The sequence below is a fragment of the Juglans regia genome, chromosome 2, assembly GCF_001411555.2.
Source record: "Juglans regia cultivar Chandler chromosome 2, Walnut 2.0, whole genome shotgun sequence".
Lineage (NCBI taxonomy): Eukaryota > Viridiplantae > Streptophyta > Magnoliopsida > Fagales > Juglandaceae > Juglans > Juglans regia.
In genome coordinates, this window is record NC_049902.1 from 34,207,746 (window position 1) to 34,351,194 (window position 143,449).

Below are 143,449 nucleotides of genomic sequence, written 5' to 3' on the forward strand. Positions count from 1 at the left end.
TATGCCTGCCACCCCTGCCCTCTCCTTGTGCCCTCTCTCCGTGCCGGTCATAATGGTCGGGGACTACCTCAAGATGGGCAGAAGACGTCAGCAATCCAAGCGGCACTGTCGGCATGGAGCTCACGACGTCTCGCTATGCACGTTGGTGCACATTTCACACACTGTATGTGTGGCCGCCACTAGGTGGCCAAGGTGGTTGGGATCTGAGCCGACAACTTGCGTTGTGGACGATCGTCATCCTTTAGCCGTCTGTGGTGGTCGGGAACCACCTTGGGAGGGAGAAAGAGAGAGCTGCGTGGCCGCCGCTAGGTGGTCGGGGTGGTCAAGATCTGAGCCGACGGTTTGCGTGGTCGACAATCGCCGTTCTTTGGCCGTTTGTAGTGGTCGGGAACCACCCCGAGAGAGAGAAAGAGAGAAGGAAAGAGGGAAGAGAGAGAGAGAGAGAGGGAAAAACATAAAGAACGGAGACGTGACACATTAAGAGTGTTTTACATCAATGTGTGAGATCACTTTATGTCTCTAGTAGTCATCTTCTGAAAATTTATTTTTAATTTGTCAAAATATTAGTATAAAAAATTATATTTATAAACAATATATTTTCTACATTTGTAAAATAATTAAATTTTAATTGTATAATAATTAATGTCGAAAAGAAAAAGAGAAAGAAAGCATTGAGGGAGTGGTTGATTTGTTAATGGTGACAACACGTGGTGTTCTATCAAAATCATAATGTTGTACTCTCACTGAAGGAACTCTCGTTTATAATGTCATCCTATTCATGAGACGGGGGCTTGGAGGAGACAGGAAGTATTTAAAGCAATTTTGCTAGATACAACTGGTTATGAAAATCGCGGTGCAAATTAGGGATGCTACCCACCCCCTACAGGGCGGGGCCACTTCTTCACCGCACCCCGCCCTACATGGAGTGGGGGGTGGAGTTTTCACCCCCGCCTCCGTCTACTTAAAAAAAAACACTACATTTTACTTAGTTTAAAAATTATTTATAAGTTCAAAAGTAATTAAAAAAAAATTTAACCCAAATTATAAATCTAAATTCTGTAAATATGATTATAATTTAAAAACTATGTAATTTGTAAATTTGCTAGTGCATATTTTGTGTAAATTGTAGTGTATTAGTCTTTAAATTATGTAGTTTTTAAATTTGTCAGTGCATATTTTGTTAGCAAGTCTAACAAATTATAATATATATTTATATATACACAATTTGTAAAATATAAATATATATTTATATTTATATATAAATGTAAGCGGGAGCAGGGCGGGGTTGGGCCCTCCCCGCCACCCGCCCCTGCTAGGGGCCATAAATGCAGGGCGGGGCCGACGGGGGCGAGGTAGCAGGGTGCGAGGCCCCCTACCCACCCCTAGTGCAACTGGCTATTTTTTTATTGTTTATTTTATTTCTTGAATTAAAATAAAAAGAGAGACCCACCAAAAAGAGAGGGACCCACCACCACTCCCTCTTCATCTTCTTCACCCTCTAGGCTTGATCCGAAGCAACTCAAAGCCTTGATTCTGGGTATTTGTTTTGAAGTTAAAGGCTATTTCTTGAATTAAAATAAAAATGGAGACCCACCAAAAAGAAATGAGTTACGCTACACAAAAACCTCACACCACTTAAAAATATGTAATTTTACTTTTTTATCCTCATATTTTATATTGAATTAAAATATGAAATATGATGGTAAAAAAGTAAAATCATATGCTTTTTAAGTGGTATACAAGGTGTGAGGCTTATGTCTATAATTTTTCAAAAGAAAGGGACCCACCACCACTCCCTCTTCATCTTCTTCACCCTCTAGGGTCGATCCGAAGCAACTCAGAGCCTTGATTCTGGGTATTTGTTTTGAAGCTAAAGACCATCTCTCGAGTGAGTGAAATAAAATTGGTTTTTTTTATATATATATATATATATATGGGTATTTGTTTTGAACTGAAAAACTTGTAGAATTGGGTATTTGTTTCCAACTTTCACAAGAAAATTGAATTGACAATTTTAGATACAATTAATTTTATTTCGTAGCATTTGGTTGCTCGGTGGTGATGGTATGTTTATCCGTAGGTGGTTCCTATGATTTTGCTAATGTAACATATTTATTTCTTTTTACATGGTTCGCATTTCTGGATTCTTTTAGTCCAAATTTTTACTTTGAATTTGAACACAGAGAGAGAGAGAGAGAGAGAGAGAGAGAGAGAGAGAGAGAGAGAGAGAGAGAGAGAGAGATGGAGTGAGGCTTACGACTTGGCACAGAGGAGATGGAGAGGGAGGGAGAAATCGAGAAAGGGAGCCTTCCGGTGGCCTTGCTGTTGCGGGATGCTTGACACCAGATGAGCGGAGCACGACTTTCACTAGAGTGGTTCTCGGCCCACGTGGCTTGAGGCTGACGGTGGTGGCAGTGGAAGGGATGAAATTGTAACAAGCCGACCCAGTTGTGAGGATCACACGGTGGAGAAAGCTGAGGCGGCATGAAGATGGGAAGGAACCCTAAGCTAGTGAAGTGAAGTGCCGACAAGGAGAAGTGTGTGTGTGTGTGTGTGTGTGTTCGGTGTTGTTTTGAGTCAGAGTGCACGAACTCATGTGTCTTCGGCAATGGGCTGGGTCGGGTATTACGTGGGTTGTTAATGTTAGTTGGGTTATGGGCTGCAGTAGCCAGCGTGGGCTGAGAGATCAAGCCCTTTATGTTATTGTTTTGTGTCTTTAATATTTCTGAGTCTATGTAAAATGCCCACGTGCATGGGTCTGTTTGTTTTAAGCTTAGTTTGATGTAAGGCCTCATGGCCTATTAGAGAGTCCGTATAAGTCTGGATGACTGAACCTGATAGAGGAGGAAAATCTTTAATCAAAACCCTATTTCTCATCTTTAAGTCTGGAGGCGCTTTCCCTCTAAGAAAACATTATTATCTTTCCATCTATTTTACTATTTTCTACATCCATTATCAGCAGTGTTACAGAAATCGAGAGTGTGTGTCTGAAATCAGAGAAAATTGAGAAGGAAGAGCTCCTGTGTCGATGGTTGGGAGAAAGAGAAAATGAGAGAATGAGAAAAAGAAAAAGAAGAAAAAAATTGAAGGGGAGAGAATGAGTGAACGAATAATGAAAAAATTAAGAGTGAGAGAGAATGAGAAAAAGAAAAAGAAGAAAAAAAATTGAAGGAAAAAGAATGAGTGAACGAATAACGAAAAAATTGAGAGAGAGAAAATGAATGAAATGAGAAGATGAGAAACAATAAAAAATTTTATGTAACCGGTTACGCGGGAGTTCCCGGCCGGTTGCAAGTAAAGTTTTTAATTCCAGAATATTCAACAAAGGTTCAATCACCAATCTCTACGTATTCTTGTACCTTTCAAAATTAATACTATCAGGCGTTGTAAGTAGTACAGCAAAGACAAGTGAGAATACCTTTCAAAATTAATACTATCAGGCGTTGTAAGTAGTACAGCAAAGACAAGTGAGAATACCTTTCAAAATTAATACTATCAGGCGTTGTAAATAGTACAGCAAAGACAAGTGTCCGGCTAGCAACAAAAGCTAGCAACAAAAGCTAAGCAATAAAGACTACAACATATGAGTGAATAAATTCACCAACATAACTCATTTTATAAAATTGATTCTTCAAATAAGTATTATATATTTTTTATAAATATATTTAAGACCTTATTTATAGATAATATAAAATTATTCTTCAACACTCTCCTTGCGTTTAAATCAGTATTTTTTTTTATCCTTATGACAGGTAAGTAGTGTGAACCTTATTCGTCCTGTGACAGGTTCTGATATCATGAAAAAATTCATGAACCTAACTCGTATCATAAAATCAGTTCTACAAGAAATAATTGTTTATTCCTTATAAACATGCTCAAAACCTTATTCACAGACAATATAAAATTATTCCTCAACAGATACGGCCATGTGTATGAGACTTGAAAGAAACTTATGACACTGCAACTTTGAGCAATTTGGTCGCAATCACAAATTAATTAAATAAATTTGGGGCATTAAAGTGACAAAAACTCCTACCCTGGATCAAGAATCCAGAATCAAGACCGTCTTTCTTGAGGATTTTTTCTATCTCAGCACAGTTCTACCGACTAGACTGCACGGCAATGTCAATGACTGCCACGTGCCAACCAGAATGATTCCCAAAGTAAATTGGTCCTGAGCAAGCTTCAAGGCAATAAGAATTTGCCAATCTGCTTTAATATTTGATCTTTTTGGGGTAGGAAAATAGCATCTTGTTTCAAGACAAAGTAGGAATTTTGCAGAAGTGCAACCAGAATCAAAACATTTTCTGATTGTTTTGTACATCGTGATATATATGTGGAAAGTTTTACAAGGATCCTCATTACATGAAGCAACAGGGAAACAAATACATGATCAAATCAGAACAGAATCGAAAACATTTCTAAAAGAAACTTATTAAGCAAACATGCCAGCCCCAGAGACCCCATTCACTTTTCTGGGACTACAAGCATAATCAGACCCTAGACAAGGTTTAAGGCAACATATTTTCCTGAATTCAATCTGTGCTTTGTTCCCAAATCAGTTCCAGCTCAACCTCATTCAATTATGTCCCGAAATGCATAATGAAGCACCAGAGGAAGAAGCAGATCGCAGCTCCATTCAACAGGGTGATTGCTCTTAACAGTCATTACAAAACTAATCATACTTCTCCCTCCATGAGTATATAAGAAAAAACACCCATGAAAGGGCCAATGCAATATCCCCAACAACCTGCCTCATCCAATCATGAGCGAGATCCTCAATCTTCCTCTCAAAGCACACTCTCCAAACAGCCATGAAAATGTGAAGAAGCACACACCCCTTGGCAAAGAAACTCTGGAACTCTCTGTCCTTGACAAAAGCCACCATGAATATAAGCATCCCAATGGAAAAGAGAAGCAAACCAGAGAAGGAATCTGAGGTTCGAATCAATAACTGATCATGGGGCGTGGATCCTTGAAGCTTACTTGCAATATCAGGACCATGGCCAAACACAGAGGCCTCATTGGAGTAAAACATCATTAAACCTCCACAAGTCAGAGCTATCACCGAATGGAGAATACATATAAGAAAAAATCCAAATGACCCCATGATTCTATTGAATTGAATCTTCTTCTCCTTCAGTTAAGCTCTAGTCTTAGTTCAGAAAGGGCTCAAAAGCAACAGCCAAAAATCCTTCTGAAAACTAACAATCTTTAATAAAAGCAGAGAAACCCAAAACCCCCGCTCCATCATGATATATTTTGGTATAGAAAGATGCAATCATTGATAAAAACAAACCCTTACCCAACAGTCTCATTGTAAATTCTATTAAATAAAAGCAGATAAAACCCAAACCCCAAACTTCACTACGATATATTTTGGTGTATTAAGGCGCAATCATTGATAAAAATTAACCCTTACCCAAAAGTCTCGTTGTAAAATTCTAGGTGACCAGACTAAGCTATTGATCAGAATCCGGTCTTAGGTTTCACTGTTGAAATCTAAAACCCCAGACGAACCCATTTATCATAAGCATACATAGATCTTCCGTCAATTTGACAGCGCCTCTGAGGAAGAACCAGGACTGAAACAGGAAAGCCTACAATAAGCCCTACCCTAACCTCGATATTATATACTTAACACAAACAAACAAAAAAGACCCAGCGATTAAAGATCTAAACACGCACGGAGAGAGAGAGAGAGAGAGAGAGAGAGAGTAAAGAAAACCTTGGATCCAAAAAATGGGAGTTTTCTTGGGGATGACGAGAAAGAGTATGTATTAGCAGTTCGGAATCCGGATGGGCATTCGCGAGGCGTTATGTCAGCGACTCAGCAGGGCTTTGCTGGATCACACACCATTTTTTTTTTTAATTTAATTTTATTATTTTTAATCTAATTAAATTCTCTATTCATCATCTATATATCATATATTTAATAAAAATAAAATTAAAAAATTGAAAAAGTTGTTTAGTATCTGAAGATATAAATATAATTTTTCTATGCCAGCAACATCAATATTTTTGTAGGTTTTTTTTTCTAAAATTTTATTTGATGGGGTTTTGGGCTATTGGAGATAGATGATAGACGGTGATTAGTTTAGATTCAGAGATGAGATGATTTTAGATAAAAAATAAAAATTGAAATAAAAATTATTAAAATATTATTTTTTAATATTATTATTATTTTTAAATTTAAAAAAACTTAATTAAGACTTTAAAAAATTGAATTATCAATTATATTTATATAAAAATTTTAAAAAATTATAATAATAAGATGAGATAATATAAAACACTGGCCAGCAAAGAGATGACTTCGTTCTCCACACCCCCGACAATGCAGAAAATGCCAAGCTTTTCTGGTCACTTTCTAGCTTGTTCTGCTAAGCAATTGAACATTTGTCGGTCACAGATTCATGGGTCTACATAACTTGGGTTTATTTAACATATCTTTTGATTTTTGGAATCATGGTAGGGCCATTTGTTAACTTAACAGTTTCTTCAAGACTTTCCTACCAAAAATTTGTTTTCACGTCTTGGATCGGAGGACATCTGGTTGATCCTGACTGGAACCTTGCTTTCGCTGCTTGACTATGTATCTTCACCAATTTTGCAGCTTGACCGACTCATTGCATAGGGTACTGGCCATATGGCACAGATGATTTCAGATGATCTCCAAGCATTGCAAGCAACCCAGTCAACAAAATATACTAATCCACTTGATGATGAATCAGTGCTCGCGTCAAAGAAAGCGGAAGAAAAAAATACAATAGTGCGTTGAGCTTATCCCTTAACATTCATCTGTAATTGGTAGACGCAAAGCAATGATGGGATAGTTCTTTTATTCAAATTGGGGGACTCTCCTGTATTTATGTGCATGTATTTGTACGTGAAGATGAGGGCAACAAAGAGTGCATTTTTATGTGTTTGAGCCTCTGGGGTATTCAGATGGTGCATGTGACCAAGAGATTCACACTACCCCGTTTGGATTGAGAGTTGAGATGGAATAGAATTGAAAATTAAATAAAATATTATTTTTTAATATTATTATTGTTTCAGAATTTAAAAGAGTTGAATTATTTATTATATTTTCTATAGAAATTTGAGAAAGTTGTAATGATGAATTGAGATTACTTCTCAATCCAAATGGGGCCTTAATATCCTTCGGTTGCAACAAATTAGATCTTCCACAATAAATATACTTGATGTTGTATGCGACCTAAGAACTAGATGGTATGTCCTCTTCCAAAGCTGTGAGTAGAGCTAAAACATTGTTGTGGAAACTCAGATGCCCCATCGTATTTCTGCTATAGGTAAAGAAATCCATATTTTCACATAAGAGGCTGCAAAGTCCCTAGGATATGATATACAGCTTACCGACACATATGACAGCGCAGCTGGGGGAGAAAAATAGAGAAAACAGACGGAACAAAACAAAAAGAAAATTAATAAACACAGGCTTACTGACAAGCACCCAGAAACAAGCACATTCAGCCTTTCTTTTCCCCCTAATTTCAATTATCACTGCAGAAATAAACCTAATTGTTACTGCATGCCTCCAGCAAGTGCATTTTCTGAAAAACTTTTCAAGCTTAGAACTACTCAGGTCTTTCAGCAAGTTTTACCCTAGCCTCGACATGCTAGAACCATCTTTTCTTTACCCCACTTAGAAAAAAGCCCCGAACACAAACAGCTTACATTATAGGTAGAAGTCTGAGATATCCATGTTTTTTTTATAGGTAGAAGTCTGAGATATTCAAAGAGATAAGGGAGTGAGAGCATATGATATTTATAACAATAATAGACACTAGTAAAGTATAACAGTCTTGGATATTACAAGTCTTGCATTTTCCACAGGCATAGCAGACGAGCACAGTAACATGAAAATGAAAACCCAAAAGGAAGAATGTACCTTGCACGTAAACACCGCCTTGTGGAAGATATATGGAAATGGCAGGTAGCTCGTATGAAATTTATTGAAGTAAAGGTATTTACAGCAAAAATGGATAGTTATCAACATTCTTTGAAACAAAAATTAGAGCAATTTTTCATCCTTATGGCCACACTGCATGCATCTAACAACATCTTCCTAACCCATGATGTATAACTTGAATAGAGAAAGAAAGAACGAAAGAAAATTTACATTTTCTTTAATCACCCTCCCCCCCCCCCCCCCCCCAAAAAAAAAAAAAAAAGGCTAAAATGAATTGTTGTCTCTACTACCAGCAACAACTTTACGATGATGTTTTTGACCAGATTTCCGATCTCCTCTTCGCCTACTATTCCTCTTCGTAGGAGGCCTTACAATTGGATTATAACCAGGAAAAGCAGGTGGAGAACGGATTATCTGACCAACTGGTGGAGACATGTGCTCCAGCAAATCTCTGTGGTATGCCTGTATATTGAAGTTTTCACACTCAGAATATACAACAGAAGTATAGCCTCTTTTTTCACAATCTAATAGATGTTCAAAAGTATCTTTTTTCTCCATTCCTATGGAAATATGAAGACACTAACCTGTATCACAAAGTTACGCCTCTCACAATCCATAAACATATTGATGCTCCAACTAACTTTTGACATCATTTTGTCCCTCACTGTGGAAAAGCTTAACTGATCCCTGGGAGTAAAACGATCAACTTCATTGAACCATAGACAGGTAAATAGATTTGTGATGGGAATGTGCTCCCTTATGATGACACAACCTTCAGGAACATCTGCAGAAACTCATTTATAAAACAAAATACTCAATTTGGAAAACACAAATGGCCAACATCTGCAAATAGAAATGTAACATACCTACATTTATAATTACACACACATTTATATATCAACACGAATGCATAAACAATGCACCTACCACTAGTTATAGGAAGCTTAGCTAAAGAATATGGTGTTAGACCCTCGCTTTTGTAAAACTCAATCTGGTCGTCAATAGAGGAATTGTCGTATTTCCCAGCAGCTTTATTAGCTTCAGCCTCTACAAAAACGTCATAGCGCTTATAGTGTCTTGAGATGGCAAAATTGGCATTTTCGCGCCACAAAAACCTGAACAATATTTTAGGAATTGAAACATCGAGGTTAAAATTTAATTCCTATGAAGCTCAGAGAATCATGTCCCTGCCTTCCATGCATGAACATCAATACCACAGACTCTTCAAAATACAGTTGAGACAGAATAAAGCAGGGAATCAAAAGGCTACATGCAATTAAATTGCTTGCATTTGTTGATATTATTGATGATATGTGCAGAAGGTATATGAAAAGACGTCAAGTTATAATACATTCCATTATAATCTTACATTATAAAAGGTGAAGCAAAATAAGGCTAGAAAACAGGTAAATATGCAAAAACACCACTTTGGTCAATGAACATTCTTTAGACACCTGATAAATATGTTGCCAACTCTATAATTCTGAATCTCTATAATGTCTTAGCCATACAGCAAATCATAGCTTAAAAACAGGACTAATCTGTGTAATAACACTACTTTGGGCACCCACATACCATGAGCATGAGAGGCTAACACAAACAGAAGAAGGCATGTACCTCTCAAGAATTTGATATGGATCCACAATAAGCTGTAGCTTTCCATCAATCCATACAGAATACCGTACATTGGGGAAGATCCTGTGCAATAGAAGCTTCGGAACCTGTCAAAAATACATACAACGTCAACAACACCTAACGACTTAGATAGTTAAGTTTCTTCGTTACAAACTTTCTCCATAACTGATTGGAAAGAGGCAACTAACACATAAGCATGTATGCGACTATGAAAATTTGTTTCTCCCCCCCCCCCCCCCCCCAAAAAAAAAAAAAAGAGAAGAGAAGAAATGAGTTAATTAAATAGTGTCATGTCACAAGTTCCCACCTGCAGATATGGTTAGGATATATTATCTTCCATACAGGAGAAAGCGAAAAAAATCTAACCTAGATGATTGCTCAAAGCTAAAAACTTTCAAGAAATGATTAAAAAAAAATTGATTTGAGCTACATTTTGGTTTAGAGTCAAACATAAGAAACAAATCTTCCAATATAAAATAGACAGACCTTTCCATTACGTCTTGGATCAGTATATGGAATATTATGAACGACGATAATTCTCCATAACCCAACCCTTTTACTGCTGTCCAAAACACTAGAATTCTTCATATAAGCTTCTGTCTCTTCATCAATAAACATATAAAAAGGAATATTTTTCATTGCCGCTTCACTAATGTTCTTGGGCTGCTGAATAATATCATAGTTTCCTATAAAAGATGCAATCATAAGAAGCAGAAAATTATTTGTATGAAATTCAAGCTAGTTATTACAGAGTCTTATGCTCAGCAGTACCAAATATGGCCGATGCAACAATAACCTCGTGGAACTGCTCCATCTCTAGAAGGTCAGCTTCATCAATATTAAATCCACTATGGTGCCCAGGTTTGCTTCCCTTAACAAATCTGATAAAATAAAATAAAAAGCACCAGCAGAAAAGGACAGAAATGTGGGATGCATTTAGCTGAAAAAATATAGACAAGAAAACTGCAAACAACAAAGATAATATTTAACCAAAAAGAACCCATGGGAACAAAAGCTAAACCTACCCACAGTGCACTGCCATTGACTCTTTTATATCAAAAGACTCGTTCCTCTGCTTTAGAGAAGGATATCCACCAAAGTCGGAGCCTCCATGAGTTTCAGTTTTAATAGAACCTCCATCATGGACATAGGTCAAATTACGTAGCACCGGTGATTCTGATGGGGAGCTTGGCATACTAGCTATAGCCTGCTCCACAGGGAGGTAACATACTGGACATGCTGAAAAAGAAAAGGGAACAAAGAACTCAACAGAATTTTACCAGAACATATATTGGTGATTGTTTTATATCAAAATTACACGCATTTGGGTGCATGAGATTCATTAATAATACTAGTTGCGAGGGAGAAAAAACTTGAACTTACGGCGTGGTCCTATCCTTTTACTCTGAACTGGTGGGGGAGGAGGAAATGCAAAATTTACACACTGATGGCCCAATGGAGGGTTAGACCGTGTAACACTTGTAGCTGTTGTAGTAGTAGCAGGAGGAGGAGGAGGAGGATGGGATGAAGCTCTACTTTGGTCATTTCCTCTCAAAGAGATCTGTCCAGAAGAATTACTACTCCCAAGATTATCATCTACTCCTGGTGGATTGGAAGATACAGGATAATTTGACCGATAAGGAGTCATGCTTCCAATATGTAAAGTGATGTTGGATTCTGGTGCATCATCATTTAAAAACCAAACTGATAAATAAGGACAATAGTCAACAAACAAAACAAATAACTAAGTAGCACAATGAAATTCTCAAATAGAAAGTTAAATGAGACCAAGAAATCACAAATGTGCCTCAAAAATACGCTTCTGCTACTAATTTATGGAATGAAGAGAGGTAAACTCCATCAGGTCATTATTTGTCTAACAGTTAAATTTAAAAAAAAAAAAAAAATGATAGTGCCTCCTGCCTATCTCGTAAAGCTTCCATGCATAAGCATAATCATAGGTGACAATAATTCCACGACTGGATGATAAACAACTACGAATCGAGAAGATAAGGAAGTGGGATAGAAACACAAACCTTTATTAACTGTAAAGGAACCGAATACAAAAACCAAAAGAGCAAGGGCAACCAATAGGAGCATTGCAACTCTTCTTCGGACAGCGTATCTGCAAATAAATATGAGAAGCTTTTCTTTCTCCCTTGAACTAGAAAGAAGCATCTTAGAAGGCTTGCGTGCCTGAGTAGTCTGCAATACACTGTTCTGTATCTGCTGTTGCAGTGATCCATAACTCCCCGTACGTAAACCCAATGACGCTCCAGTCATCGTACCTTCAGACCCGCAAGTTTAGGTTTCATTTCCTGTCTACTTTACAAAACCGTATCATTCACAAACCAAAATTTTCTTCCAATGCTGAATTCCAAAATGCCACAACCAACTCCAAGTTCAATACCAACTCATCAATCCCATCACCAAAAGTCCATCAATCCACGAAAATCTCCAATGCATGGCATCACATTCTCGAAACCCGTATTCTTCTCCTAAATATACATTCAAAAACACCAAGCCACCTAACCCACAATTCCTTCTCAATGCTAAATCTCAAAATTGCAATGAGAATTCCCAATATTTCTTTATCCCAAAGCACGAATCCACCACGAAATGAATACCAAAAATCAAACCCACTTCTCAGTTTGCACTAAACTTCCAACCATACGATCTCAAAGAGCAATGTGATTCTTTCGGGAAAACAGACAATTCCGGTGTATATCAAAGTCGAACTTGCAAATCCCAGATGGAATCCAAACACGGATCAGAATCCAAAACTGATTATAATTTATCAAAATACAAACTCTCACGGATCAGTGTCCAAATGTAAACTATAAAAATCCAATGATAATAGGCAGAGCTATTGACAGAAGAAGGCTTACCACTACGCCAATGGGCTCCGAATTCCAAACCCAATACAAAATCCTAAACTTTTTTTCCGGAACTGGGTTTTTATCCTGTACCCAAATTATAGGGTTTCGGTGTGGACAATTTGATTATGAATGAATGAAACTCTTTTCTTCTGTGAGATTGTCTCTCTGTGAAAAAGAAAACCCACGTTTTTTTGTTTTCTGAGCGTAAAATTCCACGCTTCAATATTATTTTATATTAATTATCTTTTAACAATTATTTTATATTAATTATCTTTTAACAACTTGTATTATAAAAATAAGAAAAATTTTATACATCGTACTATCATCTTATTAAATATAATATAATATATTTATTATTATTAAATAATAATTAATTATATGTTTTTTTATTATCTAATGATAATAAATATGCTACATATTACTTAATACGATCAAAATAAGATGAGAATGTGATGTATATCATTATTTTGAGTAATGATAAAGAAGCATGTGACACATTCATACCGAGTAATGATATACATTATACTTTCATCTTATTTTAATCATACTAGATAGTATGTTGTATATTTATCATCATTAGATAATAAATAAGTATATAATAAATAATTATTTAATAGTTATAAATATGTTACATTATATTTAATGAGATAAAAATTAGATGATAATACAATATATTTAATTTTTCATAAAGATATAAAAATAAACGCTGTATCTTAGAGAATGTCGGCTCCATTGTATAAAGCAAAATTATTTTTAGTACCTCATTGAGTTAATTTTCAAAAAATTCAGAAAAACATGATATAATATATTATGTTGTGACTATGATAAATTTAAAGTCGATAAACCAAATTAATTATTTTTATTATAAAAAATACATAAAAGTACTGCATATATATAATTTTTATTATCATAATTCATAGTGTCGGGCACTTGGCCCATATCTCTCATAGATAACGTAATGGGCCGAGCTTGATATTCAAGATGCTTTGGTTGGCTAGAATTGGAAAAACACTTTCTTCCCACTTTGCCTTGAATTGGGAAAGAAGTCTCGAATGAATGATTAACCTATTCATCTTTGGGTAGTGCATGACCAACTCGTGAGGCCTTTAGGGGAAATCAAATAAGTATCAAGTACTTATCATCCTTGTATAAATTTTAAAAAATAAAAATTATCTTAATATTATCTGATGATAATTTTTTTGTTATTTGTAGAGAGTCAGATCCCGTTTAGATTGAGAGATAGATTGAGATGATTTATGAATAATAGTGAATACTAACGAGATGAGTTGATTCTTACGACATCGATAACTCATCTTTCAATCCAAACCGACTCTTAAAAATAATTGATTCTTGTGATTAGTAAAGAGTAAGAATAGTTAAATCGATTTATACACCTTCGGCTATTAGTGATTCTATTTTATTTTAAAGATAAATTTTAATTATTATTTAGTTGATAGTATTATTCATGGTAAATTTTATCATCTATAATCACACCCTACATTAATCACTTAAAAATACAATTGTAAAGTATAAGATAAAAACAACATTTATCTTAATTCTCACTTATCTTTATCCCACACTTCCCATGTACCATGACCAACTTGCATGATTGCTCTTATCCTAATGACGCCTACCACATTAAAAAAAAAATTATTAAAAAAAAAAAAACACACACACACACACTTTTGAGTACTAAAAATACAAAAAACGAAAAAAAAAATGAAAAGGCTGTGGTCAAGAGTAGCTTTACAAAGTGTTGGGCTGCATGGAGACACTTGAAAAAAATACATACATAGGCCAAAAGGAGTACTGGACCCAACACAAAATGCCGTGTCAACAACTTGGGAGAAGGGTCCCATACACTCGTTTCTTTGTCTGAGTGGGAGAAGACACTGCCATAAATTTCACGGTGTGCATGATTATGTGGATACCTGTTCATTATTTAATTGGACATGGACAGCTGTTTGGTTGTGAATGGTAGATGTGTTCTCAACACCGTGTACGGTTTAAATAATATTAGATACAGTCATGAGTTATATAAATATTATGTATTTTTTTAAAAAAAATATAGTATAGTATTAACAAATTAATTTTTTCGTATAGATCCTATATTAATAGTATGTATCACTTGCTCATTCTATAACTGTAAATATCATTTATCTTACACCATCTTTTTAATCAATTTTATCGCATAATCTTTTAATATAATGTTCCATGATTAAAAATTTATTTATCATCTTCTAATTTATTTTAATTATTTAATAATACGTAAATAGATGATTAAAATGATCAAGATCCTCGAAATTTAAAGCAAAATGTCAAATATTAGTTTTATTTGTTTCGCATTTATTTATCTTTCTTTGAGAATGAATGTATGGGGAAACTACAAATTTCGTTTGGTTGTCAAACTCCTCTCAATTCATCTCAACTCATCATTACAATTTTTTCAAATTTCAACACAAAATATAATAAATAATTCAACTTTTTCAAATCTCAAAATAATAATAATATTAAAAAATAATATTCTAATAATATTTTATCATCTCAACTCAATTCAACTTAACTCACTTTAACATCTAAACACAACCAAAATGTTGGATATGGTAGGTGGGGGGCAATAATGAATTTTACTGTGTCCCACAAGCTCGATATGTTCTGTCAGGCACGTCAACGATGTATGTGGCTCACCCAACTGGGGCATGGCTTCAAGTCTTTCTATGCCTATGCTGGTTTACAGACCATGTAATTATCTCAATCATTTTCGATTTCATCCTCCACAATTTAATCAGTTGATTTTGTGCTTTTTTCTTCCATATTTGTCCCCATGAGTAGGCATGGTGTGATGTCTTTATGACAAGTTTTTTATGTGTGAATTGCATGTCTCGACACTGACTCATAATAATCGGGATCTGTTTATTTAGAATTTATATAAATTATCTCTCTTATTTAAAATTATATATTTATAATTAAATATATTTTTAGATTATGCAAATCTTCGCAATCTTTTTAAAAAATAAAAAGTGTGACTAATAAAAAATGTAGATTTCTTCCGGATAGGTTTGAGAGTAAGATGAGAATTTTATGTTTTGTTTGAGAGTTTAAAATATTATATTTTAATATTATTATTGTTTTGAAATTTTATAAAGATGAATTGGGATTTGAAAAAATTAAATTATTTATTATATTTTATATGAAAATTTAAAAGATGTGTAATAATAAAATGATAATTTTGTATCTCATTCTACTTCTAAACTTGCTCCACTTTTTTTCAGATAAACTTCAAAGCTCAAAAACTTTAGAATCATTTTTCAAAAAACTGAAAGTTAGGGTGTAAGGATACAAGATTGCATAGAGCTATTGTTTTAGCTACGAATAAATTATATAAAAATAAATATAAAAATGAATGTGATTTAATATAATATATTAGATATTATTTTTTAATAATATTATTATTTTAAAATTTTTAAAAAATTAAATTATTTTTTATTTTTTATATAAAATTTTTAAAAAATTATAATAATAAGATGAGATGAAGCGAATTTATGCATCAAAGCTTTAGACCAATCATTGAAAGTAAATTACTGCTGATGGGACCCGAATTGTGGAGTACCATCCTTACCGTGCGAGTGCTTGTATGGTAAAATCTCTCACCTAAAACACTATTTGTGAAGCAAATGCAACGACCACGTGATACCATTTATTTTCGGTATTATAATTATTGAATATGCATACTTTTTTAATTTTTTAGAAATTTTTTAATTGAGAAACTTAACTGAATGTAACAAACATACGCACTCTCTAAATACGTGCATTGGACTCGCAACAATTTTACTCAAATGATAATTATGCTTAATGTTTATTACACAAATTGCATGCAAGTGGATATCGTGCACTTATAAATTAATGTAGTTATTCTATTTTCATGTCCGTGTATAGAAAATATTATTCATATTATTTAAATTTATTTAAATTTTAGATTTTATCTTTTAAATTAAATTATATAATATTAATATTTTATTATATATGTTTTACACACTGATTTGATAATAATATTTTTCGTAGTAATATATATACACGTGCATGAATATTATTAAGTAAGAAACGTTTTATTTACTATCTTTTTTAATCATAATTCCTCATATGACATAAAGTAATTTGAAAATACTTAAAAAATGATAAATAATTTTTCAATAATATAATGTCACATGGAGTATGATAATGAAAAGGATGTTACAAGAACATCTTTGTTCGAGATAGGTGTTGATACAAGAACATAACACCAGTTCGAGATGTTCCATTTAAAAAAGTTTTAATGATTAAGTTAACTAACTTAGGAGAAAAATGACAGTAAATAAGAGAAAATAAATGATAAAAAATAAATACTTTATAGGCTTGTATATAAACCGACTAAATCGGCTATCACCGATGTGAATCTGTTATTGGAGCCTGAAATCGGCCCAAATCAACAGAAAATCGGTTGGCTGGCGGTAGAAAAATGTTAAGTGGTACTTCTGATTATAGTATGCCGTCACGATCTTCATGCACATTTTGATAGGCCGATCGATGTTATGTCCTCATTAATTATTGGAATTTTATACCACTTCAATGTGAAATGCTCTCCTCTTTATATTTTCTTTATTTAAAAAAAATAAAAAATAATTTATTGATACGAATAATACAACTCTTGTTAAAAAAAATAAAAAATAAACATATTTTTAGCTATAACGGCAGCAGGAGCGCGTGACTGAAGGACACAAGAAGTATGTGTTGCTGGTTTATTACAAACTTACAGGGTGCTTTTGCTATCACTGCCATTGTCTCTCGCACACTCAAAAGAACAGCCGGGACACACTCCACCCTTCGCAACTGGAAAAACGCGCGCCGCGACTATTATTTAATTACCCCGTCTTAAAATACACCCAGTTTTTATCTATTTATTTTAATTCTCATTTCAATTTTTATTTTTTCAGTTGGAACTCAATCTACGTGTGCTTTCCTCTCAAATCTCCGTGCCCTAGATCCATGGCTTCCCTGTTCGTATCATAGATCCCTCTATCTAGGGTTTCAATCCCCCTCTCTGTGAAATATGTTCTTGCAACTGCGTCTCTACTGCACGGGAGTAATTTTTTCCAAGGTACTGGAAGTAAATTGAAGATTCGCAGTGTTTTGCGTTCTTTATTTATTTTTGTGATTTGAGGGATTGGGTTTCGTTTATTATATCTATATATATATATATATATATATTTTTTTTTTTTTTTCCATTTCTAGCCTGTGAAGTAGTGGGGTTTGTAGAGGAGTGAAATTCCGGTGCATAAGAACTGTATTTTCCAAGGCATTGTGGATTGATTTTCACTCAGTTCTTTAAAAGCTTTCTAGATTCTAGGGTTTCTGCTTCTTCCAGAACTGTAACATTCTGAGTTGTGCATTGGTCGATTCGATGGTAGTATTGGGTTTTAGTTTGAAATCCATGCTTCTTTAAGATATTACTTTTGGGATATTTTTTTTAAAGTTAAGTACGTCAAGTATGGACATTGAAGACGAGGAAAGTATTGCATAAATGGGAAATTTGGGAGGTGAATATTGATTCAGAAGGAGGGTTTTGTTGTTGGGGTTGGTTTTGGTGCATTATGGGTTGCATCAATTGCAAGCCCTCCGCTATCGAGGATAGCAAGGAGAGCCCGAGAGAGCGGTTCTCAAAAGCATCGTCAGACTGGCAGGCATCGAGAGTGACCTCGTCCAGAAGGGAGGAAGTGCATCGAGCCAAGGATCGGTATGATAACAATGATGGGAGGACAATGTTGATCGATAAGCAATCAAATGGTTTGGTTCGGTTACACAGTGGGCATTTGGAGACCAAGAGGGAGAAGATGGAGTATATTGTTGCTCAACATCCGGGAATGGGTAGTGTTCCGAAAGCTACGGAAGGGGAGCAGGTTGCAGCAGGGTGGCCATCATGGTTGGCTGCAGTGGCTGGAGAGGCTATTAGGGGATGGACTCCACGGCGTGCTGATTCTTTTCAAAAGCTGGATAAAGTATGCTCCTTTAGTTCTTGTGAACTTGGGCTATGCCTATCATCATTAATACAATCGTTTACTTATAAAAAAAAAAAAGTATGCTCCTTTAATCATTTGTCTGAAGTTACATTATTTTGTGCATCATGGAAATGCTTATGGGTTAATGCAGATTATCATTTTTTTTCTTCTTTCAAGATAGTAACTTGCTTTGTTTATCAGTCTGTTAACTCAATCTGAAGACTTTCTGTTGATTCTATTTTTAAAATTGCATCTGGGCATAAATCTGCTACCTAGAGTAAACCCATTTCCTTGTGGTTCATATATTCTTTCTGAACAAAATTATCTAAAATATTTTTGTTTACCTATAACCAATTTTATTTAGGGCCAAGGGAACTAATATTATGATTACTCAGCTGGAATTGTTGCAATAGGAAGCAAGTGAGTTACTGCCATCAAGACTTACCTGAACTAATAACTCTGTTCCAAAGTATGCTTACAGCTGGCGATGGGTTAAGACGGAGCTTTAGCTCTAATGGAACTTCTATCCTCATAAACATTAAAATGCACATGGGTTAAGACAATGACCTATAGCCCTAATAGAACTTCCTATCCCCATAAACATTGGTCATAGGATGGAGGGTGAGTTATGGGCTCAAGTCCCTGTGGGGTACAGGTATAACTTACCAATAAAAATATGATTGGTCATTAGTTAAATTTGTGGACCATATCCTCCCACATTGTTTAGTGGCATTGGAAGTGTTCCTCATTATCCTTATCTCTATTTGGGGTACATTGGGTGATGCCCCGAACTGTAAGTTAACGGAATCTGGAGATTGGAGAGGGAGATTTGGTAGGTATGACAGTGGTGTGATGTGGGAGGCAGCTCCCCTTTTTTATGTGGAAGTGTGGTGGGAAAGAAATAACCCCACTTTTAATGATCTAGAGCTGAATCAAAACTCTACCAGATCCATCTTTTGACATCTCTATTTGGCTGGCTAGCTGTTTTTGGCAGCGTAAATTGTGATGGTTTCTTGGATTTTATCAATCTTGTAAGCACTTGGAAGGGTGCTATACACACCCTTCCATACTAGCAAAAGGTCAGATTAGTGATGAAGCACCGAGTTGGGATTTGACCTAAGGTACATTAGGGTCTAGGGTGCAGGTCTAATTAGGCACCAGAATCCATAATGAAATGATGATTGATGGCAAATGCAATTTTTGTATTGTTTTGAACAGAAAAATGGAATCAATAATAGGTCCAAGCGAGGAAAATTATTATACATTGTCTTTGAAGCTGACTACTGTTTGTTTAGACAGCCCCTTTAACTCCCTGGTTCTTCTGTTCTCCACTTCTTTTTTTACCCTGCTTGGGGGGGGGGATTGGGCCATTGTTGTATGTATCTTTACCATATGAGGTCTTGACATAAGAATCACTCAGATACTTTTGGTTGAGACTTCTCACTATGAGCGCTTGATGCAATGCACACTTGTTTGTTGAGCCGGATATGATTTTTTCTGTTCCATTTTTCATTCTTGTTTGGGTGATGTGATGTACAGCTGTCTAATGTCTTTATTGAGGGGGGGGGGGGGGGTGTTGAGGAGAGGTATCTTAATAAAGTTCAATAAACAGAAGATTATTATATTTAGCTCTTACTGGCGGTTCTTTGCTTCTCTTGTTCGATTACATGCTGCTGTCCACTTTAAGTTTTATTACCTGTTTGCTGGTTTTGGCCTGTCTTTTGATGATATCCATTTTTTTTTGCAGATTGGCCAGGGAACTTACAGTAATGTTTATATGGCTCGTGACCTTGAACATAATAAAACTGTTGCTTTAAAGAAAGTAAGGTTTGATAACCTGGAGCCCGAGAGTGTTCGCTTTATGGCTAGGGAAATTCACATTTTGCGAAGGCTTGATCATCCAAATGTAATAAAATTGGAAGGTCTAGTTACATCAAGGATGTCTTGTAGCTTATACCTTGTTTTTGAGTACATGGAGCATGATTTGGCAGGGCTTGCTTCACACCCTGGTCTGAAATTTACGGAAGCACAGGTATTATACCCAGCCATAAATTGCAATTTTCTGTTTGATTCAATGCTTTAAGCCTTGTTCCGTGTAAACTCAGCCTGCTATGATTTAATCATTAAATAGGTTTCCCAGACATTAGAGCCAGATAATGCTACTTGGTTATATCTTTCACAACAGCAATGAATGGCAATCTATCTTCTAGTATCCAGAAATCTTGAGATGTTTTATTTTTTTGTGCCTGTTTTAGTTTGGTGTTTGAGTTCCTTTATTTAATTCATCTATTTGCAGGTTAAATGTTACATGCAGCAACTTTTACGGGGACTTGACCATTGCCACAGCCATGGCGTTCTACATCGTGACATAAAGGGTTCCAACCTTCTAATTGACAACAATGGCATCTTGAAGATTGCAGACTTTGGTTTGGCAAGTTTTTTCAATCCCCATCAAACTCAGCCACTTACAAGTCGTGTTGTAACTCTTTGGTACCGGCCACCAGAGCTTTTACTTGGAGCTACTTACTACGGAACAGCTGTGGATTTATGGAGTTCTGGTTGTATACTTGCTGAATTATATGCTGGCAAGCCTATTATGCCAGGAAGAACCGAGGTATTTGTTCTTTCTCTTCTATATCATAGGACACATGCACATTATGTACTTATTTTAGTGTTGACGACAATCTATATATGTCCATTATTTGAGTTCCAAACAATTCATCGGATCGATCATCTTATTGGTTAAGGACCTGTCTTGGAATTTTCCTTACAAGCAGTGATTTCTCACTATTGCTCAGGATGCAGTTTATGGGCGCTACTTATTGGTGTTCAAGTATTTAAAGAAGATTTAATGATTTAGATGCTTTTTTGAGGCGTCATGAAACTATAGGGATATGCAGTTATTTTTTCTTAACGAAGAGATGGGCAGACTTGAGTATTTGCATACAGCAGTAGGGAATGGGATTTTGATTGCAATATGGAAGAATATATTTCTTTTTATAAAAAGTGTGATATGAAAATTTGAATGGAAAGAGATGGTTCCTTGAGAGATTTTGGATATTCATATAACGTGTTTGATTGTCACTGGTTGTAGTAGGTATCTGGTAATTTTGTGGTGTTAAGGGATTTCCAAATTTCCCAAAATTTCCTGGTCATAGTACTGAATTTGAGCAAATTAGAGTTTACAAAAAATAGATGTCCCAGTAATGCCTTTATTAATATGATATCCTATTACCAACTGCGTAACTAAAATATTTTTACATTTTACTTCACTTTCAGTATGTCGTTTTGCTTGTCTTACTGAGAAGTAGCCTAGTTCTTTGAATTTATTCTTAAACTCTGTAACCTTTTGTGTTGTAGGTGGAGCAATTACATAAAATTTTCAAGCTTTGCGGTTCACCCTCCGAGGATTATTGGAGAAAATCGAAGTTGCCTCATGCAACAATATTTAAGCCCCAGCAACCTTATAGACGCTGTGTTGCAGAAACATATAAGGATTTCCCTGCACCTGCATTAGCATTGATGGAGACTTTACTTTCCATAGATCCTGCTGATCGTGGATCTGCAGCTTCTGCTCTCACAAGTGAGGTAAGCTGTTTTTGAAATCCTGTAAATTTTCCTTATTGTTGTTTTACTGTTGGGTGTGTATTATCTTGATATTTTTTAAGGTAATTGCCTACTCTTTGATAAATAAAATATCTTATTACTTATCAAAAAATTTTTTAAGGTAATGAAACATAGAAAAGCATTAATTCTTCATGGCTAAAGGTGGTAATCGTGTCACCTTCATAAGTACTGTATTTTGGGAGTTTTAATCTTATTTGTTTTGCTATTTTCTTGTGTTGCTGGTTACTTTTATTCTTCTTATTTTTCTTTTTATTTTATGCTTTCCAGTTCTTTACAACAAAACCAATTCCTTGTGATCCTGCCAGCTTGCCGAAGTATCCTCCGAGCAAAGAGTTTGATGCAAAAGTACGGGATGAGGAAGCCAGAAGGTAAACATTTTTTTTCAATTTTTTTCAGAGCGCCTCACTTTGTGATATGCTATTATCTAGCTTCAAACAGAAGCATGCCTTTCAATGTTTATGGTGTTATTTACGAAGCATGATTGTCTGAACACGATAAGAATTGCGGGCATATCCACATTTGATATATTTTATTTATTTTTACTTGTAATAAGAGATTTTATTCCCAAGAATAAGCATAAGCTCAAGTACACAGGATTTATACAAAGGAGATACCTACTACTTTCTAAAAACGAAAGGAAATCTAAAACGAATTCTGGAAATTATCATCCATTACAAAAGTTTTAGCCCACAAACTCAAATTACTAAGGAAAAAATCCCTAAGGTCTCCCAATGAATGTTCTTTGTCTTCGATGCATCTCCCATTCCTCTTTCAAGCCATAGACACGACATGAGACAAGAAGGAATCATCTTCCAAATATCAACAGCATTCTTGCTACCCTTCAATCCCTTCCACCCTACCAATAATTCCACCACTTCCTTGGTCATTACCCAAAGTAGACCAATCCGATTCAAAACCTCATTCCGCAAGAACCTGGCCACTTCACAATGAAGAAAGAGATGATTAACAGATTCCCCATCCTTTTTGCACATGATATGTATTTGATATATGTCTGCAGTAGGATATCTTGTTGTAGATTTTTGTTTATAAATGAATTGAGAGAGAGAGAGAGAGAGAGAGGTTCATCTTCCTAATTGTGGCGTTGACCTCCTTCAAAACAATCAGGATAGCCTAAGCTTGTATTCATCCACGATGGCAGGCAATTATTCATTTTCTTGGTTCTTGTTCATTTGAGAGTTGAGAGTTTTTTTGTTTTGGAGGGGGGAGATCTAGGTAATGCTCAATAAGAGTAGAAATAGAAAAAAAAATATTGTAGTCTTTAATTAATATTTTAATCCATATCTGTACCGTATACGACATCCTCTATCCATACAGGTGCTTCCTAGGGTGGTTTTAAAACTTGGGTTGTCAGTGCTTGCACATCATGTGGTAAATTTAAAATTTGTCAGCTGATTCATCAAATGTTAACTGAATCAGGTTTTGGTGACTGAGTTGACAACAGTATTTTGGCAGTTTCAAGATACATATTGCGATGGTTTTCTCTTGTTAACTTTGTCAACACAAATATCCAGTAATTTAAAATCACTAATTGTATGAAGGAAAATGTTGCTTGTTGGCTTTTGACTGGAGAACTGCATTGGTCTCATTTCTGACTTATTTTGGCTTTTTAGGCTTGAGTTTGTGGTGGATTATTGTGAAAGTAATGTTGATGCAAATTCTAATAGATATTGTCATTCCTGCCAAAGGAATAGATAGCTTAGGTGTTTTATGCACTAATAACCCTATTTTTGTTTAACATGGATAGACAAGGAGTAGCAGGAAGCAGAGGCCAGAGACTTGACCTCGAAAGGAGAGGAACAAGGGAATCTCGAGCCATTCCAGCGCCTGATGCAAATGCTGAATTAGTCTTGTCAATGCAGGTAACTCATGTTTATTTCACTTTTTCTTAGTTCCTCTATTTTTTATTGGGGATTGGGGTATGTAATTTGTGTGGTGATTTTAGTTTATTTGCCTTATCAGTTGGTCCTATGTTCAATTGATGACATGCATAATTTCAAACTTTTAAGGGTATAAGAATATTAGCAGAGAAGATACCTCTACTTATAAATAAATAGCATTCTAGTCTTCTAGATGTAAATTTATAGGAAGAAAGTTTTAGGAATATAATATTTAATAAGGTTTTCGAATTTGTTTTCTGGCTGTTCTTTTTTATTTCCCTCTATCGGCAATGCAGATTGTATGAAAGCATTCTTTAAGAACATAAAATTCAAGTTGCAAAATGGCTATTTGTTTGTCCATTTCTTTGTGGAACCAAGATAATAATCCTCCTGTTTCAGAGTGACCACAGAGCTCTTTTGTTTTTGGTTCTTTTTTTTTGTTTTGTTCCAAAGGCCTTTGTGTTTTACACATTGGATAACAAGCTTCCCTACATATATTAAGCATGCGTGCACTATAACATATTATATATATGGTTTTTCTTCGAAGTCAACACTATATAAAGGAACTTACTGGATCAAAAGATTCGAGTCGATGTCCTTGGATAGAACTTATGTTACACGTGCAGATTCCAATTTAAATTCCTTAAGAGAAAGTCAAATATTAATTAGTCAATCATAACTTTATGTCTTTCTCTGTTCACTAAGGTTACCAATTTCAATGATTCGTTGGATGGATTACATCTTATGATTTTAGACTGGTCCATTCTCAGCCTCGTGCTTTGTGCATGGGGATATGCAACATGAACACCATGATAGTAGTCTGAGCGTACCAATTTCAACTTTTGGAAATATGTATCCTTTTCAAAACGTTAAGACCATCACAATCTCTTTTAAGTATCTTCTTTGAGTTATCTAAGCCATGTATTTAGCTTTCTATGTAAATTATTTAATATTTTTTTTATTCATTGTTTTGTCCTATTCTGTTTTTTCATCTTGCTTCTATATCATTAAAATTGCATGATTAATAATTTCTTGCTACAGAAACGACAAGGTCAATCAAACTCTAAGAGCCGGAGTGAAAAGTTTAACCCTCATCCGGAAGAAGTTGCTTCTGGCTTTCCAATTGATCCACCTAGACCATCACAAGCTGTCGAAGGAAGCATAGAGCCCCAGGAGCATCATCACAAGAGAGCCTCCCATTCAGGGCCACTGGCTCACCGGGCTGCCTGGGCAAAGGCTGGCAAGAACTTGGAAGATGCTGCAAAGATATCGACTGGGGTCAATTTGTCAACAATATCAGGTTTAGTGGAAGCAAGGAGGATATCTGAAGATCGCAGACAAAGGTCTAGTTCTTCACAGCCAGAAGTTGCGAAATTTATGGGCAGGTTTCCGGGATCCTTCAAGGAGGGCTCGGATTTTGTGATGCAACAAGATCAAAAGCATCACGCTCAGGGAATTGCAGGTTCTCATAGAAAGGAAGATGCAAAAATCAGCAACAAAGATCCAATTCTTGTAAGTAGTTTGAATTTTCTCGTAAATAAACATATTTCATTTTCTTTTTAAAGTTTTGTAGGTTGTAATATATTTTTTTCTACAAATTTTGCCGGTATTATTTTCATTCTATTATTTTTTTATTGAACCATACTACTTTTTTTATCTAGTGAGATTGTCCACTGCTAAGAACGTTTCAGCCGAATGATTTGCAATAGTTAACTTCCTTGAAGAGCTGATTTTGCTGTTTAAGCTGTTTAAAAAGACAAACATTTGAGTAGTAGTAGTAGTAGTAGTATGGTCTCTTGTTTTTGTTTTCTCAGAGCCTCATACATGATTCTTGCCTTCATTTGGTTCAGCTTGGTTATGGGTCAAAGGGTCACAAAATACACTACTCTGGTCCATTGCTAGTTCCATCAGACAACATGGATCAGGTGCTGAAGGACCATGATCGGCAGATCCAGGAAGCTGTTAGGCGAGCACGCCTTGAGAAGGCAAAGGTCAGAAAAGTTCAGGTTGAGGGGAATCAAATTTCAACCAATTCATTTTTTGTTTCTGGTCGTTAAACTGGTTGATGTAAATCCCAAATGAAGCTGACCATCATCAGCAAGATCACTGCACGCAGTTTAGCTGGTGATTTCTGGTGCAAGATAAGTTACTCATTTGGTGGGTTTTTTCCTTCTCTGATTTTCTTTTTGAATAGGTCCTAGAAGGATGGCTAGTGGCCATTTTTAGCTAAGCTTATAGCTTATAGCTCATTGATAAGTCTCTCTCTCTCTCTCTCTCCACTTTGCAATTACCCCATGTATTTTCTTTCCACTATGCAGCTGAAATTGCTAGAAGTATGGGCGATTCTTGTTGATCTAATTTGTCATTATAAGCTGTAGAGAATGTGGATAAACATGTCATTTGCTTTTGTGATGAAAAGAGTAAGCTATTGCATCCTCCGCACTGAAATCACGAAGGTGATGAATGCCATCCTATGTAGGGCGCCCAAACGCTTTCTCTGATATCATTGTTACAGTGGCTGTGTTATTATTATTTTTTTATTAAATGAAATTTTAACCTTCCCTCCGGGTGGCCCAGCACTGGACCTGGGTCCTGCTTGCCTGCCTTATGTAGTTAACATGACGGCTGCTTTTATTATTTCTTGGCATCGCGTCACCTCTCAACACGCACTCATGCCCCCCCTAGTTACCCCTGTCATGCCTTTGTTTCTCAATCTGACATTTTTAATTGCTTCGGTGCATTTTTTTATTTTTGGGTGTAATTCTCAATTTCTCTGCCACACGTTTTTCTTCTATCCATCATGCATCGCGGACATGTCTTGAATAATCAGAGTTGGGTAAGTGTGGACTCTAATTGCCGATAGAGGGGATATAAAAGTCAAACTTGCAGCCAGTAGAAAATTCAAACATGACGGCTCTGGATCAAGACACCGTACTGAGCATAATTATATTCTTGACCCTGAGAAGCTATTTCAAGTGGAGTAATTCTACTCATAGGCCCACTTAAATCTCCAACACCACACACCAGTTGAGCTGGTTTTGTTTCGTTTTTTTTTTTTTTCAAAACGATTCGTTTTGGAAGACTACTTCACGTTTTCGACCTTCTCCCCACGTTTTCAACCTTCTCGCCCAAATCTTCCATTCGGATTCGCCCTTTCGCCGTTTCTTTACCAACACCAACAGAACATTATAGTGGATGCGTGGCTGAACAGAGTGTAGCTAAAAGAGAATATGAGCATTTGCAAATGTCCATTGGAGGATATAAAATTCCAGCAAAATCAACTTTTTTTACAGAGTTCGTATCATTTGGCTACTATTTGTACAAGAAAAACAATTACACTCATCTTCAAAAACATTTTACACCCTAATTATCAGATGATCTAAGGTCCAAAAATATCATCCACCCTACTAATTAGGGATCAAAATCAGCTAATCAAATTCTCCAGATTAATTGTCCATCCATCACCGAATTCTGCAACTTTGTTCATTCAAATCATCCATTGCCAGGGTTTTCTTCCCCCATTACCTTAAGTTCCTCCACTTTGTATACCCTCAGAAAAAAAAATACAAGCCATTAAAAAATCTACACAACCTGAAATGATTCACTGCCGTGCCGTCTGAGATGATTCGGAGCTTTGGAGAGGACTCGGAAGACTCATGGGTTTCTGCGTGGTGCTTAGGGTTTTTGTGCTAAGGAGAAGACGAAGGACGTGAGTTTGGTTTTTGCGCAAAAGGAGAAGACGAAGGGTGTGGGTTTGGGTTTGGTTTCTGCGCTAAAGGAGAAGACAAAGCTTCGTCGTGGGTTTGGTTTCTGCGCTAAAGGAGAAGACGAAGGGCATGGGTTTGGGTTTGGTTTCTACGCTAAAGGAGAAGACGAAGCTTCGTCGTGGGTTTGGTTTATGCGCTAAAGGAGAAGAAAGGAGAAGACGAAGGGTGTGGGTGGATTTGGTTTCTGTGCTAAGGAGAAGGGCGTGGGTGGGTTTGGTTTCGAGCCGTTTTGTTGCAAAACCGTGACATGGCGGTCAAACCGGGTTCGCCATATCACGGTGTGTGGTGTTGGTGAAAGAACCGGACTAAGTATAGACTTTCTCTTTCAAGTGAAGTTGTCAATGCACTTTCTCCATCTTCTGTCGCCGTATTTAGCCAGGAAGCTCTTTCTCCTCCAATCTGCCTTCGATGGCCTCCTCCTCGATGGCTCAGACCTCTTAACTCTATGGCACTGCAACACTAAACTACCCCCCCTTCTTCTTTCCCTGACTACAAACACATATCTTTTCCCTTGGTAGAGCTCTATAACATACTTTGAAGATTGAGTGCATCAATTTTGCTCATTTCTTTAACTGACGTGTTCGAAAAAAATAATAAAAATCTAGCAAACCAGCAGACTGGCTAGATCCTTTGTTTCTCGTCCAATATACCCAACTCGTTACCAATCCAAGAATGGGAATGAATGCCTTGCTTTCGGAATGAGAGACATTTGCCCTCCTTGTCCAAACTCCATGATAGCATGCATGAATGTAAAAGCTATATTTTGAGGTGTAATAAAAATATATAAATCAATTAGAAGTTATAAAAAATTAAAAAAAATCAGAGGTTAAGGTTTCCGCATCATGATCATAATGAAAATTAGGTAAAGTATTTGGAGAAGGAGATGGAATGATGAAGGCTCAACTCAAATCATGTGTACCCGCTTCATGGTCAATATATGTACTTTTTAAATCATGGAGTTGCATGTGAATCTACGTGCTTGTAATACGTAACTATTTATTAGAACATAAATAAATAAGAAATAAATTATATATGTTTTAAGAGTCGGGCTACTGTTCAGAGCAGCCCTCTCAACTTGACCCATACGTCAATTGTATATTTTTATTTATATTTTAAATTTTTTAAATTTTTTAAAAAAATTAAAAAATATATCAATATATTTAAAATTATTTTTTTAATTACTAAGTAAAAAAAATTTGAGGTCAATTAGAGTGGTTAAATTAAGTGGATAAAGAAGCTTTTCCCATGTTTGAAATGTGCCGGGCGACGTGTCTTCCTGTATTCCGATATTATGAGACAATATGACGAATTATATTGTCATAGGAAGTGAGCTTTTTGACAGTCTTTTGTGTACTTGATTTATCATGAACACCAAATGCGGTGGCATTCTTAAAAAGGACCAAACACCAATCCATTGAAGGGAAGCGTGGCAGCTCCAATGCCTTAACATTATTATTTATTATTATTTTTTATATATATATATATTTTTGGTGTTAAAAAATAAATCTAAATAAATAAAGTATTTTGTGATTTCAGCACATTTGTTTGCGAGTGATTAGGATTACTATTAAAAGAAATTAATCAAGTACGTTTGAGTGCAGTTGAACAAAGTTGTTTAATCAAGCTTATTGCATTAATTATCTTCACAAACAACTACCGACTGTTCAAATGACTTTTCATGTACAATAAAAATAATTTTATAATATGATATACCATATAAAAATATGTTAATTTGTAAATTTATTTTTATAAAATTACTCTATAACTAAAGCATTTCTTATTTTATTTTTGTGTTTTACTTTTTTCCCTTAAAAGGAATTAAGCTCTAACCTTTCGTTTTCTTTGGATAATGCAACTTTAGGGTTTAGGCTGGATCCAAGAAAGATTTGAGCTGCATTTGAAAATGAGAAATAATATTTACAGTTATGAATATGTAAGTATGGTACAGTCATTTAAAAAAAATATATATAAAATTTATGTAAAAATAAATAATTTTTTTATGAATAGATCTTACTCTTTTTTAAAACGACTGCTTAACATTTACGTATTTCACGATTATATGTAGCATTACTCTTTAGAAAGAATGTATGTTTCTAAACATTGCAGTAAAAGGCAAGATTATTTGAATATGAGTTTTCTCGAAAAGTAATCGCCGGTGGCCTGTTGAGAATCTTTTACTAATATAATAATAACAATAATCATAGGGAATAGTATTAATCACACATTTTTTAGGATAGCAATAGACATTAGGGAGATTTTTTTATGAAGTAGTTATTATTGACAACACAGCTCCATCCACGTATGGATCGATTGGACTATATTAATGCTATTTTTTATTATTAACCTAAACATGTTGTTTACTGTGATGATTAGGGTTTCTGACTTAATCAGATATTATTCACGTCGGGAAAGCAACTTCCTCTTTTTCAGAACATGGTAACATTTTTTTGACGTAATATTTTAGATTATATTTCAAAAGTTTCATCTTTATGTCCCACAGGTCTGGTTCAGGCCATGGTTGCGCCACGTAAGTGGTTTGGAATAAAGCGGGAAGATAATGAGAAGAGAAGACTGGCCTCACAACTCACAAGCTTCAAAAAAAGCAATAAAGTAAAAATATTTGATAGACCCAATAAGGATACAAATAATAGGGCCTTGAAGTTATTGGGAAATTGTTTTTATTTATTTATTTATTTTTGCCTATTCACAAACGGTCTGTGTTTTTTGTGGGGAGATTTTGTTTTGTACTATTATGAAGAGAGATGTTGGGAATTTTTGAGAGGCTGTAGAGCATTTGTGTGGTGTGAAAGTACTGCAACTAAGCTTTTGATGTGTGGTTCTGTTTGTCAGGTGGCCTAGCATGAACTGAAGACCCTCCCATGGTGGTACTGGCACCTCTCTCTCTCTCTCTCTCTCTCTCGCTGCATATATATTAATGGTCTGTTGGGTTTTCTCTATTTTATTCAGATTTCTTTATTTCTTTGATGGGTATATGATGATAGTGTTGCTCGTATTTTTTTTTTTTTTTTTATCATTTTTTTTCCGCTTAAAAGTTCAATATACGCGGATGTGAATATAATTAAATAATGGGTATTGTATAGTGTTGTTACCTCTTCAGAATTTATTGAATATTGTTGATCGATTGTGTTGGTGGCGATGATGCATGTGTTGTTGGCCGTGCTGAGATTTGTATACTGATTTACGTTACTTTTGTGCCCAGCAGGATATTGTCGTTATGTTTGTCAAGCCGAGGTGTTGATCTTTATTAAAGGTTAGGTTTGTCTTATATACTTGGACCACTAAAATGAGCTTTTGATTCAAAATGGTAATGGTGGAAGTGAGAGAGTGTAATAGAAGTCGGAGAATACCTCCGTTTCTTGGATGTGTTTGTTCTGGTCTTCATGCAGCTCTAGGTGGATAGTAATGGAGGGTTCATCTGAGTCTGCTTGGCAGAACTCTGATAGTTCTAGGGCATTGAATAGTTCTGGAGTCTCAGACAGGAATCTGAGTCTTCTTCCTGCCAACAGAATTGGCTTGTCAGGTAACGCATTGCATGATTCTGTGTTTGGAAAGGAGAGAGGTAGGGTTGTGTTGGCTCACACGGATCATCTCAAAAACCAGGGTGGTTCGTCTGGAGTTTGTGAGGATGAGGTTGCAGTTGGCCATTTTGTCCATGCCGTAGAATGGGGTGATGTTAGTTTGAGGGAGTGGTTGGACAAACCAGAACGCTCTGTTGATGTCTTTGAGTGCTTGCACATATTTAGGCAAATAGTAGAGATTGTTAACGTAGCACATTCCCAAGGAATTGTTGTTCACAATGTGCGGCCTTCCTGCTTTGTGATGTCTTCTTTCAATCATGTCTCCTTCATTGAGTCTGCATCTTGTTCGGATTCTGGTTCTGATTCCTTGGAGGATGGGTCCAACAGCCGAAATGTGGAGGCTAAGAACTCATCCTTTTCCTTGCCCCATGATACGCGTCAACAAAGAAGCAACCCAGGAAGTGAAGATTTTCTATCAGTGATGACACCTACTAATGCTCTATCAGACACCACTTGCATGCAGTCAAGTTCAGCATATGCAGCACGTGTGGCATTAATAGAAGAGACTGAAGAAAATAGAGACAAAGATAGGGGGAGAGTTGAAGAAGCAGAAGAAAAGAAGGAAACATTTCCAATGAAACAGATACTGCTTATGGAGGCCAATTGGTACACAAGCCCCGAGGAGATTGAGGGTTCTCCAAGTTCCTATGCTTCGGATGTTTATCAGTTGGGGATTCTTCTATTTGAGGTTCATAAGAAAAATCATTCTCAAACTTCCTATTAAATATTTAAATTGATGTAGAATTTTCCATTTCTGTTTCGTTCTTGTCATTAAAACCAAGAGTTTAATTGAAAGTATGTTGTTATTTTATGTTTCTTTTTCTTATGTACCCTGATCTGCAGTTCTACTTGTGACCAGTTATTCTGTCCATTTAGCTCGAGAGAAGAAAAAAGCAGTACTATGTCTAGTCTGAGGCATCGAGTTCTTCCTCCTCAATTGTTGCTGAAATGGCCAAAAGAAGCTTCATTTTGCTTATGGCTTCTGCACCCTGAGCCAAGTACTCGACCAAAAATGGGGTAATGTACTCTTACAAAATGTCTTTTATTCTTTTGATATCTGATGCCTTGACTAACTGGAAAGTTGCTACAAGATGAATTTAAAAAATATCTGAATACGACAAACCTCCCCATGGATATCTTTGCTTCAGAACAAAACAATTAGAATTAGGCTTGTGGTCAACTGGAATGTGCATTATCCATATGTAGATACACAGTCAGTTTTTTATTTTCGATGATATATAATTATGTAACAAAAGGAACGAAATGTCTGATCTATTAATGTACAAAGAAATGTGGCTGGAGTTGGATTATTTAATTTTGAACTAAGTCAATTTTTAGGATATATATAACAGTAAAAATCAGTCAATGCTTTTGATGATGGGAGAATAGGTGATAGATTGGGGAAGATAATCCCAGAATAAACATCACTAGAAGTTATACGACATTGGCTTGTAAATTTGTTGAGATGGTCACTGTTTAATTGCTTATGGGGGAATTATTCAGCATTTTGAGCATAGCTTGATTGGTTTTAGATAAAATAATTATCCATTTCTATTGAATATCAAGTATGCTACCTTGCAATAGAAGGGAAAATCAGTAAATGGTTTCCACATGCATTAGTTGCATGTGATTTCTTTTTTTCTTGTATTCTTTTAAAATATTCTTTCTAATCAGTGGTTTATTAGAAAGTCTTTATTGTTTCTTTCCTTGGATAATAATCAATGAGAGGAATAAGATTTCTTTCACTAGCGTTCTTCATTTGAATTGCTCCCATTGACTCATTGCACTCGAATCATTGATAGTTAAGAAGATGATGCTGATCCTTGAGGCATTTTATTTTATATGTAACTGAAATTTTCTGAGATAAAAATGTACATAGCCTTACTTTTTATGCCATGTGTAACAGTGAGTTGTTACAGAGTGAGTTCCTGAATGAACCAAGACATCATTTGGAAGAACGCGAAGCAGTAATTGAACTTAGAGAAAGAATAGAGGAGCAGGATTTGTTGCTGGAATTCCTTTTGCTTGTTCAACAAAGAAAACTGGAAGCAGTTGATAAGTTGCAAGACACCATTTCCTTTTTGTGTACTGATATGGAAGAAGTAATGAAGCACAAAACAATCCTTAAGAAAAAAAGTGGGTCTTGCCCAGAACTGGGGAAGGATGATTATTTAATTTCAAGTCTTCCATCTATGAATATTGTTGATAGTGGTGATTCTACCGGCTTGGGGTCTAGAAAACGATTTAGACCGGGGCTGAAGATTCAGAACATGGAAGAATGTGATGATAATCTCGGTGATGCTCAGGAGTTAGATACACCCAATGAAAATAATGAAAGCCTTCTTTCAAAAAGTTATCGGTTAATGAAGAACTTTAAGAAACTGGAGTCTGCCTACTTTTTGACAAGATGTAGGCCAATCAAGCCCTCAGGGAAACCAGCGAGTAGACATTCACCAATAAGTAGTGATGGCAAGGGGTCTATTGTTCTGACTGAGAGAAGTTCTGTTAATAATTTGGCATCAAAAGAGCTGTATAGCGAGGGTAGACAAAGTGGTTGGATAAATCCATTCCTCGAAGGGTTGTGCAAGTATCTATCTTTCAGTAAGTTAAAAGTTAAGGCAGACTTGAAGCAAGGGGATCTGCTAAACTCTTCCAATCTAGTATGCTCTCTTAGCTTCGATCGTGATGGAGAGTTTTTTGCCACAGCTGGTGTAAATAAGAAAATTAAAGTTTTTGAATGTGACGCAATCATAAATGAAGATCGTGATATTCACTATCCTGTAGTTGAAATGGCTAGTAGGTCAAAGCTAAGCAGTATATGTTGGAACAGTTATATCAAAAGCCAGATTGCTTCAAGTAACTTTGAAGGTGTTGTACAGGTAGTTAAAGCCTTGCATTCCATTCCATTCCATTATTCAGCTTTCTATTTCTTTGTACTAAGTCAGTTGATTGTCATGTTCAGGTATGGGATGCTGCAAGAAGTCAAGCAGTGATGGAAATGAGAGAGCATGAGAGGCGTGTATGGTCCATAGACTTCTCATCAGCAGATCCAACAATGTTGGCCAGTGGGAGTGACGATGGTTCTGTTAAGCTATGGAGTATCAATCAGGCAATTCTATTTTTGCACTTCGTGGATGTCAGCTTTGAAACTAAACGTACTGCAGTCATATCATTGCATGGTGTGTAATTTTACTGCTTGATGTGTGATAAGTTTTTCTCTTACATGGGTTGCTACTGCAGGGAGACAGTATTGGTACCATCAAAGCAAAGGCGAATGTCTGCTGTGTTCAGTTTCCTTTGGATTCTGGTCGTTCCCTTGCATTTGGTTCAGCAGATCATAGAATCTATTACTACGATCTCCGCAACTTGAAAACTCCTTTGTGCACATTAATTGGACACAATAAAACTGTGAGTTATGTCAAATTTGTAGATACAATGAATATTGTTTCTGCATCCACGGATAATACTCTTAAGCTCTGGGACTTGTCAATGTGCGCATCTCGGGTTATTGATGCTCCACTTCAATCATTCACAGGACACATGAATGTAAAGGTACATTCAATTGTCATACTATATTAGACAATCAACTTCAATATACGATGAAATATTGTCCTCTTTTACTATTCCATCAAGGTCCCGTATACTTGGGCTATTGCCTACTCTTTTGATCAATAAAAATATTTTACCGATAAAAAAAAAAAAAAAAACTATTCCATCAAGGCCAGTTCTGTTTCTAATACTCTGTTAGATATTCAATTATCCTGTTCTTGTCATTATTAAATTATTAGGTAGAGCAAGCAAGTCGTAAAACAATCAAACGAAGAAAAAAAAGAAACGAGTAGGAGGAATCTGGAAAAAGTCCCATGTAAAACCCCAGATTTATGAGGGTGGTGAATGGGAACCTACATCACTTGGGAGAGAGAAGCTCTTGGTCTTTATAATAATTCTAAGAGACTTAAATTGTAACCTTGGCCAGTCCTTTTGGAGTATAGACACAACTGTGAAGTGGTTTGCTTTAGTCCTTATATCCCATCTCCGTTGTCATATTCATACTTCCTTCTTGAGAATGCCGGCATCTCTGGCATGCATCAAGGTGTCAATCTTGGCTCTAGAAGGGATTCAGAACTGATCATGCAGTGCAATATGGACCTGCCGACTATTGCTAATTTTGCAAGCCATTATTGGTAGGTATTTGTCGGTTGCATATTCTCTTGGAGAAGGACATGATCATGTTTGAAGGACCTCGGTCCTCAGCCATGTAGACAAACTGGTGTCATCCTCATATATGGCGTCTTGGCTCCAATTGATGTGACCTTAGGCTAGGTACCTTGGCCGTTCCAGTGACTGGCATCTCTCACCATGTACAAATAGTTATTGGTTTTTGTGGCATTCTGGTTTTGTCTTCATATATATTGTGTGGAGAAATATACTTACGGTTATATAAGTTTATTGCTGATGATTACCTGTAACTTGATTCCTTTTTGCAGAACTTTGTTGGTTTGTCAGTTTCTGATGGTTACATTGCTACTGGTTCAGAAACAAATGAGGTACGTAATGTATCATGCTGGTTATTAATTAGACATTTCTCAATTTCCATGCACTTGTTAGGTTATTCACATTAATGTTGAGGGATGGCCATCCCCTTCTCTTATTGATCTGGGAAACCGAAGACTGTTGTTTGTATTCGCTTTGTATTATTGAATGAAATCACATTAGGTTTAAGTATTGGGCATCATTGCTGCATTGATTTCTTGAAAAATTAGTTATCACGTGCCTGCTGAATGATATCAGAAGGGTCCATCTTAGATGTTGGAAGCATAATGCAAAAGTTAAACTTACATGCCCAGCATTGTTGTTAAAGAACAATCCTATGTTCTTATGTACCTTACAACGATTTTCCCCAAGAAAAGAGGCACCATGCTCCTGACAGTTCACTTGTTCTGCAATTATTGGAATTATAAATTAAAATTCGCTTGCCCACATTTGCTGCTTGTATTTTCATGGAAAAAAGTCAAGAATCCAAGTTAGAAACTCATTCTGTAAACTAGTAATCACAACAATGGTCATCAGATATTGTTTTGGTGGAGTTTCTCTCTGAAGCTTATACAATGATCATACCCAATTGGGGTGAAATTAAGTTTAATAGTTGCAGTACTTAATGGTATCTCCTTTCTCTCTGCATTCAGTATGAGGAGCAAAATTTTCTGAGTCATCAACAATGTTTTTTTCTTACATACTGAAATATCAGGTTGCTTTAGCCACTATAATCTAGAATGGTACATACCCATCTGTGGAAAGTATTCTCCTAGTTCAATTTTTAGTTCTGATAGAATTTGCATCAGGCTCATCATAGGTCTGTAAGGTGAGGCAGATAAAAGTGAATGCAGTGTTTATTTCCGCCATGCATTTGCTCTTTGCTAGTTTACTGTTAGTTATATTCGTATTTGTTGTGGCTCAGGTGTTCATCTACCACAAAGCTTTCCCCATGCCTGCATTGTCATTCAAGTTTGACAACACAGACCCATTGTCTGGCCAGGAAATGGGTGACACTGCACAGTTCATCTCTTCTGTTTGTTGGCGCAGCCAGTCATCAACTCTAGTTGCTGCAAATTCTGCAGGAAATATAAAAATTTTGGAGATGGTTTAATGTGGCTACTCTCCAATCATCCATGATTCTAGGGAAAAGGAATGGAATAGATTTATGGGGGTAGAGACACGAGGTGAAAGGAATCTTATGCCGGAGACCTGTAACGAAGACATAATTTTAAATGTCCTAGGAGCTCGATGATTCTGAGCAACTCAGGAAAATTTTGGCATTAGTTCATAGCGGATGTGGTTTTCCTGAAGAGTGAGGATGATCTTGTTCAAATTTAATGCAGATAACTATTCAAAGAAAAGAAAAAAGGGGTAAAAAATCATAATCCTTTGTATATTTTGTAATTCCTACAGTTCATAAAGATATGATATGAATTTACAACAGATCTTCAAATTCATCACAGTTCTTCCGAGGAAAGCACTACTACTACAATTGTTCCGATTTGGGCGGGTATATTGACAAGCCATTGATGGCATGTTCTGCATCAAAGTTTAATGCAATGTTCATTAGTATAACAATTCTGGCACCCACATGAACCGTGCGAGTAAGAATTATTATGGATTGCAGGCAAACAAATCTCCAAACTCTTTCAAGGTTAACCTGTCGAGTTCTTGTCATATTAGGGGGGAAAGATCAACCTGATGAAGCATTTGTTTGTGCAGCTCCACTTATTATTTAGTTCCTAATTTCAGAAAGTACCCTCCATTGATTTACATTCATATAGTGTATGTATGTACAGTGCTGATGGGCCATTCCATATATATATATATATATAGTGTTGATGGGGAATTAAGATTATTGCAGCACAAGGGCACATACCAGATGTAATCTCTGTGCATTCAATATGTTTCATTTGAGCTTTCAGAATGGTTGTCTTTATGGAGTAACCAATGGAGTAAAAAACATCAACATTACCAGATGAAAATTACAAATCCAAAAGTTCTGGAGTCTGTAAAAACAGATGATCTGAAATATCATAAGCCATGAGATTGGAAAAAGCATAGAGAAGAAGTGGAAAAACACGGCAGAAAAAATAATCATAGTAAATATGTGAACAGTTCAACCTAATCAGAAGCTAACAGAAGAAGAATGAGTAAGAGCCAACTTTGAATGATCCTGGCAACAATTTATTGCTATGCTTATACCTACGCTAACATGCCTTCAAGACTAACAAGAATGAGGTCTTGGCTGCATCAACAGCATTAAATTCTTCGTCCCAGTGGAAATTTTCATTTACTTTCGTTTGGCTTGTAGATGGATCTTTCTAATTATTATTATTTGTTTCCTCTTTAGAATCTTTCACGTTCCAAAAAATCCTATTTACACTGATTTTGGCCCATATTAGCCGTCAATACAAGCCTAGCTATGAGGCGGCGAAGCCTTTGAGCTCCTGGGCCTGGTTTCAGCTTGTTCGGGTTCCCTACTTTGGAACATTTGGAGCTGCCAGAGCACCAACCACCAGGGGTGAAGCTCCCATTCTTCCGCCTTAGTAAATCCTTATCAATCTTATCCAACACCGGGTCATCTTGTTTGAATTTTCGAGCAAATGGCGCACTGCTACCAATAATCTTGTCAGTGTCAATAAGGGAAAGGGTGTGAGGATGTTGTTTCGGGGGGTTGTCCCAAGAAATATAGTGCAAGTCATGGTTGACTGCAGTCTTAGCAAACTCGGGCACGTTGCATATGACAGTCTGAAAGTATCCCTCAGGGGAGGAGACGAAATTTGTGTAGTACATGAGAAGGGTCCTTGGTAAATTATCCCAACCCCAGACACAATACTCTACAAATGAACGTGACAGAACCATCCATGCCGAACCTGTGCAACAAAAATAGATGTTATCTAACGTTACACAACCAGTTTCAGAAAATAAACTAGACAACAGAGGACGAAAAATGATTGTCAAAACAGGTTGAGGCAGATTCTCTCCATGGTTTCATTGTTTGAGGGACAAGGGAGCTAAAGAGGATGCACGCCATGATGCAGTACCAACCCAAAATGGAAACGCTAAGATCTTAAATATTGCTCCAATATTGAAGGATAAACCAAACGTCAGGGTGGCTGAAATTTAAATGAATGCAGATGTTTAGAACATTCAGTGTGATAGAGTTGCTATTTACGGGTGTATCGCTAGAGTCCACTGCAGGAGGGACTAGCATCTTACGGTATCCAGACTTAAATTTTGTTTTGAGCATGGCAATAGTTGCAAGCAGGAACATAAGGACAGTTGTGAAGCTGACACTATGGCTGATTGGGATTGACACAGTTTGTTTGTTAAAGAGGCAAATAGGACATCCCACCAGGCATCGGCTTATATAAGGGAACCTAGGCATACTTGCACACCACTAGAACCAAGCTATATACAGCTGATTGATAGATTGTTTGAAAAGAATATGAGAAGCTTTCAAGTTACCCTCATCACAATGTTCGGATTCAACTAATAGAAACATACACTCTTAAAATGCTTTTGGGATTCGTAAAACATAGATCCTACAGATGTAAAAACTAAGAATTAACTGAACTAGAAACGAGATGCATTTTCAGTCTGACGTTTTTTATTTGTAGACGAACTCCTCCTGAAAGCACTGAAAAAAAATTCTAGTTGCTAGCAGAAATGAATCTACTTTTGGAAGTCTTGTAGATTGACAGAAAATTTAAAAGCAACAAATCCAGTAAAATTAGGCACATTTGACTCAATTCTGATATGCACTGTTTTATTGGTTCTGTCCTCAATAAAATTTCAAACATGTGTTTGTAAAGACACGGCAATGAACAATCATATAGGATACCAAAAGGATAAACAAATATATTTGACAAAGATATCTCACCTGTAAATAACTTAAAAGCCGTTGGCAAAGTTCTTCCGGGATTGACCCAGAAGATATCTGATTTGGTTGACGAGTATAAGCCAGGGTCTATCATCAAAGGCATTGCACGCTTATCCCTGAAAACCGCAATCAAGTATTGAGGAATTTGGGATATTTGTGAAGGTTCTATTGTTTGATATGATGTGTGTGTGAGAGAGAGAGAGAGAGAACTCACTCCTTCCATCCTAGCTGGCTCGTGTGCTCAATGAAATTCAGGTTTCGATCTAAAGGCGAAAATGTGTATAGAAGATCTACATAAAATTAACTAAACAGTTTAACAAAATAATTTGCATCTATCACATAAAAGATAACCAGTAGCAGCAGCAATGCTAATAATAACACCAACATAATCTTGTCATGAGTTCAATGGTATGAACTAACCATCTTGCGTCACGAGAGGATAATCGGAAGCACTGAGGTTGATAAACCAATCCCAATCCTTACTCCTTTTGAGAAGAATGGCACAAGCATGAAGAGTATTAGCTACCATAGTGGGTCCTCTATAAGTGACCATATTAGCTTTGGTAATCATGTAAACATTCCCAACCTTAGCAAAAATCGGTTCTTTCTCCACTCGGGAGGCTAGCTCCAACCTCTCCTCTGCCGGCGCCTCAAGATCCAAATGAACAATATATTGGTTTCGTGGATGGTAAAGTGCGTGAAGAGTTCTCCAAAGCTTTTCCAAATCACCTTTTGACCCAGAAACCAAATAAGCAAACCGAGGAATCGTTGGGCTGGTAGGAGGGGGTGGAGATTGTGAAACTCTTGATTCGGCAAAAACAGGGCCCTTTTGATTTGTAGCCAAGTGAGACGGAAAAATTGAAAAGATCGAATTAATTGTGTGCAGTGAGAAAACAAGACCCATGTTGAAGGTAGTGGCCAGAAGGAATATGCATATTAGAGAGCTTATGATGAGCGGAAATAACCATTTCTTCTCCATGTTTAGGGACCCCATTAGCAAGCCTTATCATGGGTTCCAATCAATAAATTCTGCATTCCAAGTTTCCTTGCTCGCCCAATACATAACAGAACAAAGTAACGAACGACCAATTGATCAAGCCTTTGAACTTGGATCAACACCTTCTTCAAAAAGACTCCAAAATTTTGACATATAAATATAGCTGTTGAATCAAAACCAAAAATTAAACCCCGGTAAAACAAGAGATTGAAGCTAACTCAAGAATTGGAACCAATAACCAAAAAGCAATTATAAACAAAATCAATGAATAACCAACGATGATAGAGAACGGGAGGTGGAAAAACATGACAGAAGAGACAGGTAGGGTGCATCAAGAAAATCGACAATAGGAAAATAAACAATTCCAAAAATCTTTGCCGTTAATAATCTAACAGCTATACAATTTCTAGACAAATACATTGATGACACAGATAGTAGCGAAACTATGTCAAATCTTGGAATAATCTTTGAAAAATAAAACCTCTTTTTTTTAGAGAGGGAGGGAGGGAGGGAGGGAGGGGTGGAGGAACAAACCCCAGCAATAGAATGCCATATCCAACACGAGATTTTCAGAATAAGTTAAAAAAAAAAATTTTATTGCATAATATGAGCAAAATAATCATCTGGAACAACCAAGTGGGCCAAAAATAATGCAAATGATACAAAACCCAGATCAGAAATTCCAGCTTCAGATCATTCAATCAGAAGAACCACAGTATATGATACGAAATTATACGATATCACAAAACAACGCAGCTGAGCACGAAGCTAGGAAACGAAAATCAATGGTCGCAGAAACTGCATATCAGAAAAAGTAAAGTAACCCAATATAACTTACAACAGCACACATGACAATAACACAACGCAATCAAGGAAAAAGCGGCAGACAAAAATACAGACGGAGAGAAAGAGCTCGTGATGTGGGAAGCCGAACCTGTTTTGTATGAGCAAAACACACAGTTTGTGCACGTCGAGGAAGATAGGGACGGAGATAGAATAAACTACTAGGAAAAAAAAATGAAAGATTTAGAGAGAGAGAGGCATTTGTAAATTGTAGATCTCTTTATTAAAAAAAAAAAAAAAGATTCTTCCTTTATGTTTGAGTTTTAAACAGGACGTGTTTGCGTGTGAAAGAAATCAGAGAAGTCGTTCGCTTTCTTCGCGGCTTGCAAGGCTTAAGGACTCTCTCTCTCTCTCTCTCTCTCTCTCTCTGAGCGAGCCGAGTTTTTAACATGAAAATTGTAACAGGAAAAATGAAATGACAGTATTGGAGATGATGTCGGACTCTTATTTCTGGAAACAAAGACTAAACTTATCACAAGAATATGCATTGAACACTTTAAAACCGAACATCAACCGACTTCTCTTCATTAAAAGTTCCCGTTAAATTGCCATTTCTGCAAACATATAGTGGGTATTTGGATTATGGATTTAAAACGTTGTATAAGATTGTCTTGGATTAAAAAGGACAATATGGAGTACTGGGTTAGGGTCTCTTTTTTTTTCTTTTCTTTTTTAATTTCATTTTGCAAATATTTTTTGATTTTTTTGTTAAAATTTAGCTATCAATCGATATAGATGGATACATGCACCTACAAGAAGTAGAAGCAACATCAATATAGGTTAATGGTTGTGGTACATATTCAAAGAGGCTGGAGGGTAATTGGAGTTTTGATCAAATAGCATTGCTGCATGTATTTATAATTATACTTATAGTTTTACATATAATATTAATTTTATCAATTTTTTTTTAAATTTTAAATTTCATAATTTTTAACATATCAATAACTAGCAAGTCAAAATTATAATGCCCCATTTGTTATCCTCACCTTTCCAAGCACATAAAATAACAAGAAAAAAAAAATACGAGAAATGATAGTTGCAGTCGTGAGTGCGCAAGCGTCACACAATCACTTTGAAAATAATGAATAAATACGAGACTCTCGTGAAAAAAAAATTAATTTTTTAATAATAGATCTACTTTTTTTCAAATCGATTGTACGTCGCTTGTACACTCCATAACTACATGTAACAGTACTAAAAAAAATCCCCCCGAATGTTGCCACTTTTTTTTTTTTGGTAGCATAAATCCAAAGGAAATATAAAATTCTCAAATTCCATTAGTGTTTTATTGGATTCCCTATGAGATTTCAGGTGAATTGGATTGTCCGTTCTTCTATTTTTATTTAGAGAAATATATAGTTGTTAACATAAGGATTTTATGTAAATTTATAAATTGAAACGTTGATATCTTATATAAATTAATTTTTATTATAAAATAGATCGTCAAAATATACCATTGTGTAAATATATTTTTTAAAAATATTTATGTAGAATTATCACTTCTCATTAATTTGATAAATATAAAAAGACTAATCAGAAAATGTCAAAAGTATTTTTCAAATTACTCCAATACCTTGAAAAAAAAGGGAGAGATTTCAATATTAGTCAAGAGTCATAATGAAAATAGTGAGTATGTAATCCAATTTTTTATTTTTTTAAGGTGGGGTTTGTGTTTAGTCTTAATAATGTAAATGTCTTTAAATATAATTATTCGTCGAGTAAAATAAAAATTATTTTATTTTTAAGTTGGTGTGTAGAATATATTATTCATATCACTTAAATGATAATATTTTATTTATAGAATTCAAATTTAAAACTTATGTACTTTAGATACCGATTGAATGTATTTATATATATATATATATATAAAGATACAATTACAAATTGGTGTGCCTTAGCTAAAATGTCCACGTACGCAATATGATTCATTCCATGATGAGACTGAGCTATCTGATGTGCGCTTCCAATCGATGAAGCATGAAATAACCAATATTTTATGATCACCATCACCCCAAATAACTAAGGGTACTGATCATCCTCATTTATTTATTTATTTTATGGAGACAAAAACTATGCTGTTGGAAATAAAATAGAGGACTTTTATATATATATATATATATATATAAAGAGATTACATAAAAATAAATTTATAAATTGACGTAATTTTATGATATCCTTTTATAATAAAAATAATTTTACAATCTAACGTACCACATCAAGTCATGTCAAGTTGTTGATTATTTTTATATAATTCTGTTGTAGGTATAATATTTCTCATTTTTTATAGATAATTATTGCTAACATTTTTGTTTATATTAAAATGTTGAAATTATATAACCTTAACAAAATGGGTCTTCACTCCTCATGATCTGAGCACTACTTATACTTTAATTGTTTGGTCCGACCGACCACTTGTCAAACATCCTATTTATTTATTTTTTTGTTAAAAACACCAAAAATAAAAAATAGTATGTTATTCATAGTCTCGTACTTTTTTAATTCACAGTCTCGTATTTAAATGAACAGAAATTATATCTGACTTTCCCATTTGTGAATCCACGTATGAAATGATATACGATTTGTTATCTATCCGTTATTATTTATTTTTATATTTTATTTTATAATTTTTTTTATAGAATATGAAGATACTTTTTATAAAATATAAGAATATTTTTTATAGAATACGTGATATAGAATGACTAATAGTGACGGATAAAAAGAAAAGAAAATTTTTATTTATAATCTTTAAGTGAAAACTGTATGTACAAATTTTTCATTAAATAAAAAAAATATAATTTTTATAAAAATATTATTATAATATTAAAAAAATTTAAAAATAAAATTAATTACACTTACAATACATGAAAACTGTACGTATCATTAGCATTGTTAAAAAAAAAATTCAATAATATAATTACTCAATTTACACAATAGTTTAAACATTAATCCTACGTGGCATTATGTTTTTTTCTTTCCTTTTATCATCAATCATAATTAGTCAAAGCATCGATGCTTCGAGGGAAGTGTACCTGTACTCGTGGCCATCATCTAGTAGCCCCTCCGGCTTTCCCTGGTCAAAACGTCTACGTCTTTTTATTTATTTTTATAGATATAAATAAATAATTAAGGTATTCAAATATTCAAATGAATTTCGAAAATAAAAGTAAACAACGTTTATAAATTACAACATTGATTCAGATTTTATACAATTCTAAAGACTGACTTGACTCGATGACAATAATTGCCAATTTGCCACGCTCGATTCCCGATAATTGGATGCAATTATTAAATATTAAAAAAATATATAAATAGGGTTAGGGATAAATTTCGCATAAATTTTACAGATATTTTTTATAAAAAAAATAAGTCCCACCAAAAAAATGTAAATTTCTCACAATTTTCATAACGGAGTCTTTTTGTTTAATAAAATATCTATTTGGAATTTATACATTTTGAATTTTGTATATATCATTTTGAATTTTACCATCATTTTTCTCAACATTCTTTAATATAATATTAAATTATTGGTCTAAATTGAACGTAACAAATAGTTTTTAATTATCTAATATCATATAATAAAATTCTAAGAGAATTATAATAATAAAAGAAAAATAGCGAGTAGCATTGCTAGGATATATAGATGAGTATTTGAGAGTATTTAAATGTATAATTAGAAATATTTTTGTACTCATTATTTTAATTATTATCATCTTTTCATTATTTAATGATGTGTCATTAGATAATTGAAAATTATTTATTATATTTTATTTATAAATTTATTATTTAATATCGTATTATAGGATGATGAAATGATGATAAAAAAAAATAACGAATACATTTTTTCTTATGAAAATAAAGAATTGTTGAGTATGTGTTTATATTAAGAAATAAACAGTTTATTCAATTTCATCAAGTCGTAAAACCGCGTCCAAAGAATTTTTCATTCAAAGGAAGAGCCCTTGAATTATCGTGCAGTTAGGCAGGGAGGCCGAAAGATTCTCTCAGATGGTGACGTCATGTATTACCGAATCATTCCGCAGCCGGACTTTGCACGATTTGGATCTGCCTTTCGTTACGTTGTTATTTAGAGAAGAAAATACTGGTTGGGAGCTCCGCTAGAGCTTAGTGTGTTTTATTACGTGTATTTTTTAATTATTTTTTTATATATTTTTTGTAATAATTTTAAATATTTTTTCAAAATAAAAAATATTTATAATATTATTAAATAATATTTTCTTAATCACGAAATAAAATAAAAAATATTCTTTTATGATTTTTTTATTTTATTTCGTAATAAATGAAGTATTTTTTAATATATTCTTTTTACTTTTTAATTAACAAAGTGTTTTTAATAATGTTTTTAATTTAATTTATTTTTAAAAAATATTAAAAAAATCAGTATATTTACGAAACCATTATTTTCTCTTACTTTTAGACCATAAAATTCAGATGTTTAATAGACGAGTAATGATATAGATTTTATAAATTATTTTATAAAAAAATATTTCTAATTTAAAATATAATTATATAAAAAAATATTGTAACCTATCATTTTCTTGAACAGAAATGATTTTGTAGGCGTACTATATATTTTGAGATGATCTGAATTGACCAATTGATATATGTAGAAAAAGCTACGCGTGGTCCCCCTCATAGGACAAAAATATAGAATAATTTAATTTGGCCGACTCAATTAGAAAGAAAAAGGAAAAAAGTGGGTCCGAAATTTATTAGACGGACGGTTTGATATTCGACTCCATTAAACTCGTGATGGGTCGAGTTTATTATTCTAGTTAGCTGTTGGGGACATTTGCGTGATGCGTCAGTCATGCGTACTATCCCATTTTAATAAAAGAGTAATGTTAGAGAGAAGTCATTATAACAGTGTACACTTTACATTCACTGTATAGCTGCTTCTAGTTGATTGTTTCCAACACTCACTTGGAGAGATGTGTGGTCTAAATGATACCACATCATGTATGTAAAATATATGTTCCTAATAGTGGTTTCTATCTATATTTATTCTTAATAAATACTAGGCTTAATAATATAAACATGTAAAGCATGATATTGGCACGTTAATTTTTTTTTTAATTATTTTAATAAAATTTATAGTGAAGTCTTACGTGTTCTTAACATCAACATGTTTATACTTTAATGAAATATAAATAATATTTGCAGTATTAGGACTTGCAAGTGCTTTACATTTCTTTTGAATTTTTTTTGAAAAAAATAGATAAATATGAAATTCTTATGAAAAAATTATTTTTTTAATGATAAACACTACTATTTTTAAAAGAGAGTGTATTGTACTTGCATAATACTATAAGACTGTATCAAGCATTAGTTTTAACGAAATAAATGTCAAAAATAAAAGGTAACTATCAAAATAATATTGGTAATGATGGAATGACTTGAAATTATTTTTACTCATTTAGGATTAAAAAAATGAGTTATTTTAATTATCGGTAAAATATCCCACTTATTTTTATCAACAATATTTTAATAATTTAATAAAAATAATTAATTTCACTTATCAATTTCATCGTATTTAGAAAAACAATAATTAAAGTACATCATATTACATAGATTGGTATCATCTCTTCAGATAATATTGGAAGGATCTCATTGCTTAATCTTGGTGAGTGTGGCGCCCATCATGTCAAGTTGGCCTACAAAGTTGTATGGTAGAGTATGGACGATGGACCAGTCGTAGCTTTTTCCAATTAGGTTGGGGATCGGAATATGTTACACGTCAGTTACTTCAACAATGGGAGACCCCAGCTACACTGGGCTTAGATTGGATAATAAGAGTTAGTAGTGGGCCCGGCCCATGGGTTAAGTGTTGGCTGGTGGACATTTATTTTAATTACAAGTTAATGTTGATGCTAGGGCTTGAGCCCATTAGTTAGTACATGCAAGTGAGTATTTGTAGTGATGTTGGATTCACTCGGAAGGGGATCAGAACCTGTTATTCAATTTGTTAGTCTGTTTCATCTATGGAGGAGCTCCCCTCGAAGAGAGCATTATCTTTTCTTATGGAATACATATGAATTTCTCATCAGATTGGTTGCATTTTATTATTTTCTTATTTGATCTATTACAAGTGGTATCCAGAGCCAGTCTTTCCTCGGATCGGCTGCATTATCAATCTATGGAAATAGAAAAAATTATTTCATCCTTACTCAACATGAGGGACCAAGTCGAACAATCACAACGACGTTTGGATGTGATTTGCAGACAGTTAAAGATGTTAAGAACAATCTTGATGATTTTTAGCACAACTTCATGAAGATTTCTCAAATCTGGAAAGGCAACTCTATGCTCTGCAAGAAGAGGAAAAATAAGCAACAACGATGCAAGAAGAAAAGAAATTAAAGGAACATTGGAACAACTTCAATGTAAACTTGAACTATGTAGAGCCCCCAAACTGCGAATTACAAGACGAAGAACAAGCAGCGCGATTGATTCCTGATGCTGAAATTATCAAAAGTGAACTCAACATTCCCAGGGATGATACTCATCGAGATAGAGGGTACCATCAAGCTGTGTATGTGGGAATTTTTGCGGACATCACTCAGGTTTCACGAGGGTTGTGGATTTTTGACCCTGGTATTCGCACTCCAAGTCAGATTCATCCACTGTTCCAAATGGGAACCCCCTATCCAAACCACATCACCTTCTCACAAACCCGCATAGGATGGATCCGCTTGAAGGGGCAGAACTCCTACTTGAAGCCCGGGGAGCGCCATATCTGGAGGAATTTACCGGCAAAGACTGCGATGATGCGAGACCTGCAGGGGCTGAAGGCGAGCTCATTCACTAGATGCTTGAAGGAGATGCGGTGGAGGGCAACGTGCCGATGGAGGTTGATGAGGAGGCAACGGTTGTTGTTGTTAGCGATGAGGAAGAAAATGCCATATGGGGAGACGACAAGGCGGCAGATGTCGGAGGAAGATTGGACTGGGGATCATCTTCTTCTTGAGGTTCATGTGGATTGCAGCGTCTTTAACCCAGTCATGGCGATCCATTTTGTTAGAAATATAGCCCCTGATTTTGCCGATAATGAATTAGAGAATGAGTTTTTCTACATTAGATGTGCTTTCATTGTGAATTGCAAATCCTTCATGGAGAAGTTCCCATAAGTTGCTGAAACCCAAAAGGCACTGGAAGTTCTCGATATTTTGAAGGCGGTGGGAGTCGATGAAGACGACGCCATGCATGGACAAGCAGAGAATGGATTTGTCATGTGGATTGCTGGCGACGCAGAACAAGGACTTCATCGTAGCATCATCGCTAGGCACTCCATCTTCAACAGAGTCTCATATCACAGTCCCAACCGTCCCAAAAAAATCACAAGCCCCTGTTTGCTCTGTTTCGCAGTGAAGTCTTACGTGTTCTTAACATCAACATGTTTATACTTTAATGAAATATAAATAATATTTGCAGTATTAGGACTTGCAAGTGCTGTACATTTCTTTTGAATTTTTTTTTAAAAAAATAGATAAATATGAAATTCATATGAAAAAATTATTTTTTTAATGATAAACACTACTATTTTTAAAAGAGAGTGTATTGTACTTGCATAATACTATAAGACTATATCAAGCATTAGTCTTAACGAAATAAATGTCAAAAATAAAAGGTAACTATCAAAATAATATTGGTAATGATGGAATGACTTGAAATTATTTTTACTCCTTTAGGATTAAAAAAATGAGTTATTTTAATTATCGGTAAAATATCCCACTTATTTTTATCAACAATATTTTAATAATTTAATAAAAATAATTAATTTCACTTATCAATTTCATCGTATTTAGAAAAACAATAATTAAAGTACATCATATTACATAGATTGGAATCATCTCTTCAGATAATATTGGAAGGATCTCATTGCTTAATCTTGGTGAGTGTGGCGCCCATCATGTCAAGCTGGCCTACAAAGTTGTATGGTAGAGTATGGACGATGGACCAGTCGTAGCTTTTTCCAATTAGGTTGGGGATCGGAATAGAATTGAACCCAGCATGCAGATGAGCCTTTGTTGTCAGCCCTAATACTTCTGTTACCGGATTGCCCCCGGATCATTCTATTTATTTATCGACAAATAATATTTACAGTTAAGGGGGACAAAACCATCTACATTGGTCTCAGCGTAACTACGATCAGTTTGTTGATGTCTTCGGTGGTGACTCAGGTGGCTGCGATTTGAGAGAGATGGTGTTGCGATGTGCAATTTGAGAGAAAGATTACAACAAAGGTGGTTGCGACTAGGTGTGAGAGAGAGAGAGAGAGAGAGAGAGAGAGAGAGAGATGTGGGGGCAGTGTTGTGAATTGGTGTGAAATCAGAAAAGAGAAAAAAGAAATTAGGAAGAAGAAAGGTGGGTGCGTGTGTTTAAACCCTAGAAGGAAACGTGCTTAAGCTAAACGACACCGTTTCTTTTATATATATTTTTCAAACACTAAGTCCTATAACGACGTCGTTCCACTCACTTAAGTGAAACGATGTCTTTCATACATGTATAATTTACAAAAAAAAAAAAAAACATTTTAAATATTAATTGGTTCAGCGGTCCAAACCATTGGATATCGGTTTTGGCCAAATTCAATCGCCCACAGATCGGTTCTACGCCGGTTTTGAGCTCTGGCGACCTGTTTGAGGCAGTCCCAATCAATTTTACGTTTTATTGTACAGCCCTACAGCTCATAAGAGCATGCCAAAAAGAAGAATGCGATGAGCTACCGTCTTTCCCGCTGCCATCTTCGGTGGATGGCCCTCTAAACCAAAAAGAAGGCATTAGATAGAGCAGCAGTCTTAATTTAGATCTGGTCCATCTGGACTCGATTTATTGGGCCCAACTCCCCCGAGTTACAGTTTAGTCTTGTGCAAGTTCAACGACATTCAGATCCAGATTCAAATAAATAAATAAATAAATATTTTAACAAAACAACATTATCGTAACTACCTTTGAATGTTGTTAATTGTCGAATTGAATGGTCTGCTTCAGGCAACAATACCGGTATAGACTGTATAGTATAGTGAATGGCTACCCTTGCGTAAAGTACAAAGTTGGTAGGACTGGTGAATTTAAGAAGGAAAATACTAGATGCCCCGCTGGGGCTCTGCTGGGCTCTAACATTTTTTTTTTTTATGTATTTTTATTTTATTTTATATAGATATTTTTAATTATTTTAAATATTTTAAAAAATAAAATAAAAATTATAATATTATTAAGAAATACTTTCTTAATCGTGAAGTAGAATAAAAAATAATATTTATTCTATTTAGTGATTAATGAAATATTTTTTAATGATTTTTTTTTTTTACTTTCTGATTAAGGAAATATTTTTTAATGATATTTTTAATTTATTTTATTTTTTAAAAATATTTAAAAATGTAAAAAATATATATATAAAAAATAAATTAAAAAAATACACATAAGAAATTACATGCTAAGCCCAATGGAGCCTCAAACGGAGCTGTAGCATGACTATTTTAAATATATTTTAAAAAAAATCATAATATTATTAAAAAATACTTTTTTAATCATGAAATAAAATAAAAAATTATAAAAAATAATTTTTTATTTTACTTGTAATTAATAATATATTTTTTTTACTTTATGATTAAGAAAATATTTTCTTAATAATATTTTAAATTTATTTTATTCTTTTAAAATATTAAAAGATCTATATAAGAATAAAACATATGTAAAATAACGCTACACCCCAACGGAGCCCCAGCGGGGTGTAGCATCACCCATTTAAGAATGCCTTTAATTAGGACCCAAAATTTAGGAGTGGATGTGATGGGTTCAATTCATGCACTTTGTTTGCTATCTTTATATTCTGTGATAATTGCAATTTCTTCCCATTTTCTACCCATTTGTTTGTCATAATTGTTTAAATTTTTAAAGGAAAATAGAGGATGTCAATTTTTTTTTTGTTTTTTTAATAAAATCGCATTAAAATATTATAATAATGATAGTTTAATTTATAAGAAAAAAATTCCATCAAGTGGAAGGGACGTATATATGAAATGGACATCACATTTATTGTTCATTTAATATTTTTAGAAATATTTATACAAATAATAATAAATGTTGTATGACTCTATGTATTAATTATGCTAAGCTACCATCGATCGTTAAGCATGCCATCTAGGTAAAATTTATCTTTTTTATATTTATATTTTTTATAGTTTATATTTTTAATATATTTTAATATTTTTAAAAAATAATAAAAAGATAATATATTAATAATTACTTTCTTATTTAATAAATAAAATAAATAAATAAATATATAAAGTCAAAATCAAAATAAAAGATGGGAGAACGTACTATCATTTTTCTTTATGTATTCATGTGACATGACATCATGATTGTTGAAAGTACCGGCAATTAGGGGTGATCGCCATCTTGTGATTGTTGTCGAGAGCGGTTTTTATTTTCGAAAGTAAAAAGTGAATCAATAAATAATATTTAATAAAATAAAATAAAATAATTTTTTTTAATTTTCTTTTAGGGGCAACTTTGACTACAATTGGCAGCATGTATGGAAATGCCAAAAAAATTAGCAGACTGTATCCCACCAGAAAACGACGGCGTTCACATTGCAGATTAGATATGGAAACTCCATCTTGGGTCTCAATAATTTTTCGATTTGTCATTTCCTAACACAGGAGGGGTAGTCTTGTACTTTTCTTTATGTTACCCTTCCAATCTTATCAGGTACTCTCGTGATCATCGAGCTAACGTGTCCCGATCCGACGCTGAATAGAACACGTGCTTGTTTACGAGGATGTTGATATTGCCAATCACAAGGGTAGCAAAATGACAGACAAAGAGACGAGCGTCGTCGCTGTACATTCTAAAATATCGTAAATACGGTAAAATTAAAGAAGTGTGATGTTCTTGAATTTTCAATTCCATTTACAAAATGGTAAAATTGTTATTTTGGGGAATATGTATAATACAAAAGCATTCATAATTTTTAGGCCCATAAGTAGAATTATATAATTTTATTTTATTTAGCATATTGAACTATAAATATTTTTTAATTATAAAATAAATTTTACTATACATCAGCTACTATTTATCATCACACTCTATATCTGATATTTTTTTTACATAAGATATAAGATATGAAATATTAAATAATGATTGAGAAAAATAATTATTCTTATAAAATATATACAATGTGTCATATTAAGGATCATGTTACCTGCCATTCTTGATATAATCTTTCCGGACAAACATCAATAAAAATAAAAATAAAATCTTTCATTTTTTTGCGACCTTTTATTGTGATCATATTTGAAAAACATTGATAAAAAATCATTTTCATTTAAGGAGAATATAAGAATTTATATATATATAATTATTTATAGTTATAAAGAAGGGTTGTCAAATGAGATGTCCAGTATTAAATGTGATTTGAAGGCTTCTATATTAGATATTATTTATATATTATAATTTGATTGGTAAGATTTAAAAATTAAAATATGTAATGCGTGTGGTGTATGGTGTATGGTGTATAGTGTGTAGTGTAAAGGTCTTAAAATAGATTTATTTTTATTAATTTATTTTATCTTTAAATCTATGGATGAAGAAAAAAAGTCCTGACTTAAAAAAGAAACATTTTTAAGAACTATCAAAGCCATGATATATTTATTTATTAAAGAGCTCCAAGAAAAATGCTCTTTTTCTAATAAGTAAAGGAGAAAACTTTTTTTTTTTTTTTTAATCTTTAAGAAAATGTTAGGTTGTCTCTTATTTTTTCATTAAAAAAAATACAAATACATTAACTGTCAAAAACAGAAAATAAAACAACGGTCCTGTAGCAGGACCCTTTTATTTTTTGAAGAAAAGGAAAATAACCTCTTAAATTTTGACTTCGATTTTCAGAAATTATTATAGAACAATGCTACTCATCATCTCAACTTTCATCATCTTTTCATCATTCTATGATGTGTCATTAGATGATTGAACATTATTTATTATATTTTACTTATAAACTTATTATCTAATGCCACGTCATGGGATGATGAATATATTTTTTCATTATTATAAATCATAACTACCATAATGATTTTAAATTCCAACAAAATCAAAACTTAAAATTATAAAATGAAAAAAAAAAAAAATCAACAGCGGCTAGTCTACATTTGTAACCGCTGCCAGGACAACGGTAGTTCAGACTTTTTTTTTTTAAAAAAAAAAAGAGAGAGAGAGAAAAAATCAGCTGGTGTATATAAGATTGCGAAATTTGTCTGGAAATAGAGAGAGAGAGAAAGAAAATTGGGTCGGAGACAAGAATTGGAAACGAGATCTAAACCCTTTACGTTTTCTTTCTTTTTAGCCCAAACTCCAGAATTGGGCGTCCTTTGTTTTTTGTCAAATATAGGATCTTCTCCTTCACATCTCGCTCTCTTTTTCATTTCTTTCTAATCTTTATCCAGGTATTTCTCTTGAATTCCACTACTCATTTTCAATCGTCATCATATTGGTGTTTTCTTTCTTTCCATTTCTTGGCTGATCTGTATTGATCTTGATAATTGAGGGTAACGAGATTGCATTCGTATCATATATTGCAGAGTTTGCTTAGTTATTTTTGTGGGATTTGCTTTTGCATGCCTGGCTCGTTTGGTGCGAGGCTTGATCTTTATAAAGCTCTTGTCTTTATTCAATGTTAGCGTCCTTCTGATTACAGTTCCTTTCTGCACCCGTTTCTTTTCCCCTTAAATTTGTTTCATTTATGAACACTTCTGTAAAGGGCTGATTGGATGTAACATGCATGTACGTATATCATATTCCTCTTTGGGTGTTTAATTGCTTTTTGTCTGGTTCTCCTTCTCATGTTGTTTGGATGGTCGTTGAAGCTTTTGGATGCCCATGTACTGGGAATAACTGCTGGCTTTCGATCTAGTACTTTGTACCTTTTTCTTTTCGGTGTTCCAGATTTAAAGATCTCTGTTGAAAACGTGAAAATTTTCGATCTTGTTTTTCTTTTTTCTTTGTGTTTAGCTTATTATTCTTACAATCGTTTCCAGTGGTGAATGCACGTGCTGCTAAGCATTTTGACCAATTTAATAAGAAAATCTGCATAGCATATAAATTTGGAATGGTCTAATTTATTCAGTAAATGAGTGCTCCTATTTTTCACGTGCTTTGTCCTTGCCATTTCCATCAGGTCTGTGGTTTTGAGGCTATTTCTGTGGTGAACCATGGCTGTTGAGTTTGAGGGGTTTGAGATGGTCCAAGGACCAGGGGAGACTGTAACTGAAGGAGACATTACTGTTTTGCCTGGAAAGGATAATGGCAAATTGGATCAAGAGCCTGGTGTCAACCATCCCATAAAATTTGGTTCGCATGGAGATGAACCAGTAAAAGGAGAAGGAAATGACGTTTCTGACGCCAACTTCCCAAAGGATGCAGTTGACGAGTGGCCTGCACCTAAGCAGATCCATTCTTTCTATTTTGTCAGGTACAGACCATATGATGACCCGAAAATAAAAGCCAAAGTTGATCAGGCTGATAAAGAGATTCAGAGGAAAAATCAAGCCCGATTTCAGATCACTGAAGCACTAAAGGCAAAGAGGGTAGGTTAGAGTACTCCATTACGATAATTTATACTGTGACCTCATTAGTATATTTGAGCTATAGATATTAGTATTCTGTTAGTATTACATTTCATTTCTTGAGGAACTATTTCTGGTTGGAATATTGTTCCAACGCTTTGAAAGCCAATAGATTTAGAACCCCAGAATTGGGGCCTTAAAAACAGACACCCATATCAGATTAACTATCTTGCTACAAGAGATAATTGGAAACAGGCGATACTTATATATTAAAGAAAATATAATTGGAAAGAGGAGATCTCGAGAATGATTGTCAGAGACAATATTCTTGAACTTCCAATTAGTGTAACACATTGAAGCTGTGCTTGGACTACTTTTTTAAAGAACTAATTGATTTATGATGTTCTCAAAGTTATTTTGCAACAATTTTTTCTGTTCTATTTCTTTTTCTGCAGTCGGATCGAGCAGAGTTGATTTCTCAGGTTAGAGCTTTGAAAGATGACAACCGGCAGTTCAGGTCAATCTTGGATGAGAAAAGAAAGGAGATCGAGCCTCTGCAACAGGCTCTTGGCAAGCTGCGCAATGCAAACACGGGTGGTCGGGGTGGTGGTTTATGTTCATCTGAGGAAGAGCTTAATGATGTTGTATGTTTTATTTTCTTCCCATGTTTTGTAAGATGTTGAATTTACCAGTTTATTCTTGAGCTATAGTGGTCCTTGATGCCTTCTATTCTCTTATTTTCTGACTGTTGATTTGTGGAGTCAGATCCATAGTTTGAAGTACCGCATACAACACGAAAGCATTCCATTGACTGAGGAAAAACAACTCCTTAGAGAGATCAAACATCTTGAGGCGACAAGGGAAAAAGTTATTGCTAATGCTGCTATGAGAGCAAAGATTCAGGATTCATTGGGTCAGAGAGAAGCCATTCAAGACCAGGTTAAAGTAAGGCAATGCTAGTTGGAATTGTGTGTTTTGGAGCTTATCCAATACTAATTTGTACTAAGTATGTGTAAAACTATACATTTCTTTGTAGCTTATAGGTGGTGATTTGGATGGAGTAAGAAAGGAGAAACAAGCACTTCAGGCCAAAATTAAGCAACTTGATGATGCACTAAGGGCAATAGACAATGACATTAATTCTTTAACGGAGGAACTAAAGGTTGTCTCCCAAAAGAGGGACAAAGCGTATGAAAGCTTTCATCAACTCAGAAAACAGCGTGATGAGGGGGTAGGTTTGTACTTTGTTGCAATTCTTGTAGATCCTTCTTTGTTTTCGCACGCTAGTGTGTGTGGACCTAAAGAGGACGGTGCTTACTGTTGTACACATCCTGAAAATATCTGAAGTCTCCTTGGTCCAATTAGGAAAGTTAACTAGTTTGATCCGGGGTCCTCAATTTTTGGCAAATGTGCATACACAGTGATATTGAATACGTTAAAGCTCTCAGCTAACATAAATTTGGTTCTGTATGCAAGAAAATAAAAGAGCATTTGGATCACGACGTGCACACTGCTCACTCGTACAAAAAGCATCATCTCACAACTTTTCTGGTCGTGTGTTCTGTAACATGACTTGTTTATAAGTATTTTGAAGTTGTAAAAGAACAGTTCAATGGCCAGATAGTGATAATCGTATTGTTATGGTCCTTCGTGGTATAGAAATGTGGAGTCATCTTCATTAGCTTTCTAGCTTTCTTGACAATGATTATGTTAAGTTTAGGTTTCTAAAGTAGTCAGTAATTTTGCATTCAATTTTAAACTGATATTATCTCATATTTCAGAATGCCTACTTTTACCAAAGCCGTGCAGTCTTGAACAAAGCACGGGAGCTTGCTGCAAAGAAAGATATTAACGCTCTTGAGGAACTTTCACATTCAGAGGTTGGTTCAGTTAGTATTCTTTTGTCAAGAACATCACTTGAAGTTGATCCTAGATTTGTACTCTAATGTCTTATATTGATCTATTCTGCATTAGGTTGAAAGTTTTATGTCTCGCTGGAGCAGTGACAAGGCTCTAAGGGATGATTATGAGAAAAGAATTTTGCCATCATTAGATAGTCGCCAACTGAGTAGGGATGGACGGATGAGGAACCCAGATGAGAAACCTTTGGTGGTGTTGGAAGAACATACATTCTCTGAAAGAGAGACAGTGGCAAAAGCTAGTTTGAAAGAAGTAAAGGAAGATTCCAAATCCCCTTCACAGGATACTTTGCTCAGCCAAAAGCCTCAGAAGGAAACCAAAATTAAAGCAGCACACCCAAAATCCACCTTGGAGCCTATTAAAGCAGAAGACAAGGAGACCTCTGGGTTAGAAGAGATTCAAAAGGACACTCCTGCCAAGGAAAATGAAGTTGATGCAGCAAAGTCCAAGGAGATGAAAAGAGAAGAGGAAATGGCAAAAGCTAAACTGGCCATGGAAAGGAAGAAGAAGTTGCAGGAGAAAGCCGAAGCCAAACGAGCCATTAGGATTCAGAAGGAAACTGAAAAGAAGCTTAAGGAAATTATTAACTTATTGTATTTTCATCATTTCTGGTTTACTATTTCTGTTTGTTGTGGGGCTTAGAATTGACACATCTTCTCCAATTAAATTATCTCAGGAGCGTGAAAAGAAAGCAAAGAAAAAGGCCTCAGGTTCCGCACTTACTAGTGATCCTGAAGAACCGACAGAAGCAGTGTCAGAGGTTGCAGAACCAGAGAAGGTAGATGAAAATGTTCAAGCTCCAGTTCCAGGAAAGGAAAAGTTTCCAAAGGTGAATACTATCAGACCCCGGAACAGATCAAAAGGACCGGATTCTGTTCCTAAAGGAGTCCTGAAACGTAAGAAGCCCACTAACTACTGGATATGGGCTGCTCCTGCTGCTGTGTTTGCCTTGCTGGTGCTGGTGCTTGGGTACTACTATCTTTTCTAAAAGGCGACTTGGAACTAAGTAGAAAGAGCCATGAACCACTGAACCAGTTTCTATGCTTGTGCCCGTGTGAGTTGCTAGGTTCGTAGTCCTAAAGAATTAAGTTTATTCCCGTTCGTTACATCCCTTTTACAGGGGATGGACACTAAATCATAATGTTGCTGGTAGCTCAGTCAGAAAGAGAGAAGCTACTACATACATTTAGTTTGACTGTATGAACTTTCAAATTTTGACTCTTGATCAAATTTCATGAATGTTTTCTTGAATCCATGAACTTGCTTTCATTGAAGCTCTATTTTGTTTGGGTCTGACCTTACCAAGTGAGAATTGATGCTCTGGTATTGTGACAGGTTTTTACTGTATGCCTGATTCCATAACCTGGAAAAAGAAAATTGAAAATTTACCTTTAGAACCGTACTTGCAATCCCCTTAATAAAAGAGAAAAAACTCACTTTTTTTCTGAAGAGTCCTGCAAGAAGTCGGAACATGGAGACAGAAGCCTCCAATTCAAAAAGAAATCGGAAAAGCTATCATGCAGCTTTAGAAAACATATATAGGGAAAGTGAAATGATATTTGGAGCCGTGAGTATAAATATCGTACAGTTATTTTAAAAAAAGTGAATAAATACGGGATCTATATAAAAATAAATTAATTTTTTAATAATGGATCTTATTCTTTTTCAAAACGACTGCACGGTATTTACGCATTCCATAAATGTACGTAACATTACTCTATTTAATAAGAAAAATGATTTAAATATTTTATAAAGTCACACTATTATAAAGTAGATTTAATATAGAAAAAATATTCTCATCGGTCACTATTTATCACTCTATAAAAAACATTCTTATACTCTATGAAAAAGATATAAGTGTAGAGCGTGAAAATAATAGATAATGTATATCATTTTTCTTTAATATATATTACGAAGTCACACTATTTTGTAAGTTTATATTTATAAAAAAAATTTGTGATGTAACTTTTTAAAATAAAATATCTATAAAACAATATATTTTTTTAAATTCAGAATTTTCATAAATAAAAAGTTAAAAAGTACGATAGTTTTTTATTTATTAATTCGTTGCTGATGCCATCCATATACATTATACGATGCTGGTACGGCGGTGTCTCTGGTCGGTACAAGTGGGAACCACAGCGGAGTTCTGATGTGGCAAGAATATCTGACGGAGTGAATTTTATTTCTGCCCTTGTACGCACACTGAACAGTGGCCATGGCTGCCACTATCGGCTTCGCAGCACCGTGGGTTCTAAAAAAAGCAGCGAATGGTTTTGCTCGTTCTTATGTTCCTCTTATCAACAGCACGTTCTCTCCCTACAAAACCCTCCGTTCTTTTCCTTTCACCTCTGCTCTTACTTTTCCAGGTGAGTGGCTTTGGGATGGTTCTCTTTGTTACTTTGTATCACTAATGGAAGTTTCTTAGGTCTGTTTGTGCTATACTATATTCTTGGGATTTTCGGATTCCCATTTAGCTAAATGGTTGAAAAACGTCATATTTTTTGTGCATTGTAGACTAAGTTTATGTGAACGTTGGTGGCCTGGTGTTAAGTTACCATCTGAATGCAGGGGTCACCTTGCATTCAAATCCTGTTAATAATCTAATAAAAAACAACAACTATGCATAAAAACGTAACATTACCTCTAAAGATGGTAAATTGACAAAATGGGGGAATGCTGTTTGATAAAAACCCTGACTTAAATTTTGCAGAAAATCTGCTTATTCAATCCAAAAACTTGTAAAACGTGCCAAGCTGTTCAAGTATCGGGCCTGTATAAAAAAGCGGCCAACCTCAGTTCAGCATTACGTACTCAAAAATAAACTTTCATCAAGAATAAGGAGGCCCTTGGATGGACTTTATCCATACTGCCCATGATACCACTGATCACCTCAGGCTCAGGTCCTTCCTTAGAACTGTTTGATTTAATGGCTAACATATAAATGATTTTCAAGAATCTCTAGAAATTCATATCAAGGGTCAGTATGTGTAAAACATTTCAAAAGACCAATAATTTTATTATAGTTCTGACCAACTCGAGGTTTCCTACAACAACCATATTGGCACAGACCTTATCTGTTGAACACTCTATTGAATGATGTGTAGTTAAGGCCTGATTGATCACCTGTGGGATTGAATACTAGCAAATTGTTAAAAGCAGGCAAGACTTGTGTCTTGCTTTACTACTTTAATATGTTTTTTTTTTTTTATCGGTGTGTCTCTGGTCGGTACAAGTGGGAACCACAGCGGAGTTCTGATGTGGCCTACTTTAATATGTGAAAGCCTGTTCACATGTTTCTCTTACATTCGATGGATGATTCTCTATCTTAGAAGCTAAATTTTTTTATTTGAAAAAGTACAATTTGCACCCTCAAACTATCAGGTGTGTAATACTTTGCACCAAAACCTACCCTCAAACTGTAAAAATTGCAATCTGCAACCCACGTTTTTTTTATTGGTAAGATTATACCATCAACATTGTGCCACATCACTTGTTTTCTGTACATCTTAAAGGCCAGAATTGGACGATTTTTTTTTTTTTTCCAAGTCATGGTAATTTGAGGGTATAATGTGTTTGTTTTTGTTGTTTGCGATGCAAGTGTAAACCATTTGGTAGTTGGAGGTGCAATGTTTATTTTCCCGGTTTTATTTTTGTATCTCATGATATGTTTTTAACAGTTTGGATGACTGTGATATAGCTTCAGGATTATGCCATGTAGCACAAGCCATAAGGGGCGATGATAAACATGCTATTGAAGAAGTGAAACATATTCTAGAAATGGTATCGAGTTAATTTTTACTAAATACATCATATTAAACTTTCCGTCATTCTTTAAAAGTGGTACCGATTTACAAATCTGTTTTGCATTTATTGGAGGCTAAACGAGCATCATCTAGAAGAGAAGTTCTCCATACCAATTTTCTTACTCCTCCGGTTCTTAAGGAGTCAATGCTCACATTGGAAAAACTAGCTGACATTAGAGCAGTTGCTCAGGGAGGATACCCTCAGGTTGGACTGGAATAGTTCTGGTTTACTTTGTGTATATCATATATATATATATATATATATATCACCTTGTCCCAGGTAGATTTTCAAATTGTGAAATTATCTAGGCTGAGCGTTGCCGGATTTCTATTGGACATCCTGACGTACTAACAAGTGATCCAGATGTAGTTGCAGCATTGAGGTATGTCATGTAGCAGCTTCACCATTCTTCACAATGCATATGTTATTTGAAACCATTACTTATATTTTGTTAATGGATATCTTTCCAGTGTCACGGGGAATTTTGCATTTCAACCTTGTTCTCACGGTGACTACCTTGGTGCAATTCTTGGTACAGGGATTGCCAGGGAGAAGCTTGGAGATATTATCTTGCAGGTATCATCTGGATTTTCCTTTATTGCTTCTAGGGATCCAATCACTTTGATAAGTATGCAAGTTCTTAAGATTAGAATTAACAAAATGATGGTGCTGAACACATCCTTGTTTGAAACATGATACTTATATTGTTTCTGGATATATGTAGGGTTTAATGGGCTGTCAGTTTGACTGCAGTACTCACTATAAAGCTCTTAGTTTTGGGACTCCATTTTGTTGATTGATCATGTTCCTATTTCCAAATTAGAAAGTACAACCATCTCTGATATTCAGACCCTATTTCGGTTTGGGAAAAAGAAAAATACATATAATCTTTTATTTGACCGCTGGCCATTTCTAAAGGGCATCATTGAGCAGAGCCTGGTTATCTTTTGTTTTTCCTTGTTAAATATTCACTGCCCAGGGAGAGAAGGGAGCTCAAATACTCATCGCCCCAGAATACTCTGACTTCTGTTATATCCTCATTAGACAAGGGTATATAGTTGAGTGGATTTTGAGTTTTTTTTTTTATTGTTAAAATTTTCACTGCCCAGGAAGAGAAGGGAGCTCAAATCCTCATTGTCCCTGAACTTGTTGATTTTGTTATATCCTCATTAGACAAGGTACTCTTTATCTCTGCTGCGTTTCTGCTGATACTTCTCCATTTTAATAGAGTTCCAATATGATAATTATCCTTTATTTTAGGTTTTATTATAATATGAATCAATAAACTAATCACTTGATCTTTAAATTCCTGCGATCAGATTAGATAAATTGGTTCTATAATTGATTTCACATATCATGAATTAATAAGCTGTCCCCCGACTATGGTTTTTATGGCAACAAATTCAACTGTGCACATCATACTGCAAATATGTTATTTTTATTGTAGTAAAAAGTTTTAGAATGAGAAGAAGTTGTGCCGTACATTTATATTGGCCACGGGGTCTAATAGGAGCAATACAGTCCTTAGTTGCAAACTAGTTGTGGTTGTGATGCCTTTTCTTCTCGCAGGTTGGTAATGTTTCAGTCTCTTGCACGAAGATACCTTTAATATCTCTTGATTATGAACCACCAAGGTTGCAAATCATCACCTTGCAAATCATTCTTGTTTCAGTCTATAAATGCTTCTCCTCTTGCATAGGCTTAAACGGAGTTTGTTCTCTTGGCAGGACTCAGTCATTTAAAACTGTAGAAGCATCACTACGGGTCGATGCTCTAGGCAGTGCTGGATTTAAGATTTCACGATCAAAACTTGTTGACTCAATAAGGTAAAACCTTGTATGTTAATGTGAAATCTATCACTTGAATATATTATTATCTCTATGCTTTGACATAGACACGGTATATTAGATTTTATAGGATTCTTATGTGGTTGGTAGCACTGGGTGTCTGTGATGTTCCTGGATTCCAGAAGGCGTGTATGCTTAACTTGACATAGGCCACAAAACCTTATTTTTACTAGTTGGGTTGCCTGCTTGAAATTGCTAGCCTTATGTGATAATAGAAGTTTAAGAATTTGAAGTTATCTATCTGTGCAGTAAAGGGGAGGTGCGTGTCAATTGGAGCCCTGTTTCTAAAAACAACACCATTCTCAGGACTGGTGATGTTGTCTCGGTTAGTGGAAGAGGAAGATTAAAGGTGAGTTGTTAAATTCGACTGAAACCACTGCTGGATAGAATGGCTTTCCTCAAGTATTTAGCCAGGCATTTCTGATGTTCGGATCTACTTTGGAAAGGTAGGAGAAATAAAGACTACACGCAAGGGAAAATTTGAAGTAGAGCTCATTCGATATCTATAAGACTTGGCAAGAAGTAAACTCTCTGAATCATTTTCATGGAATTCAGTGTTCTCTTACAAGTGACATGTTGTCCTTCCTTGGACTCCGGGCTTTCGATCTCTATGCCGCGAAGTGGTTTCCCTGTGAGAGCAGAAGCTGTATCAACTTCGAACGTTATTAGCAAGCTTCAATGTTAACATGTTGGTGGGTGAGGGCTGGTGATGATGAACAACATATTGCAATTGTAGTGTTGACTATCAATAATATTAATTAACTGGAAAGGAAGGAAAAAAAAAAAATCCGTCCTTGCCTAATAAAGGCCTTAAATTCTTTAAAATAAAAAAGTCACGAAATAAATATATTTTGGTGAGATTTTTTTGAGAAGTAAACATTTCTCTAAAATTAGTTCTTGGTAGACTGTACCGCTGGTTAGTCTCATTTCAGGTTTTACATGGACCCATCTGGCCCGGATCTGTTTTTTGGGTTAGGTTTGCTTAAGCCCAACTCAGATTGGATTTGAGTATTTTTTTAAATTAATTTTAAAGCCCAATTTGCAAATTGAATACCTTAAATTTAATTGGACATTCAAGTTATTATTTATCCATTTTCAACTTGGAGAGCTAAATTTAAAATAAGAGAAATGGTATCCATACAATATATTTCATAATATATATTGTAAAATAAAGATATTTTGATAATATAATGTTTTTTTTATAAGTTAGTTTACAAAAATAATCTTTTTTTTTTAAAAATTATTATTGTGTAAAATATTGTAAAAAGTTACCTGTGTTTATTTTACAATTTAAGGAAAATAAAAATAAAAATTCTACTCGCAACCGCCTTGGGGAATCCTTGCATCATCGCGTCCGACATGACAAATGCAACGACGTCGTTTCTCTTCCCTCAAAGACAGAAGGGGCTCTAGTGGCTACATTCCCATTTGATTGGTAGAGAGCTGGAGAATACATGAGAAGGATCGAGGAGTGGATGGAGCTCTAGAAGAGGATGAGTTATACAAACTGGGATCTCTGCTGCCATTTTTGCTCGTGTTTGCTGATAACATAGCTCCAGTTAATCACAAGTGGAACTAGCACAAACTCGACGGTAACAACTTTCGGTGACCTTGTCGGGATGTGTATAAATTACACTATTCTTAAATATCAAAATCTTGGTGGATTCTTAAAAAGTGCATAAATTACTTTGTTTTTATAGGATCAAAATCTTAGAATATGTTCTATCTGGCGCCTCTGTTTAGTCAAAGGGCTAAAGAAAGAAGAAATAATCGAAACCGTTCGTACATCTTTTTGTAATGAGTTTTTTTGTTCTTATAAATCATATACAGGATTCAAAGTTCAAACTTAGCTGGCATGGAGCTTAGAACATATTCCAAAATAAAACAGAAATAAATATCAAACAGAATCCTACAAACGATGAGCTCTTTAGTTCTACTTCTACCCAGATCACAGACGGAATCCTACAAGCGATGAGCTCTCTAGTTTCGTTGTCCAAAGAAGGAATCCTTTCGATTTCTTACATCCATTTTTTTCCTTTGAGAAATGATACTTGCAGTCGTAAGTGTGCAAGCGCTGTGCAGTCGCTTTGAAAAAAATGAATAAATATGAGACCCACATGAAAAGAAATTAATCTTTTATTAGTGGACTCCACTCTTTTTCAAAACGACTGCACGACAATTACATATTTCATGACTGTATATAACAATACTTTTTTCCTTTTGATTGGTTTTTTTTTTTCAATAAATATCGGATGACGTGAGCCGATGCCGCGGTGTTACCCACATGCGGTTGTGAAGAACTGAAAAAAGAAAGAAAGAAAGAAAGAAACTTCTTGCAAAAATTCAATAACAGAAAGGCACTTTCCCAACCCAACGGCCTCATGAGCCAAATTCAAATTCAAAAACCTGTCCGTATCTCCAAGTTCCAACTCCAATGGCCACCTTTCTCACCACGCCGACCAAGACCCCGTACGACAAGTCCGCCTCCGCCATGTCCCGCAAGCACCTTCACCCCAAATGTGCTGACTCCTCCTCCTCCGCCGCCGCTCGATCCTCTCGTTTTGAGGCCTACAACCGTCTCCAGGCGGCCGCGGTGGCTTTCGGTGAGAAACTCCCGATCCCAGAGATAGTGGCCCTGGGCGGACAATCCGACGGCAAGAGCTCACTCCTCGAGGCCCTCCTTGGGTTCCGCTTCAATGTCCGCGAGGTCGAGATGGGCACCCGCCGCCCGCTCATTCTCCAGATGGTCCACGATCCCTCCGCCCTCGAACCCCGGTGCCGCTTCCAGGTCTTTACGGTTTTTAAGAGTTGCTCAATCTGATTGTTTTTTTTTTTCGGGCATTGAGAATTATCAATGAGTGTTGAGTTAGTTTCTGATTCATATCTGATAGACTCTATCTACTTGCTTTGTTATTAAAAAACGTAGATACATGAAAAGAAGATGGAAGTTGGACGGACTTGAACGATTCATGCAGAAATAATCGGCTTCTAGTTCTCTGAAATGAATGGATAATCATGGAAGCCATATAACTGGGTTAGGTATTACTCTAGAGCACAAGTAAGAGGACTGTTAAAATAATAGTTGAGCGATTAAATTCAGCATTTCTTATAATCTTAACCTTATGAGACAAGTGATAATTCAACTTTTTCAGTGCTTTATCTCACACTCTTATTCTTAGTTTGGTTGTGCAGAAACTACTGGAAATTGAAAGAGACAAATGTGAATTGACAAAGTGCAGAAACTTATTATTATCCTTTTTCAAAAACTGGGTGGATAAAGTAGTCTACTATTTATTTCTCGGTGATTAACATCAGATACCATAGGAATACAAGCATTATGTTTTCAGATATACAAAATGGAAAATTTGTAGGTTAGGCTGCTTTTGGATATATTTTGACTTGGTGTTATGGTAATGAATGCTATTGCAATCATCTTTGCGCGGTGGTTTGCTTTGTTCCTTTTGTTTTGCTATCTACTTTCTTCTTGCTGTAATGTTTAATTTACAAATGTTCTGAAAACTGAGCATTGAAAACAGGAGGAGGATTCTGAAGAATATGGCAGTCCTGTTGTTTTGGCATCTGCAATTGCAGATATCATAAAGTCCCGAACTGAGGCACTTTTGAAAAAGACTAAAACTGCAGTTTCTTCTAAGCCAATCGTGATGAGAGCTGAATATGCACATTGTCCTAATCTCACCATTATAGATACCCCAGGCTTCGTTCTTAAGGTGGCAATATTCTATATAGATATTGAGTTAATAAATGTTGGAAATTATCTTGCTCTTACACGAATTCTTGTTTTGAAACTTTGTTGGCAGGCAAAGAAGGGAGAACCGGAAAACACACCCGAGGAAATTATTACAATGGTGAAGTCATTGGCTAGTCCTCCCCATCGCATTCTGTTGTTCCTTCAACAGAGTAGTGTGGAATGGTGCTCGTCGTTGTGGTTGGATGCCGTTCGAGAAATTGATCCAACTTTTAGACGGACAGTAGTTGTGGTCTCCAAATTTGATAATCGTCTCAAGGTACAAACTTGTGGTTTTTATTGAGTGTCTCCAATATGAAAATCTAAGCCTACTATAAAAGAGATATCCATACTGATCAAAGAATGCCTCTATTTGTATTTTCAATGGACTGTCAATGAATCAATTTAAGTCTCCTTATGCTGTTGATATTTTCTGCAGTGATGGTACGATTAAATGAAGAGATTTGTTATCAGTGTATGGCCGAAGTTAATGGTTTTGCGGGTGTCATTATAATATGGTCTGAAATATGGTTTTTGGATATCTATAAATGCAGGAGTTCAATGATAGGTGGGAAGTGGACCGATATTTGAGTGCAAGTGGCTACCTGGGAGATAGCACCCGCCCATTTTTTGTAGCCTTGCCAAAGGACAGGAGCACCATTTCAAATGATGAATTCCGCAGGCAAATATCTCAGGTGGATTTAGAAGTTCTACGTCATCTAAATGAGGGTGTCGAGGGTGGATTTGATGAGGACAAATTTAGGCCTTATATTGGTTTTGGCCGTCTAAGAGATTATTTGGAGTCTGAGCTTCAGAAGAGATATAAAGAAGCTGCACCAGCAACTCTAGCTTTGCTTGAGCAGCGCTGCAGTGAAGTTGCAGCTGAACTGGACATAATGGACTCTAAAATTCGGGTCACTTCTGATATTGCTCATCTTAGGAGATCTGCGATGTTATATGTGGCTTCTATCAGTAATCATGTGGTTGGTAATCGGCATGAAACTTTTTAAATCTGTGTCCCCCCCCAAATGAAAAAATAAATGAAAAGAAAACTGAAAAGCAATCCCCTTAAAAGCACCTTGAAAAGAAACAGAAAGTTTAAATATGTTATTAATCATACCATACCGCTGCGAGCAACCCAATTACTTCTTGTACTTATTATTTCTTCTTTTTGTTACTATCAGAAAGTAAGATTTATATTTCCACTAAAAATGGAATCTGTTGGTGCCTACTGTACAGGGTACTTTGATTGATGGAGCAGCAGATCCTGCCCCTGAGCAATGGGGAAAAACAACAGTGGAGGAGCAGTCAGAAATTGGTCTTGGGGGTTGGCCCGGTGTTACTGCAGATATAAAGCCTCCCAATGCTACTCTTCGGCTCTATGGAGGAGCTGCTTTTGAAAGGGTGATGCATGAATTTCGCTGTGCTGCTTATTCCATTGAATGCCCCTCGGTGTCAAGGGAGAAGGTATACTGTAAGGGCAATTTACCTTGGATAATGGATTGAGATTTTTTGCGAATAGGTAAATTATTTCTTTTCCTGACAGGTGGCAAATATATTACTTGCCCATGCTGGCCGAGGTGGGGGTAGAGGAGTAACAGAAGCAGCTGCAGAAATTGCCCGTGCAGCTGCCAGATCATGGCTTGCTCCTCTTCTTGAGACTGCTTGTGATCGACTTGCTTTTGTTTTGGGGAATCTCTATGATCTTGCTCTAGAACGAAATCATGGTCATGACTCAGAATGTGAGAAGCTTAGAACTTTTTTTTTGCATTGTCATGTTATTTTGTTGCCAACAAAAAAAGTTTGGATTATTCTATCTCAGGTTATATTATTTGGGTAAGGTATTAGTATGCATTATATGAGTAGCGTTAATATCTTATGGTCATGGGAATTCATGTTTGCCTTAACCTGATGTCTGAGTTAACATCTACTATTTTCTTCAGCGGTCTATTTGATCTTATGGTCACGATGTTTAGATCCTAAGCTATTTTGACCCAACATTAGCCTATTCTGTAAATCTTCTTTTGCTTTCTAATTGTTGATGTTGGCATGCTTAATTTCATGGAACTTATCATAAATTGTTTACTCTGCAGATGGGATGAAATCGGAAAAAATGGATGGCTATGTTGGTTTTCATGCTGCTTTAAGGCATGTTTACAATCGCTTTATCAAGGACCTGGCCAAACAATGCAAGCAACTAGTTCGGCATCACCTTGATACAGTTACAAGCCCATACTCGCAGGTCTGTTATGAGAATGGCTTTCAAGGAAGCTTTGGCTCTAGCGCAACCTCTTTTTACAAGTTCAACCAGGCTTCAGCTGGTTCATTTTGTCTTGAGCTAACTGATGGGGGCCCAGCAGCCCATGATGGAATAATGAGAGAGCAAGAGAACATACCTCTGGGAAGAAATGGACAGCAAACCACACCAGTGAGAGGTGCAGAAACTAGAGGAGCTCTTCGAGAAAGCCAAATGACCGTGCCTGAGACCCCATCGCCTGATCAGCCATGTGATGCAGTATATGCTGGGGCCAAGAAAGAACTTGGAAATGGCATTGACATTGGAGCAAAAAAGCGGTTTTCAAGATTGCCAGGCAATAGCAGAAATACCGATCATGTAAGAGTTCAAAATGATGGTGGTCTTTTATTTGGTTATACCGGTTCAAGTTCAGGTTCAGCCTACTCAGAAATCTGTTCATCAGCGGCACACCATTTTGCACGGATTCGTGATGTTCTTGTTGAGCAAAGTGTGGCCTCGACTTTGAATTCTGGATTCCTAACCCCTTGGTAAGCTTGTTTATCTTTTCAACATTCATTTGTGTTTACACAAGCATTGATATTTATTGGAACGCCAGAATACTTTGTCCTTGTGGCTGTGCAAGCACCTGATTGTGGTGGGATTTTGTGGCTTGATAAGGTCGGGTTTTCCAAAAATTTTGAAGTTTCTCTGACTGTTGTAGGCTTAAAGCTTTTTTGGTTGTATTTGTTTGGTCTGTTAATGGTACTTTGTACACATTTACCGTATAGACTACTTTGGGGAAACCGTATCTTCAAATTGCGTGATCTGCCATATTCAAATTGCATGCATGGATCCTGGATTCCATTGGTTTTCGATGGAAGTACACTGGACTGATATTCTTATTAACTCTATCTTACTCTGCCATATTCAAATTGCATTTCTTTTACTTGTCTTTTCAAAGTTTGTTGTTCGATTCTTGTGGCCAATGTCCTTGTTGGAGTATCTGGTTGTTGAACATAAGTTAAAAAAAAAATGGCTCTAATATTTCTTGGAATAATGTTTTGTCAACTTTATAGCTAGAAACTGATTACAAAAAGCTGTTATTTGTTCCTCTCTATGCAGCCGGGATAGGCTCGTGGTGGCACTTGGGTTGGAATTATTTGCTGTGAACGATGAAAGATTCTTGGACATGTTTGTTGCTCCCGGCGCCATCGATGTACTGCAGAACGAACGGCAGTCTCTTCAGAAGCGTCAAAAGATACTCCAATCTTGCTTGAATGAATTCAAAAGTGTTGCTCGGGCACTTTGATGGCAAGTTGGCAACTGCATTAATTATAACCAGAAGTTCATATATATATTTTTTTTCCCTAAAGAAACATTATAAATTATAGAGAAAGTTCATAGGTTTCACATCTAGTGAACATACACAATTCTAATTCTAGCAACAACTTTCACTTACAATTGTGAACTTGTGAGTATATGTTTGATTCTTCTATAAGTTTGCGATTAAAAATACCAAGCCCCATGCGACATGTTAGGTTTGCACGATCTCCGAGATTCCTCGTCGTAAAAAAAATAAAAAATAAAAATTCTATGTTGCTTGTACTTGAATGCCGAGTAAGGCTCTATTTGATATAGAAACAGTTTCATTATAATTTTTTTAAATTTTTATAAAATATAATAAATAATTTAATTTTTATTTAAAATTATCTTATCTTTTATCTTATTATTACCCAAGTTACTAGCCGGTTGGTCTCCCATGTGGGGAGAGTGAGGAACACCAGCTCACTATCCCCAAAATCGATTTTAATGGAGACGTACTATTTTAATAAACGATATGGAACGAAGTTGGCTCCTTAAATTATTATTATTATGGGTCAAGTGAATAAGTATTTTTTGTGATTGCTCAAAAAATGAAAGAAAAATCATAGCTGTCTGTTTTTGACTTTTCAGTTGGAATTATGAAGTAATGAAACAGCGTTTAGGTTCAATTAACTTGTCTGCTTTGGATTATTCATTGGTATACAAGAACAACAAAAAATAAATATTAAAATTAACGTTGCCCTCTTTAGATTATTCCTTTTTCTTAAATACTTAATAATTTCTTTTGGAAAAAATATATATAATTGGAGAGAGAGAAAGGGTGTGTTTGACCCATTTGGTATTAAAAATTGGACGCTTCTACACGCATCGCTCTTAGCTACTACTGTTGGGAGCTATTTTTAATTATTTTAGTGTGTTTTTTTTTTACATTTTTTTACATATATTTTTTAATATTTTTTAAAAAAATTTATAATATTATTAAAAAAATACTTTTTTAATTACAAAGAAGAATAAGATGGAAAAAAAAAAAAAAATCAACGGTAGCTCTCAGTGAGACTAATCCACCCAATTGCCAAAGCCATCATGCTGGCAGCCTTTAAAAGTTACGTCTAGGAGTTGGGGGTTTCTTTGCCAAGACTCAAAACTCTGAAAATTCTCTTATAGCCTTTTACTTAAAAATAAAAAAACACAGAAATATATATACATAAACATAGAGACAAAGACAGCTATGGTGTCTGTCAGCAGTCGGCACTGGGTAAGCAATTCATGGACTCTGTAAAATGGACAAAAAGTGGTCCCCCGACCCGACCCACCATCACCGGACCCCAATGTTCTCGATACAAGAGGCCTATTCCAACAAGTTAAAGCATTGGAATAACATTATGTTCCCTGTAAACTTTTTTATTTGGATGTTAAGATGGATTAAGTTGAATTGTAAATAACAGTATTTTGTGGATTCAATTGAAATGAATTTTAACTTTTTAAAGTTAAAATGAGATTAACTTTTTATGTTGAAATATATGAAATAGGTTGAGATGATTTTGACATTTTTATGAAAAATTGATAAAGTAATGAGTGTGATCCATGATTGGTTTGAGATAAGTTGAGTTTGGTTCAACAACCAAATTTACTCTTCATATAAATATTTTTTTTTTTCTTGGCCTCTTTTATAGATATTAATATGGGAAATGTGATTGTCATTTGCTTCCTTCCATATTAATATGGGTCGTTTAGACTATATAGATACTTTCTCTTTATGCCCTTTTTCCATATAAAAATTATTTAAAAAAAAAAATACACCAGCTAATTTAAGTTAAATATATTGAAAAGACCTATATGTATATATATCCTCCGTCTCATATGATTTCAAGAAGCTAGCATAGTAATGCAACTATATATAGATTACATCATTGCCACCTTTTTTCTGCCACCATAGCTGTGAGGGGAGTTATGCGCTGGGTCAGACCAGGAGAAAGGCTTGGGTCGAGGGCTAGGTCGGGGGTCGGACATGAAGTCTAGGCTGAGCCAAGCACACTAAAAAGACTCGGGCCGTAGTCTAGATAATGGGTCTGGGCCAGGCCTTGTATACCTCAAAGGCCTAACCAAAAAAAATAAGAAGATGAAACCATGGCAAACACCTGGCAGAGAGAACAGCCTAGAAACTCACTAACAGACAAAAATGAGCAGTCACCTACTCCACACATCAGCGCTAACATAATAGGAGATCAAAAATATTGAGGAAGGAACGCTATATTAATGGAGAATATGAAACTTAGAGAGAAAGACATGTCACGTTAATGAGGTAGAAGAAAACTTAGAAAGGAAGACATGCCGCATTCAATGAAGCCCAGGACTTGGAACCCACTAGGAGAGGCCTTGAGTCAAGAGCAGTCACCACCAGACCTGAACATCTTATAACATGACAAATGGGCAGTGTCCGATCTCCTACCGAGCAACACCCCACTACCATGAAGGCCGAACCATTGGGTATAAATAGGCATCACCCACGATCAATCAAGAGGTTAACATCTACATATATTTCTACTACAACTTTCCTTAGGGTTTTCTCTCTTTATCTCTGACATTGAGACTAACTTGAGCAAGGGAGGTACCACGGACTCTGAGCTCCCCATTATCCTCCTTGCAAGGAAGAGTCTGAGTGTTGCCAACTTAGAGTTGTCTAGACCTGCGAAACACGACTTCAACAACAACTAATTTTAAATTAGAAAAATCACATTTGTTTTAATTAATTAATACAAGCACCAAATATACAATTTTTGTATAAAATTTTGTTGTAAAAACGTGAGTTCTATCAAGAAAATGTAAAATTCTCACACGTTTTCACGGCGCAAGTCACTTTTTTATAAAGGATTTGCGTAAGACTTGTGTATTTAGAGTTTGTATATATAATTTCTCTTTCTCATTTCTTATAAGAAATAGAGATACTAACCATACAAATTAGATGGTTTTGTTTTTGTATCTGTTGGGTCTTTTTTTTTTTTTTATAAGAGGATTTGGCACACAATCACAGATTATAAACCAATGAGCTATTTTATTCTTAAGTCAGTGTATAAAGCACATTATTCATGTCACTTAAATGATAAGATTTGATAAATCAATTTATACAATGTAAACACTTTATTAGATATGATCATGATTAGGGTAAGTTTGGATAATGAGTTGAGATAAAATGATCAATTGAGATGAAAGTTGAATAAAGTATTATTATAATATTATTTTTTAATATTATTATCGTTTTGAAATTTGAAAAAATTGAATTATTTATTATATATTGTGTGAGAATTTAAAAAAATTATAATGATTAGATGAGATGAGATGAATTAAAATACTCTTTGTATCCAAACGTAGCCCTAGAATAGAATTTTCTAAACCAAATAAAATAATATCAATGCTAGGGACTTGAAATGGGTAATTTCTTTTAATATATTTTAGAACTTAGCATCGGGCAATTTATTTTAATTCCATTTAAATACAAGTAAACAGCGGGTTAAGGACATGAATCCGAAAATGACAGAGATTTGAAATAAGATTCTCGGGATTTAACTATATTTGGCAATTTTGTATACACTTTTCAGGTTTAGGAAGGATTCTCCCATCCCAAACACTACTTATGTCTCACAAAATTAAGGTCCCGAAAATGGGTTTTCTATTTGCATAAGTAAATTAATTTTTCTCAGAGCAAATATATATTTAAGTGATGAGTGAAGTTGGCAGAAGAAGTTTCAGCTTTTTCAGTGAGTGATCATGAATGAAGCATTTAGTTCTAGGAAAATGATTTATCTACAACATATTTTACAACATATTATACAACAATGTGTTAAATGAGGGGCATTATTGTAAAATCATTTTATAAAAATAAAATGATTTTACAATAATGCCCCTCATTTAACACATTGTTGTACAATGTGTTGTAAAATGTGTTGTAGGTGTATCACTACTCTTAGTTCTACCGTTGCCTCTGAGATTCCAGCTGAAAAGTGAAAACACCTTAATTTTCTCATTGAATTGTTCCTTTCTTTCTTTCTTTCTTTTTCCCCGAAGTAAGGGCAAGGGCAGTTGGTGATCCGATTGTTGTTTGCTAACTGTAAAAAACAGTACTTTTATCCTGCAGGGACAGGTCTAGTTGTCTTAAAAACAACAAAAGATTTTGCCTCTGGCATTCTACCAAAGCCAAAGGACACCAAGTCAAGGTCTTCCACCTTCCACCTTCCACCTTTCTTTATAAGAATGTTGGGATCCATGACAACATTCAAAAACCCAATTCCAATTAATTATATATGGATAGCATTAGGCCAGAATGGTCGTCTCTGTCCATGATCATCTGCACATGGGAGAGCCGGGAAAGATGCAAATTTAAGTGGGGGCGCCGAGGGAAAGACAAGAAGATAAAGTAGTAGTACTTACACCTATAACATCTTATATTTAAGAAAAATACAAAATACAAACCATGTAATCTAGTTTCTAATAGTTTTGCAAGCTAGCTAGCTAGTCATGCATGGTGCGACAAACGCCCGCATGCAAGTGATCAGGTGGATCTCCGGCCTCTTCCCCGGCCCTTATATATGCATGCCGGTTCACCGCACGGGGAAAGATGCAAATTTAAAGATGCATGGATGCCGTATTCTATTATAACAATGAAAGATCATGGTAATTATAACTTTTAACATGATTTCATAAAGTACGTACGTACCAATACATGACGAAGCATGACATGATCGAATACTACTTCAATATATAGTGAATGCTCTAGAATTTACATTATCGATACAGATCAATTGGGCCATCAGATGAAAGGGATGATCATGGCCTTTTAACATTACTTTAAACTAAAAAACATTATATTATGAGGCAGGTACAGAAATTATCTCATCTCAGTTTATTTTATCTCATTATTATAATTTTTTTAAATTTTTACACAAAATATAATAAATAATTTAACTTTTTTAAATTTTAAAACAATAATAATATTAAAAAATAATATTCTAACAATAACTTATCTAAAATCATGATCTCATCTCACTATCCTAGCTAACAAGCCCAAATGTCACACAAGAAGTTAATCCAATTCCAAACTCTTTGAATAAAATGATATGCATATATATATATGCGGCCTCTGATCATACTCATAAATAAAATTGAAAATCTGATCTTAAATTAATTTAGACTTTGTTTAATTAATTAATGGAAAAATAAAGGTAGGCCTGCATGTGTTTGGAATTAAGTAAAAGTGGAGGGTTTTGGGGGACAAAACATGTGCCTAACATTAACTAAAGACCGGCTGTGACGGTGAGATAATATTATATATATAGGTAATAAATTAGGTGTTGGCGGACCCTACAAAGTCAGAAAAATCAAAGTAATTAAGATTCTACGCCCATGCTTCCGATCCTCATACATTTACCATATATAAAACCTAACAAAATGCCACCCCATTATTATTATTATTATTATTTCATTGTTAATTTAATTAATAAGGTCTTAGTCAAGCCGGCCATCGATCCCCAGACTAGCTTGAGCTACTATATATTATTATTAATTATTATTATAATTAATTATCTAAGCTAGCTAGCTCCTATGCTTCAATATGGTCGGAGGAGTACTCATGATCATTGAGTGCATGTCGACCAGTTAGCACTGATCATGTAGTACGCATATCATGTCGTCGTTCAAAATTTAAGCAATTTTGTGAGAAAATAAATGCACATGATGATGATGATATAATAAGACTTACTTTATTATTATTATTATTTTATTTGAAAAGATAAAGTTAATTTGTGACAGGCATAAATGTAAGTTACGTTGGTCCACTAGTTCAATTTCAGATAATTGATCAATGCAATAATAATGCACATGAGTACTACTACTACTACCAGAAGCCTATATATATATTGCACTAAATACGATCGATTACTCCAAATTTTGTCAAAGTAGTACACCTCCCCATTCCAAATTACAATGTCAATGAAGATAAAAAAAAATAGAAATTAATACTTTAACCATAAAGTGATTACACAAAAGTAAACTCATAAACTGACGTGACTTGATGTTGTATGTTAAAATGTAAAGTCACTTTTATCTTAAAGTGAATCTAACGAATTTTATAAAGTCACATTAATTTGTAAGTTAATTTTATGTAATTTTTTTTTTTTATGTTTGTAACAATTTTCATATAGTATTAATGTCGCTTGAAGCGTTTAATAACACGTAGTATTTTTCGTATCAAACGATCAGTACTTTGAAACAATATTATTAATTATCATGTAATATAGACGTTGTGCGCGATCCAAACAATGGGACAACAAAAGGAAATTAAAAAAAAATGTATTAGCCCAATCTCCAAGATTTTGCGTATATGCATGGTTGCGATCGAGGGCTTGAGGATCCGAGGCATGTCATGTAAAAGTAAGAAATCTGTGTGTTGTGTGAGAGAGAGATCATTAAGGAAACAATGTTATATACATATACATATACATGTACATACATATATATATATATATATATATATATATGTTACAGCGACAGGATAACAAGGTTACTGTCTGGCCAGCAAAAGATCATTGATGAGTGTTTGACATTGGAACACTAAAATCTGGCAAAAGAAAGCCAACCCTGGCCTGAGTATTTTATTACAAGCAATATTATATATGTAGATATATATATATATACACATATACATATATAAAAAAGTTTTTATCAACAACATATATATATAGTATTCTCATGCAATAGTAAGTTCGCGATCACGTAGGAAAATGATTATTATTTTTTATTAAAATAAATTTATTTTCATCACAAATAGTTATTCTCGTTATAAATAATTCGTTATAAATATTTTTTTTTTATAATGATTAAGTGTTTCAATTTCCATCGATCGTGAAAATCTTAATTCTTTTATCATAATATAAATAAGTCGATGCATGGATTTTAAATCATCTTTTGAGCATCTTGCGCGCTGATATATCTCTTATAAATGAATTAAACTACAAATCATTATTTAATTACATGGTTGATGGAATATGTTAGGGACTCCACAATCCAAGCCAGAATGATTATGATTATGACGTAGTACTGCTAATTACTCTTGGAGCAGCTAGCTAGCTAGCTCAACATCATCATCATCATGTATTGTGTCATGGGCATTAATTGGGTCCCAGCTCCCTTCTCTTTCTGCCTAATTACGAATTTGATTCTCTTTGTGTGATCAAAATTAATATGAACCACCCAATATATATATATATATATATATATATTTATATTATGTGGATACGGAACATGAGCATCTTAAGAAATGGATTAGACATTGAGATCGAGTGAGTTGAGAATTAGAATCCGACCATTGCTAGCTGATCTTGCTGGCCACAGCACTCGTAATTTGGAACCGAATTTATTCACTTAGTCATGATTGTCATTAAAAAAAAAAAACAGTACTAATTCATATATGTTTTGAATGCCATGCATTAAACTAATATATTGCAATATTGTGTATGTTTAGATCATTTTCTTTTTTAATTATTGTCGAAACTAAGGGAATGTTTAAATTGTGAGTCGAGATGAGATGAAAGTTGAATAAAATATTATTATAATATTATTTTTATTTTAAAATTTAAAAAAATTGAATTGCTTATTATATTTTATTTTAAAAAAATTATCATAATTAGATTAGATGAGATGAATTGAAATGCTTAACAAAACCTAAAGAGTCTCGAGTGAAAAACATATTAATACATTAAGAGAGTTTTAGAACATTTATTATTGATCGTTTAAACTTTTCAGATAGAATATTTACTTATCTCTCTTGCATGCATGCATGCATGCATGGCTCTTCTAGACTTCTTATTTGCTCTAGGCAATAACATTTTTAATTGTTATTTTCTCCCGCCCCCCTAATGGCAATTATCTTTTTCAACGGGTGAATTCTAGGAAACCTTGAAAATAACGAAAAATAATAATTTAGACAACCTTATATATTATACCTAATTCAATGTTGGGTTGAAATTGATTGAGGTTAGAGCCCTTTGAATGTCGTTTTTAACTCAAATCTAATTACAATTATACATAATTCAATGCTAATGTTTTTTTTTTTTCTGAGTAAAAAGAATGGGTAGAAAAAGAAAAACTTTGGTCATTTTCAAGTGGAAAACGGAAACAAGATATTCTAGATGCTTTGATCACTACAGATTGACCAATTAGCATGATGAATCTTGACTTATTAATGCACTTTTATGAGTGTGGTAACTGTTAAGGTTCCATCAATCACTGGGACTTATCTGGACCGTACGTGTCATACACGCGCGTTGAATGTGCAGAACTATATATGATTTTTTTTTTTTTTTTATTCATCGTCTCCAAATTTCCAATCCCATCACAGACACACAAGCACACAAATACGCACACAGGAGTCTCTGCAGTCAGGGCTCTGAAGTCAATGCCACTTGTACATACAAACATGGAGAGATGAATTTGTTTGATAAATTTTGGCACAGATGCTGATGGCCAAATAAATTCCTAATTCAACCAATACCCTTTATTCTTGATCAAATTCCCAAAACCGTTGTGCATTTTCTCTCTGACCAATCAACCCCAAGGTCCCCAACACCCACCAAAAAAGACAATGCAATTTTCTTCAAGACTGATAGACTATAATATAGAAACCAAGGTCTCCAGAGACGCATGAGAGATAAGCTGCCCACACAAAAACAAAAAGCACAGCAAATAAGCAACCTTTCCCCATCCAAACCTTGTTTTTCACTCATCCACCCCTCCTTCTCCCACCCAAATCAGCCCCCCCGCAGACCCAATTCTGTCTCTCTCTCTCTCTCTCTCTCTCTCTCTCTCTCTCGGGGGTGTTGGAGATGGACCCATCAATGGAAAAAACCTCAAAACCCCATGAAAGAGAGAACCTATTTCCCATAAACTCCCCAACCAGCAATGTCACCAACAGTGTGTGCAGCAGCAACAGCAATGGGCTCCAAACCCCCCCCCCGCCTCTCACCCCAAAAGCCATCCCCAGATCTGACTCCAACCCCTACCCAACGACTTTTGTTCAAGCGGACACCTCTACCTTCAAACAAGTTGTCCAAATGCTCACGGGCTCATCGGAGACCGCCAAACCATCGCCGAGGCCGAACCAAGATCCAACACAAGCTCCGTCCAAGAACCATAGCATACCACCTATCAGGACTGCACAAAAGAAGCAACAGGGGTTCAAACTCTACGAGAGGAGGAACAACCTCAAGAACAGCCTCATGATCAACACCTTGATGCCGAACTTTGCTCAGAACCCCGGGTTCTCGCCGCGCAAGCCGGAGATCCTCTCGCCAAGCCTGCTTGACTTTCCTTCACTTGCTCTTAGCCCTGTGACCCCATTGAATGGAGAAGACCCGTTTGACAAATCCTCCTCGCCGTCTCTGGGAAGCTCATCGGAGGAGGAGAAGGCCATCGCGGAGAAAAAGTTCTACTTGCATCCGTCGCCGATGACGACGCCAAGAGATTCCCAGCCACAGCTTTTGCCTTTGTTTCCCGTGACTTCGCCAAGAGTTACAGGGTCTTCTTCCTGATCGAGAGAGATCTTGTATGAAGGGTGTTACAGTTTAAAAGGAGGGATTCACGGCGGGTTTAGGATGGTTCTCAATGACAAGTAGACATCTTGCTTTTTAATTGTACAATTTCATCCCTCTTTTTCATAGAATGATGACGGTCTTCGTTTTACTCTGGTTTCATTTCATTTTATTTTTTGCTTTCATCGTTATATTATCCCTATTAGGAACCATCAAGAGTGGATAGATTTTGTTCAGGTCAATTACTTTTTTTTTTTTTTTTTGGGTTTTGTTTCTTTTTGCTCTAATATTCCATGGATGAGTTTCCATCAAACATTTTCATAAGAGAATTACATAAATTAGAGCCTTTTATATGTTCCCCGTCCGGGTTTGCTTGATTAACAAAAGGGCATTTATCTCCTAAAGAACATCTCTCTCTCTCTCTCTCTCTCTCTCTCTCTCTCTCAAGCAGACCTGTGTGTACATCTGAACTGTAAATACAAATTTCACTTAACCCACTAGCATTATTTTAGCACTTATGAATATAAAATTTGTTTTAAGAATGTTATATGCGTGTTTGTCTGGAAATTGATGATTATGGGATCATAAGGGATGATGATGGCTGGGAAATTAGGAAAATTTCTGTTACTTCATTGGCAAAGCAGACTGCATAGGAAAGAATCGAAAGAAGAAGTCCTATCATATATAGTTGTAGTAGTATTTGCTGAAACTCTGGTGCTTTAAGGATTGGGAGTCAACTTGGGGAAGGTCTTTCTACTTTCTAGCCTTCTGGGGCCCTCTACACTCAGGAACCGTATCACCAAAGGCAAATTTGAATGTCCCATCTCACTCACCAAAGGCAACTGCAATGCGGCTTTGCAAATATAATTTTTTATTTTTATTTTTCTATATTTTCATACCATTTAAACCTTTTGAATTATTGGACAATGCAAGATGCTGTTCTCAATAATTCAACCAATCGATCCATTTCCACCTTCAGGCGTTGTTAGAGTTCCCCAAGAAAGATATTCTATTTGAAAATGACGTATCCTAATATATAATCTAGTCTCAAATTCAGCACCAAAAAAAAATACTACTGGCCTTTCTTTTCTTTTTCTTTTTTTTTTTCCTGTTGTTTGGGCAAGGCAAAACTAAACCCTCCTTCCAAAGGTTGGTAGGGTTTTGGTGACATGGTTTTAAAAACCTTGGCTTCGAGAGAATGCAGAAACAGAAACTCAGAAGTGGAAGGTTGGATAGTTTGAGGTCGAGTTTTGTGTTGGTTGTTTTAGAAAGGAGAAATACTCTAATCACAAATAGATTATATAAAATGATTTCATAAACTGACGTGATTTTATGTTATTTGTCAAATTATAAGGATATTTTTATTATAAAATAAATTTGACCGATCACTTAAAATCATGTCAATTTATAAAAAGAAAGACGTGTTTGTGCATGACTTTACAGTCAGAAGCTTTTGTTGAAATGTTAAGCCTTTTCTTTTTAGTCTAAAGACACTTGAAACGTATGCTTTTAAGTCGACTACAGTTGCAGAGGCAAAAAGACTCTTGAGTTGTTATGCGAATTATTTTCCCTTTAAACCATTCTTCCTTTTTCCAGGAAATTGTGGAACCGAATAAAGGTTAAGACAAGAAGCAGAAAGTCGGACTTTGGTGATTATGATGTTTGAAAGGAAGAAAAATAGAGTACTCTGATTTATTAATCAACAAAAGCGGAGAAACTGTGAAGACTTTTTCTTTTCCTTTATTAATAGGGAAAATATATTTATAATTATGAATAGTATAATTATTGTATAATTATTTTAAAAAAATAAATAAAATATGAAATCTACATAAAAAAAAATTAATTTTTTAATAATAAATTTTATTTTTTTAAAAATAATTATACGATATTTATATACTTTACGATTATATATAGAATTACTGTTGTAAATAATACCATTTTAATTAGTCATTGTAAATGGACAGGACCAACAGTTGGTGGGGGCCAAAAGAAACCGCCAAGACAAGATATTTTTTTAATGCAAGTTGAGTATGTTATTATGTGGCAAATGCTTGGTAGTTTATTTACTTGGATATTTATTTAAGCCTCCTTTGTAGTCGCTTTGACCAGAAACTTGGACCAAGCTAGCTTCTAAATCGTTTTCCTATAATTTACAATATGCAAGCAAATGAAGCTGTTTGAAAGGTTCATTTTACAAAGTTGAGTGGTCAATATTTGTAGGGACAACCTTATTGATGTCTCTCCCTCCAATTGCAAATTGCAATTTGATAAACCTTTTTAAGACATGGGTGAATATGTCAATAACCTATTTTTCATTTGTACATTGGACCGGACCGATTCACTATCGAAATCCAAACTTTTGATTTTTTCGATTTCGATCTAATTTTTTCGAACTTACGAATTATTTATGTTAGTAATAATATAAATATTTACATATACTAAACTATTATTTTATTTATATTATAGTATAAGTATATTATTTTATAATAATTAACACATATTAGTATATTATTAAATTTAACTATAGTTTATATAAGTTCTAAACTCTTATGATTATATATGATCAAATGTGTAAAAATATATTTACAAAAAGAATATATATATTTATCAAAAGTAAGTTTATATTAATAACTTAATATTATTGTTTATGTTTAAGATTAAAATTTTATGTTATATTAGTTTTAAATTATAAGATTAAAATTTATATGTTATATTAAAAAGTATAAGATTAATAGACTTGAATAATAAAATTAAAATTTCATGTTATATTAATTAACAATTTAGTATATAATATATATATTGGTCCAGTTCGGTTTAAACCGATTCTTAAATTTTGAGAACTGTTACTGCACCGGTTTAGAACTTATTTTGGTTCTTAAAGAACCGATACCACACTGGTATTGTTCGATCTGGTCTGATCTGGTTCATCCAATTTTCCAATTTTTTCTTTTACACCCCTATTCTTATGTTTCATAGAAATTAATTTTTCCACAATCCTAAGGAATATTATATGTATTGTCGCTATTTCAGTTGAGCATATTAAGTCCATCAGCATATTACAAACTCAGCCAATAGAACTCAGATATGTTTCTTGGTAACATAGATGTAGGTTTTGCACCGGGAAGGTCATAATGTAATTAGTCAAGTTGAGAATTCACTTTTGATTTAAAATGCAAAAATTCAGGCAAAGCATTCATTGCAACATAGACCAAGCAAGGAAAGCAGCAAAGCACAGTCATTTATTTTATTTTATTTTAAAAAGAGCGAGCAATTTATGTATATACTATATACTTATAATTCATGGTAATCGTCACATTTCATATGATTACAGAACCAATCACAAGTCTGCTTTCAGATTCCTGAGAATGATTTGATTGTTTTGAATCCATGATTCTCTGGAAGGGGTCCATTTCCTGGCCGGATGGAAACCATCACCTCCAAACCTACAACATGAATTTGTGTTAAAATTTTGGTAGGAAAAAACAATTTGCCATTCCGTTTCTACCATGGATGCAAACATGAGTAATAAGTTTTGTAAGTAATGCAACCAACGTCAATCTCCTATTTATAGGTTCCCCAGGATGAATATGAAGAACCAAATATATATTCTAGATGCAAGATGAAACCACTCTTGCAACGTCACTTGTGTATATAATTGTTGCGAAAACGAGCATTTTTCAGAAAACCTGAACACAAAATAGTTTGACTTTCAAGGATGGAATTTTCATAAGAATGAAATTATCATTCCTTAAAAAATGGAACATAAAACATGGGCATTTATGAGCGTGTGACAATCCAAAAATAAGAGCAATTTGGTAAGCAATGAATGAATTATTTTCTATTTACATGATTATTCTGACAGGTGAGGGTCACGTTAGTTTTATTACTTCTATTTATCTTCACAATGGAAATAGCTGATTACCTGCCGCCTTTGCAGCTACAGCTTCTTGATAAACATCTGTAATAAATAGAATCTCTGATGGCTTATCAACTCCAACGGATTCTGAGATTTCAACATAACTGTGTGTTTCTTTTTTATTTCTGAGAGAGAGAGAGAGAGAGAGAGAGGAGTCAAGAAGGGACTCTTTTGAGTACTAAAAACAATGGTGTTTATGGTTTCAGAGGCACTATATAACTTTTTGAACTTACCCCACTGCGGTGTCAAAAAACCCAGACAAATACTTTCTTAGATCTCCGTAGCCAGTATTTCCAAATAGGAGCCTTTGTGCCAACCTGCTACCGCTGGAGTATATATACACCTGTTGCACAAGATAGAAACATAATAAAATTTCAAAGAAAATGTATACATATCAGATGCATTCAAGAAATTGCATCTATTTGTTATTCAAGTAGTGATGTCTTCCAAGTTAAGGTGGATAAAAGAAGGAAGTTACACTGAAACGTGGTGCCAGCTAGTGAGAGAGAGCAAAGAAAATGACTTATTTCAGAAAAAACGAATTTTTGCTCAATAAAAGACCATATTTCTAAGGGAAGTCGAGTATGATTCTACAAAGACATTTGTTCACGAAAGGGTAGCATCCCTACAACCCTTGGGTGGGAGGGACAAGGGTAGGCTAAGATTACAAGCATTACACACTTTAATGAAATATGGAAAATTCTATACACCATACTACCATCCCACTTTCATCCCACTAAGTATGATGTGACACATTTATCACCATTAAATCATCATTTATTGCATACTTTTTTATCATCTAATGGTGATGAATGTGCCACATACCACTTAGTATGATCAAAATAGGATAAGAGTATGATGTATAACATTACTCATGAAATATTTCATTCAACAACAACTGGCTCATTAAATAGAAAAAGAGTGATAGTTTTGACAGGAGAAGCATTGAACTTGCAGATATTCAGAGTCAACAAATATCACTAGCTGGCTTATAAAATTTCTTTCCCTCCCCAAGGGGAAGCAATCAAACCAAAAAATTGGATCATGGAATGGATAGTCAACCTCTCTTCAAAATATTTCATTACTCAACTGGCTCATTAAATAGAAAAAGAGTGATAGTTTTGACAGGAGATGCATTGAACTTGTAGATATTCAGAGTCAACAAATATCACTAGCTGGCTTATAAAATTTCTTTCCCTCCCCAAGGGGAAGCAATCAAACCAAAGATTGGATCGTGGAATGGATAGTCAACTGCTCTTCAAAATGTCATTGGTCCTTTCATCAGCACACAGTTGAGTGCTCAAATTTACTAAATAATGGCCACAAGGCGTCCTGTGTAGAAAGCTAGACAATTGCTTTAATGGGTTCCCTCTTGCATGTTTTTATCACGTGAGTGCATGAGTGAATATATCTGTATGTGTGCAATGGTTGGAATACAAGTAGTCATATGGATAGCAGCATTCTCTCACAATTGCTATGAAGCAAAGAAGAACGACAGCATTAAACAAGCATAAAATTAGAGATGACAACAAAAAAACCTGGAAGTTTAAACTCAAAACTTAAATTCACAGACATGAAAAGGGAAGAAGAAAAAAAGAAAATGCGATGAGGGGAAATGAATGTAGAAGACCTTTATGCCTAAAGCATGCCATTTCTCCAAAGCGTGTGGTACATCCTCAAAAACTACTCCCTCCAATTCACCATTCTCAAATCCCGTACGCCATATATGACCCTGCATAGCTAATGTCAGCGATACCAACAAGATGGGCTTCATAGTGATCATATTTCTTTATAATCCAGTTTGGCTTACTTGTAGTTGTTTCAAGGCAGTGATCTTCCTATCAGCTCTTATCATTGCTTCCACATTAGCAACCAAAGCAGCAACCACCTCCTCTTTCCCTGCATTATCAGAGGGAATGGGCACAGCACCCACAACACCTTTGTCCAGATCATCCTGAACCTGCATTAAGAATGCAGAGTAATTTACAGTTCATAGAAATAAGCTTTTGAGTCAGTCAATTCTACTAACTGTTTAACAAAATGCCGCAGCTCCAAGAAAACTAATTTGAGTCTTCCTCCCTCCCATCAATGGTTTGCTGGCAGGACTACCTGAAGCGAAATTCTCACTCAACTGACAATTCTACAATTAAATTGATGCTGAGGGGATAGAGTGATCTCTCAATGTATTGGTACAAGTCTTCAATTCTCCTCGTGTATGTTTCCTTTCTCTTTCGGTAACTGTCCCGATTCTCGCATTACCAAAGGCAAAATATTTGGGTCCTGAACTACTATCATTAATATTCTACAACTCTAACTTATCACAAAAAAAAAAAAAAAAAAAAAACTACAACTCCTGGTAAGCACTACAGGGGAGTTCCTCTCAAGATCTCTTCACAAGAACAGTCTATCACAGGAGCCAATGGTCCATAGAAAAGGCAATTCTCCTTTCAAATATTTTTTTTATTGGCACTGGGTGTCCGGGAATAGCGTCTCGACTAATCCTAGGGGTGCACAGGCCCTCAACAAAGAGTTTCCCGCAAGTGCACCTCGGGTAATTCAAGGGGAGAATCCCCCAATCCGATGGGCCCTAGAGATTTGCACCTAGGAGTTAATTCTCCTTTCAAATATGATTCATGTGGATGCAATTTTCCATTAAAATTCACCATCTTTGTTTGAATAGTAAATAATAAACAACCAATTGAGTCCGAACAATTATATATATATATATATATTTTATGTTAGGGAACCTCTCCAAGGCAGGGCCCTTCGGACCCACCCCTGCAGAGTAAACTCCGGTCCAGTGTAGCGCACTCTCGGAAGTTTCCGTATACGGAACTGGTTGTATCGCTGGCTTTTCACTAGGGGGTGTGGCCCCAAATGATTGTTTGCACCCATGAGGTGTTGAACCTTGGACCTTGAAGGGAGTGATACCCCAAGACCAAGGCCTTCACCACTTGGGCCAATTTTATATCTGATTATCTATTATTTCATCACATTGTTATCTATTATTCATCTGGGTTTTCATAAGTTGACTTCAGTAATTGTTACAACAACCAGTAGCAGAAAGGTTACTCACGAAAAAAAACATTTTTGGGATATGTAAATGTAACTTTTATTGGGGCAATAACAGGATTGAATCTTTTGAGAGTCATGTTTGCAGCTTCTAGGTTTTTTTTTTTTTTTGAATCTTCAGTGGATCTAGAAGGAAAAGGGTATGTGTATTATTTGGCTGTAGGCAGGCATTGTCATTTGTCAGATAGATGGTTTATCATACAAATAGGACTCCTCTGATTTTCAGTTGTCAGACCATGAATGAAATTTTTGACAGGACTAGGTTGGCATCCTCTGTAACTTTGTCAAATTAGGCTTTTTAACATCACAAAGTTACTAGCAAAGCAAAAAAGGAAAATATTGACAGCATTCACTTTTGAGAGGGAATTTATCAAGCAATCCATATTTTCTTGCCACTAGCAACACCAATAAAAAAGCTAAATGTCATGCAAACGTGTAAATTATTCCACAAGTACCATTATCAATTCAAAACACCCAAACAAATGTCTTACTTGGGAGTGCAACAATTTAATATCATCTTGGGTTTCTGCAGTATCATACGTTGCTGATAGATGCCTCTCAACATTGTCACGAGCATATGGAAACAGAACATCAGAAACAAAGGATATAGGAGTTGTAGTCCCTTCGATGTCAAGAACAATGCAACGCTGCAACCCAAATAAATGAAAAATAAATTTTATAAGCATAAAAAATACAAAAAAAATTGAGGAAAAATACACCTTTTACCCTCCAACTAATAGGAGTTTTACACTTTACACCCCAATTACTAGGACTGACACATTGCATTTCCAAATGACCAAAAAGTTTCAATGTGCACGCTCTGTTAAGATCTAATGACCAAGATTGTGTGACATCACTTATCTTCACCTATTTTCATTCATCTTAATAGTTAAGATTGGATGAGGGTGCTATTTGTCAGTTTGTTATAAGTAGGAGGGTGCAATATTTCGGTGTTGGTAGTTAAAGGTGCAAAGTGTCAAATTGTTAAATGGTTATTAGTTGAAGGCTAGAAAGAGCATTTCCCCAAAAATTAAAAAAATAAATGATGTGAAAGAAATTGCTAATTGGTCTAGGATCCCACGATTTCCAGGAAAAGGAAGAACATTTCATAAACTCACTCGCAATGGCTCAATTCCATGAGTTTCATCAGCCACTGCTTTCACAGGTATGCTTGCAGATGCACCATTCCCTAAATATCCTTTAACATTCAGAATGGGGCCATGGTTTGGTGTAGACCAGTCCAACCCCAGTTGATGAAGCTTGATAGCAGCATCAAAAAGATAATGATAACATTCTGCCTGAAAGGAAAGCCAGAAATTTGAAAGATAGCATATCAAATGAACTCTAGAGAGATACTAAAGATTGTTTGAAGATAATTGTGTCCTAGATATTGATATACATTGCAGCTGGGTCCATGTGGCTTTAATCCATACACATATAGATATGGGTTATACATCACTCACGGCTATGATCTAGCAATTTGGTATAAGTGAATTGCTTTGGTGTTTACAGCAATATGAAGAGAGAAAGAATACTCATAAAATAGTGTAGGTGCAAACCGTGGACTGAGTGTAGTTGTAATGCAGGCTATGCATATGCTACAAGTGAATTGTAGGAGAACATAAAGGCACAAACCCAAAGAAGAAAGCGCAACAAGTGAACAACTTTAAAACAAACGAAAACTGCAAAACTGTAAGAAGGTATTTGAAAACAACGTTCTTCTGTGCTTTTGGTGAAGAATGCTTTTTTCAAATAGAGTAAAGCTACATACAGTCGTAGAGTGTGCAAGCACCACACAATCGTTTTGAAAAAGAGTGTGATACACTATTAAAAATTTTGTTTTTTTTTTTTCATGTGGATCCCGTATTTACTTACTTTTTTCCAAGGGATTGTACGGCGCTTGAGCACTCTACGACTGCAAATATCATTTCTCTTCAAGTATCTATCAATGACTCAAGCATATCCATATGGTTCTGTGATTTTAGTTTGAAATTTGATGGACAGTAAATATGAGCCTCAGTAGTTTAAAAATATGGTAACTTTGAGTCTGGATACAAATTTAGTATTAAATACTGAAAGAATTGTTGTCAAAAGAATCTAAATGGAAAGGAAGCAGAGAGTAAAGCCACATACTATTTTATGGTGTAAAGTTGTACATTCTGTTTGGCACACCACCATATTATTGCTCTATAGGAGTTTTCACAAACCAACACAACATGGATCCTTGATTCTCCTACCCAAATGATTTCTTCTATCATTACTCATTTGGGCAGTTGACAACATCTTTATGTTTTTCTTTACATGGATAGATAAACATACAAATTCCAGGAAGCAAAATACTGAATAATCAACAGTGGCAAGAAGAAAGTGGAGTTTGGGATGAAACTAGTTTCCAAAAGCACCCATGAAAATACCAGAGTCTTATCATTAACAATTTACATTGACCTAATTTAGAGCACATTGAGCACTCAGTGCAAGCTAATTTGATCTTCCTTATAGATAAAACAAACCTGAGTTTTTGCACTGATCCATGAATCTCCCCATACATATATGCCATGATTACGAACAAGAACAGCTGTTGTTTTGGGGTAGGCTTCAATCTACAATACATGAAGGCAAGTTAATAATCTTAAGCTATATAGAGAAAGGTCAAAACATATCATTGTATATCACAGTATAATAACAATTAGGAAGGAACTTATCAAAAAACCAATTAGGAAGGTTATCAGAGTAGGCATACATCACAAAAGATGATCAAATGAAATCATGCAGGAAAATAGGTACGTATTTTCCCCATATATGAACTTATGCAATCACACGGTTGTATTATATTTTTATAATTTGTACAGATACCAATTCTCTCTCTCCCTCACAGAGTAGAATGTGCCATTCAACATTTATATGAAAGGGAAATAGAGTCACGCTGAGTGAAATGTATAAAAATACATACAGCTTTAGCAAGAGATTCTGTAAGCTCAAATTCATAAGCAGTGTTCTCTATTATCGGCACCACGAGTTCATCATAGTAACCATGCCCTTTGATTCCTTTTATCATTTCCATGTGAGTGATCTGCACATTGTACCAGTAAGCATGAACACAAAAACAGAAAAACAAGGCAACCAAAAGATGTAGACAAGAGTGGTTGTATATGATAAAGGGGTTAACCGCTTTAGAGAATAGTAGCCTGATTTAAAATAAAAAGAAGGTCATTTTCGCTAACTTGTGCCAATAATAAAAACTTACTCGAAACTCTTTTGATAATGGATTAATCATTGTTACAAGACAAGACTCAATTCCATGACTGTGGATAACAGCTCCAGCATTACACATCTCATATGCCTAGATTAAAGAAAATCATAAACAGGAAAAAATAAAAAGGATTAGAAATCAGCTTAACAAAAATTTGATTACTATTGCAAAATGCTTTCACGTGCATGAAAAAGTTGATGAAATCTTTATATCACAGGATTGTCAAGCATCTGCTTCTGGGGAACACTTCACAACTTCGGGATCATGTTGGATTGTTTCTAAAAAAATTTAAAGTTGAGCCCATACAGATCTACAACATATTAACCAGTTGAGATTCATGTTGCATTTAGAGCAACTAGATCTCCAGATTAATTTGTCGATATCCAGCAACTAGCTTGTTAGTTAAAAAAGTTACGAAGAACAGACTTTCAATACCTTCAAGAAAAGAGGACCACAATCAGAACATTTAGGAGGCTTATGTGGATATGGTTTAGGAGATGGCTGCGACAAGATAGACCCATCTGGAGATAACACATACATATCCTCTGGCACCATTCTCTCCTTCTGAACACCTACCCATGTTACACAACACAAATTATTGAGCTCGTATGATCAGTATTAAAAAAATTAAAATACTCATAGAATAAGTCATGGTACCCACAATCAACACATGCATAAAAAAGTACACCATATAGCCAAACAACTCAAAAGAACACTTCTTTTTTAAGGAAGAGTATACCCCCAATTTTAACGACTCAAAAGAACACACAAACACAAACTAACAATAAATTAGAAAATCCAGAAATCCAAATACCAGAACAACGCGAGCTGAAACTGGAGTACATATCCCCTTTGAAATCCAATAAAGCAAGAACGAATGTGCACTGAGCTTGAACAACGTATGCTCAGAAAAAAATAAACAAACAGAAAGATTGAGAGGAGCAAGCACCTGAGGGGGACATGACGATGAGCTGGTGGGGCTTAGGGATGGAATCATCATGGACCTTGATGGTGATGCTGCCACCAGTCCCAGAGACCCATCCAAGAGTGTAGAACTGGCGGCAGAGGTCCGAGATCAAAACCCTCGCGTCCTTCACTGCCTTGCTTTCCAGGTATGCCTGTGATGCCATCCCCATCTTCACTCCATTCGCTGCCACTGCTGGCACCGTCGCCATTGGATTTTATATAGAGCAACGGAGTATTTACTTGATCAAGAGACGGAGAATAGGTGTCGGATAAAGTCCGTAAGCATATTTGTTTTGCGGAAACGGACAAGATTTTTTCTTTAATGTTTATCCCGGAAAAATAATATATGACATTTGAGAATTGAATAAAAATTAATATTTTGCTCAAAATTTGTTCCCTCAATCGTCTGAATGGTAAGTGACGTTAGCCATTTTGTTTGAGATTCGAAGAGTCGAAGAGTGAATTATAAAGAGAGCTAAAATCCTAAAGTCTGATTTTTTTTTTAAATTAATCGTACATCTTATGAACTCATTAGGTATAACTCATTTCTGAAAACCGACTTATAAAAGAATAGTGACTAGGGACTTATAAACCATCAATTAATCTCATTTAGTCGTAGTGGGATCGTAACAACCACCACGCTCCACAACTAATTTCCACGACGATCTCGACGTTTACATAGGCTGGCTATGCATTAGGTCTTTCCTAACTCCAGACGAATACTTTTATACCAACATCATCTTGTGCCGCATGATTACAATCGTCGCAATATAATCTTAGACGTAGGGTGTCTTTTATATTATTTATTATGAATCTACCATGTAAAATTTATTTTTGTAAATTGGCTTACAAGAAAAGAATACCTATAAATTTATAAATTATCAATCAATTTCATACTTAATTCATATGAGATCGAAACAGTATGCATATATCATGCATTCCAAAAACTGGTTTTAGTCTGACCATAACAAGCGTACGAGGGGACAAAGTTGCTTATATTAACGTATATCGTATATGTTTCATATTATTTTATTTCAAGTTATATATTATTTTTATTTTTAGTTATTATATTCTTAAATCAATATATAAAACACATTATTTATGTTAGTTACATTGTAAGATTTAATTTATAAAATTTATTTTTTAAATTAAATTATATCATATAAACATTTTACTATACATGATTTACACCGTCTGAAAATATAATTTTCCTTTTATCTATATATGTTGATATGTTGTTTTAATTAATTATATGTATTTTATTAAATCTATAATTATTTAAAATGTATCAAAATTACAAATATGTGATTGAGCCTCGTTTGTTTTTATATGAGATGAGATTAGCTGAAATAAAAGTTAAATAAAATATTATTAAAATATATTTTTTTAATATTATTTTTATTTTGAGATTTAAAAATATTGAATTATTTATTTTATTTTATATAAAAAATTAAGAAAGTTATAATGATTAGATGAGATGAGATGAGATATGAAAACAAAAATCTAAATGCTAATTGATTTTTTCTATCCATAATGTTCACGAAATTGCCAAATAAGATAAGTTGTTGTTGACTTGTTGTTGTTATTTTGTTTTTTTTTTTTAATTTTTTTGAAGTAGGCACATTTTAGCAGCGTGTTTGGTCATGGACATAGATACCACGAAACTGTACTACTGAAAATCTTATCTAGGATAAAGCAGCCCCTGCTCTGCATCATGTACATCACCCCAGGTTCCAAACTAAAAGACTCTATCCTCCGACTCTCGAGTGTTCCCATATCTATCACTCTCTCTCTCTACCATGTCGAGAGGCACAGACCGTCTGGTGAAGAGCTTGAAGAAGTTTGCGGATGTTCAATACAAGCTCTTCAGAGCTCGTTATGGTCACCAAATCACTGACATTTTCGAGTTCCCCATAAAGCTTGTGCTCTCTCCCTTCACACTCGCTTTTGACATTGTCGGCTCTGCTCCCCGCGGCTTCGGCGTCCCCGAGCTCATCTCCAAGCTCTCATACGCTTCCATCTTTGTGAGTTCTTGTAATATTGATAGCCATGATGACCAGTGCATGGTGTTGGAATACAAAACTTTATGAATTCGGCCGTTGTTCTGGCCGGTGTTTGTCATTTTGGTAAATGGGTTGCTTCAATTTTATTTTATTTTTTTGGGGAGTTTCTTGAATTTATCATATCTCAATAAACGAGCGTTTATATGTTGGTAACTTGGTATGTAAGGATTTTGAGAATTTAGATTTTTTTTGGTCAATTCTTGTCATTGGGTATCATTGACCTGCTAATTTTTCACAAAATTTAATAAAATGTGCATGCATATGCTGGTATGAAAAATTCTGGGAATTTAGTGCTTTGGGTGACTATCTCTCATTTGAGCAAATAGGTTTGCTTCAGTCTTCGTGAGTGCTTAAAATTATCGTGGTTTATTTTAATCGAATTTATGTTGGTATGCAAATTCTCAATGACTGTTTTGGGTGATACTGCCATTTGTTTAGACCCGTAATCCGGTGTTTGCTTATTTGACAATGGATTTTATGAATCTTGCGCGTTGGAGACAAATGAAGGCATTGTAATATTATATGATTACACGTATCATTTGAGTTATGCTTGTAATTTGGTCAAGTGGGACTTGCATGATATTCTAATGGTTCAATCATTAGATGCATCGTGGTTGATTGCAGGCTGTCGCTACTCTAGGGACTTATGACATTGCGTTGGAGTTGGGAAAGAAAGTAATATGTCAGAGGTACCTGCATCGTTCCTTAGATATTCACTATAGCCCTTGTCCATCTCTATCTGTTTTCTATTCAAACCCTATAAATTAGTGCTGTTTTAATTAAGTACACGTGTATTAGCATATATACAATTAACATGGGTTGATACTTCCCATGGCTCTTAAAAGTTGGTTGTAAGAGGTCTCATTGGAGTTAAAAAAAATGGGGGTTCTAAGAAGATAAGTGTTGCTAATCACTTTTATCCCTTTTTTTTTTTTGGGGTGGGTGGGAGGAGATTTGACAAGTTAACATCTTTACTTTCCTTGGAGTAAAACTTTGTAGGATTTGATATAAACATTCGAAAGAATCAGATTAATTTACCTTTTGAAATGTATATAGTAGTGATACAAAAAACAGATACTCTGGGTAAGCTGTAGAATTAATGTTTGATGCTTTCTTACTGAAAAGTGGTATTGAAGTGCAGGAACTGTCAAACCTGCAATGGGTGGCAGGCATTGCGGTGTACCATGTGCAGGGGATCAGGGAGGGTGCACTACCAAGTGAAAAATTATGCCTTGAAAAGGTCCAATCAAGTTTGTTCCAAGATTATAAAATTCTAACTATATAAGCTACAATACTCTGTCCCTTCAAGGAAAAATTCAAAAGCTTATTCAGCTTGCCTTACAAAGCTGGATTAGCCTGAAAGTTTCTTAAATTTTACTTTTTTCGCCTTTGAACGTCCCATTATTGTCCTTGGTTGTGTCCATGATGTGAAGCTTTGATCAGTGTCCAACTGAAATATAATGTTATTTTCTTCTTGTGTTCACTCCCATGGATCCTTCTGCAGTGGAGAGAAGGCAACGGCTGAATGTGTTGCAGATGCCATTGTTGACAATCGGGCTGAGTTGGTGCACCTTCCTTCCACCATGGATCTTCATGTGCCTTTGCCATCTAAAGACTGTCCTACCTGTGATGGAACGGTAAGTGATAGTTAAGCCTGTAGTTTCCAATTGATTAACCTGCCTTTGGGCTTACGCTGCTCAATAATTTCCTATATATTAATCTTATGTTCTGGTCGTATGTAATATATACATATATATTCAATATTGCAGGGTGTAATGGGATGTCCCGAATGCAAACACAAATTACAAGTCAGAATCTCTGGGGATGATGTGAGTTGTCTTCTGTAATGCAGCTTAGATTTTGTTTTGAACATATCAATAATTATGTAATACTAGTAAGCACGTGAATTGCTACTTTTTCCTGATAAATAAGATAAGTTTATTAGTAATCAAGAAAAAAGAAATAAAGTTATAATCAAAGTATAGATGGAGTATACATCATATACACATAAGTAGAGAAAGAAAAAAGATCAAGAACATCCTGAAAGCTAAAGCTATAGATGGGCTGCCATGTAATGGCAAAGTGAATTGAGAAAGAAAGCCTTGAGATCTTCTGCAGTCCTTCTACTATCTTCAAATTGCTGTAATTTCTTCCCTCCATAGGTACCACATTAGACAAATTGAAATAAGTTTCTACAAGGTCTCAGTGTGATGACTATGAAACTTCCCTCTCTGAACATGCTAATAGATCTACCACCGTACTAGGTATTGCCCATATTAGCCAAAAAAGACTGAAAACAGCTTGTCATAATGTGCTAGTCACTTTCTCTATAATGCGCATACCTAGCCTAGGGGCTGCTTTTTGTATTCTCTTTTAGAACTCTGTACATGGCTTTGCCTATTCTTTGATCAATATAATTTGTTTACTTATAAAAAAAAAAAAAAGTGCTAGTCACCTCACAAGGGAGTAAAACATGATTTATGGGTTCTTCATTCCTCACGCACATATAACACCATTCTACAACCATAATATGTCACTTCTTGGAATTATTCAAAGTGAGGATATTCTCTGGTCCAACCATCCAAACAAAGAAATCCACTCTCAAAGGGGAAAAGTAATGTTGTTGTGGGGGCTCACGCATTACACAACGATTTAACTTCAAACACCTATATTCACCACTCTAAAAGAAGATTGTTGAGAATAAAAAAAGGTGAAAGAATCCATCTCCTAGTCTTGTGCTGCACAGATAAACTCCCATTTCCGTTAAGGAGAGCATTTTGAAAGTTGTAAATTCTCTGCTACCCATGCTATCTTTGCCCAGCAATGTTGAATAGGCCTAGGAAAGCCCCTTTACAGGGCTAATCTCTGCAACCTTCCTTAGCCCTGTGGTAATAGGCTGCTTGTTTCCTAAGTCTAAAACTTCAAATTGAGTTTTGTTTTCTTCCTACTTGAATACTCTAATTATATACTTATTCCATATGGATGGCCAAAATACTAGATGGTTAGAGAGCACATTTAGAAGGATTGCTAAGCTCTAGACAATTAGATCTTTTAATTTCTGTTGGGCTTTGTGCTTTTATTTTGCTGTCCAATTTGAAAATGCTTCCGTTCTTATATTGACTTCTCTTTTCTTGCAGATCATGGAGCCTCCATGGAAGGCTTATAACGTCTTGAAAAAGATGGACTATCCCTATGAGGCTAGTATCTTTCTCTTCCATATAATATCGTGGTTACATAATTGGTATTAGTGCAAATCAATTTAGAATTCATTGTCTCTCATCATAGAGTGCTATGCATCATTGGTCTAAAGTACAATATCATGATCGCATAAGTGATGTTGAATCTCCTGCCCTCTCGTGTAAAAATGGTGGACCCAATCTTTTTAAAGCTGCATATTACCTCACTAGCCTCACATTTCTTGCATTTGCCCTGTCCGGCCTATACTAGCAGAAATTCTGTTTCTAGTGATCCATGTCACACTCCCATAGCTTGTAAGATTTTATTAAAATACAAACTTCTACTTGTCTATTTTTTGCTTTCAACATCGTGGTGAAATGAATAAAAAAGAGAGATTTATGTGATCTGGTTTGATGTATGCTGGTAAAATTCAAGTAGGAGAAGCCCTCGATCCCAACCGAGAAGTTGCCGATGGTGTGCCAGCAGGTGGAGATGACGGCTATAAGGTTGTTGGAAGACACTGAAGTCGCTGGAGATATCGTAGCTGGAGATAATGTCTCTGTAGCAGAGCTGTGGGTAGATTCTCAGGCTAACCTTGGACAGACAATGCCAATGGACAGAGGGGTTGAGCCTCCTCTTGAGATTCCACTAGCAACAGTGCCGACGACTGCTTTACAACCTTTGGAAGTAGCCCGAGTTCCATTTTTAGAGACAAAATGTGATTTTGGGGGGGAGGTGATTTTTGGGGAGATTTGGGGTGTTCTCGGATGTTAGTTGTTGCAAATGATCGCTTTGAGGGGGATGAAATATTTGTTTGTCCTGTGGAAGATCTTGATGTGCTGATGAAGTCACGGTGGCCGTTTATAGATGAGATGGACATGGGGGGGGATCTAATACCTCTAAAATACCTGCTGCCAGATCAGACTAGTGTCTCTGAGTGGGTGCTGCATAAAGTAAAGGAGATCCAACACTGTGTTGGAATCTAGTGCGAGGGTTTTGAGGAACAATTCATGGCTTTACTAACAACCATTGAAGTTGGACATGGTCAGCTGAAGAAGCTAGATTCTAAAAAACAACGGGAGCTAAAGAGGCTAACATGGTCTTTGAACTATGAGGCCAGTTCAAGTTCAAGTAGAGAAAGAGCTAATGGGTGCGGATCAGCTCCATTTTTATGAAGCCCAAGATTGTATCTTGGAATGTCTGTGGGCTCAATGAGGGAAATAAACGCCTTCGGGTGAAAAACATGCTTCGTGAGTGGAAGGCGGACATAGCGTGCTTATAGGAAAACAAGCTGAAATTTATCCCCAGGAGAGTGGTTAGGAGTTTATGGAGTTGTACTTATGTATATTGGGTTTATCTTGCTTCTGACGGGGCCAGGAGGCATTTGGGTGATGTGGGATAGAAGGGTCATGGAAAAATTGGAGGAATTTATTGGTGAGTATACTGTGGCATGATCCTTTAGGAATGTTTATGATAATTATTTATGAGCTTTTGCTGGTATTTATGGACCGAATATAGACAACAGTAGAAGAGTGTTATGGGAAGAACTTGCTGGAATTCATAGTTGGTGGAACTTACCATGGTGCATAGTGATGACTTTAATGTTATAAGGTTTCCTAGTGAATGATGTGGTGACAGCAGCTCATGACCAGCAATGACAGAATTTTCGGAGTGTATTTTTGACTTGGGATTGATGGATATTCCTCTCATGGGTGGTGCCTATACGTGGTCTAGATTGGACAGATTTTTAGTATCACCAGAGTGAGAAATGGTGGGATTCTTATTAGATTGATGACACTCCTAGCTTCATTTTTGCAGGTAAATTAAAAGCTCTAAAAAATGATTTAAAGTTATGGAACACTCAATCGTTTGGTGATGTAGGAGACCGTAAAAAGCCCATGCTAGAGGAGCTTTAGGAGGTAGAGAGGACTCAGGAGAGGAGGAGGGCTCTTTCTATGGAGGAAGCATCTTAGAAGGCTGAGCTAAAGGCAGAATTTGAAAGGGTTGTGTTACTGGAGGAGATCTCTTGGCCTAAAAAATCAAGAGCTTTATGGTTGAAAGAATGTGACCGCGACACAAAGTTCTTTCACAGAGTGACCAACTCCCATAGAAGAACTAACACCATTGAGAAGCTAAAAATAGACAGAGTGGACTGTATGGAGGCTCCTATAATTAGGGATCATATTTTGGGATTTTTTGAACACTTACTTTCTGAACAGGTGGGATGGCGGCCAAAACTCGATGGACTAGCCTTTGAGTCCATTGATCGACAATAGGTTTCGTGGTTGGAGTGGCCCTTTGAGAAACTAGAGGTCCACAACATGGTAAGGAGAATGGTCAAAGATAAAGCACCTGGCCCCAATTGCTTTTCCATGGGATTTTTTCAAACTTGTTGGGATGTGGTGAGGGCGGATTTAATGAAAGTGTTCCAAGAATTCTTTCTAGTCCGGAAATTTGAGAAAAACCTTAACCCCACATTTATTGCACTCATTCCTAAAAAGATTGGGTCCTCGGAGGTGAAGGATTATCGGCCCATTATCCTTGTGAATAAGATATGTAAGATTATTTCTAAGGTGTTTTTTAATCGCTTAGGAGAGGTTTTGGGGAGGATCATTACAAAACCCCAAAATACTTTTGTTCAAGATAGGCAAATTCTAGATTTAGTCCTCATTGCTAATGAATGCCTAGACTGTAGGCTAAAATTTGGCCAGCTGGGAATCCTATGCAAGTTAGATATGGAGAAGGCGTATGATCATGTGAACTGGGAGTTCTTACTCTATGTGCTTGGGAGGTGCGGTTTTGGAGAGAAATGATGCTCATGGATTAGATGGTGTATTTCAACGGTGAGGTTTTCCATATTGGTGAATGGCTGCCCACATGGTTTCTTTAACAGCTCTCGAGGTCTAAGACAAGGAGATCCTTTGTCTCTACTCCTATTTGTTCTTGTCATGGAGGCACTTAGTAAAATGATTTTAGCCTTGGTGAACAGTGGCTTTATCGAGGGATTCTCGGTGGATAATCCTAATAGGGGCACCATTAACCTATCTCACTTTTTGTTTGCAGATGATACACTGATTTTTTGTGAGGCAGAACAAAACCAAATTCAAACACTGAGGGCATTATTACTTTGCTTTGAAGTGGCATTCGGGTTAAATCAGAATCGGTGCTAGTGGGTAATGTTCCTAACATGTGGCAGTTGGCTAGTATCCTTGAATGTAAGGTTTCCTCTCTTCCCATGAATTACCTTGGTCTTCCTTTGGGGGTAGCTGCAAGGTCTATATCGATTTGGGATACAATGGTGGAGAAGATTGAACGTATATTGAGAGGTTGGAAGAAATCATCTCTCGAAAGGTGGTAGGATCACCCTTATCAAAAGTACTCTTTCTAATCTACCAACGTATTTTTTATCTATATTCCCAATTCTAGCAAGTGTGGCGAAACGTATTGAGAAGCTGTATCATAATTTTCGTTGGAGTGGGATATGAGAAGAATTCAAGTATCATCTAGTCAAGTGGGAGAAGGTATGTTCTCTAAACTCTTCGGGTGGGTTGGATATTAGTAGGGGGTGAGTTCGGTCCGGTTCCGGGAGGTTTTGTGGATCGGACCGGAACTATTCAGTCCAGGGTTTTCCCACCCTGGACTTGACCAAACAGCCTAAGGACCGGTCTGGTCCGATCCGATCCATTTGGTCCAACCTTCTTCTTCATCTTTTTTTTTTTTTTAAATCGATTAATAAAAAAAATTATTTAAAATACTAAATTAAAATTAAGTGACTTATTAAATAAAAATTACATAATAAATTGTACAATTATTAATATATACTAGTATTATATATTATAGTTATACATTAAAGAATATAATAATACATTGATCTAAATATATATAGTTATAGACTTAGTACCAATACTATAACTAATAACTATACTAGTAGCATTACTAATATACTATATGTTAGTGATAAATTCGTAATACACTACTAATACTATATTAAATAATACTCTTTGTAGTTATAGTGATTTAATTCTAACATGTTAGGTTAACTATACTAATACTATTATACATTTATACATATACTATAATTTATACTATAACTCTTATAATATGTTAATATATTAATATATACTAGTACTATATATTATAGTTATACATTAAAGAATATAATACTTATGTAATATTGTGATATATTAATAATTAATTATATACAATTATTTATATAAATAATAAAATATATCTATATTTTTTTAATTTTCATTCGGTCCGATCTGGGGTGAAAAACCCTTGGACTGAGGACCGGACCGAATTCATTCGGTCCTATATAATTTTGACCGGACTGGATCGGACCGGACCAATTTGGTTCGGTCCAATTTGGTCCAAAAGGGGCCGGTCCGGTCGGTTTCTCCGGTCCGGACTGGCCGAGCTCACCCCTAGATATTAGAAGTTTGAGAATTTTCAATCGATCATTCTTTGGAAAATGGTTGTGGAGATATAATATGGAATCAGAAGTCTTATGGAAGTTGGTGATTGATTGCAAATATGGAAGAATGTTGGGGGGGGTGCACTAGGGATGTCCATGGGGTTTATGGAGTGGGAATTTGAAAACACATTCAAAGAGGGTGGGGGATCTTTAATTGGCATACTAGATTGGTGTTGCGCGATGGATCTAGAATAAAATTTTGGACTGACCTATGGTGTGGAGATCAAGCCCTAAATGATTTATTCCCATAAGTTTTTAGGACTGCAGGTGAGAAAGATGCCTCGGTGGCGAATTGCATGGAGTCATTTGGGGAACTAGTCCAATGGAACGTGAATTTCACTAGAGCCGCTCAAGATTGGGAAGTTGGTAGCTTTGAGGAGTTCTATGCTCTTCTATACACCATGAGGCAGAGAACCCAAGGAGCAGATAAGATGAGGTGGATACCCACAGGTAAAGGTAAATTCTCGATCCATTCTTTCTAGAAGTCACTTACACAATCACAGAATATGCAATTCCCTTGGAGAAAGATATGGAGAAACAAGGTGTCTCCCAAAGCGGCATTTTTTGTATGGAAAACAACATTAGGTAAGATCTTGACGACAGATAATCTATGGAGACGTAAGGTGATCATAGTAGATTGGTGTTGTATGTGTAGGAAAAATGGTGAAAATGTGGATCATTTACTGTTGCATTGTGAGGTGGCTGGAATGTTATGGAATGAAGTGTTTAATAGACTAGAGTTAGCTTGGGTTATGCCTGCCACAGTGACAGAGCTCATGGCCTGCTAGATAAATCTACGAGGTTTCCCACAAATCTCAGCGGTGTGGAAAAGGTCCCAATTTGTATCATGTGGTGCCTATGAAAGGAGCGAAATGACCGGACATTTGAAGACAAGGAGTGCTCACTAGAAGAACTTAGATTATTTTTTGTTAGCACGCTTTTTCTTTGGGCCACAGCTATAGATTGTCATGGCTTCTCTCGATTTTCATGATTTTCTTGTTTCTATTACTTCTCTCTAACTAGGTGTGACCTTTTGTATACCATCTTGTGTACTTGGGCTATGCCTATTCATATCAATATAATCGTTTACTTATAAAAAAAAAAAAAAAAGTCAGGGCCCATTGTTAGCTGGCTATGGTTTCTGACTTGATTTTTTGATGACATGGAAGCTCACCAAGACAGGGTCCTTTGGAAATTGGACCCATTCCTGGGGAGTAAACCATACATGATCTAGCCCACCAAAATCATATATTAGGTAATCCGAGGAAACTCCTAATACATAATATAAACCAGGGTGTTTGAGTCTACAACTCATCCCAAGCCCACCGTTTGACCAACAGGCACCCTAATGAGTTCTGACTTGTTTTTATGAATCATTATAACATGTGAATAGTTTGTTGAAATTCTGAAGGGCTTATAATGTATGCTTCAATCACAGAAGGAAATGTCTCAAGACAAAGGATGATGGAATTGGTGCTTTTGCTCTCAATAAATATGCACGGTCATGTAGCCTACATGGAAGGCCTGTAGCATACTGTTTATATCTAATATTTGATTCGTTATTTTGTTTACTGTTTCAGCATATAGTTCACAGCATGAAAGATCCCAGCATTGCTGCATTTTGGTTGATTACCTTGCCTCAGATTGTGGGTGGCTTCAACTATGATGACGAGATCAAGCAGAAAATTTGGTGGCAATACCAGGTTTGAGTGCATCTCGCTTCTTCTTCTGTCTGTAGTTAGGTGTAAAATCTCAATTATCTACTACTATTGTATCACAAACATATTATTGCTTGCCCACCGAACTGTGCATTTTCTTTTATTGATTGATTGAAAAATGGAAAACCATCACTAGTGGATGCATGTGCCCTATAAATCTCCACTTCTCAAATTTTAGCTGAAATTGGTAGATTCTAAGTCTGTTAATAGGTTGAGGAACTTTATCCCAAAAAGATGAAGTTGGTATACATCTTTTATAGCCTTTTTTTACCATAAAGATATAATTTATTTCGGAGGTTATGATATTTGCTTAATAAAGTTGATTCATAAACAAACACATTATAGCTTCTCATTCTTGTTTGGTTTTTGAGAATTGGTTTGGTTCTGCTTGTTCAAGTCCTAAAATTAAAACTGATAATGTAGAAGCATCCTGAAACAATAGATGGGTTTGAGATAGCGGGAACCTAAGTCCTTTATCAGAGCCATATTAAAAGTTTATAGATCAGAGCCATATTAAAAGTTTGTCAATAAAATCCTTTTGTGCTTTCTTTGTCTCTCCCACCAGTTTTTCTCGAGGGCCTGATTGGTCTGGAATATTTCTGGCATTCTCTTATCGGATCTTACAGTCAATTTAAATTGGCGTTTTGACCAATTCTTCAGTTTTTCAATCATTGAAGGTGCTTTATATGCAGTTTCATTTTGTAAGGGCCATCTTGTCATGTTGAAGAAACACTATATTTTCCTATTTCATAGAAGTTGATACTAACAAACTCTATAATGACGGCGAGCTTTACCTAAAGTAAAAAATTGTGACGTTCTATTACTTGATATCTCGTTTTAGTGTCACATTTTTACATTGGCATCTTTATTACAATGACTGATCTGCTAAAGATGAATACTCAAGTGCCTTCCAGTAATCATTTAATTTTTCCTATATGGCTTCAGGAATCCATGCGGTATGATCATCTTCAAGATGAGGTAGCAAAGCGAAAACCAGGGTGGGAGCAGTTACAGGAAGTAAGATATTTTATTCTAAAATGACTTAAGGATACATTATTCTAAAAATGATGGCATATGCAAACTGCTAATATTCCCCACTTAATTTTAATTCTATTTTGTAACTTTCCTACTCTAAATCCACACCCTACTCTCCCAACTTCTCGCTAAATATAACTGAGTAGATCTGCGAACGTGAATTTAGAACTATTTACTTATAAATTTATATTATTGATCAATGTTATGTATGCATATCTGCATAAATGTTTATGGTAGCCTTGTGATCTGCTGATTGATAGTTGAATTTGAAAATCATGTAGTTGAAATTCCTATCCATCAGTTGCAGGCCCTAAAAGAGTCAGTATCGTATTTTCATCCTTCCATTATACTCTATCCATGCCTAGATATGTGCTGGCGTCTATAAGAAATCATTCTGTTTCTCATTAAACTTTTTAAACCACTTTTTTTTTATAAGTTAAACTTTTTAAACAACTTCTTCATTTAATATGATTAAAAAACTTTAAATCAAGAAAATCTCTATGATGGATGGCTGCTCACACCAGCTTCCAACTTGCTATTATTTTTGCTTTCAAAGCCATTTGCTCTCTTTCCTTTTCGTGCTACTTAGGCCTATCATTGTATACTCCTTGTGTACTAAGGTTTCATCCTTTGCACTATTTATAAAATTGCATTACTTACTCAAAAAAATTTATATTGTTTATGATTTACAGGCCTTGATCTCTATCGATCCTGTACGTGCTAGGGATGATCCTGTTATTGTGAAAAATATCCCCTACTACAAGGCCAAGAAGGCATTGGAGGCAGAGGTCATGAAAATTGATCCTCCACCAAGGCCAGCAAATTGGGGTGTGCGTATTTTCTTTCTTCATTCTATATTTAGCTAACTCTTATTTGTCAATATTTGTCTCTATTTCAATCCTATTTTGAATTTCAATTCTAAAAATTGAAAAATATTTTTGAATGCATGGTAGGAGGATGTCTTGACCAATGCAATTATTGGGTTAACTTATTAGTGGATTATATTTATTTGAATTAATTCCTATGTTATCTATGTATTTTCTGGTATAGATATATTTGGACAGCTGTATAGGATTTATATGATTTGTAATTTGAATATTTAGATTATGTAGATAAGTATGGGAAACAAATCTTATCCAATATTTGAATCCCTATAGGATAGGAAGTCAGTTTTCGAATGGCTAATTGGATGTAATCTATTTTGACTATTTAATGAATGAGATGGGAGAGGATGAATTATTCAGTCAAAGAGAAATCTGTTATGGTATCAAGAGCAGGTTCATAATTTTTTTTTTTCTACGAATTTTTTTCCTTTCTCGGGGGATTTCTTTGTGGGTTATCCATTCTCGGCGCTGGCTGAGTTCGTGTTTGGTCTTCCGTGTGCTTCTCGGTGCCTTCCTTGTTTGTTCTTGACCTCCCGCGTGACTATCGGCATTGTCTGAGTTGAAGGTTGGGGTTTCTTGTGACTTTCAACAACCTCGTAGTGTTCCTTGTGCATTATCGGCGCTGTCTGCGTCGATCTTTGGCTTCTGTTTCGAAAAAAAAAAAAATTTCTCTGTTTTGGTGATTATCGGCACTCTGTTTCAGAGTGTATTGTGGATTTCTGAGGTCATCGGCACCTTCTGTGACTGTTTTCTGGGCTGCGATACGTTGTACTGTGTGAGGGTGCTCACTTCTCAGACTATCGACGTTTTCTGCAGCAGTTTGGTCCTTGGTGAGGATTGTTACATCTAGGGTTTCTTGTCTATCATGTCTTCTGAAATTAGAGATTCCCTTCTGGTTCGATTCAATGGTAAAAATTATGCTGCATGGTCTTTTCAGTTTCAAATTTTGGTGAAAGGAAAGGAACTTTGGGGTCATATTGATGGGAGTAGTGTGGCACCAGAAGACAAAGTTCAGCGGGCTTCTTGGGAAAGCAAGGATGCCCGAGTCATGTCTTGGATTCTAGGATCTGTTGATCCTCACATTATCTTGAATTTACGCTCATTCAAGAATGCTCGTGATATGTGGAATCATCTCAAGCGGCTGTACACTCAGAATAATGCAGCAAGGAGATTTCACCTTGAACTAGAGATGTCGAATTTCTCTCAAGGAGCTCTCTCTGTGGAGGAGTTTTATTCTGGTTTTTGCAACTTGTGGGCTGAGTATACAGATATTGTATACACTTCAATTCCAGCAACAAGTTTGGCCGATATTCAAGCTGTTCATGAAGCAAGTATGCGGGCACAGTTTCTTATGAAACTAAGGCCGGAATTTGAATTTATTCGTGCTAATCTGATGAACCGAGATCCGGTGCCTCCACTTGATATGTGTTTGGGAGAGATATTTCGAGAGGAGCAAAGATTGATGACTCAAACAGCCATGGAACAAACTACTTCAGCTCCTGTGGCATATGCAGCTCAAGGAAAAATCAAAGGGAGGGATTTCAGCACTACTCAATGCTATAGTTGCAAAGGTTATGGGCATCTTGCTGCAAATTGTTCTAAGAAAACTTGCAACTATTGCAAGAAGCAAGGACATATTATCAAGGATTGCCCAATACGTCCTCCACGTCGCCAAGCAACTGCCTATTCAGCTGCTGCTGAGGCTACTAGTGCTGCCAGTTCTACCTTGGTCCCTTCCTCTCATGTTCCAGCTTCCACTTCTCAAAATTCCATTCCTATTACACCAGAAATGGTCCAACAAATGATAATCTCAGCTCTTTCAGCTTTTGGTATTTCAGGTAAAACCAAATATGCCTCTAAACCTTGGTATTTTGATTCCGGTGCCACCAATCATATGACAAGTACCTCTAACTCTCTTGTTAATGTCTCACGGTATGCTGGTCCTCTTCAAATTCACACGGCAGATGGTAGTTCCCTACCTATCACTGCCGTAGGTGACATTTCTCCTTCCTTAAATAATGTTTTGGTGTCTCCTTCATTAAATACCAATCTGATTTCTATTGGACAATTAGTTGACAGAAATTGTAGAGTGTCATTCACTTCTTCTGGTTGTCTTGTACAGGATCAGGTGACCGGGAAGATGATCGCGAGGGGTCCTAAAGAGGGTCGGCTGTTTCCTTTATGTTTAGATTCCAAATCTGTTGAGTCAAAGTCTTTATCTTCGTTTTCTTGTAATGTTGGTTCTCAACGTTCTTGTCCATATACTCCACAACAAAATGGAGTAGCTGAAAGAAAGAATCGTCATCTTCTTGATATGGTCCGGGCTCTCCTAATTGATTCGGGTGTGCCCTCTCGTTTTTGGTGTGAAACTTTGTCTACTGCTGTATATTTAATTAATAGATTACCTACTCCAGTATTAGACAATGTTTCTCCTTATTCTTTGCTATTTGGGCACTCTCCAGACTATTCTCAGTTGCACTCATTTGGTTGTGTTTGTTTTGTGCATCTTCCATCTCACGAAAGACACAAACTTTCTGCTCAATCAGTCAAATGTGCTTTTTTAGGGTATAATTCTTTTCAGAAGGGTTTTGTTTGTTATGATCCTCAGGCTAAATGCATTAGAGTTTCTCGCAATGTGGTGTTCTTTGACAAACAACAATTTTTTCATACTCATATAGACCCTATTCCTCCTAGTTTCTGTGTGTTGCCAAATTTCTCAGATAAAGATACAACTTCTACACTAGCTTCTGCTCGGTTTAAACCTGGTTGTGTTTACACCAGGCGCAAACCATCTCATCCAGAAGATCTGACCGCTCTTTCTGCCCCTCCTGAGCATCCGCCCGTGCCTCCTGATCAATCACTTGACACATCTTATGATCCACCACCACGCCGGCATACTTCTAGAGTCTCCAAACCCCCGGATCGGTATGGTTTTTCATCTCATTCTTCTATGTCAGCTACACTTTCTTCTATTGCTATTCCCTCCTCTTATAAGCAGGCTATGGAACATGAGTGTTGGAGGGATGCCATGCAAGTAGAAATGGATGCACTAGCGGTCAATGACACTTGGGATATTGTGTCTTGCCCTTCTTCTGTGACACCTATTGGTAGTAAGTGGGTGTATTCTGTGAAGCTTAGATCAGATGGGTCCCTTGAGAGATATAAAGCTCGTTTGGTAGCTTTGGGAAATAGACAAGAATATGGGATTGATTATGACGAGACGTTTGCTCCTGTTGCTAAGATGACGACTGTTCGTCTCCTTCTTGCTATTTCCGCTTCTCAGTCTTGGAAATTGCATCAGATGGATGTGAAGAATGCTTTTCTTCATGGTGATTTAAAAGAGACAATTTACATGAAACTTCCTTTTGGTATGCCCCTTTCCTCAGCTAATGATGTTTGTAAGCTGAAAAGGTCATTGTATGGTCTAAAACAAGCTCCCAGAGCTTGGTTTGAGAAGTTTCGCAATACCTTACTTGAGTTTCAATTCACTCAGAGTGCGTATGATGCTTCTTTGTTCCTTCATAAGAGTGATTTTGGCTTTGTTTTTCTGTTGGTCTATGTGGATGATATCATTATTACTGGATCCGATATTGAATTTATTCAAAAGGTTCAGATGCATCTTCATAGGGTCTTTCATATGAAAGATTTGGGACTATTGACTTATTTCTTGGGGCTGGAAGTTCACAATCAGCCACATGGGTTATTTATTAATCAACATAAATACACCCAGGACCTTGTTCAGTTGGCTGGGTTGGGGGAGACTACTTCAGTTGATACTCCTATGGAAGTCAATGTGAAGTATCGGAAGGATGAGGGTGATTTACTTTCTGATCCTACATTATATAGAAAGCTTGTTGGAAGTCTAATCTATCTCACTATCACACGTCCGGATATCTCATATGCGGTCCATATTGTCAGTAAATTTATGGACACTCCTAGGCACTTGCATTTAGTGGCTGTTCGTCGTATTATTAGATACTTGATTGGGACCCCTAATCGTGGGTTATTTTTTCCTGCTGGCACTTCTCTACAACTTATGGCTTATAGTGATGCCGATTGGGCTGGTTGCCCAGATTCTAGGCGTTCTACAACTGGGTGGTGTATTTTTCTTGAAGATTCACTCATCTCCTGGAAATGCAAAAAGCAAGAGTGTGTTTCTAAATCCTCTACTGAAGCTGAATATAGAGCTATGTCAGCAGCATGCTCTGAGGTGATGTGGTTGCGGGGCATTCTTCAAGAGATTGGTTTTTCACAAGATCGGCCAACTCCTCTTCATGGTGACAACACTAGTGCCATTCAAATTGCTGCCAATCCAGTATTTCATGAGCGTACCAAACATATTGAAGTCGATTGTCACTATATTCGTCAAGCCTATGAGGCTATGTCGATTATTCTTCCTCATATCTCTACGGATCTTCAAGTAGCTGATATATTCACGAAAGCGATGACAAGACAGCGGCATCAATTCCTAGTTAGCAAATTGATGCTAGTAGATACACCGGCATCAATTTGAGGGGGGATATTAGTGGATTATATTTATTTGAATTAATTCCTATGTTATCTATGTATTTTCTGGTATAGATATATTTGGACAGCTGTATAGGATTTATATGATTTGTAATTTGAATATTTAGATTATGTAGATAAGTATGGGAAACAAATCTTATCCAATATTTGAATCCCTATAGGATAGGAAGTCAGTTTTCGAATGGCTAATTGGATGTAATCTATTTTGACTATTTAATGAATGAGATGGGAGAGGATGAATTATTCAGTCAAAGAGAAATCTGTTAAACTGATGGAGGGGATAGACTTGGCTGAATAACTGGTCTTTTTAGGTGACTAGAAAATAATCCCCCATATTTTCCCAAAAGCCTAACAAAACTCTTTTAGTTTAATCAGCAGCAGGATGGCGGCCAACCATGGTCTTGGCTTCGGTAAAGGGGCTTCTGTACAAAGCCAATATTTTTTCTTTCACTAATGTTATTTCAGTGTATCACAACGGCTATCATTGGAAAGACTACAAGTCTACAACTCTTATAGATAATATTTCCTCATATATCTAACCCCTTATTCATGTCATGCAAAATGTTCAGTGGTCTGACCAACATACACACGCAAGGCTTGCAATTCGTAATGTGTTTCTGGTAGACAAGTTATCCTATCTCCTTCTGCATGCAATGCATTGAATTGTGGTTTGACTTGCTGAGACCACTTTGGTTTTTGTAAGATTTTAAAAATATCTTTGTTCTCTCATTCTCTCTGTGTTGAACATTCCATGGTCCTGTTAAATATGAACTGTAAAACAAGGGAAGAAAAGAGAAGGGTTCAAGGGCGTGTGGCTAAGAATTTTCCTAATATGCATCAGAACTGAGAAATGCAGTTTGAATGGCTTTGAACTAACTGTAGAACATTGGCAGGAGCTGGACCTTCCACTGAATGCATCTTCTTGGAGTGAGGAAGATCTCAAAGATCCTGAGAAATTATATGAGATGACTGTTCTTCTTAATGCCCAAAGAGAAATTGCTGATAAAATCTTGGATGTGCAGTGGGAAACTAAATGGCGTGAGGAAAAGGTCAGTAAGTTCTGAGTTTTAGTAGATGTGTTTTTTTAATTAGTAAGTTACTGTAATTATTAAGGAGAGTAATAGGTTCTTAGGATTTGGCCTTCCTGTTTTCTTTCTACAATGGCTCTCCCTCTCTCTCTCTCTCTCTCGTACACACACACGCATGCTCGTGCACTTGTACTGTGTACAAAATATCAAAGACTTATGCACATAATAGTGGCCACTGGTTCTCCAATTTTATTACTTCCCAAGTGCAAGAGGTGCTGTGTTGATGTGTAGTGAAGGTCCCAAGGTTGATTTCACAAGGATTAAGACAGCTTATACTCCAGGACTAAAAAGAAAAGAAATGGAGGATGTATCTATCTAAGAACACCCTCTTGGTCACTGTGTTAACCAAGGGGTAGTTCTTTAATAGAGTTGCTCTCTTCCCAGTTGCCCAAAGATTCAATAGGTGTGAAGTAAGATTGGGCTACTCTTCTATTAAATCAAATCACTAAAGAAACTAAAATAAAACTTGTGTCGAACAGACTCAAGCAGATTAAATGAACAAACAAGAAATTTGATTATCTGGAAAAATAAACCTAAGTCTCGGGGAACCCTCTCACAGTGAATAATCTAAAGAATTTCATTATCCACGGTCTTCTGCAAATGTTAATCCAGTCTAGGGTAAAACATTTGGATAATGGAAATAATGTACGCATAGCAAGGGAAATAATAAAAGATATTTTCAATAAATTTCTATCATCCCAGTTTCGGTTAACACATTTAGAGAAATGAAGATTTCACCTTTCAAGTATCCAACGTGCTCTCAATCAACGAAAGATTAAAAAAAGGGTGAAAAGAACCCGAAACTTGGACTTGATTTGGGAATGATAAACAAGCTTAGTGAAAAACAAATCACCACAATCTGGGAATCGAAACCCTTAAAAAAATAAACACTGCTTGACAGTTTCCCCTGACTTAGGGTTCATAAATTACTCACCCTTCATCTCAGGATTCCCCAGTTCAACCAAAATAAAAATGAACAACATTCCTAGAGAAAACTCAAGAAAGAAAATAAACCCTAAACTTTTTCCTCTTTTTCTCCCGTACCAAAAACCACGACCCCCAATTGATTCCCCTTCCTTTGCCGCACCCTCAACTGAATCCTCTCCAATTCCATCCGATTCCTTCTAGTGTAGAATTTGTAAGCACAACGCAGAGAGTTAGGATTCGAGTAATAGAGCAGCTGAAACTATCCTAAGTGTAGTGTGATGGTGTAATGGGTATCTTGAGTGTAAAATGACCATATTACCCCTTTATTCTTTCTTATGACTTCGGACTGTCCCTTTAGTAAAAAGTGATGTGTAAGTGAGTATTTGTAGTGATTTTCAGGTCAAAAGTCTTAACTTAAATACTCACTTACTACAATTTTTTCACTTAATCAGCCACGGCTCCACCAATATCACAAATATGCCTTGAACTTTGATGCACAATCTCGCGCCTCAACCTGAATCACTAATGTACCTTGAGCATTTAGTACAACATTCCCAAGCCAACACCCAAGGCTGATTTGTTTTCTTATTATAATCTTTCACCATTTCTTTGAATTGTAGTGACGTAGAGGGATAAGTTTTGGTGTTTCTAGTGTCACGTTGAATGGCATGGATGCCACGTTGGCGTTTTCCTAAGTTTTAACTAATGACCGATTACCTCCAGCCCTCGTGCTACGAAGTTCCTTGGGTCGTAAAAATAGATGAATCTTTCATTGGGTGAATCCCATAGTTTAGCCAATGAAGTGTTTGATGATAAATAAACCATAAATTGTTGCTGAGAGGTAAAAGGAAGAAATTGAGATGGAGGGGAAAAAAACTTGTATGGCTGTAATAGCCATAAATCATCAATTCTTTCAAATGATATTTTGTACTTTTTTTGATTTTCAGTTAAATGAGATGTTAGAGGAGAAGGTGCGTCCCTATATTCAGAACATCGAGAATGGTGTCCTCTCTAAACCTATTGTCTTACAATCACAAAAGCAGGAGCAGAAGGTTTATCTTGTGTTTCCTTTTCACTGATTTATTCTTTTTACTTCTTTTGGGTATTATCTAGAACTGATTAGAAATTGTATATGTTAAAATATAATTACAATAAAACTAATCAGAATGCCTTAATTGGAAAATGACATCCTTTTCTGCTTTCGAAATTGACCACTCACAATTCTTAATTTACGCCATTTCTTGAATGCTCCATTTGGTGCTTCAAGATTATATTGATAATGGTTGTATATAATACATGATTAATTATGATAGTTCTCGTCGGCATTGAGATGCTCTGTATTATCTGTGAGTTATCTTTTAACCAAAAAATATTCATCCTTTTGAAACGGTCTCATTATCTTTAACTTCATTTGATATGTCTGCCTTGATGGTCCAAGTTTTCATTAGGTAGTGTAAATGATTTCCCCCCTTCTAATGTTGCCCATGTTAACAGCTTTAAATACATGCTTACAAATATGAACATTTTATATTTATAGCAATTCAGTAATCTTTAAAACTCATGTTGGTGTGTTTGTTGCAGAGGACCCGTCAACGGAGATGGTGGTTTTTTTGATGAAGTTTAAACCATTGTTGTATCTGGGTGGCCATAACTGGTTTGATGTTCTTTACCGGTGGTATATTTTTTGGTTTTCCCTAGTCTTCCTCATGGTAGATTGTTACGTTTTCCTGTACACGTGCTTCATAACTCCATGCATCTCCACCATTTGAGGTCGCTGGAAATTCTGTTTGAGTCTCTCTCTCTCTCTTCCCCTATATATATAGAGGGGTGTGACTCATGTTTCGATAAGTTGTTTTTACTCGTAGCTGCATGTATGAATTATGGATTTATGAACTTTTTTTTTCTTCTTTTGTTACGTTTTTCTTTCTCCTCCGCCCCCTTTCTGAAAACCCTGAATACAATGGGAATCTTGATCATGTTCCGAATAGGCCGGAACATATTCCAAGGAATTGTCTAATTTGCAGCCACACCAACCTCTACATATAGTGAACTCAAGAGAAAATAATATTGAACTTCTGCATGATCAAGTTTTGTTTTTCTGATAGGTAAAATAAAGTTTTATTAATAACAGCAACAGGCATAGTCCCAAGTATAAAGGGAGTAGACAAAGGAAACACCTAGCTAGATACCATGATCAAGTTTCCCCTGAAGAGTAGAACTGTGGCTGTGTTTGACCTGCTTGCTATATATACATACTATGAAACGAGACGATTTTACAAGAAGAAATGAGATTTGTAGTTATAGAGTATGTAAGTGTCGTGTATTTTTTTTTAAAAGTGAATAAATATGAAAATATATGAAAAAAATTAATTTTTTAATTATGAATCTCATTCTTTTTCAAAAGCAGTGCGTAATGCTTACACAATGTATGATTGAGCATTAACAGTAGGCACAATAGCATGCAAACTCCCAAATGTATCCATACGAGTCATCCTCCAATTCCTTGCATTGCTTATTATTATACTTGCTAGTGTTTAATGGCACAATGCAATGATCTCCAGACCATGTTTAGCATTCGGGAACGCGACAGGACACCTCCAATCGATGAATTCTATGACAGAGTCAAAGCATCGAAACCAGAAATAAGAATTATCTCCATTGTGAAGGGAAAAAATGTCCAGAGTTCATGAATTGGGTCCAGTCGACCAAAACATCACTAGGGACAAAAAATGGGAACAATGAAGAGGCAAGAGGGAGACAAGAGAGATATGAGGGCTGTAAATGTCAGAGAGTCAGAAGAAGGAGAAGTGTTCACGCAAGGGAGACCTGCCATCTCATGGTAGGCTGACATGTGCAATAAATGGTCAGGCAAACATATAAAAGGAGAGGCCCAGACAACATTAAGAGGGGGATTTTTTGGATATGGATCAAGAGGGAATTGATGGATACGGATAGGAAGAGCTCCAATCTTTTCTATATAGTGAGATATGAGGATCTATGAGTGAATGTAAACAGATATATTATAGTGGAGACTTCTCTCTTCAAACTCCCGTGGACGTAGACATATTGCCGAACCACGTAAATCTTGGTGTCCATCTCTTTTTATTTTTCCTATCCTTATTTTCCATTCACCACTATGGACGTACGAAGCGTTATCATATGACCGTACCGGAACACTGCCAGAGCCTCCAAATAATTCATATCGTGACACTGCCTGCGTAGAGTTATCCAGACTCGTGAAACACAATGTCAACATCCATCAAAGAGAAAAAGTAGGATATGTTCCAGTACGTTATTGGTCCAGCTTACTAATAAAGATGCTGTGTGTTTTACTACAGCTAGCTGGTGACTAATAAATAAAGGAATAGTTTGGAACTTAAATATTTGTGCGTGCATGGTTCTTAACTTGCAAAATTCTTGAGTCTTGACCTTCCACATGGAGATCAGCCAATTAATTATATGCATGGATGCCGCAACTATAGAATTAATTCGTTCCCTCTTATATAATCCTGATCTTGCTTACACTAACTCTTTTATCTTTTCGTCTTAGCTGCGGACATATATCATCTTATCAGCCATCACATTCCCGGTCCCTAGCTAGCTAGCTAGCTAGCTGCTCCACGACAATATATTAAGGGCGAAAGAAGACGAAATACTATATATATATATATATCAACATCCAAGTGGTATATATATATGTCGGGCTTGCTGTGCTATTTAGCTTTCAAACTATATAGACTAGATCATGATCAAGATATTATGATCAATATTTACATCTATATTTTCAGGGAAAGATTCAATCAAACATACGTACGTGCCAGGATGACGCCGGATGCATGGCAGTAGTACTTCTTGTGGAAATATTTCAAGTGTGTGAGACTTGCTGCACGAGTTGGAATTAAGTAATTGTATTAGTCAGAGTTTGTATGATATGGACGTGTGCATGCAGGTATACGCGCGTGGAAAGAAATTGATGTATTGCTCATGATGTCCCCGTCCGCCAGCGAATTGATTGTCATATATCAGAGACGTGTCAGATAATCAGAAGCGGATTGTAGATAAAATATAAGTCATTTTCCTTGATTAACCACTAATTGGCCATGCATGGTGTGACATGACGGCCTTCCAAACTTTTCTAGGTTTTCACAAGTGAAGAGCAAAACGCCAAACGGGTTATGTTCTTTTGATCGATCGAGAGCCTAGCTTGGGCATTAAGTATTTTCATTTGTTTTAGTACATATATATGTAGACTATATAATACAGATCGACGAGTAATAATCATCGACAACATGTAATTAGAAATGTACATTCATTTTCTTGCACTTCAGGTCAGGAATATTAGAGGAGTCCAGTGTCCACACCACACATACGATCGAAGAAAACATAATTTTTCACATTCATCCAATTCATCATGTACGTACCTGCATGCATGCAGCTCTTATTTAGCTAGACATTAAGCCATTCCATTTTCCCCCTCTTAAGCTACAAAGCCAAACGATTGCTTAATTACCTTAAAGATGTTTAATTAGATAATTTTGACGAGGTTTAGATAATTTATTTTGAAATGTATTGTTTATGTAAATAGATAAGCAGATTTGGAAAGATGTTTGAATTTAATTTTTTAAGAGTAGTTTTTGTTTTGATATTTTGATATTTTTAAATATTTTTTATTTGGATAAAAAGTTAGAATAATATTCTATCTTTTTAAAATTTAAAAATTTTTAGTTTTAAAATTTTTAAAGATATTATAAACTTTTGTGACCAAACAAATGCGTACAAACAGCCATTGGTGTAAACTCAGTACTCTCGAAGGAACCTAAAACACGTACAATCGTTGCTATCTAACCTTTGAAAAGTCTTTAAGTCATGGATACGTACTAAGCATGCATACGATCGATTCCATTTGTTAATGTCGTGGAACTAAAAAAAAATGGTTTTTTTCTCTCTATTATTATACGTGTGTATATATATATACATACATATTCTCCATGAAACCAGATCATTCAGATTTTTTTTTTCACTTGTAAGCCATTAAATTTGTAGGCTAAACAAACTTCTAAACAACTTTTTGTTTCATGAGGCTAAACAATCGTATGAGCATAACAAAAAACAAAATTAATTACAAACTAAAATGTACAAATTATCTTGTTTTTCTTGTCTACATGATAGTCCTTGGGCATGTCACTGTTTTTATTATTAATATATATATATTTTTTTTGTTTTTGTTTTTTTTTTATGTTCTTTTAAGGATGGGTGACAGATCAGGAAAAGGCCGGAATCAAATTGGAATCATGTGGTTTTCACAATGCATGAGTCATGGTGGCCTAGGGGAATCTTGAGGAACTAAAAGATAGACGAGGGTTTTACAAGAGGCAGCCCAAGAAGCTAGCCGGCCTCGTCCAGAAGAGGCAAGATCATAGTATATAATGTCCCTACCAGGATTAATGCCTAGCTAATGGAGTAGGAAAGGCAAGGTGACACTACTATATATACCTAAAGGCGGGGAAAATAAAAACATTAATTAGAATGAAGTTTTGAAAGGATGTTCGACATTTATGAGCGTGACAAGACATGCATAATAAAGAGTACTATGATCACATGATCTTGAGAACATTGATAACAATGAAAAACGGAAGGTAAATTAATCATTAATTAACACTACAAGATATATAGTACTTAATTAAATATGCTTCAACAAGATCACAACAATCAAATCCAATCTTTAATTTGTACGAAATAATAAGTAGTCTTGTATATTATATAATTATAAGATAAATAAAATAAAAGAATTAACTACTACTACTTGTTGAGATAAGATATACAAATAGCGGCATTACAATAAATGCCGCTGTAGTACGTTGTCGGTGCATCATATAAATTGACAGTATTTATTTAAATGCCACTAATAGCACGTTGGCGACACATTGAATACATTAATGACATTTAGCTAAATGCCGCCACTAATTAAAATAACGGCATTACCATAAACGCCACTGACAGTACGTTGCTGGTGCATCATATAAATTGACGGTATTTATTTAAATGTCATCAATAGTACGTTGGTGACATATTGAATATATTAACGACATTTATCTACATGCCGCTACTAATTAAAATAGCAGCACTACCATAAACGCCGCTGCTACGAGGACCTCGACGACAATAAATCACAAATTAAGCAATAATCTCTGCATTGATCAAGTGATGAGCGAGCCATGATGTATTATGTATTTCACGCAATCATATAATTCCTATTTGTAAAAATGAAAATTGGTAGCGTTAGCGAATGCATGCAGCGTCTCAAATTCCTGTTCGTTATCACCATCTCAATAGAGTAAGGCCACTTCCAAAAACTGCATCCTATGTAATGCTCTGCAGAGTCCATGGCCGGCACGTCCCACTTTTTTATGTTCTTTCAAGCTGGGATGGGAGGCAGAGGCCAGCCAGGGCCGGGAGTCAAATTGGAATCACGGGATATTCCAAGCAATGGGTCGATGAGAATCAAGGGCTAGCTCAAAAACAAGGAGTAGTTTAAGGTGCCCTTTGGATGATGAGTTTAGATGAGATGAAATTTAAATAAAATATTATTAGAATATTATTTTTTAATATTATTATTATTTTAAAATTTAAAAAAAATTAAATTATTTATTTTATTTTGTATGAGAATTTTAAAAAGTTGTAATGATATGATGAGATAAGATAGATTAGATGAAACACTTATTGCATCCAAATGGAGCCTTAAAGGGACAACAAGAAGATGAGGTAATGAAACACTTTGGATTCGCAAGTCATCTCAGTTCATCTCAGCTCATCTCAACTCATCTCACTACTATTCATTACTATTCAGCAACTTTAACTCATAAATTTCACTACTATTCACAACTCATCTCATTACTATTCACAATCCATCTCAAGTCATCTCAAGTCATCTTCGAATCTAAACATCTTAAGTACTAGAAATGGCCTAGCTTGACGTCTTCATGTTATAACGACGATGAAAGATGGAAGGCCAATGCTTATTTAACAGAAGTACCATAGACCGGGTGGTGAAAATAAATATATGTGCATTAACATATATGATAGGATTTGGTCATGGCGTACTCGATCGTTGCTTCCAAAATTAAGATTAACTTAAAAATACTCAGCTTGGATACAATCAGTACTACGTATTATCTTTTATTAATGTACTCATGAATTCGCCCCAGGCCTTAAAGAAATAATCTAAGCATCTTTGTTGTACTCAATTATAATATATATGGATGATGGAACTATGGGATCATATATGAATAGTTTTGATTAAGATGATCACAGTATCCAAATTAAGTTTTTTTTTAATATATATTTTTCTTCTTTTTTTCCTCAATTATTTGGATTTGATGATCCCAAAGAATATTAAAGAAGCATAGCTAGCTCTTATTTCTATGTAAATATCATAGAATAATTAACTAATTGAGATAACATGACCGTATAGTCCCCCATATATAATACAATCATAGCTAGCTTAAAGCTGGCGTACTCGAGAAAACAACACTACTAAGCAAAAGTCAGTGCATTGGTTAGCGGGCTGTGTTTTCTCTTTCAGGCAATGATCAGAGGCGCATTTATGAAGGTGGCAACGGGGAAGATGTTGAACAAATGACGAAAGTCTTCCCACGACGGAGGAAGCTTGGGAGCTTGTGAGAGGTTTTTCTTGTTTTTTTCCTCAACTATTTGGATTTGAAGATCCCAAAGAATATGAAAGAAGCATAGCTCGCTCTTATTTCTATGTAAATATGATAGAATATTTAACTTGAGATAACGTGATCGTAGTCCCCCATATATAATACAATCATAGCAGCTAGCTTAATGCCGGGGGCCGGGTCCACGAGAAAACAACACTTGTAAGCAAAAGTCAGTGCATTGGTTAGCGGGTTGTGTTTTCTGTTCCACGCAATCAGAGGAGCATTTATAAAGGTGTTGCCACCATGGAACGGGGAGGTTTTTGAACAAATTTCGAAGGTGAGTCGTCCTCCCATGAAGGGGGAAGATTGGGAGCTTGGGCAAGGACCCCTTTGCATGACCGGGGAGGCCTCGGACCTTACCATGAGAGGACCCCTTTGCATGACCGGGGAGGCTTCGGACCTTACCATGAGAGGATGAGTTGTTTGCTCGATCAGGGAGGCCGCGGACCTTACCATGAGAAGATGAGTTGTTTGCTCGATCGGGGAGGCCCGGGACCTTACCATGAGAGGATGAGTTGTTTGCTCGATCGGGAAGGCCTCGGACCTTACCATGAGAAGATGAGTTGTTTGCTCGATCGGGGAGGCCCGGGACCTTACCATGAGAGGATGAGTTGTTTGCTCGATCGGGGAGGCCTCGGACCTTACCATGAGAAGATGAGTTGTTTGCTCGATCGGGGAGGCCCGGGACCTTACCATGAGAGGATGAGTTGTTTGCTCGATCGGGGAGGCCCTGGACCTTACCATGAGAGGATGAGTTGTTTGATCGATCGGGAAGGCCTCGGACCTTATCATGAGAGGATGAGTTGTTTACTCGATCGGGGATGCCTCGGACCTCATGAAAGGAAGCAATCATGACAATCATGGCCATGAGGAGCACTAGTGTAGTTGCAACTTTCCTTGAAGTCATTTTCTCCATCCGGCAGTATTTCTTATTCTTTAATTAGCCCTGGTAGCCTCCAGAATTGTCACAATTAACAAAGTGTGATGAGAGCTAGAGTGGGGCTTGGATCCTTTTAAGCTTTCATAGTAATTTATGGAGGATCATGATAACTGAAGGGTTTGTTTTGGGGCGACCCATTTTGGGACTGCATGGACGACAAAGATCGATGTGAGATCAAACGCAATAATAGGCCAAAAACATAAACTAGACCTTGTTACATATTTCATATATACGACTTTTGTCGTTACTATTTTATGGACCAAATTAAACTATAGTTGAATTTCTATCTCGGGTTATATAAAGTTTTGATCTCCCAAAACAAGAATATTACTTGTAACCTTGTAACACCAGCTTGGCACTCAGCTAGACCAAAACTACATTTTCTTTGTTATACAGAACGCTAATTACTACAAAAAAAATAATAATAAAAAATCAATTTACCGGTATTTATATTTCCGGCATTTTTGTATGTGCCGTTAAATATATATTATTGCCAGTGCTTATTTTTTGCACCGATAAATAAGAAGTATTGCCAGTGTTTACATTGTTACGCCAGCAAAAATATATAATAGTTCCAACGTTTAAAAAATCATCACTAATTTATTAATTTTGCACCGGTAAATAATAAGTTTTGCCGGCATTTACATTTACAACATTTTTATATGCCCCGATAAATATAAATTATTGCTGGCGTTTATTTCTTGTACCGGTAAAACAGAAATTTTTCTGGCATTTATATTATTACCCCAGTAACTATAACATATAATTGTTCGCCAAAAATTTATTAGTTTTGTATTGGTAATTATATTAACTTAAACTTTTATTTGTATTTTAAAATTATATCGTATATATTTTAAAAAATTAAATAGCAAATAGAGGATGAAGAGCGACATAAAGATGAAGTAGAGGAAGATGAAGAAGATCCAGAAGAGGACGAGGATTTAATTATCTTTTAAATCAAATAAAAGTACTGAATATTAATATAGTATTGTTTTACGACCTTATTTATAATTCAATACAACTCTTTTAATGTAGTTCACAAGATATTGTTACTTTTTTTAGAATCCTGCAAAATAAAATTTTGTATTTAGTTATTATTATTAAATTATCTTTTAAATCAAATAAAAATTTAAAATATTATAAGATTACATGTGTCCAATTAAATTGTTTAAAATTATTTGTTTACTAAAACACCATGTGTGCATAAATAATACGCAATTCCCTTGGAGAAAGATATGGAGAAACAAGGTACCTCCCAAAGCGACATTTTTGTATGGACAACAACAATATTAGGTAAGATCTTGACGACAGATAATATATGGAGATGTAAGGTGATCATAATAGATTGATATTGTATGTATAGGAAAAATCGTGAAAATGTGGATTATTTATTGTTGCATTGTGAGATGGCTGGAATGTTATGGAATGAAGTGTTCAATAGAATGGAGTTAGCTTGGGTTATGCCTGCCATAGCGACAAAACTCATTATCCAGCTATGAGTAGGGGTGATTAACGGTCCTGTCAGACCGAACGGACCGACCGGACCGACCGTTTTGGTCCGGACCGGACCGGACCGAGACTTAGACCGGTCCGGTCCGGTCCATATTTTAGAGGACCGAAATCATTCGGTCCGGTCTACGGTCCACAGTTTTTTCGGACCGGACCGGACCAGACCGAATGAAAAATTAAAAAAAAAAATATTTTTTATATATATTTTTTATATAATAATTGTACAATTAACAATATAAATTTTTAAATATATTATTAATACTTGTTAATATTCTATAAATTAACAATATTTTATATATATCTTCATTTAACCTATCACTATTAACAATATAAAATTTTAAATATACTATTAACACTTGTTAATATTCTATGAATTAATAAATATATAATATCAATTAGTTAATTATATAGTAATTATATAAATTAATAATATAATTTTCATCTAATTTATTATCATTGACCATATAAAATATTTTTTTATTAAGTTTGTTACATAATCCACATTAATAAGTCACTTAATTTAATTTAGTATTTTAAATAAATTTTTTTTATTAATTATTTAAAAAAAAAAGAGGGCGGACTGACTGGACCGGACCGGACCGGACCGATAGCTATCGGTCCGGTCCGGTCCCTTTGGGTATTCGGTCCGGTCCGGTCCGGAAAAATAATGGACCGAAAATTTTCGGTCCATCGCCGGACCGGACCGGCCCGTTTGCAGCCCTAGCTATGAGGTTTCCCACAAATCTCGACGGTATGGAAAATGGTCCAAATTTGTATCATGTGGTGCCTATGGAAGAAGCGAAATGACTGGATATTTGAAGACAATGAGCGCTCACTAGAAGCACTTAGATTATTTTTTGTTAGCACTATTTTTCTTTGGGCCATAGCTATAGATTGTCATGGCCTCAATTTTCATAATTTCTTGTTCCTATTACTTCTTTCTAACTAGTGTGATTTTTTGCATACCATATTGTGTACTTAGGGTATACCTATTCATATCAACATAATCATTTACTTATTAACAAAAAAAAAAAAAAAAAGTCAAGGCCCATTGTTAGCTGGCTATGGTTTCTGACTTTATTTTTTGATGACATGGTAGCTCACCAAGATAGGGTCCTTTGGAAATTGGACCCATCACTGGGGAGTAAACCATACATGATCCAGCCCACCAAAATCATATGTTAGGTAATCTGAGGAAAACTCCTAGCTAGTACATAATATAAACCAGGGTGTTTGAGTCTAAAACTCATCCCAAGCCCACCACTTGACCAACAGGCACCCTAATGAGTTCCGACTTTTTTTTATGAATCATGATAACATGTGAGTAGTTTGTTGAAATTCTGAAGGGCTTATAATGTATGCTTCAATCACATAATAAATACGACTTATGTGCTTTCTTGAGGCTTTGCAGAAGGAAATGTCTCGAGACAAAGGATCGATGATGGAATTGGTGCTTTTGCTCTCAATAAATATGCACGGTCATGTAGCCTACATGGAAGGCCTGTAGCATATTGTTTATATCTATTAATATTTGATTCGTTATTTTGTTTACTGTTTCAGCATATAGTTCACAGGATGAAAGATCCCAGCATTGCTGCATTTTGGTTGATTACCTTGCCTCAGATTGTGGGTGGCTTCACTAGTGGATGCATGTGCACTATAAATCTCCGCTTCTCAAATTTTAGTTGAAATTGGTAGATTCTAAGTCTGTTAATAGGTTGAGGAACTTTATCCCAAAAAGATGAAGTTGGTATACATCTTTTATAGCCTTTTTTCATGGTCATGGGATGACACCATGGAGATCAATAAGTGCATGTCCTTTACTTTTGTTTGCACAACCTACCATAAAGATATAATTTATTTCGGAGGTTATGATATTTGTTTAATAGAGTTGATTCATAAACAAACACATTATAGCTTCTCATTCTTGTTTGGTTTTTGAGAATTGGTTCGGTTCTGCTTGCTCAAGTCCAGAAATTAAAAACTGATAATGTAGAAGCATCCTGAAACAATAGATGGGTTTGAGATACCGGGAACCTAAGTACCTAACTGTAGAACATTGGCAGGAGCTGGACCTTCCACTAAATGCATCTTCTTAGAGTGAGGAAGATCTCAAAGATCCTAAGAAATTATATGAGATGACTGTTCTTCTTAATAACGAAAGAGAAATTGCTCATAAAATCTTGGATGTGCAGTGGGAAACTAAATGGTGTGAGGAAAAGGTTAGTAGATGTGTTTTTCACAATTAGTAAGTTACTTTAAGTTTCCCTACAGTTCTGGAAAACTCCAAGAGTAAGGGTACGAGATCGGAGTTTACTCTACAAGAGTGGATTGAAGGGCCCTCATTGGAGGGGTTTCCCGACATAAAAAAAAAAAATTACTATAATTATTAAGGAGAGTAATGGGCTCTTAGGATTAGGATTGGGCCTTCTTGTTTTCTTTCTACAATGGCTCACTCTCTCTCCAAGGCTGATTTGTTTTCTTATTATAATCTTTCACCATTTCTTTGAATTGTAGTGACGTAGAGGGATAAGGTACTGTATTTTCATGCTACGTAAAGGGATAAGTTGTTAGGTTGTATGTGGAGACTGGTTTTGAAGCTGAAAAAAGTGTTTGCTGAATGTGCTCTCGACACAAGCTTGATAGTATGCTCGAACAAAGTTCGCTCGACACGCGCTTGATAGTACGCTCGAGCGAAGTTCGCTCGACATGCACTCGACATTGGACTTGAGTGAAGCTCAAGTTCGAGAGTTCGCTTGAATCCTACACGACAGTAAGCTCGAGCGAGCCACAAACCTTATTGTTCGCTCAACCCCCGCTCGACACCCCGCTCAAGCCAATGTTGTTTGCTCGATGCGCGCTCGACACTCCGCTTAGCGAATAACGCAGATTTTGCCATATTAAGGTTTCCAGCGCCGTTTGCTATATATTTGTGATATTTGACTTGTTTTGTATGACCTTAAGCATTTTTTAGAGAGAACAATTGTCTAGGGAATGAATTGAGATTGAGTGATTATAATCTCCTTTAGTTAATAAGATTTCTGCTGCTCTATAGACATAGACAATTTGCCGAATCACATATATTGTACGTTATGTGCTTGATTGTGTTGTTTTTATTTTATTTGTCATTGTTGGTGTGTGTGTGTTTTGCACAATATTTCATAACATAAGTTTTGGTGTTTCTAGTGTCATGTTGAATGACATGGATGCCACATTGGTGTTTTCCTAAGTTTTAACCAATGACTGACTAGCTCCAGCCCTCTTGCTACAAAGCTCCTTGGGTCGTATAAATAGCTGAATCTTTCATTGGGTGAATCCCATAGGGTTTGAGATCCATAGTTTAGCCAATGAAGTGTTTGATGATAAATGAACCATAAAATGTTGCTGAGAGGTAAAAGGAAGAAATTGAGATGAAGGGGGAAAAAACTTGTTGTATGGCTATAATAGTCATAAATCATCAATTCTTTCGAATGATATTTTGTACTTGTTTTTATTTTTAGTTAAATAAGGTGTTAAAGGAGAAGGTGCGTCCTTATATTCAGAACATCGACAATGGTGTCCTCTCTAAACCTATTGTCTTACAATCACAAAAGCAGGAGCAGAAGGTTTATCTTGTGCTTCCTTTTCACTGATTTATTCTTTTTACTTCTTTTGGGTATTATCTAGAACTAATTAGAAATTGTATATGTTAAAATATAATTACAATAAAACTAATCAGAATGCCTTAATTGGAAAATGACATCCTTTTCTGCTTTCGAAATTGACCACTCACAATTCTTAATTTACGCCATTTCTTGAATGCTCCATTTTGCGCTTCAAGATTATATTGATAATGGTTGTATATAATACATGATTAATTATGATAGTTCTCCTCGGCATTGAGATGCTCTGTATTAAAAAATATTCATCCTTTTGAAACGGTCTCATTATCTTTAACTTCATTTGATATGTCTAACTAGATGGTCCAAGTTTTCATTAGGTAGTGTATATGATTTTCCCCCTTCTAATATTGCCATGTTAACAGCTTTACATGCTTGCAAATATGACCATTTTATATTTATTGCAATTCAATCTTTAAAACTCATGTTGGTGTGTTTGTTGTAGAGGACCCGTCAACGGAGATGTTTTATCTGGGTGGCCACAACTGGTTTGATGTTCTTTAACGGTGATATATTTTTTGGTTTTCCCTAGTCTTCCTCATGGTAGATTGTTATGTTTTCCTGTATATGTGCTTCATAACTGTTGAGATGTGACTTGAATCTAGTTGAAAAAGTGCCTCTTCAGTCTGGTTGCTCAAACGGTGCCTTGACAACTCAAGCGAAGCCCTAACCCTAGAGTTCTCTCGATTCTCGCTCGACAGTCAGCTCGAACAAGATGCCAACATCTTGCAACCCGAGAGTTTGCTTGACTCCCGCTCTACAGTCAGCTCGAGCGGGGTGCAACCTAAGAGCTCGCTCTATACCCGCTCGACTGTCAGCTTGAGCGGGATATCAAACCTTAACGTTCGCTCGAGCGCCACTCGACACTCGCTCGAGCGAATGTTTGAGATTTAGGGTTGGTGTCGTTTCATATAAATAGGAAACAACATTCTTTTGTATGGCATTTAGTTTCCATTTTTCATGAGGGGCTGCAGCACATACGAGTGGGAGATTAGTGAGAGTGAGAGAAATTCTATTGTGAAGAATTTTTTGTGATTAAATCTCATGTACTCCATCTTTGTTGATAGTGGATTCATTGAGACCAACCCCGCCAATGGACATAGGCTCACATTGAGCCGAACCACTTAAAAATCTTTGTATTTTGTGTGTGATTGTCATTATTATTTTTTGTTTATTTCGCTGCGAAACTTCAAATTTAGCCTTTGATAACTAGTTTATCCCAACAAACTGGTATCAGTGTGTGGCTCTGTGAAAGATCTGGAGGGATGACTATGAAAAAGTTTGAAGTGGAAAAATTTGACGGTCAGAACAGTTTCAGTTTATGGCGCATCAAGATGAAGGCTTTACTGTGATAATATGAGGTATTGGAAGTGAAGGTGTCTGATGATTCTTCTGCACGTTCAAGAGAAGAAGAAGAAGAAAATGTACAATAGCATGCAAACTCACAAATGTATCCATACGAGTCATCCTCCAATTCCTTGCATTGCTTATTACACTTGCCAGTGTTTAATGGCGCAATGCAATGATCTCCAGACCATGTTTAGCATTTGGGGACAGGACACCTCCAATCGATGAATTCTACGACAGAGTAAAAGAGCATCAAAACCAGAAATAAGAATTATCTCTATCAAAGAGAAAAAGTAGAATGTGTTCCAGTGTGTTATAGGCCCAGCTTGCTAATAAAGATGTTGTATGTTTTACTACAGCTAGCTGGTGACTAATAAATAAAGGAAGAGTAATTTTACTCTTAGGCCCTTGTTTCTCCAACGCCACACACCCGATGAGGTGGATTTATTTTAATTGTTTTTTTCAAAATGTGCATTTTAATTCCATGTACTATCAATATCTCTGAATTTGTTTATGAAGAGAGAAAATAATTAAAAAAATACAGAGGAATTTATAGTTCACATCTGCTTGAAGACATCAAAATTTGATCTCGTTAGATCTTCTAATAGCGACGTCAATGGATAGCTATTGAAATCTACTGAACTGCGAGCATGAAGCTGACCTTCTTCATGTTGCCAAGTAGGGGTGCTACCTGCCCCTACGAGGCGGGGCCACCCATGCCCCGCACCCCGAATTATAAATTTAAATTTTGTAAATATGACTATAATTTAAAAACTATGTAATTGAATTTGTTAGCATATATGTTGTGTAAATTGTAGTGTATTAGCTTTTAAACTATGTAGTTTTTAAATTTACCAATGCATATTTTATAAACAAGTCTAACAAATTGTAATATATATTTATATAAACTCAATTTGTAAAATATAAATATATATTTATATATATATATATATAAATGTAGGCGGTGGAGGGGCGGGGTTGGGCCCTCCCCGCCACCCACCCCCGCTAGAGGCCCTAGATGCGGGGTGGGGGGCCCCGCCCTCGCATGGGCAGAGCGGGGTTGCCTGCCTCGCCATGAGGAGGCGGGGGGAACTGGGGTGGGGCAGCTTGGTGCGGGACCCCACTGCCCACCCTATTGCCAAGAACTTGGCTTTGGTTCCTCGGATTTTATCTTGTTTACCTAAAACGAAAAAAAAGATTCTAACTTGTTGTCGGCATCCCATGAAAAGGCTACATTTTCTACCATGTTGTTCATCTGGAAACTCAAAGTAGGCCATTGGATCAAAGGCAGGCTTGTACATGAGAAGCTCTCTTGAAGCATCTATTACTTCACCATCATAGTAATTCATGTCTTCAACTAAAAATGTTGGACCCTAAGAAGCCAAGGCTGATATTGTTGGAAATCCTTGAGACTCTGGTATGTGCAAAGATGCCATTTATGTACATTTTTTCTCATCTTTTGGTTCAATTTCGCTTAGTAGCTTGTGGGTAGTTGGGTCAATTCCTTGCTTCATCAGCTTCTTCTTCAAACATGAATTCCAGAAGTTTTTAATCTCATTGTCTATTCTACCCAGTAATTGTGCAGCAATTTGAGCCAACTTGAGATTCAGACAAATAAAGGAAAAAGATCAGAACTCAAGCCCAATGTATATATATGTCTTCAAGTCACAAATCGGGGTTAGAGAGAGAGGGCTAGGGGAGTGAAGTGAGAGAGAAGTGTGGTTAAGAAGGCTACAAAAGTAAGGAGAGGAAGTGCGGCCTCGAGGGTGAGAGATGGGAGTGAGGGCAACAAACAGAGGGCGAGGAAAGGGATCTGAGGGAGAAGTTTAGAGTCTACGTGAGAAGAGAACGGGGAGGAAGGGATCTCAGGGACTACGGACAGACAACATGAAGAAAATTTCTCATCTGCAAGATTGCGTGCGAATCCCCTCATTCAACGAGTGTAAGACCGTGACGTGACGACCAAACCAGGTTTGCACGTCACGGTGTGTGGTGTTGGTAAAAAGAACCGGCCTAAGAGTAGAATTTCTCATAAAAGGAATATTTTGGAACTTAAATATTTGTGCGTGCATGGTTCTTAACTTGCAAAATTCTTGAGTCTTGACCTTCACACGGAGATCAGCCAATTATATGCATGGATGTCGCAACTATAGAATTAATTCGTTCCCCTATAATCCTCTTGCTTACACTAATTAATTCTTTTATCTTTTCGCCTTAGCAGCGGACATATCATCTCATCAGCCTTCACATTCCCGGTACCTTGCTAGCTGCTCCACGACAATATATTTTAAGGGCGAAAGAAGACAATATATATATATATATATATATATATATATATTAGAGTAATGTTAGAGAGAAACTATTATAGCAGTACACACTTTACACTCATTGCATAGTTGTTTCTAATATATTATTCACAACACTCACTTAAAAATATGTGTGATCTAGATGATACTATATCATGTGTGTAAAATGGATGTTCATAATAGTGACTTCTATCTATATTTATTCTATATATTAACATTTGTATTTTCAGGGAAAGATGCAATCAAACATACGTACGTGCCAGGAGAGATATCGGGCCGTCGGATGCATGGCACTTCTTGTGGGATTTCAAGTGTGAGATTTGCTGCATGCAGGTATACGTACATGTATACGTATACATGATGCAGGTGTGTATACGTATTAGTCAGAGTGTGTGGAATTAAGTAATTGTATTAGTCAGAGTTTGTATGATATGGACGTGTGCATGCAGGTATACGCGCGTGGAAAGAAATTGATGTATTGCTCATGATGTCCCCGTCCGCCAGCGAATTGATTGTCATATATCAGAGACGTGTCAGATAATCAGAAGCGGATTGTAGATAAAATATAAGTCATTTTCCTTGATTAACCACTAATTGGCCATGCATGGTGTGACATGACGGCCTTCCAAACTTTTCTAGGTTTTCACAAGTGAAGAGCAAAACGCCAAACGGGTTATGTTCTTTTGATCGATCGAGAGCCTAGCTTGGGCATTAAGTATTTTCATTTGTTTTAGTACATATATATGTAGACTATATAATACAGATCGACGAGTAATAATCATTGACAACATGTAATTAGAAATGTACATTCATTTTCTTGCATTGCTCTTTTAATTATATCAAAATAATTGCAACATTCATGAGATGGAACGCATCACAACCACAGGCGCTTGATCGTACTGAAAATACTGATCGATGTATTAATTGAATAATATCGCAGTCTTTTTCATCCTTTGCATAAAAAGGTATGCGAGAAAAATAAAAATAAAAACGAATATATATATATATATATATAATATAATAAGTTTTGCTACACAACTTCCATCACATTCTATAATCTATATTTTTTAAAATTTTAAAATTTTAAAATTCTTTTTTAAATTATTTCAAATTTTCTATTCATTATTTATATAATAAATATTTGATAAAAGACAAAAATAATAAAAATTAAAAAAAATATATAAAGCATAAAGTGTAAGGAAATTGTGAAAATTTATTCGAATATAATATAGAGATCATAGAGATTAAACGCAGGGGACAAAGGAAAAGGAAAAAAAATTAACATCATCCTGCTTTAGGCTCATATATATTATTGTTACACTAAAAAAAAAAAAAACTCAATCATATATAATAAAATTAATAGAGAAACAGAATAAAGATAAATTAACAAACCGTTTGATAATTAAAAAAAATCCCACAAATTAATTACTCTGTTTTTTTTTTTTTGCCTTTTTCTAAAAAGCACCCAAAGCGCTGCTCAAAGCCACATTCAGCGCTAGCGTAACGAAAATCACCAACACTCTTGTAGTTGTGGGAGTTAAAGCCCATGCAGATGATGATGGTGCCGCTGCCGGTGAGTTTAGACTCCCCGATGGAATTCCCGGCTCCGTTGCTGGCGTAGTTGGACTGCCGGCTGCTGGAGAAGATGTCGTCGTTGGTGGCGACGACGCTGGCACAGGCCCATAAGACCATGGAGCTGATGCTGGTGATGCTTTCGGAGCATTGGACACAGGGGATGGTGATGTTGGGGCCAAGGCCGGTCCAGCTGAGTGTGCAGGAGGGGATGCTTTGGGAGACACCGGGGCCTCAGTACCTGGAGCTGGGGCGGCTTTTGGAGGAATTGGAATCGGAGATGAAGGAGGAGGGTTTTTGTTGTAGTGTCTTACAGCCAAAACAATAACGTTCAGTTTCTGTCCTTCCTCACAGCTTTGGTCCTTTCCAGAGACGAAAAAGAATGGCCCAGACCTATCAAACTGGAACTCAGAATCACCTTCCTCCAATTTCTTGATGGGGTTCTTTGTGTTGCAGTTGTAGTAATCATCTTTGTTCACAACCAGCACAGAGTCCGTCCCTTTCTTATACTTAAAGACTGGAAAACAAAATAGGAAAAACAGTACTCAAAAGAATAAATCAACCAAAGGATCAATCAGTAAAAAGGAAAAAAGAAAGGCCGTGATTCTGCTTGAAAACTAAATTACCTACCTAGAGTATCATTGACTTGGAACCTGTTTCTCTCAGCCCAGTGGCTGTAACTCTCAGAGGGATGCAAGACCCACCCATCTCTTCCGCCTACAGAGAATTTGGAGGCAAGGGAAGAGGATAGAAAACAAGAAATGAGAACAAAGGAAAGGAAGATATGCGTCTGAAATTCCATAAGGGAACGAAAATAAAGAAGATGGCCCTTGGAGATGTATATATGAGAGACTATATATATTTATATGTAGCCAGAGACAAATGATCGATTCATGAGGAGGCTTCAAGCAGGAAGTTCTCTGGCACCAAATGTGGGGTATATATGTTATATGATTGATGATGGGAAATTTTGACGAGGTTTAGATAATTTATTTTGAAATGTATTGTAATTTATGTAAATAGATAATTAAGCAGATTTGAAAAGACGATGTTTGAATTTAATTTTTTAAGAGTAGTTTTTGTTTTGATATTTTGATATTTTTAAATATTTTTGTATTTGGATAAAAAGTTAGAATAATATTCTATCTTTTTAAAATTTAAAAGTTTTTAGTTTTATTTATATACATATATATATATATATATATATACTAGTAATAGAGCAACTTCTAAGAAACGTTTGCCTAGTTTAGATTTTTTACAAAAATTATATGATCTTTTACAAAAAGAAAATGATTAATAAATTATCTAACAAATTTTAGCAATGATTTAATGTGCAAAGGGCTTTGGGCACATTTGTCTAACAAAAACTCAAGATATTTACATCCTCACAAAAAGGGACATAAAGGAATAAAAAATAAGGATAAAAAAAGGTGCAATAATACAAAACAACTTTTATAGGCATGAATAAGAATTTAAAGTGTAGCGGCTAGATAAAGGACAAAACATACGACTGCAGAAGAGAAAAAGTAGAAAAAGTATAAAAATAGTTTATTGACACAACTGGCAAAATATAAGGGATAAAAATAATAAATTTAAAATATCTTACCACTGATAAAGATGTGAAAAGCAGCATGTTTGACAGACGTTTAGATTCGAAGATGACTTGAGATGACTTGAGATGAGCTGAGATGAGTTGAGATGGATTGTGAATAGTAATGAGATGAGTTGTGAATAGTAGTGAGATTTGTGAGTTAAAGTTGCTGAATAGTAATGAATAGTAGTGAGATGAGTTGAGATGAATTGAGATGAGCTGAGATGACTTGCGAATCCAAACGTGCCCAAATCACGTTTCCAAAGCTGCAGTAGTGATTTAACTATTCCTATCAATATCCATCTCGATCCTCCTGCAACGGTGTATACAGTACTTTCAGATATTGAATTTGACCAACCCTGAATGCATGAGTTCTACTATTAATGTTACAAAATGCATTTCATGGGCACTCATGTGTGAAGGAAGTCGTAGCAAGATCCTTTCTTACCATGTACATGTTTATGGGAATTTCAGATCAAAGAATGCTCCTTCTCATACTGTGAATCAACTAATTTATTCTTGAGGAAAAGTACTCGTAATCATCCCCAAGACAATCTGAAAAAAAGATGAATAAGATGTACTGCTGCTAAACTATTAAAATCTCATATTCTACTCCAAAAGAAATTTATGCCATAACAATTGTGAAGATAACAACAATTAAAGAAAATATCTTGCATGAGAAATTCCAAAAGGTAATACTCAATTGATAATGGGAAAAACTGCAAAACTGACTAAAATATAAGAAAATGTAGATATACAACCTGCAAACTGACGGATAAAGATGTGAAAAACCCAAATAAAAAAGCATACAACGAAAAAGCTTGAAAGTGGTGGACTGACATAACTATCAAAACCTAAAGGAGAAAAATAATAAACTCAAAATAATCTAATACTCAATGAATAATGTGGAAAACTGTAAAAATGACTAATGGATAAGAAAAGTATGAAAGCGGTAGACTGACATAACTGTCAAAAACTGAAGGAGAAAAATAATAAACTTAAAATAACCTAATACTCAATAGATAATGTAAAAAACTGCAAAACTGACTAAAAGATAAGAAAAAGTAGACATGCAACCTGCAGACTGACGGATGAAGATGTAAAAAACTGCAAAGGATAAGAAAAAGTAGACATACAACTTGCAGACTGACGGATGAAGATGTGAAAAACTGCAAAGGATAAGAAAAAGTAGACATACAACCTGTAGACTGACCTTCTGAATCATACAACCTGCAGAGCAGAAAAAAATCTTTGTTCGTACACACAATAGCACAAAAGACATGAACCTGCTTTCTCAGTAAACATGCACTAGCAAATTGGATGATAATAGAAAACAAAATCATCCCAAACATAATATTTATTATCATTGTCAAATCCATAAAAGTTAGGAATTTAAAAATACAGCTTATCAAATAACAATCAAAATCATAATCATAACAGTAATAAGAAATCATGCAAGCCGTAGTACTCATGCATGATATATATATTTTAATTACTTTTTTGAGTACAATTACTGCTTGGGTGGTGGCTTGTGCCAATTTATTGTGTTTGACACAATTTTGAACTTTTGTTTGTTATGGTTTGGAAGGGAGTAGTAGGAATTCATGCATGGAAGGACAATCTTCAATTCCACAAAAGTGATAAGGCATTGAGTCCCAACAAGCTTTAGAAGTAGAAGGTCCCCCCACTCCTGCATGTCATCAAAAGCTACCTTCACATACCAAATCTTTTTTTGCTATCATCTTCTATTTCTAAAGTATTACCACAGATCGTAAAGTAATTACTTTCATATTTGTCTTTTTGTTTTCCGGTGCTACCACCTACCTTTTCCTCATTCTCATCCTCATCTATCTATCTATATATATATATATGGTATGGCCAATGGCCATATGTAACAGAGGTCTGTGAATGCAATGTAGCAAGAGTGGTTATATGATGTGCAGGGAGCAAAAACTGCAAAAACAAAAAGAAGATTGGGGGGGGGGGGGTAGGAATTATAGGCAAAGACATGATTATTAAGAGAGAAAACCAAGATCAGCATGGCCCTAGCCTGTAGGCAAGGCTGAATGGCCTTAAAGGATCCACACAGCTGATCCCAATTTGTTGGGAATTTGTAAACAAAAATGACTTTAGTTGAGAGAACAATTATTTGTTGGATTATTCATCATCCGTAATAGCAGAACTTTCTGGACCTCCTATTAAACAACCACTTTAATATATACCATAATTATATAAGGGAACGGTAGTAACTGTTACTTGGTTAAAACATTTCTCGTTATTAGAAAAATAGGAAGGAGAGAAAAAGTAGTAGTTGAAAATGTTGAAAACATAATAGGCTAATTGTGTGTTAAAGAAATTAGAGATTCCTTGGAAGTAAAGATGGGCATTTTTTCTTTGAAAGATATATTAAACAGAAAAAATAAATAAATTCTGATGTATAAAGAAAGGTCCATATATAGTAATCCTCACACAAGTTTAAAACATACCCACACAAATTCCACATGTAATCGATGCAGTTCCAAAGTAGAGACTTGAGTAAAATAAAATGACCAAAAAACACACAAAAGGTCTAAAACGGATGGAATTAATGGAAGATAAATGGATCGGGAATGGTTGCTAAACAAGACACCCTTGTCCAAGCAAACACGTACAACTACATACATGCATGATGAGTTTAAAACCCTCATGCATCCTCATCTATTTAATTCTTTCCCAACCTTTCACCTACCCTCAACCAAAGTAAGTACGTACCCAGGGAAGGCCTGTACTTCTTTGGCCATATGGGGTGGCTCAAGTCCCTCCTTTCCCCATTGAAGAAAATCTGGAATCGTCTTCACTCCAACCACAGAGAGCTTACGTCCTTTATTATTAATTTCCTTCTGCTCATGATCATCATGTTTTGAAAATCCAGCTAAATTAAGTACCTAAGTAAGATCATGCGATTCTAATTATTATTAGCTTTTTTCGATTCGTTTGCTTGGAATTCATTGTCTGCAATTGCATACATTCTTATAAATTCTGTTTTTTTCCCCCCTTCAACTTCAAGTTCATGAGTGGCAAATCCATGTTCCAATATTCATATATATATATATATATATATATATATATATATCTCCTAGTTCTATCAAAGAAGCTGATCATTTTAATCTCTTTCTCTGTGTGTGCGTGTTTTCAGACAGGGGGATTTACATATTGTACAAGGACGTGAAGTCCTGCCCATGCGAAGATGTGCAGGTTCTATGGTCAATACTGGTCGAGTCATGAACACGTACGGCCTTCTTTGCCGTCAACATGATCATGATCATAAAGCGAATTTAATCACAATCATGTGTAATGAGATGTAATACATACATACATACATTATATATAAATATATAATACACAAAACCAAGATGAAGCTAGAAACTTACTTGGGTAAGCTTGAAGGAAGTCGGCCACCCCTTTCCTTTCAGGACATTTAAAGCCCATAAATTCAAAAAACTCAAGAACTTGCTCACGGGCACCCTGATACACAACCTGGCCATAAGAGAGGAGAATAATGTCATAAAAAAGATTGAAAGTCTCTGGTGCCGGCTGGAGGAACAAAAACCCAACAAACATAAAAATGAAATAAAAAAATCCACACGAAACGGGAAAAAAATAAAATCAAAACATCCTTCAAATTCCAAAAAATGGTCCATACCGACGAACAAAAATCCAACAAGCAGATTCACATCCAAAAAAAATGGAGAACAAATACCTAACAAGCAAAAAAATGAAATAAAAAAATCCACGCGAAAAAAAAAAAAAAAACCATCCTTCAAATTCACATCTCACAGAGTGAAAAGAAATAGAATCAACAAATACCATACCCACACAACACTAACACAAAAATGAAGATGAATCGCAGTGGTTTGGGAACCCCACGCGTTTCCTTTAAACCGCGCGTCGGCGCAACGCGCCGCTCCGATTGGCTCCAAATCCAGTCGACCACAAGATCGGCGGAGAAGGCTTCTCCCAGTGGTGTGCGTGTCGGACAATGGTCACCGAAGGAACTCAAAATGACCACCCCCTTTATTCGGCCAAAAATTTGAAAAAAAAAAAAAAAAACAACAAAACTCAACAAAACCACCGAAAATGAAGGGCCAGGAGGGAGAGCGAGGAGAGGAAGTGGAAGAAGAAGCCAAAACTCCCCTTCCCCCAGCTGGATTCAAACGAGCGAGTCTCTAGAGAGAGAGGGTCTGGTTTCTGTCGAGAGAGGCTACGGCTTCTATCGGGACTCAGGAGAGGTATGGTTTAATCGAGAGGGAGTATTAAACGGAGACTTAACGGAAATTATTGTAGCTCCGTTAAAACAAGATTTTCCGTTGAGCTCCGTTTGATAGACACTTATATAATAGTAGAGATATGTGTGTGTGTGAATTATTTCAATAAGCTCCTTACTTCTTGTGGTGCCTTTCTTAGTATGTTTAGTTTGCTTTCCTTTAATGCAATTTTTACACACTTCAAGATTAGTAAAATCAAGATGTGGAATAATCTCTTCTTTTACTAATCCCTGTAACCTTTCTTTGGAGATGTGCCACAATCTTTTATGCCACAAGTCATAAGAATTTTCATTCCTTATGTTTCTTTTAGTTTCAATAAATGTTTCATGGTGTTGGGTATAGGTATTTTTAGCAAATGTATTATCAAGGTAAAGTCGATAAAGGCCATTGGAAAGAAACCCAGAACCAATAGATAAATTATTTCTAAACAAATTGAAACTACCATTATGGAACGAAAAAGAATAACCATCAGTATTTAGTCTGGATAAGAAAATCAAATTACGCCTCATATAAGGCACATATATTGTGTTATGAAGGTCTAAATAATGACCGATACTCAAAACTAAACGAAAAGTTCCTATAGCTAAAACTTTACCCTTATTCTCATTTTTCATAAAGATAAATCGCTCACTGGGATTTTGTATTTGGTTTGGAAGGTATCCCTACATGGTTGTAGAAATATGAACATTAGCACCCGAATCTAGCCACCAATAGTTAGTGGGACTATTTATAAGGTTTGATTTAAAACATACAAAGGTAAGTGGCTTACCCTTCTTTTCAAACCAAGCCTTACGTTTCGGACACGCAGTTTTCATGTGTCCATGCTTCCCATATAAATAGCACTTGCTACTGTTATGCTGAACCTGATTAACTTTCCCAAGCTGCTTTCCTTTCAGTGGTCCAATTTGTTTCATTTTACAATAATGATGCTTTTTCTTTCCAGCTTCTTTAGTCACAAAATTAGCAGAGTAATATCATTTTTGTTTCAGTCTCGCTTCCTTCTAAACTACCATACTTGCCAACTTATTCACATTCTATTTTATCTTTAATAGAATTATAGTACATTTGGAATGTACCGTACTGAGGTGGCAATGAGTTCAAAATAGACTGTACAATAAAAGACTCCTCTACTTTCATTCCCAGGGTTTGTAATCTGGCAGCAATATTTGTCATTTCAAGGATATGCTCTTACATTCCTTTAGCACCATCATATTTCATGGTGGTAAGTCTAGTCATAAGTGTTCCTACTAAAAATTTATCTGCAGACCGAAATCTCTTCTCAGCATTTTTCAAAACAATTTGGGCATCCTTAGTACTAGGGAGTGAGTTTTTTATATTTTCGGATAGTCATTTTTATGAACATTAGACTCAGCCTATTTGATCTTTCTCACTGTTTGGATGACTCTCTCTCATCACTGTTACTACTCTCAGTGATGGGTGGTGGTTTTAGACTCGTAAGTGATGAGTCTAGGTTAAGGACTCCTAAGGTGAATCTGACTCGCTCAACCTACTCAGAAAAACTAGAGCCATTCAAAATAGGAACGAATGAAGTCTGTGAGTGCAGTGATGTAGATATACTTACTGCAAGAAGATTTTGTCACATAATGCTTTGAGTTAGACACTTAAAAACAATAATTATAATTTAAACAATTATGGATGAACTAGTAGTGTCATCAAAACCCTCATTGTTTATACACAAAGTATTCTCACTAGTATTAAAATCTTGTACCTTTGGACAACCAATTTTTTCTTAAATTTTGATGTAAATCATTTGCCATATATTGGATAAACAAATATACATGGCATAATAATAAGAGCCAAAATAAACAATTTATACATGTATTTAATAATAATAACATGGAGATAAAATTTTAATATATGTATATACCAATAATAACATGTATATAAAATAAAATTTAATCCATGTATTTAACAATAATAACATACATATAAAAGAAAAATAAAATTTTAGGTTTTTTTATAAATAAATAATATTATAATATAATCCGACCGATCCAGGACAAGTCCAATAACCCGGTTCATTAGTTAGGCCAGTCAACACCCTGGGTCGGGCCTACTGTACAGGCCTGATACCTTTCCCTTCAATTTTGTTTTAGTTTTGTACTAGGCTAGGCCACAACAGTGGCCTGTTTCTTTTATCTTGGACTGGGTCAAGGCCCAAGCCCAGGCCCTTTAGAAGTTAGAAAAAACCCCTAGGTTTCTTCTTCTTCTTCCTTTGGTAATTGTAGCGCCGCACCACACTCACATTGTTTCCTTCGATTCGGCGCAATCGTGGACATCTTTGGTGAGGGGAGACGGCATGGCATCCCCAACCTCCTCCTACCGCCGATGTCCACCTCCATTCAAGGTTTCCCTTTTTTTCTTTTTTTTTTTTTTTTTTTTTTTAACAGGAACATCGTTGTGCGCCGAGGCTAGTGGGCTTTAGAGCCCTCTGCCACCATCTCAAAGGCATCGCAGAGGAGGTTTCCAACCTCCTCCCAACGCCGACAACCCTATTCCACGACGGGTTTCACAATCGGGTAGGGGAAGCGCCGATTTGGGACTTCATAGTCCCTTTGCGCTACCCTTTATGCCACCAAGTTGCTAGCATGATGACATGGCCACCTTACGCCACACTCCGCCAACACACAATGGCTCCACCATCATACATGCACGGCGGTTTCTCAACCCCCAACAGTGTAAACAATATACAACACATTGAACACAGTAGAGGAAAATATAACACCCAATCAAAGGCAAATGCAAAAAATGTCAAAGAAATTGGTACACTTTAAACCGATGTATATTCATGAATATCAGTGTATCACTTTATGAACCATGCATAAAAACATCATCGTAAATTTATTTGTCAGATCAAAGAAAGACAGTGTTTTTTAGTCTTTCACAACATGATAAAATCACAAGTACATGGAAGCACATGTAAAACTAAATAGTCATTTTATTCACTGTATATTTTATTGAGATCATAAAAAATCTATAACATAAAACTCTGATACCAAATGTTAAATATTTTAACATGAACATTAATAATTGGATCTTTGATTTTCTATGATCCACAATAATAAAATAATGATAATTAAATACATACATTTTCTCATCTGTTTAATGAAGAATTTGATCTGACTATGAGAGAATGATCATCATAGCAACTTAGTCTCACAAGTGTCTCCAGATGGCTAGAGGCACTCTAATATTGCAAGTGAGAACCCGTAACCCCTCAGCACTATTTATATACTTCTGACCATCAAGAAATCTAGGAACCTTGTGTCCCAACTGTGATTAGAAATATGGTTGTTCTTATCCCACTGTGACTCATTAACTAAGTGATACCTATTGACCTATCTTAAACCCATTAAGACATGGGTGTGTGGGACATACAGTTTAAATAAAACTCTTACAATCAGGGCCGACAAGAAGGGCTGACAAGAAGGCGCGTGAGGTGACGTTATACCGCAAAGCCATTAAGTAGAAATGGCTTAGCTTGACATCTTCATGTTATAACGACTATGAAAGATGGAAGGCCAATGCTTATTTAACAGGAGTACCATAGACCGGGTGGTGAAAATAAATATATGTGCATTAACATATATAATAGGATTTGGTCAGGGCGTCGATTGTTGCTTCCAAAATTAAGATTAACTTAAAAATACTTAGCTTGGATACTACGTATTATCTTTATTAATGTACTCGTGAATTCGCCCACCTTAAAGAAATAATCTAAGCATCGATCGGAGCTACTACTATCTTTGTTGTACTCAATTATAATATATATGGATGATGGAACTATGGGATCATATAGGAATAGTTTTGAATAAGATGATCACAGTATCCAAAATATTAAGTTTTTTTTTTTTTTTTTATAAATAATATATTTTTCTTCTTTTTTTCCTCAACTATTTGGATTCGAAGATCCCAAAGAAATATTAAAGAAGCATAGATAGCTCTTATTTCTATATAAATATGATAGAATAATTGACTTGAGATAACATGATCGTAGTCCCCCATATATAATACAATCATAGCTAGCTTAATGATGCTGGCGTCGTCCAGAAAGCAACACTTCTAAGCAAAAGTCAGTGCATTGGCCAGAGGGTTGTGCTTTCTGTTCCTGGCAATCAGAGGTGCATTTATAAAAGCTTGGCCACCATTCAACGGGGAGGCCTTTGAAGTTACGATCAACGGATCCGGACCCCTTTGCATGACGGGGGAGGCCTAGGACCTTACCATTTGCTCGATCGGGGAGGCCTCGGACCTCATGAAAGGAAGCAATCATGACAATCGTGACCATGAGGAGCACTAGTGTAGTTGCAACTTTCCTTGAAGTCATTTTCTCGATCCGGCTGTATTTCTTATTCTTTAATTAGCCCTGGTAGCCTCCAGAATTGTCACAATTGACAAGAGTATTGTGATGAGAGCTAGAGTGGGGCTTGGTTCCTTTTAAGCTTTCATGGTAATTTATGGAGGATCATGATAACTGAAGGGCTTGTTTTGGGGCGACCCATTTTGGGACTGCATGGACGACAAAGATCGATGTGAGATCAAACGCAATAATAGGCCAAAAACATAAACTAGACCTTGTTACATATTTCATATATACGACTTTTGTCGTTACTATTTTATGGACCAAATTAAACTATAGTTGAATTTCTATCTCGGGTTATATAAAGTTTTGATCTCCCAAAACAAGAATATTACTTGTAACCTTGTAACACCAGCTTGGCACTCAGCTAGACCAAAACTACATTTTCTTTGTTATACAGAACGCTAATTACTACAAAAAAAATAATAATAAAAAACCAATTTACCGGTATTTATATTTCCGGCATTTTTGTATGTGCCGTTAAATATATATTATTGCCAGTGCTTATTTTTTGCACCGATAAAGAAGAAGTATTGCCAGCATTTACATTGTTACGCCGGCAAAAATATATAATAGTTCCAATGTTAAAAATCGTCACTAATTTATTAATTTTGCGCTGATAAATAATAAGTTTTGCTGGTGTTTACATTTATACGGTATTTTTGTATGTGCCAATAAATATAAATTATTGCCCGTGCTTATTTCTTGTGCGGGTAAAACAAAAATCTTTCTGGCATTTATATTATTAACCCAGTAATTATAACATATAATTGTTGGCCAAAAATTTATTAGTTTTGTACTGGTAATTATATTAACTTAAACTTTTATTTGTATTTTAAAATTATATTGTTTATATTTTAAAAATAAAATAGCAAAGAGAGGATGAAGAGCAAGATAAAGATGAAGTAGAGGAAGATGAAGAAGAGGAAGAGGACGATGATTTAATTATCTTTTAAATCAAATAAAAGTACTAAACATTAATAATATAGTATAGTATTGTGACCTTATTTATAATTATGTATTCAACACAACTCGTTTAATGTAGTTCACAAGATATTGTCATTTTTTTAGAATCCTGCAAAATAAAATTTTGTATTTAGTTATTATTATTAATTAATTATATTTTAAATCAAATAAAAATATAAAATATTATAAGATTACATATGTCCAATTAAATTGTTTAAAATTATTTTTTTTACAAAAACACCATGTGTGAATAAATACTAGGTTAATAACCAAAATAGTAAAATTATCAAAAATTAATCAGGTTGAAAATTTTAAATTGGCGCCCTCCTACCTCTCAAATTTTCCCGTAAAATTTTAAATCTCCCTCTTAAAACTGCACACAAGAAAGGCAGAGTCTCTCGTTTTCATTCACTAACAGAGAAGGAGGGAGGGATGGAGAGAGAGGGAGAGAGAGGAAGCCATGGCACCGAAGTGTAAAGTGGAAGCCTAGTGCCCACCAAGCCTCTTGATTGGCATGCGGAGAGCAAACCAAACAATGTGTTGTTCCAATGACCAACTTCCTGCGTGCTTACATGTTTTTTCCCCCTATTTTATCTAGTTCTACCCATTTTAGTTTTCCTTGCTGGGAGGTTCAAGAGAAAAATAGATGTTTTCCTGAAGCAGTTCCCATCCGGGTTGCTTTTAGTCATTGGACCATGCACTCAAAAGGCCCGAATATGACCTGGTGTAATGGACAAGGCGGACAAGCGCGCAGCTGGGCCAGGTTAGACAGATGTTTTATTGATACTAATTTCCTTAATCTTTTCTCTAATGCTTATTACCAGGTATTGGCGCGCTCTACTTCTGATCATTCCCCTTTGGCTATTCAGATGGGGGAGAATTCATTCAGGTATGGTCCTAGTCCCTTCCGCTTTCAATATATGTGGACTGATCACTTAGATTTCTATAGTTTTGTGGAGGGGGTGTGGAAACGTGAGGGCCTAGGTCATGGATTAATCAACATGTCCTCTAAATTACAAAGGGTTAAGGTGGCTTTAAAGGAGTGGAATAAAAGTGTCTTTGGTAATACTAACGTCATAATCAAAGGTCTAGAGGCTCGTATTGAAAATTTGAAAAGCCGTCTTCAAGTTTCTTTTAATGCCGAGGACGATGTTGACCTCTTAGCAACCAAGCTGGAACTTGTAACATGGCTGGGTAGAGAGGATACTAGACTTGCTCATATGGCCAAGAAAAGCTGGCTGAAAGATGGGGACCAGAACTCTAAATTCTTTCATGCTTACCTAAAGGCCAAATTGCATAAAAGAGTTCAAGAGATGAGTATGCCTGATGGTAGGGTCTTACAGTCCCCCCTCGACATTGATAAAGCCGTTGTTGTTCATTTCCAGGAATTTCTAGGTCAAAGTAGTCCCCGTGCTCTCCCGAATTTGAGTGACCTGATATCTCCCATTATTAATAATGAGGATAACTTGACCATTGGTAGAGTCCCTTCCATAGAGGAAGTAAAGGATGCTCTATTCTCTATTCCCATCGATAGCAGTCCAGGGCCAGATGGTTTTGGTTCAGGATTCTTCAAAGTTTGTTGGGACTTTGTTAAAGATGACCTCCTTTTAGCCATTGTTGATTTTTTCCATAGCCATATGCTTCCAAAAAATTTCACTGCTTCTTATATTGTTTTAATCCCGAAGGTGGACAAACCCTCTGGTTTTGATAAATTTCGGCCTATTAGCCTTTGTTCCGTGGTCTATAAGATTTGTTCAAAAATTATTGTGGCTCGTATGACCAGTTTGCTCCCTAAAATGATATCACAGGAGCAGGGGGCTTTTATTCCCAGACGCAGTATCTTTGAGAATATCAGTTTAACTCAGGAAATGGTCCACTCTATTCATAGGAAGTCTATTGGAGGCAATGTTCTGGTGAAGCTTGACATGTCTAAGGCTTATGATCGAGTAGATTGGAATTTCTTATTACATGTTTTGGTCAGTTTTGGGTTCTCTCCTAATGTTTGTGACCTGATTAACTCTTGTATATCCTCGCCGTGGTATTCTGTCATGATGAATGGGACCCCCATGGGTTTCTTCAAAGGTGAGCGAGGCCTACGGCAAGGTGACCCCTTATCGCCTTACCTCTTCATTATAATGCAAGAGGTATTCTCTCGTCTCCTTAAGAAGTCCTTTGGAAAAGGAAAAATTGGTCAATTTACTCAAGCTAGAGGGACCCCGATTATCTCTCATCTTATGTATGCCGACGATATAGTTATCTTTGCAAATGGTGGAAAAAGAAGTATGAGAGGTTTGATGGAAGTTTTGAACCAATATGAGGAGTGGACTGGTCAAGTGCTTAGTAAAGAGAAGAGTGCCATTTTTTTCTCCAGCAAAATCTCAGTCTCTAGGA

The 143,449-nt window shown here is 35.7% G+C and overlaps 12 protein-coding genes across 25 annotated transcripts; 7 read left to right on the top strand and 5 right to left on the bottom strand.

The window, feature by feature from the left end:
- Window positions 1-4,280: 4,280 nt before the first annotated feature.
- LOC109013069 lies at window positions 4,281-5,747 on the bottom strand. Its single transcript, XM_018995018.2, has one exon. The coding sequence runs from the start codon at window positions 5,108-5,110 to the stop codon at window positions 4,676-4,678; it is 435 nt and encodes a 144-aa protein (XP_018850563.1). The 5' UTR covers window positions 5,111-5,747; the 3' UTR covers window positions 4,281-4,675.
- A 2,411-nt stretch (window positions 5,748-8,158) lies between these two features.
- On the bottom strand, window positions 8,159-12,614 carry LOC109013041. Of its 3 annotated transcripts, XM_018994979.2 has the most exons (10): window positions 12,454-12,614; window positions 11,602-12,348; window positions 10,949-11,269; window positions 10,591-10,804; window positions 10,337-10,446; window positions 10,052-10,251; window positions 9,548-9,651; window positions 8,858-9,045; window positions 8,515-8,714; window positions 8,159-8,392 (listed from the first exon to the last, which is right to left on the bottom strand). In XM_018994979.2, the coding sequence occupies exons 2-10, from the start codon at window positions 11,846-11,848 to the stop codon at window positions 8,195-8,197; spliced, it is 1,782 nt and encodes a 593-aa protein (XP_018850524.1). In that variant the 5' UTR covers window positions 11,849-12,348; window positions 12,454-12,614; the 3' UTR covers window positions 8,159-8,194. The 3 variants fall into 3 exon arrangements, with proteins under 3 accessions (XP_018850524.1, XP_018850531.1, XP_018850515.1); XM_018994986.2 differs by having other exon boundaries at window positions 10,949-11,242; window positions 11,602-12,614; XM_018994970.2 differs by having other exon boundaries at window positions 11,602-12,614.
- Window positions 12,615-17,686: 5,072 nt separating this feature from the next.
- Window positions 17,687-26,533, top strand: LOC109013034 (probable serine/threonine-protein kinase At1g54610). Its single transcript, XM_018994959.2, has 8 exons — window positions 17,687-18,476; window positions 20,224-20,508; window positions 20,773-21,090; window positions 21,837-22,064; window positions 22,371-22,471; window positions 23,869-23,983; window positions 25,043-25,513; window positions 25,852-26,533. The coding sequence occupies exons 1-8, from the start codon at window positions 18,072-18,074 to the stop codon at window positions 26,056-26,058; spliced, it is 2,130 nt and encodes a 709-aa protein (XP_018850504.1). The 5' UTR covers window positions 17,687-18,071; the 3' UTR covers window positions 26,059-26,533.
- A 3,881-nt stretch (window positions 26,534-30,414) lies between these two features.
- On the top strand, window positions 30,415-37,360 carry LOC109012997 (protein SPA1-RELATED 3-like). 9 transcript variants are annotated; one of them, XM_018994948.2, is made up of 9 exons: window positions 30,430-30,653; window positions 30,989-31,039; window positions 31,695-32,055; window positions 32,227-32,384; window positions 33,274-34,246; window positions 34,330-34,476; window positions 34,608-34,919; window positions 35,855-35,914; window positions 36,826-37,360. In XM_018994948.2, exons 3-9 carry the CDS (start codon window positions 31,789-31,791, stop codon window positions 37,012-37,014), a joined length of 2,106 nt encoding a protein of 701 aa, XP_018850493.1. In that variant the 5' UTR covers window positions 30,430-30,653; window positions 30,989-31,039; window positions 31,695-31,788; the 3' UTR covers window positions 37,015-37,360. The 9 variants fall into 9 exon arrangements, 7 of the variants coding, with proteins under 7 accessions (XP_018850475.1, XP_018850469.1, XP_018850460.1 ...); XM_018994939.2 differs by having other exon boundaries at window positions 30,992-31,039; XM_018994924.2 differs by having other exon boundaries at window positions 30,419-30,653; window positions 30,992-32,055; window positions 34,608-34,775.
- Window positions 37,361-37,987: 627 nt separating this feature from the next.
- LOC109013056 (beta-glucuronosyltransferase GlcAT14B-like) lies at window positions 37,988-42,040 on the bottom strand. The gene is made up of 5 exons (XM_018994998.2): window positions 41,721-42,040; window positions 40,210-40,949; window positions 40,004-40,079; window positions 39,790-39,905; window positions 37,988-38,779 (listed from the first exon to the last, which is right to left on the bottom strand). Exons 2-5 carry the CDS (start codon window positions 40,781-40,783, stop codon window positions 38,280-38,282), a joined length of 1,266 nt encoding a protein of 421 aa, XP_018850543.1. The 5' UTR covers window positions 40,784-40,949; window positions 41,721-42,040; the 3' UTR covers window positions 37,988-38,279.
- Window positions 42,041-53,901: 11,861 nt separating this feature from the next.
- On the top strand, window positions 53,902-58,399 carry LOC109013106 (proton pump-interactor 1-like). Its single transcript, XM_018995069.2, has 8 exons — window positions 53,902-54,090; window positions 54,822-55,230; window positions 55,665-55,853; window positions 55,975-56,154; window positions 56,246-56,440; window positions 56,991-57,089; window positions 57,184-57,705; window positions 57,806-58,399. The coding sequence occupies exons 2-8, from the start codon at window positions 54,856-54,858 to the stop codon at window positions 58,115-58,117; spliced, it is 1,872 nt and encodes a 623-aa protein (XP_018850614.1). The 5' UTR covers window positions 53,902-54,090; window positions 54,822-54,855; the 3' UTR covers window positions 58,118-58,399.
- An 855-nt stretch (window positions 58,400-59,254) lies between these two features.
- LOC109013111 (putative RNA-binding protein YlmH) lies at window positions 59,255-63,607 on the top strand. Of its 3 annotated transcripts, none has more exons than XM_018995081.2 (10): window positions 59,255-59,498; window positions 60,830-60,912; window positions 61,009-61,140; window positions 61,245-61,318; window positions 61,407-61,512; window positions 62,046-62,114; window positions 62,506-62,570; window positions 62,664-62,762; window positions 63,033-63,132; window positions 63,230-63,607. In XM_018995081.2, exons 1-10 carry the CDS (start codon window positions 59,348-59,350, stop codon window positions 63,290-63,292), a joined length of 942 nt encoding a protein of 313 aa, XP_018850626.1. In that variant the 5' UTR covers window positions 59,255-59,347; the 3' UTR covers window positions 63,293-63,607. The 3 variants fall into 3 exon arrangements, with proteins under 3 accessions (XP_018850626.1, XP_018850644.1, XP_018850653.1); XM_018995099.2 differs by having other exon boundaries at window positions 63,234-63,607; XM_018995108.2 differs by lacking the exon at window positions 62,046-62,114.
- A 1,532-nt stretch (window positions 63,608-65,139) lies between these two features.
- On the top strand, window positions 65,140-70,200 carry LOC109013133 (dynamin-related protein 5A). Its single transcript, XM_018995116.2, has 8 exons — window positions 65,140-65,571; window positions 66,320-66,511; window positions 66,602-66,808; window positions 67,083-67,511; window positions 67,768-67,995; window positions 68,075-68,270; window positions 68,622-69,312; window positions 69,887-70,200. Exons 1-8 carry the CDS (start codon window positions 65,218-65,220, stop codon window positions 70,071-70,073), a joined length of 2,484 nt encoding a protein of 827 aa, XP_018850661.1. The 5' UTR covers window positions 65,140-65,217; the 3' UTR covers window positions 70,074-70,200.
- Window positions 70,201-78,557: 8,357 nt separating this feature from the next.
- On the top strand, window positions 78,558-79,852 carry LOC109013141 (VQ motif-containing protein 4-like). Its single transcript, XM_018995127.2, has one exon. It carries the CDS (start codon window positions 78,961-78,963, stop codon window positions 79,663-79,665), a length of 705 nt encoding a protein of 234 aa, XP_018850672.2. The 5' UTR covers window positions 78,558-78,960; the 3' UTR covers window positions 79,666-79,852.
- Window positions 79,853-82,881: 3,029 nt separating this feature from the next.
- LOC109013151 (probable bifunctional methylthioribulose-1-phosphate dehydratase/enolase-phosphatase E1) lies at window positions 82,882-91,212 on the bottom strand. Of its 2 annotated transcripts, XM_018995137.2 has the most exons (12): window positions 90,853-91,212; window positions 90,339-90,475; window positions 89,898-89,993; window positions 89,604-89,723; window positions 89,164-89,253; window positions 87,772-87,951; window positions 87,145-87,300; window positions 85,392-85,541; window positions 85,212-85,313; window positions 83,815-83,924; window positions 83,588-83,706; window positions 82,882-83,108 (listed from the first exon to the last, which is right to left on the bottom strand). In XM_018995137.2, the coding sequence occupies exons 1-12, from the start codon at window positions 91,076-91,078 to the stop codon at window positions 83,017-83,019; spliced, it is 1,578 nt and encodes a 525-aa protein (XP_018850682.1). In that variant the 5' UTR covers window positions 91,079-91,212; the 3' UTR covers window positions 82,882-83,016. The 2 variants fall into 2 exon arrangements, with proteins under 2 accessions (XP_018850682.1, XP_018850690.1); XM_018995145.2 differs by lacking the exon at window positions 89,898-89,993 and having other exon boundaries at window positions 90,853-91,163.
- Window positions 91,213-92,584: 1,372 nt separating this feature from the next.
- On the top strand, window positions 92,585-112,677 carry LOC109013164. Its single transcript, XM_018995157.2, has 12 exons — window positions 92,585-92,893; window positions 93,557-93,621; window positions 94,074-94,172; window positions 94,437-94,569; window positions 94,702-94,761; window positions 96,070-96,129; window positions 102,164-102,286; window positions 103,247-103,318; window positions 104,029-104,166; window positions 109,641-109,796; window positions 111,710-111,814; window positions 112,344-112,677. The coding sequence occupies exons 1-12, from the start codon at window positions 92,669-92,671 to the stop codon at window positions 112,374-112,376; spliced, it is 1,269 nt and encodes a 422-aa protein (XP_018850702.1). The 5' UTR covers window positions 92,585-92,668; the 3' UTR covers window positions 112,377-112,677.
- A 17,000-nt stretch (window positions 112,678-129,677) lies between these two features.
- LOC109013172 (early nodulin-like protein 2) lies at window positions 129,678-130,714 on the bottom strand. The gene is made up of 2 exons (XM_018995165.2): window positions 130,447-130,714; window positions 129,678-130,333 (listed from the first exon to the last, which is right to left on the bottom strand). Exons 1-2 carry the CDS (start codon window positions 130,616-130,618, stop codon window positions 129,699-129,701), a joined length of 807 nt encoding a protein of 268 aa, XP_018850710.1. The 5' UTR covers window positions 130,619-130,714; the 3' UTR covers window positions 129,678-129,698.
- Between the last annotated feature and the right edge of the window lie 12,735 nt (window positions 130,715-143,449).

Bases quoted from the DNA above. Each gene is read 5' to 3' on its own strand.
- LOC109013069 (XM_018995018.2), bottom strand. From the start codon at position 5,110: ATGGGGTCATTTGGATTTTTTCTTATATGTATTCTCCATTCGGTGATA.
- LOC109013041 (XM_018994979.2), bottom strand. From the start codon at position 11,848: ATGACTGGAGCGTCATTGGGTTTACGTACGGGGAGTTATGGATCACTG. The intron at 11,270-11,601 runs GTTTGTGTTTCT...CTTATTTATCAG, and splicing joins TTCCTTTACAGTTAATAAAG to TTTGGTTTTTAAATGATGAT. The intron at 9,046-9,547 runs GTACATGCCTTC...AATATTGTTCAG, and splicing joins CCATATCAAATTCTTGAGAG to GTTTTTGTGGCGCGAAAATG.
- LOC109013034 (XM_018994959.2), top strand. From the start codon at position 18,072: ATGGGTTGCATCAATTGCAAGCCCTCCGCTATCGAGGATAGCAAGGAG. The intron at 20,509-20,772 runs GTATTATACCCA...ATCTATTTGCAG, and splicing joins TGAAATTTACGGAAGCACAG to GTTAAATGTTACATGCAGCA. The intron at 22,472-23,868 runs GTAAACATTTTT...TAACATGGATAG, and splicing joins CGGGATGAGGAAGCCAGAAG to ACAAGGAGTAGCAGGAAGCA.
- LOC109012997 (XM_018994915.2), top strand. From the start codon at position 31,150: ATGTGTTTGTTCTGGTCTTCATGCAGCTCTAGGTGGATAGTAATGGAG. The intron at 32,056-32,226 runs GTTCATAAGAAA...ACTTGTGACCAG, and splicing joins TGGGGATTCTTCTATTTGAG to TTATTCTGTCCATTTAGCTC. The intron at 34,477-34,607 runs GCAATTCTATTT...TTGCTACTGCAG, and splicing joins AGCTATGGAGTATCAATCAG to GGAGACAGTATTGGTACCAT.
- LOC109013056 (XM_018994998.2), bottom strand. From the start codon at position 40,783: ATGGGGTCCCTAAACATGGAGAAGAAATGGTTATTTCCGCTCATCATA. The intron at 39,906-40,003 runs GTGAGTTCTCTC...TGCGGTTTTCAG, and splicing joins AGCCAGCTAGGATGGAAGGA to GGATAAGCGTGCAATGCCTT. The intron at 38,780-39,789 runs GTGAGATATCTT...TTTGTTGCACAG, and splicing joins GGCTTTTAAGTTATTTACAG to GTTCGGCATGGATGGTTCTG.
- LOC109013106 (XM_018995069.2), top strand. From the start codon at position 54,856: ATGGCTGTTGAGTTTGAGGGGTTTGAGATGGTCCAAGGACCAGGGGAG. The intron at 56,155-56,245 runs GTAAGGCAATGC...ATTTCTTTGTAG, and splicing joins CCATTCAAGACCAGGTTAAA to CTTATAGGTGGTGATTTGGA. The intron at 57,090-57,183 runs GTTGGTTCAGTT...ATTCTGCATTAG, and splicing joins AGGAACTTTCACATTCAGAG to GTTGAAAGTTTTATGTCTCG.
- LOC109013111 (XM_018995081.2), top strand. From the start codon at position 59,348: ATGGCTGCCACTATCGGCTTCGCAGCACCGTGGGTTCTAAAAAAAGCA. The intron at 62,571-62,663 runs GTTGCAAATCAT...TTCTCTTGGCAG, and splicing joins CTTGATTATGAACCACCAAG to GACTCAGTCATTTAAAACTG. The intron at 62,763-63,032 runs GTAAAACCTTGT...CTATCTGTGCAG, and splicing joins AAACTTGTTGACTCAATAAG to TAAAGGGGAGGTGCGTGTCA.
- LOC109013133 (XM_018995116.2), top strand. From the start codon at position 65,218: ATGGCCACCTTTCTCACCACGCCGACCAAGACCCCGTACGACAAGTCC. The intron at 66,809-67,082 runs GTACAAACTTGT...CTATAAATGCAG, and splicing joins AATTTGATAATCGTCTCAAG to GAGTTCAATGATAGGTGGGA. The intron at 69,313-69,886 runs GTAAGCTTGTTT...CTCTCTATGCAG, and splicing joins TCTGGATTCCTAACCCCTTG to CCGGGATAGGCTCGTGGTGG.
- LOC109013141 (XM_018995127.2), top strand. From the start codon at position 78,961: ATGGACCCATCAATGGAAAAAACCTCAAAACCCCATGAAAGAGAGAAC.
- LOC109013151 (XM_018995137.2), bottom strand. From the start codon at position 91,078: ATGGCGACGGTGCCAGCAGTGGCAGCGAATGGAGTGAAGATGGGGATG. The intron at 90,476-90,852 runs GTGCTTGCTCCT...TAACATGGGTAG, and splicing joins CATCGTCATGTCCCCCTCAG to GTGTTCAGAAGGAGAGAATG. The intron at 89,994-90,338 runs GTATTGAAAGTC...TCTTTAATCTAG, and splicing joins GTGGTCCTCTTTTCTTGAAG to GCATATGAGATGTGTAATGC.
- LOC109013164 (XM_018995157.2), top strand. From the start codon at position 92,669: ATGTCGAGAGGCACAGACCGTCTGGTGAAGAGCTTGAAGAAGTTTGCG. The intron at 93,622-94,073 runs GTACCTGCATCG...ATTGAAGTGCAG, and splicing joins AAGAAAGTAATATGTCAGAG to GAACTGTCAAACCTGCAATG. The intron at 111,815-112,343 runs GTTTATCTTGTG...TGTTTGTTGCAG, and splicing joins CACAAAAGCAGGAGCAGAAG to AGGACCCGTCAACGGAGATG.
- LOC109013172 (XM_018995165.2), bottom strand. From the start codon at position 130,618: ATGGAATTTCAGACGCATATCTTCCTTTCCTTTGTTCTCATTTCTTGT. The intron at 130,334-130,446 runs GTAGGTAATTTA...TTTGTTTTCCAG, and splicing joins CCAAGTCAATGATACTCTAG to TCTTTAAGTATAAGAAAGGG.